Source organism: Spea bombifrons, chromosome 6 (assembly GCF_027358695.1).
Source record: "Spea bombifrons isolate aSpeBom1 chromosome 6, aSpeBom1.2.pri, whole genome shotgun sequence".
Lineage (NCBI taxonomy): Eukaryota > Metazoa > Chordata > Amphibia > Anura > Pelobatidae > Spea > Spea bombifrons.
This window is the reverse complement of record NC_071092.1, coordinates 39604560-39748738: the sequence shown is the minus strand read 5'-3', so window position 1 is coordinate 39748738 and position 144179 is coordinate 39604560. Positions and strand designations below refer to the sequence as shown.

The 144179-nt window shown below is 40.0% G+C and overlaps 7 protein-coding genes, 1 long non-coding RNA gene and 1 other non-coding gene across 15 annotated transcripts; 6 read left to right on the top strand and 3 right to left on the bottom strand.

Annotated features, from left to right (window-relative positions):
• Positions 1-32177: 32177 nt before the first annotated feature.
• On the bottom strand, positions 32178-34404 carry LOC128501018 (cytochrome c oxidase assembly factor 7A). Its single transcript, XM_053470399.1, has 3 exons — positions 34256-34404; positions 33512-33652; positions 32178-32875 (listed from the first exon to the last, which is right to left on the bottom strand). Exons 1-3 carry the CDS (start codon positions 34359-34361, stop codon positions 32427-32429), a joined length of 696 nt encoding a protein of 231 aa, XP_053326374.1. The 5' UTR covers positions 34362-34404; the 3' UTR covers positions 32178-32426.
• Positions 34405-64963: 30559 nt separating this feature from the next.
• On the top strand, positions 64964-75101 carry ZYG11B (zyg-11 family member B, cell cycle regulator). Its single transcript, XM_053469948.1, has 14 exons — positions 64964-65398; positions 66750-66915; positions 67401-68155; positions 68841-68981; positions 69068-69244; positions 69616-69680; positions 70155-70254; positions 70549-70599; positions 70827-70988; positions 72068-72115; positions 72800-72997; positions 73319-73371; positions 73848-73945; positions 74384-75101. Exons 1-14 carry the CDS (start codon positions 65396-65398, stop codon positions 74563-74565), a joined length of 2199 nt encoding a protein of 732 aa, XP_053325923.1. The 5' UTR covers positions 64964-65395; the 3' UTR covers positions 74566-75101.
• Positions 71312-71446, top strand: LOC128501060 (small nucleolar RNA SNORA57). Its single transcript, XR_008354999.1, has one exon. It is a non-coding gene; the product is annotated as a small nucleolar RNA SNORA57 (small nucleolar RNA).
• Positions 75102-77239: 2138 nt separating the features above from the next.
• Positions 77240-77877, top strand: LOC128500378 (uncharacterized). The gene is made up of 2 exons (XR_008354917.1): positions 77240-77344; positions 77389-77877. It is a non-coding gene; the product is annotated as an uncharacterized LOC128500378 (long non-coding RNA).
• Positions 77878-78780: 903 nt separating this feature from the next.
• ECHDC2 (enoyl-CoA hydratase domain containing 2) lies at positions 78781-85841 on the bottom strand. Its single transcript, XM_053468995.1, has 10 exons — positions 85395-85841; positions 84193-84260; positions 83921-84008; positions 83175-83261; positions 82955-83047; positions 81885-81941; positions 80380-80567; positions 79842-79892; positions 79531-79578; positions 78781-78976 (listed from the first exon to the last, which is right to left on the bottom strand). Exons 1-10 carry the CDS (start codon positions 85516-85518, stop codon positions 78899-78901), a joined length of 882 nt encoding a protein of 293 aa, XP_053324970.1. The 5' UTR covers positions 85519-85841; the 3' UTR covers positions 78781-78898.
• Positions 85842-86065: 224 nt separating this feature from the next.
• On the top strand, positions 86066-99569 carry SCP2 (sterol carrier protein 2). Its single transcript, XM_053469172.1, has 16 exons — positions 86066-86211; positions 88198-88249; positions 88522-88593; positions 88798-88929; positions 89232-89296; positions 89888-90014; positions 91067-91130; positions 91633-91719; positions 92627-92777; positions 92865-93012; positions 93142-93249; positions 94936-95092; positions 96083-96173; positions 96951-97080; positions 97621-97700; positions 98747-99569. Exons 1-16 carry the CDS (start codon positions 86161-86163, stop codon positions 98840-98842), a joined length of 1611 nt encoding a protein of 536 aa, XP_053325147.1. The 5' UTR covers positions 86066-86160; the 3' UTR covers positions 98843-99569.
• A 1283-nt stretch (positions 99570-100852) lies between these two features.
• PODN (podocan) lies at positions 100853-112930 on the top strand. 3 transcript variants are annotated; one of them, XM_053468950.1, is made up of 11 exons: positions 100853-101043; positions 103470-103752; positions 104832-104925; positions 105651-105715; positions 108096-108205; positions 108455-108611; positions 108844-108959; positions 109212-109869; positions 110647-110795; positions 111733-111916; positions 112656-112930. In XM_053468950.1, the coding sequence occupies exons 2-10, from the start codon at positions 103474-103476 to the stop codon at positions 111899-111901; spliced, it is 1797 nt and encodes a 598-aa protein (XP_053324925.1). In that variant the 5' UTR covers positions 100853-101043; positions 103470-103473; the 3' UTR covers positions 111902-111916; positions 112656-112930. The 3 variants fall into 3 exon arrangements, with proteins under 3 accessions (XP_053324925.1, XP_053324926.1, XP_053324924.1); XM_053468951.1 differs by having other exon boundaries at positions 100854-101036; positions 112659-112930; XM_053468949.1 differs by having other exon boundaries at positions 100856-101036.
• Positions 112931-119040: 6110 nt separating this feature from the next.
• SLC1A7 (solute carrier family 1 member 7) lies at positions 119041-137091 on the bottom strand. 4 transcript variants are annotated; one of them, XM_053469487.1, is made up of 12 exons: positions 136812-137091; positions 134906-134985; positions 126810-127025; positions 125043-125085; positions 124059-124281; positions 123506-123605; positions 122954-123187; positions 122645-122839; positions 121837-121971; positions 121376-121462; positions 119675-119690; positions 119041-119401 (listed from the first exon to the last, which is right to left on the bottom strand). In XM_053469487.1, the coding sequence occupies exons 1-12, from the start codon at positions 136950-136952 to the stop codon at positions 119177-119179; spliced, it is 1695 nt and encodes a 564-aa protein (XP_053325462.1). In that variant the 5' UTR covers positions 136953-137091; the 3' UTR covers positions 119041-119176. The 4 variants fall into 4 exon arrangements, with proteins under 4 accessions (XP_053325462.1, XP_053325460.1, XP_053325461.1 ...); XM_053469485.1 differs by having other exon boundaries at positions 122645-123187; XM_053469486.1 differs by lacking the exon at positions 119675-119690 and having other exon boundaries at positions 121363-121462.
• A 2180-nt stretch (positions 137092-139271) lies between these two features.
• CPT2 (carnitine palmitoyltransferase 2) lies at positions 139272-143966 on the top strand. 2 transcript variants are annotated; one of them, XM_053469267.1, is made up of 6 exons: positions 139272-139378; positions 140411-140599; positions 140981-141061; positions 141156-141262; positions 141604-142908; positions 143343-143966. In XM_053469267.1, exons 2-6 carry the CDS (start codon positions 140442-140444, stop codon positions 143672-143674), a joined length of 1983 nt encoding a protein of 660 aa, XP_053325242.1. In that variant the 5' UTR covers positions 139272-139378; positions 140411-140441; the 3' UTR covers positions 143675-143966. The 2 variants fall into 2 exon arrangements, with proteins under 2 accessions (XP_053325242.1, XP_053325243.1); XM_053469268.1 differs by having other exon boundaries at positions 139276-139293.
• The last annotated feature ends 213 nt before the right edge of the window (positions 143967-144179 follow it).

Sequence of the window (144179 nt, the reverse complement as noted above, 5' to 3'; positions counted from 1 at the left end):
TAGACAGTTTTCTGCAAGATAGTGTTTGCTTCAAGAACAGCCCCAGGGGGACAGCATGGACCAAGGGGCACCATCACTGGGGACGTCAGGCAGTCCTCCCTCATTTACTGTCCCTTTGATGACAGCCAATCACAAGTTTGATTGACTGGGGGACCCCCTCACTGGATTGGTTAGGGATACCCTGGGTCAACATTTGTTGGTCGTAAAGCTGCTCCTGCAACCTGGAGTTTTCCAGTGGCCACCCGGAGAAGGAGTGCTGGAGTCTCTGGGCAAAACCAGGAGAGTTCCCAGGCATCGTGGTTCTGGGTTAACCAGTTAAATGTGGGACAGCAGGAACATTTCTTTAAATGCTACGGTTATTGCTTGACATATTTAGTGCATCGCCCTATACAATCCCGATGTATTTTTCGCTAGTAGTTGTGATAGAACCCTCCTGCGTGATGGAACCCTTCTGCGTGATGGAACCCTCCTGCGTGATGGAACTCGTCTACATCCCATCTGTGACATTGGTACACCAACCTGCTAAACAGACGCGACAGAAATATCCTTCCGGACATCACAGGCTTTAATTTTTAGTAAGAGAGAAAAAAAATATAACATGTTTTGTGTATGATTTAGAATCATAGAAGTTGACTGCAGATAAAAACCATTTGGGGTATTTATCCTCGTTTTATTCAGCTGTAAAGACCTTCTCAGAAACCCAATGTCAGTAATTAGAGTACTTGGAATTTGCACTTATTCATAACCTTGGATAAGAATACAGGTACTACACAAATATTATAATTTTATATGTTAGCCGTGTCTGACCATTGTCTAAATTCAAGGCTATAATAATAATAATTGGAATAATTGGATACCTCCAACTTCTGCGTTACAGAAAACATAGAAACAGAATTTGATGTCAGATAAGAATCATTTGACCCATCCAGTCTGCCCATTTTCCCTGATGTAAGAGTAAGGTCCTTATAAGTCCTTGATCTTGTCTTAGATTCAGAATAAGCGTATGCCTATTGTATGCATGGTTATATTCCCTTACTGTATTAGCCTCTACCTCTTCTGAAAGGAGGCCATTCAATGTATCCGCCACCCTCTTAGTAAAGTAATAGCGCTACTAGCATCATAGATATGGCGTTTGATTAAGCTGTGCACTTATTAAAGCCGACGTATTAAAACCTCTCTCTCTTCCCAACCCCTCTCTCTGGTCCATTATTAACCATTTTTTCTCCCTTATTGCAGTGTCTACCCTACATAGACTTTAAGATATTTAAATATTTATGTACGCTGGAGCCCGAGATGTAAATTTGACCCTGAGAAGGGCTGCATTAACTGGTTTTTGCTACCATGAAGCCATAAAGTTTACGTGAAATGTCTGTTACTTAATAAAAATCTCCTTTACGAGGCACTTTCACGTTAAAAAAAGGATTTTCTCTGCTCATATATAATTAACACCCCTGGGGCTACACTGTGCAGCTATCGCGTCTGTGATAGAGATATCTGAGAGACGTATAGATGAGATACTGCTGTCACCAAGTTCTTTATTACACCCCCACATTATTATCACAAGGTGTTAGCACGATTTCTGTAAATGTACAGTTTGATCCCGTCCAAACCTCAGCCAATTACTTGGCCAATTACTCTGGCACTGATTGGGTTACGGACGATACGATATTCTCAACATATGAAGGAAAATGTATTCCATTATAAAGCCCAGGAGAGATTTCTGGCTGTCAGGAGGATGTGTAACCCGGGATGTCAATGTCAACCCATCACTTTACCACATTTCAGAAGCTGAGCTAAACATAAGATGGCAGAAGAACAGAACGCAGGCAGGTTGGCAGACATGCCCCGTCGCAGATTAGCACACTAGGCCTTTACATAGCAAAACACTCGTTACAGCCAATGGCCAAACCTTCCACTTTGGGGCCAATTCCTGCTAAGACCCCTCAAATTAATCAGCAGGTCTCCTGAAGCCCGCTGGAGTCAGAATGGGCCAGAGAGGGCCCTGATAAATACTGGGAGGTTATTTAAGGACATGTGCTTCTAGGGAGCCATTTTGTTTGTCACCCGGATAGGCCTAGCATGTAAAATCGAGGCTACACCTGTCATAAAATGGTAAAAAATAGGGACCTGGTGGAAGGGCTGAATACACCACCATGGGATTGTAGGGTGCCTATGTTCCACCGAAGGCTGGGCCCCATACAGCCATATTAGCCCTAAATACCTGATGGCTTTCCTGGTCCCAGTGCCCATTTACCTGTGTCCCTACCTTTGCCGATGACCTTACAGGTCATGTGCCAGGAAACGCATCATGCAGCAAATGCGTGCAGAGGTCAGCATAGTAAGCCATCTATCACAGAAATGCGACAAGGGGATAGTTTATAGAAAATAAATCTGTATGACATCAGCATAGAGATATAATCATAAATATGGGTCTTCTGGGCTACCAGCACATACACCCTCTTGCCAATCAACGCCAAAGGATTAAACAATCCAGTGCACAGAAGCCAATGCATCGCATTAGGTGACACAGCGGGCACCTTGTCAGGATTCCACCCTGCTAGCCCGGACCATGTATGATTACTTTTGCCGTTATGTCCGGCTGCTACCACTAGTGGCCACCCTCTCCCTCTCTCTGCAATGCTCAGGATCAGATTACCAGGTCAGCTGGGTCTGATCACCTGAGTGGAACCTGCCTTTATTAACCTGCCCTGCCCTGTAGTCAGGGCCTTTGCATTGAAGTGCATGGACCGCTCTGCTTTGGCCCTGTACCGTGAGCTACCCGTGTCTTGTTCCTGAGCTACCTGCCTGTACCTGAGCTAACCGCCTGCCCTGCCAGTGGGGTTCCTGCCATCAGCCCACCCAGTGGGCCTACGTACCAGTCAGCCCACCCAGTGGGCCTCCGTACCCGTCAGCCCTGCCAGTGGGCTTCCTGCCGTCAGCCCACCCAGTGGGCCTGCGTACCCGTCAGCCCTGCCAGTGGGCTTCCTGCAGTCAGCCCACCCAGTGGGGCTCCGTACCAGTCAGCCCACCCAGTGGGCCTCCGTACCCGTCAGCCCTGCCAGTGGGCTTCCTGCCGTCAGCTCACCCAGTGGGCCACCGTACCAGTCAGCCCTGCCAGTGGGCTTCCTGCCGTCAGTCCACCCAGTGGGCCTCCGTACCCGTCAGCCCTGCCAGTGGGCTTCCTGCCGTCAGCCCACCCAGTGGGCCTGCGTACCCGTCAGCCCTGCCAGTGGGCTTCCTGCCGTCAGCCCACCCAGTGGGCCTCCGTACCAGTCAGCCCACCCAGTGGGCCTCCGTACCCGTCAGCCCTGCCAGTGGGCTTCCTGCCGTCAGCCCACCCAGTGGGCCTCCGTACCCGTCAGCCCTGCCAGTGGGCTTCCTGCCGTCAGCCCACCCAGTGGGCCTCCGTACCCGTCAGCCCACCCAGTGGGCCTCCATAACCGTCAGCCCTGCCAGTGGGCATCCTGCATAGAGACTACTGCCTTTACTTGCTGGTGATATCCTACATCTATACAGTACCTTTCCTCGTATTCTGTTGTGCTGTGTGTTATTTCGCCTGTCCGTACCACATCACTTACCGTCATGCATCGTGGGGTGCAAACAGAACCCCTTGTATCCCCTGCTACTGGGCTCCTACCCGACCTGCTTACCAGGGTCCTGACACACCTTCATTGTTATTCTGATGCCGGCTAAGAAGAATTCATGTAGGCACGAGGCAGGGCAGGATGAATCCCAGAAGACAGATCCTTACATTTTATTGGTGTAACTAAAATTCTATTGCCTTCTGTGGATTCATTTACACTGGAAAACCAAGCTAGTTCCTTAAATGTTTCCATAGAGATTAGTCAGTATAGGTAAATTTATCCAAACTACCTAAAGTTATCCATTCATTTGCAGTGCTAGACCTAATTTTAAACTCCCAACACCCTGTCCAATGATTTTTTATCTGTTTTATAAAGCAGTAAGTATATAAGTACTTTATGCTTTATCTTTAATCTGTTGAAATGGTTCATTTGACTCGCCTTTCTCTTTTAACACGAGTACTCACCAACCCATGACTCTTCAGAGGGTTTAATGAACATCTGGGCATTTATCTATGGGAAATCTAGACATGGTTGCACTTTGATTGATGAATCTAGGTCACAACTTTGGTAGAATGTTATTACATTTGCTATAATTTGATTTAGGCGATATGAAGCTGAAATGCGATAGTGCTGACTCTCTCGTCCATTTACCTGTATCTAATAACAACGCCTGTTAATAGGTTTACCAGGCTGAAATGGAGATAAAGTGAGTGTTAGCAGTCATGAGCTATCCAGATAGAGGCACAGTGAGAGTAAGCAGGTACATGGTGAGTTAATATGTTATTTAGGGTTTTTTTGCATCCTTATGAATCAAATGCAGGAAGGACGAGTAGAAGGATTGGACTTGATGGTCTTTTTTTCAACCTAAATTACAAACTACAGTCAAGGTGGCGTCCGCACCAACGCACATCCCTGTGGCCTGATATTGAACAGCTGTCTAAGGATTCTCATCATTTCACACCCTTTGACTTGGCATAAAATCAAAACTAAATTGCACTACACAGAATCCACACTTTGCATCCCAATTTGTTGGGAAAAAACAAATTGCTGCCCATGTTTCTACGAAGTCTCATTAGGAAGACAATATGTTGGGTCCCCCACTGCCATGGGCGTAGGAACCCCTAAAAATCTGGGGGGATAGCATTTTTACTGGTAGGGTATATTCTTGTTCAGTAAACTGGGAATTGTTCATGGCAAATTTTATATAAATGTATGTGTGGTGTGTGTGTACAATTTCCGCACAAAAAAAGTATCATGTTCAGTTTTCACAGACAAGCTCTTTATTAAACAAACAGGTCAAAGAAAATTAACCAAAAGTTTGGCCTATATTTCAGTTATTTCACTTAGAACAAACGGTAATAATACTTTAAGTAATGCACAATTGCCAAAATTTTAACAAAAGATCCTACAGAAATGCAATGATGCAATTAACCCTTTCCGCATTTGTGGTCTGGGAGCAGACAACACTTAAATACTCTTATAGAAATATTTTATTAACTGCAGGCAGAGTAAGACCCTACAACCAACGCACTGTAGTGGTTATGGTGCAAAGTAGCTGTTTTGCACACTGGGGCACAGTCATGATCCCCAAAACTGTTCCCACAAAGTTAGAAGCATAGTGTTGTCCAAAATGTCTTGGTTTATCGCCTTCAGCTCATAAAACGTTCTACTAGATAAATGGGAGAAAATTCCCACAGAAACTCACAAAAAGACAAATCTTACAACCACAGATGGACCCCACTGGACACGGCCACAGAGACTACTATGATGTATTGAAGGAACCATCTAAGACTCCTAACACGTCATACACACAGGAACATATCCACACACTTTAGAATAACATAACACTTGAATAACATACACACGCATGCACACACTTACGTACACACACACAATGGGTTAAACATGTGTTACAGGGAATCATAATCTTCCCTTTAAGTACGACATGCCTGCTCATACCCACATATGCACTGCTCTTACGCATGCCTGCCCACAAAAACACACGTATACGCTGCAATTGCCTGCACATACACACTTGCCAGTACTCACACTTATGCACTACCCTTATACACGCCTGCCCAAACATACATAATCTGCTCACACACACATGCCTCCCCATAAATATACACTGCCCTTGCACATACTTACACAGACGTATACACTATAAGACAAATACACTCCTTATATACACACATATACACTGCCCATACAGACGTACACGTATACAATGCCCATACACACGTACACATATACACTGCCCATACACACATACACATATACACTGCCCATACACACGTACACATATACACTGCCCATACAGACATACACATATACACTGCCCATACAGACGTATGCACATACACGCACATATACACAGCTGCCCTATACACATATGCCTGCCCAAGTGCCCATACACATGCCTTATCATATGTATATACACACACAAATCTACCATCAGACCCCCCCACCTTCGTTCTCCACATCAGACCCCCTCCCACCTTCATTCTCCACATCAGACCCCCCAACCCACCTTTGTTCTCCACATCAGACCCCCCCACAACCTTTGTTCTCCACATCAGACCCCCTCCCACCCACCTTCATTCTCCACATCAGACCCCCCTAACCCACCTTTGTTTTCCACATCAGACCCCCCCCACAACCTTCGTTTTCTACATCAGACCCCCCCACAACCTTCGTTTTCTACATCAGACCCCCCACAACCTTTGTTCTCCACATCAGACCCCCCAATAATCAACCATCCACCCACCTTGGTTCTCCACAAATCTTACCTTTTCTTCCTTCTTCTTCCTTTCTGCTTTCTCTTCCTTCTTCCTCCTTCCTGCTTCCTGCTTTCTGATTTCTGTTCTAACTTTCCTTCTGTTTGCCGCTCGCATTCTGTGCAGTGCGGCTGCGCACAGCTGTTTCTGCTGAGCGCCGGGGCTGGATATAAACGTCATATCCCTTCGCCCCGGCGCTCAGTTACAGACAGCTGGTGAGTGTGACCTTAATGCAGCTGCAGGACTGGTTGGGGAGATCACGGATTTCCCTAACCAGTCCTGCAGGCTGCAGCTGCCGATCGGGCAGCTGTGAGCACCCTCACAGCTGCACCCGAGTGCGCTCACCCTGGGGGGGATTTCTATATTATCGGTCCCCCCCGCATGATTTCCTGGGGGGGATCCGTCCCCCCCGTCCCCCCCGGTTCCTACGCCCCTGCCCACTGCCTCCATGTAGTGTAGTGTCAAAAGAGTTGGTATCCTCTTGTTGTAACGGGAGGTCATAACCTAAAACTAGAGGGTCAGAGGCTTTGATGTAATGTGAAGAAGTTTTACTTTAATGAGAGGGTTGTGGATAAGTGCAATAGCCTCCCAGCATTAGTGGTAGTCGCTAATACACTGAGGGAATTTAAACATGCATGGGTTAAGCATATGACGAGACCAAAGACTGGTTAAGGTTTGAGTCTTTACATCAAGAAAAATGAGTGACTAGATGGGCTGAATGTGTATCTCTCTCTCTCTCTCTCTCTCTCTCTCTCTCTCTATATATATATATATATATATATATATAGAGAGAGAGAGAGAGAGAGAGAGAGAGAGAGAGAGATACACACACACATGCACTACACCTGGTCAGCTTCTATCTTCTAAGAAACATTATCCCAGCCGAGTGAGGCCATCAGCATGTTGATGAATACAGTTGCCAGCTTAGATATCACTATATGGCAAAAATAATTGCTTTTAGGATAAAATAGGACATATAATCTGAAAGGAGGCCTGGGCGAGACGGACATATGCAATATCACTTTGAGTGCTTTTTTGTGAATTGATAGCTGTAGAAAGCACTGGTAATAGCTGAACAGTACGTACCTGTGATTATTTTGTACTGGGCTGTGGTCATTTTGTCACATTATTTAACAATGAAATGAATTCTGGAAAGAGGTGTTTAGCTGGCTACAAATAGCCAGTGTCTCTTATAGCTGGGAAAACTGCGGGGGTTCTGGGCCAGCTGTGTAGCTCAACCTGCCTCATTTAAAGAAGAATTGAGAGTCAGACCCAAGCCAGCAAAAACACCTCTTCATTTTTGTGATTCGGACGTGCAGAATGACTTCCTGACGCCGCCAAGAGAGTCCATCTTTGCTCATACGCTGCTAGGGGAGTCAACTCCAACATTGTCTGGTTTACTGTTGGGTATTCTACTAATCTATGTGTCTCTTACAGTCCACAGTGCTGAAAAGCAATCAGGATTAGTTCACAAACATGGAAGGCTATTTTGTTTTAGGATCAGCCCTGGCCATCTGGCACACCAAGCAAATGCCTAGTGGGCCACTGGCCGAAAGCACCAAACACTTGCCGACCTGGCCCTGACTAGGCTGAAATGGAGATTTTAGCCGATCCTAGAGAAAATCATTAATACCAATAGGTAACTGAATACCTATTCCTAACCATACAGAGTCCAGACTCATACAGTATATGTATACCCATCCACAAACACTACTATCAGATGTAATTTAAACCTGCGGCTTAGTGATAGAGAAAGCTAGACACTAGGTAGGATTCTGCATCATAAATACATATAGCTTACTGAAATAATTGGGATGATGAATAGTTAAATGTTTCCGGATGACTCCTGTAATGACGTGATATTGTGTATAATTAAAAAAAAATACCCACAAGGGAGAAATCATTCTCTGTACTGAATCAACGCAAGCAATATGAAAAAAAGTTTTGTAATTCAGAAAATGTTCAGGGAAATAGCGAGTAGAACACTTCCACCTCTTAAGCGTTCCCTCTGGATGTGCAGCATTCCAGCACTTATTACAATGCTAAAGGTTAAGCTTTGTTCTAGAAGGGTATGTTTCTTATGAGAAGGTACCGTGTGTCAGGAATAGTGCGCAGAATATAGATTGCTGTATAAAAGACTGGGGGGGGCAATGTATCACGGTACAGGTACTCATTAAAATGATTTATTAGATCCTAAGTGTCTTTAACGGGACAGCCGAGTCCCGCCAACGGAGAATGCATATTAAAGTACTTTGTAAAAGGGGGGAAAGTAGAATCTCTTCATGCACAGTAATCTGTCCTATGCATTAAAGTGTACATGACGGCTGGGGTGTCTCTTTAATGAAACACGACACAGTTACAATCTTAGAGATAAAAGGAGATCGACTTTTATTGATCTTTACTCCTTTGCAAGCACTCCTGCAGACCTTCCAAAACTCTAAACAGAATCCAGATCCAGACGTAACCTACTGTACACAAAATCTGAAAGCAAAACGTACGTTTTTCAAACCTAGGTTTTAACAGGTTTTGTTAAATTGGCTAAATTCCGAACGGTATTATCAGTTCTTATACCCACGGGATTTTTGTGGCAAATTGCTATCAATAGAATAATTGGGCTCCTGTGGATGTGATGTGTACAATATTTGATTCTTAAATAACGGGGTGGAAAATGACTTCCCTACAGCCTGGTACAAAATAATAACAGGTTATTGTTATTGTTCAGCTATTACCAGTGCTTTACACGGCTATCAATTCAGAAAAATATACACCATTTTCTGGACGGATCTTAAAAATGATATTGTATATGTCCGTCTTGTCCAGGCTTCCTTCAAGTTAATATGTTCTTGGGGAACCATTTTATTAAACAAGCAGAGAGCAGCTTCATATAGAACGCACTGCTGGCAAATGTTAACGTAATATTTCTTAGGAAAGACTCAATAGCCCTATGTTAAAAAATATGTGTTTAAGCCTGATCACAGATATCTGCAAAATAATGTAACTTTTTTAACATGATATCACATGTACAGGTGGTATCGGATTTTTCGGTGAAGGTAGAAATTGTCTATTTTAATGCATTATCGCAAATTTGATAGCATAAAATACTAGTGGACCATCATCAAAGACAACATCTCAGGTGGCCTCCCCGCCAGGCTGAACTATCCAGTTGCTGACGAGCCTAAGCCCTTTTTTAGGCCCACTTATAGTGCTACAGGTTTAGGAAAGGGAGCACCAAAATCCACGGGGTTGCCTTAGGGCTGCCCAGGAAACTCTTTTTTTTTTTTTTTAAATGTTTAACTTTTTTACATTTTCATATACAATCTCATATGAATTCGGGATTCAGGATCAGACCCCAGGAGCAGAGACAGCTACTCTTCTGAATCACACCACATCTCACCAACCACTCACAGTTTAGTAAAACCAAACTAGTTTACTAGGACAGAACAAAAAATGTCTGGTTATGTACTATGAAACACAGCTGGAAACCTTAGGAACAGGGTACGATGTAACAAAAAAGGCTGATAACGTTGTGTATGACATCACATTCTGTTTACATGCTACAGCTGCTTTTAGTGCCATTTAAACCCAGGGAAATGCTTCTTTACCTTGCCCCCTTTATTGTTCTACCCCTGTGTTCTACTCCTGAATACACTTTCTGCATTGATTGCGGTGTCACCCCCGCTGTAGAGTACCCTGTCTATAAAGTGAGCCCAACATTGTCCAAGTACGAGCCCAACAACTTCATGATTAAATGGTATTTTCTATGTTTCCCTTACTGTTGATTGAGGCAAGAACATCTTTCCAGAGCAAAAACCATTGAGCATTTAAAACATCTATATCATTTTTATGCTGCATTTATAAATATTGTTTTTTCTGCATGGAAACAAATCTACATTTGATGTTGTTAACCGTACCGGTAGAAGTACATTTTGCTTTCTTTGTTTTGTACTCGTCTGCTTAGTCACTAACCACGTACGTCTGCTTCTTTTCTGCTAAAAGCTATTTGATCTCACAATACTTTTTTGTATGGTTTTTCAGGTTTAAAGCATTCGTTGGAACCCTAGGTCCTGACAGCTGATCACTGTCCCTTCAGGGATGGTGGGTGACATTGCCCTTTCCACTTTCTACACACTTACAAGTTCTTCCCATTTTTTACCCCACTTTAGTGCAGGATAAACCTTGGTCACCTGACCATTTTTTAGGCACTGTAATGGAATAATATTTTTATAGCATACAAAGCTAGAACTAAATGACCTTCCCTCCAGAGGTTTGCCCTGAAGGCCTGCAAGAAGACCTGCGTCATCAGAAAGGGAATCAGCTTGGCTTGCACCAATCCCATGAGCCAAACGGAGGTATGAACCTGCTCTGACCTTCGCCATAATTTGCCTGGTTTGCACACCTCAATAATGAGATTTTTGCTTGTTGCGAGGCCGAAGGACAGGTAAAGAGGTCACCCTCTAAAGCACAAGGAAATAAACATTATACAAAACATTATTAATATTGGTCCCTTTGTAAGATTTCATATTGTCAACTGAAAAGAGATGTAGCCTTTGTAGCTTGGGAGGAAAATTATTTCATATAAAAAATAAAAATAAAAATCTGCACAAATCCAGCAAAATGGAGCTTTTTCACATTTTGATTATAGTTTTGGGAAGGGAGTAAGATTTCATTGAAAATTATCAAAGCAGCAGCCCCTACACCTTTTTTAGTGATTACAATAAGCCAACTCTCAGACAAGTGCTCATTGTCAGACTAATCGAGCAGCGGTACTCTATTAAAAAATGAAAGAAGTATAGTTAAAATCATACCATTTATTGACTGAGAGTTCCATTGCGAGCTTTCGAGACCAAGTTGTTAGGTCCCTTAATGCCCGAGGAAGGGACCTAACAACTTGGTCTGGAAAGCTCGCAATTAAACTCTCAGTTAGCCAATAAATGGTCTCATTTTAACTATTCTTTTCTCCTGTTTTCTCAACGGCTAACACGGTACAAAACCTTTTTATTATTAAAAAATGATGCAGCGTGCCTCTGAGCGACCTTTTAACTCAATCCACACAAATGAGGCCACCTCATTTACAACAGGAGCTAGGACATTATGTTTCGGATTAGTTTATGGATCCTGTGCTTTACATAAATGTGTATTTCATTGAATGGCGCGGTTTGATTTTATATTTTTAAACATTTGAATTATGAATCTCAACTGTAGATATGATATATTCATATAGAACTGTCATGCCTGGCGGGGCAGTTAATGCATCATGTGAATTGTAAAAATGCTCAATACGGCTTTCCTGGAAGAATGCAGGATATGGACATTCTGTATATAGAATAAAATCAAATAATGACTATAATATCCTGTGTGTGCACATCAGCAGAGTATGTGAAGATGCCACTTAGCTTGGATCATGGAGGAATTAAACCTCATCTCGAGCCAAACATTTCCTCTGATCTCGTCCACTTCACAGAGTGAGGATGTTGAGTGTCTGTAATATCCAAGAAGTGGCATGCTCTCAGTATGTCAAGGAAAAGCGCCTCAAGTACCCGTAAATTACAGGCTTTTTTCTACAATCCCTTCTAAACAAGAGACAACTGTTTATTCATCTGCTCGTGTTGAAATATCTTTAGAGTTGTGTAGTCCAATTTTATTCCACATATACTAATTTACTTGAAATTGCTTCCGAGGGCAAATTATTGGCACCTGGAAACAAGGTACCATAGAACACGGCTGTTTTTCTAAAAACAAAACGTACAAACTAAGCCGATTACATGTGTAATAAGGTCGGAACGAGGTAGAGACACTGATATTCATGAACTGCAACCATTGTGAGATAGTCACTAGTATAAAGGAAACTGCCCTAAGAACAGATTTGCCTACTGGCCTCCTGATTGGTGGGTGGTGTCACCTGACCAGGGCTGACCAGGGCTGACCAATCAGAGCGAGGTGAACCTGGGCCGGCTGCTGATTGGTCGCTGGGGTCAGCTGACTAGGCTCAGCCAATCAGGGGCTGCCCCTCAGCCCTAGCCTCCTGATTGGTGGGTGGTGTCACCTGACCAGGGCTGACCAATCAGAGCGAGGGAAACCTGGGCCAGCTGCTGATTGGTCGCTGGGGTCAGCTGACTAGGCTCAGCCAATCAGGGGCTGCCCCTCAGCCCCTGATTGGTGGGTGGTGTCACCTGACCAGGGCTGACCAATCAGAGCGAAGGATTCCTGGGCCGGCTGCTGATTGGTCGCTGGGGTCAGCTGACTAAGCTCAGCCAATCAGGGGCTGCCCCTCAGCCCTAGCCTCCTGATTGGTGGGTGGCGTCACCTGACCAGGGTTGACCAATCAAAGCGAGGGATTCCTAGGCCGGCTGCTGATTGGTCGCTGGAGTCAGCTGACTAGGCTCAGCCAATCAGGGGCTGCCCCTCAGCCCTAGCCTCCTGATTGGTGGGTGGTGTCACCTGACCAATCAGAGCGAAGTATTCCTGGGCCGGCTGCTGATTGGTCGCTGGGGTCAGCTGACTAGGCTTAGCCAATCAGGGGCTGCCCCTCAGCCCTAGCCTCCTGATTGCTTTGTATTATTATTTATGAATTATGATTTATGAATTATGAATTAATATTAAATTGTTAAAGGAATCCTTAATAAATGCCGCTTGAATTTACGGGTATCACGAGCGACATTACTGGTGTGGGAACGAGGCGGCAGTAACCAGAATCAAACTCACGAGCAACGGGGTGGAAGTCGAACACCTTAACCACAACTCTAAGTCAGAGATACTGAGAGGCACCCGTCTCAGTAGCATATTGGTTTAGGTGTCACGTGATTTTAGTTTAGCTTTAGGTGATTCCCTGAGGCTTATTTTTTACGTCACCACGTAGACCAAAATTTAAGCCATATTGTCTCTGCCCCTACAAGCTACCATTCTTTAGTTTATTTAGAAGTCAGGCCAGCTGGAGGACTGTATTGTATACAGGACTGATTTTCCAAGCTTTGCCATCCAGTCTTTGTAGCCTAATGGCGAAGGTGTTGTGCTTGGTACCTTGACGCCCTGAGTTCAATTCCCCTAGGCTTCAACTGTGTCTGCTCTGCTTTTTGGTTTTTAAGTAAGCACATAGACCAAAAAATAAGCCATTTTGTCTTTGCCCTTGGAAGCCACCCTTCTTTAGTTTATTTAGTACATTTGTTTGGGAGTCAGGCTAGTTAAAGGGCTGTAAAAACTAAAAGATTGAAAACAGGGCCTTATACCTGTTCTCTGTGGTGCAATGGTAGAGATGTTGAATTTAGTTTTTGAGGTTTTGGGTTTAATTCACTCCAATTGATTTATTTGGTGTGTTTGTTTGGGAGGAAGGCACGCTACAAGATTGCAATGAGGTCAAAAACCAATGGATTGTTTGCAGGGGACAGGTTTGCTAGTGTCTGTAGTGTATATGCTACCCTTCTTTCGTTTATCAATTGTGTTTGTGAGGGAGACAAGCTAGGTGCCACTCCCCTATGACTATGTAGAGTAATGGTTAAGGAGCTGAACCCCAGTGCTTAAGGTCCAGGGTTCAATTCCCTTGTGCTCCATCTGAAGTTTCTCTGAGCTCTCTTCTACATTTTTTTTGTTTGGTGAGGGAGAAAAAAGCTATTGTTAGCAACCAGGTAGACCAAAACACAAGCCACCCAGTTCATGCATTTAAATTGAATGATTTACTCAAAGGGATTTGGGTCACTCAGTCAGCATTAGCCATTTTCCCCACATTTGAATATTTATATCATCATTCACAGGCCGTACAAAATCATCAACTTAAAAATTACCCCTGCATTGTATATTTATCCCACCATACATCCCCACATTGTGTATTGATTTATGTGATGACCCTCAGCCACCCCTACATGTAAATGAATGCCCCATTGCCCCCCACACCCTTGTGTATTGTCCTCATCCATTTTCTTTGAGAAATCCAGGTGCTGTGGTTGCAGTGGGATGTGTCCGATTGGTTGAACCTGGTCAAGTGACTCCACCAGCCAACCAGGCATTGGGATTGAGACCCGGCGGGGGTTACGCTTCACTTGCAGCCCTTGGTTCTTTTGATGTTCATTTTCTTTGAGAAATCCAGGTGCTGTGGTTGCAGTGGGATGTGTCCAGGCCAGGGCTTATCTTTGTACAGTATTTCCCCTGTCTCTGTTTTTGCATTGCCATTGGCCCTATTCTTTTGTGTTTTAGTTGTTTTTTTCCTGCTTCCACCTTTGCTGTTACTGAAGGCACAAGGCGTCACAGACCCTATCATCTCCAATAATACTAATGTATTTTCCTTCACGTATCATGAGTAGTTGATGCCCCTCAGCCCTAGCCTCCTGATTGGTGGGTGGTGTCACCTGACCAGGGCTGACCAATCAGAGCGAGGGATTCCTAGGCCGGCTGCTGATTGGTCGCTGGGGTCAGCTGACTAGGCTCAGCCAATCAGGGGCTGCCCCTCAGCCCTAGCCTCCTGATTGGTGGGTGGTGTCACCTGACCAGGGCTGACCAATCAGAGCGAGGGATTCCTAGGCCGGCTGCTGATTGGTCGCTGGGGTCAGCTGACTAGGCTCAGCCAATCAGGGGCTGCCCCTCAGCCCTAGCCTCCTGATTGGTGGGTGGTGTCACCTGACCAGGGCTGACCAATCAGAGCGAGGGATTCCTAGGCCGGCTGCTGATTGGTCGCTGGAGTCAGCTGACTAGGCTCAGCCAATCAGGGGCTGCCCCTCAGCCCTAGCCTCCTGATTGGTGGGTGGTGTCACCTGACCAGGGCTGACCAATCAGAGCGAGGGATTCCTAGGCTGGCTGCTGATTGGTCGCTGGAGTCAGCTGACTAGGCTCAGCCAATCAGGGGCTGCCCCTCAGCCCTAGCCTCCTGATTGGTGGGTGGTGTCACCTGACTAGGGCTGACCAATCAGAGCGAGGGATTCCTAGGCCGGCTGCTGATTGGTCGCTGGAGTCAGCTGACTAGGCTCAGCCAATCAGGGGCTGCCCCTCAGCCCTAGCCTCCTGATTGGTGGGTGGTGTCACCTGACCAGGGCTGACCAATCAGAGCGAGGGATTCCTAGGCCGGCTGCTGATTGGTCGCTGGGGTCAGCTGACTAGGCTCAGCCAATCAGGGGCTGCCCCTCAGCCCTAGCCTCCTGATTGGTGGGTGGTGTCACCTGACCAGGGCTGACCAATCAGAGCGAAGGATTCCTGGGCCGGCTGCTGATTGGTCGCTGGAGTCAGCTGACAAGGCTCAGCCAATCAGGGGCTGCCCCTCAGCCCTAGCCTCCTGATTGCTTTGTATTATTATTTATGAATTATGAATTATGATTTATGAATTATGAATTAATATTAAATTGTTAAAGGAATCCTTAATAAATGCCGCTTGAATTTACGGGTATCACGAGCGACATTACTGGTGTGGGAACGAGCCGGCAGTAGCTAGAGTCAAACTCACGAGCAGCGGGGTGGAAGTCGAACACCTTAACCACAACTCTAAGTCAGAGATACTGAGAGGCCCCCGTCTCAGTAGCATATTGGTTTAGGTGTTACGTGATTTTAGTTTAGCTTTAGGTGATTCCCTGAGGCTTATTTTTTACGTCACCACGTAGACCAAAATTTAAGCCATATTGTCTCTGCCCCTACAAGCTACCATTCTTTAGTTTATTTAGAAGTCAGGCCAGCTGGAGGACTGTATTGTATAAAGGACTGATTTTCCAAGCTTTGCCATCCAGTCTCTGTAGCCTAATGGCTAAGGTGTTGTGCTTGGTACCTTGACGCCCTGAGTTCAATTCCCCCTAGGCTTCAACTGTGTCTGCTCTGCTTTTTGGTTTTTAAGTAAGCACATAGACCAAAACATAAGCCATTTTGTCTTTGCCCTTGGAAGCCACCCTTCTTTAGTTTATTTAGTACATTTGTTTGGGAGTCAGGCTAGTTAAAGGGCTGTAAAAACTAAAAGATTGAAAACAGGGCCTTATACCTGTTCTCTGTGGTGCAATGGTAGAGATGTTGAATTTAGTTTTTGAGGTTTTGGGTTTAATTCACTCCAATTGATTTATTTGGTGTGTTTGTTTGGGAGGAAGGCACGCTACAAGATTGCAATGAGGTCAAAAACCAATGGATTGTTTGCAGGGGACAGGTTTGCTAGTGTCTGTAGTGTATATGCTACCCTTCTTTCGTTTATTAATTGTGTTTGTAAGGGAGACAAGCTAGGTGCCACTCCCATATGACTATGTAGAGTAATGGTTAAGGAGCTGAACCCCAGTGCTTAAGGTCCAGGGTTCAATTCCCTTGTGCTCCATCTGAAGTTTCTCTGAGCTCTCTTCTACATTTTTTTTGTTTGGTGAGGGAGAAAAAAGCTATTGTTAGCAACCAGGTAGACCAAAACACAAGCCACCCAGTTCATGCATTTAAATTGAATGATTTACTCAAAGGGATTTGGGTCACTCAGTCAGCATTAGCCATTTTCCCCACATTTGAATATTTATATCATCATTCACAGGCCGTACAAAATCATCAACTTAAAAATTACCCCTGCATTGTATATTTATCCCACCATACATCCCCACATTGTGTATTGATTTATGTGATGACCCTCAGCCACCCCTACATGTAAATGAATGCCCCATTGCCCCCCACACCCTTGTGTATTGTCCTCATCCATTTTCTTTGAGAAATCCAGGTGCTGTGGTTGCAGTGGGATGTGTCCGATTGGTTGAACCTGGTCAAGTGACTCCACCAGCCAGCCAGGCATTGGGATTGAGACCCGGCGGGGGTTAAGCTTCACTTGCAGCCCTTGGTTCTTTTGATGTTCATTTTCTTTGAGAAATCCAGGTGCTGTGGTTGCAGTGGGATGTGTCCAGGCCAGGGCTTATCTTTGTACAGTATTTCCCCTGTCTCTGTTTTTGCATTGCCATTGGCCCTATTCTTTTGTGTTTTAGTTGTTTTTTTCCTGCTTCCACCTTTGCTGTTACTGAAGTCACAAGGCGTCACAGACCCTATCATCTCCAATAATACTAATGTATTTTCCTTCACGTATCATGAGTAGTTCTTCTTATTTCCATAGGCCGGCTGCTGATTGGTTGCTGGAGTCAGCTGACTAGGCTCAGCCAATCAGGGGCTGCCCCTCAGCCCTAGCCTCCTGATTGGTAGGTGGTGTCACCTGACCAGGGCTGACCAATCAGAGCGAGGTGAACCTGGGCCGGCTGCTGATTGGTCGCTGGAGTCAGCTGACTAGGCTCAGCCAATCAGGGGATGCCCCTCAGCCCTAGCGTCCTGATTGGTGGGTGTTGTCACCTGACCAGGGCTGACCAATCAGAGCGAGGGAAACCTGGGCCGGCTGCTGATTGGTCGCTGGGGTCAGCTGACTGGGCTCAGCCAATCAGGGGCTGCCCCTCAGCCCTAGCCTCCTGATTGGTGGGTGGTGTCACCTGACCAGGGCTGACCAATCAGAGCGAGGGAAACCTGGGCCGGCTGCTGATTGGTCGCTGGGGTCAGCTGACTAGGCTCAGCCTCCTGATTGCTTTGTATTATTATTTATGAATTATGAATTATGATTTATGAATTATGAATTAATATTAAATTGTTAAAGTAATCCTTAATAAATGCCGCTTGAATTTACGGGTATCACGAGCGACATTACTGGCGTGGGAACGAGCCGGCAGTAGCCAGAGTCAAACTCACGAGCAGCGGGGTGGAAGTCGAACACCTTAACCACAACTCTAAGTCAGAGATACTGAGAGGCCCCCGTCTCAGTAGCATATTGGTTTAGGTGTTACGTGATTTTAGTTTAGCTTTAGGTGATTCCCTGAGGCTTATTTTTTACGTCACCACGTAGACCAAAATTTAAGCCATATTGTCTCTGCCCCTACAAGCTACCATTCTTTAGTTTATTTAGAAGTCAGGCCAGCTGGAGGACTGTATTGTATAAAGGACTGATTTTCCAAGCTTTCCCACCCAGTCTCTGTAGTCTAATGGCTAAGGTGTTGTGCTTGGTACCTTGACGCCCTGAGTTCAATTCCCCTAGGCTTCAACTGTGTCTGCTCTGCTTTTTGGTTTTTAAGTAAGCACATAGACCAAAACATAAGCCATTTTGTCTTTGCCCTTGGAAGCCACCCTTCTTTAGTTTATTTAGTACATTTGTTTGGGAGTCAGGCTAGTTAAAGGGCTGTAAAAACTAAAAGATTGAAAACAGGGCCTTATACCTGTTCTCTGTGGTGCAATGGTAGAGATGTTGAATTTAGTTTTTGAGGTTTTGGGTTTAATTCACTCCAATTGATTTATTTGGTGTGTTTGTTTGGGAGGAAGGCACGCTACAAGATTGCAATGAGGTCAAAAACCAATGGATTGTTTGCAGGGGACAGGTTTGCTAGTGTCTGTAGTGTATATGCTACCCTTCTTTCGTTTATTAATTGTGTTTGTAAGGGAGACAAGCTAGGTGCCACTCCCATATGACTATGTAGAGTAATGGTTAAGGAGCTGAACCCCAGTGCTTAAGGTCCAGGGTTCAATTCCCTTGTGCTCCATCTGAAGTTTCTCTGAGCTCTCTTCTACATTTTTTTTGTTTGGTGAGGGAGAAAAAAGCTATTGTTAGCAACCAGGTAGACCAAAACACAAGCCACCCAGTTCATGCATTTAAATTGAATGATTTACTCAAAGGGATTTGGGTCACTCTGTCAGCATTAGCCATTTTCCCCACATTTGAATATTTATATCATCATTCACAGGCCGTACAAAATCATCAACTTAAAAATTACCCCTGCATTGTATATTTATCCCACCATACATCCCCACATTGTGTATTGATTTATGTGATGACCCTCAGCCACCCCTACATGTAAATGAATGCCCCATTGCCCCCCACACCCTTGTGTATTGTCCTCATCCATTTTCTTTGAGAAATCCAGGTGCTGTGGTTGCAGTGGGATTTGTCCGATTGGTTGAACCTGGTCAAGTGACTCCACCAGCCAGCCAGGCATTGGGATTGAGACCCGGCGGGGGTTAAGCTTCACTTGCAGCCCTTGGTTCTTTTGATGTTCATTTTCTTTGAGAAATCCAGGTGCTGTGGTTGCAGTGGGATGTGTCCAGGCCAGGGCTTATCTTTGTACAGTATTTCCCCTGTCTCTGTTTTTGCATTGCCATTGGCCCTATTCTTTTGTGTTTTAGTTGTTTTTTTCCTGCTTCCACCTTTGCTGTTACTGAAGGCACAAGGCGTCACAGACCCTATCATCTCCAATAATACTAATGTATTTTCCTTCACGTATCATGAGTAGTTCTTCTTCTTTCCATAGGCCGGCTGCTGATTGGTTGCTGGAGTCAGCTGACTAGGCTCAGCCAATCAGGGGCTGCCCCTCAGCCCTAGCCTCCTGATTGGTAGGTGGTGTCACCTGACCAGGGCTGACCAATCAGAGCGAGGTGAACCTGGGCCGGCTGCTGATTGGTCGCTGGAGTCAGCTGACTAGGCTCAGCCAATCAGGGGATGCCCCTCAGCCCTAGCGTCCTGATTGGTGGGTGTTGTCACCTGACCAGGGCTGACCAATCAGAGCGAGGGAAACCTGGGCCGGCTGCTGATTGGTCGCTGGGGTCAGCTGACTGGGCTCAGCCAATCAGGGGCTGCCCCTCAGCCCTAGCCTCCTGATTGGTGGGTGGTGTCACCTGACCAGGGCTGACCAATCAGAGCGAGGGATTCCTAGGCCGGCTGCTGATTGGTCGCTGGGGTCAGCTGACTAGGCTCAGCCAATCAGGGGCTGCCCCTCAGCCCTAGCCTCCTGATTGGTGGGTGGTGTCACCTGACCAGGGCTGACCAATCAGAGCGAGGGATTCCTAGGCCGGCTGCTGATTGGTCGCTGGGGTCAGCTGACTAGGCTCAGCCAATCAGGGGCTGCCCCTCAGCCCTAGCCTCCTGATTGGTGGGTGGTGTCACCTGACCAGGGCTGACCAATCAGAGAGAAGGATTCCTGGGCCGGCTGCTGATTGGTCGCTGGGGTCAGCTGACTAGGCTCAGCCAATCAGGGGCTGTCCCTCAGCCCTAGCCTCCTGATTGGTGGGTGGTGTCACCTGACCAGGGCTGACCAATCAGAGCGAGGGATTCCTAGGCCGGCTGCTGATTGGTCGCTGGAGTCAGCTGACTAGGCTCAGCCAATCAGGGGCTGCCCCTCAGCCCTAGCCTCCTGATTGGTGGGTGGTGTCACCTGACCAGGGCTGACCAATCAGAGCGAGGGATTCCTAGGCCGGCTGCTGATTGGTCGCTGGAGTCAGCTGACTAGGCTCAGCCAATCAGGGGCTGCCCCTCAGCCCTAGCCTCCTGATTGGTGGGTGGTGTCACCTGACCAGGGCTGACCAATCAGAGCGAGGGATTCCTAGGCCGGCTGCTGATTGGTCGCTGGAGTCAGCTGACTAGGCTCAGCCAATCAGGGGCTGCCCCTCAGCCCTAGCCTCCTGATTGGTGGGTGGTGTCACCTGACCAGGGCTGACCAATCAGAGCGAGGGATTCCTAGGCCGGCTGCTGATTGGTCGCTGGGGTCAGCTGACTAGGCTCAGCCAATCAGGGGCTGCCCCTCAGCCCTAGCCTCCTGATTGGTGGGTGGTGTCACCTGACCAGGGCTGACCAATCAGAGCGAGGGATTCCTAGGCCGGCTGCTGATTGGTCGCTGGGGTCAGCTGACTAGGCTCAGCCAATCAGGGGCTGCCCCTCAGCCCTAGCCTCCTGATTGGTGGGTGGTGTCACCTGACCAGGGCTGACCAATCAGAGCGAAGGATTCCTGGGCCGGCTGCTGATTGGTCGCTGGGGTCAGCTGACTAGGCTCAGCCTCCTGATTGCTTTGTATTATTATTTATGAATTATGATTTATGAATTATGAATTAATATTAAATTGTTAAAGTAATCCTTAATAAATGCCGCTTGAATTTACGGGTAACACGAGCGACATTACTGGTGTGGGAACGAGCCGGCAGTAGCCAGAGTCAAACTCACGAGCAGCGGGGTGGAAGTCGAACACCTTAACCACAACTCTAAGTCAGAGATACTGAGAGGCCCCCGTCTCAGTAGCATATTGGTTTAGGTGTTACGTGATTTTAGTTTAGCTTTAGGTGATTCCCTGAGGCTTATTTTTTACGTCACCACGTAGACCAAAATTTAAGCCATATTGTCTCTGCCCCTACAAGCTACCATTCTTTAGTTTATTTAGAAGTCAGGCCAGCTGGAGGACTGTATTGTATAAAGGACTGATTTTCCAAGCTTTGCCATCCAGTCTCTGTAGCCTAATGGCTAAGGTGTTGTGCTTGGTACCTTGACGCCCTGAGTTCAATTCCCCTAGGCTTCAACTGTGTCTGCTCTGCTTTTTGGTTTTTAAGTAAGCACATAGACCAAAACATAAGCCATTTTGTCTTTGCCCTTGGAAGCCACCCTTCTTTAGTTTATTTAGTACATTTGTTTGGGAGTCAGGCTAGTTAAAGGGCTGTAAAAACTAAAAGATTGAAAACAGGGCCTTATACCTGTTCTCTGTGGTGCAATGGTAGAGATGTTGAATTTAGTTTTTGAGGTTTTGGGTTTAATTCACTCCAATTGATTTATTTGGTGTGTTTGTTTGGGAGGAAGGCACGCTACAAGATTGCAATGAGGTCAAAAACCAATGGATTGTTTGCAGGGGACAGGTTTGCTAGTGTCTATGTAGTGTATATGCTACCCTTCTTTCGTTTATTAATTGTGTTTGTAAGGGAGACAAGCTAGGTGCCACTCCCATATGACCATGTAGAGTAATGGTTAAGGAGCTGAACCCCAGTGCTTAAGGTCCAGGGTTCAATTCCCTTGTGCTCCATCTGAAGTTTCTCTGAGCTCTCTTCTACATTTTTTTTGTTTGGTGAGGGAGAAAAAAGCTATTGTTAGCAACCAGGTAGACCAAAACACAAGCCACCCAGTTCATGCATTTAAATTGAATGATTTACTCAAAGGGATTTGGGTCACTCTGTCAGCATTAGCCATTTTCCCCACATTTGAATATTTATATCATCATTCACAGGCCGTACAAAATCATCAACTTAAAAATTACCCCTGCATTGTATATTTATCCCACCATACATCCCACATTGTGTATTGATTTATGTGATGACCCTCAGCCACCCCTACATGTAAATGAATGCCCCATTGCCCCCCACACCCTTGTGTATTGTCCTCATCCATTTTCTTTGAGAAATCCAGGTGCTGTGGTTGCAGTGGGATGTGTCCGATTGGTTGAACCTGGTCAAGTGACTCCACCAGCCAGCCAGGCATTGGGATTGAGACCCGGCGGGGGTTAAGCTTCACTTGCAGCCCTTGGTTCTTTTGATGTTCATTTTCTTTGAGAAATCCAGGTGCTGTGGTTGCAGTGGGATGTGTCCAGGCCAGGGCTTATCTTTGTGCAGTATTTCCCCTGTCTCTGTTTTTGCATTGCCATTGGCCCTATTCTTTTGTGTTTTAGTTGTTTTTTTCCTGCTTCCACCTTTGCTGTTACTGAAGGCACAAGGCGTCTCAGACCCTATCATCTCCAATAATACTAATGTATTTTCCTTCACTTATCATGAGTAGTGCTTCTTCTTTCCATAGCTTTAACATGTCCTGTTCAATCCCTTTTCTGTTGTGTTGTGTCTTTGAAGCTAACGTTCCCTCGCTTTTAGTCTCTAGCGCTTCTGCTGGGAGACTGTTCCATTTCTCTACCACTCTAGGAGTAAAACTCCTTTACATTCCATCTAAGCCTCTAACTCACTAGTTTCAGATTATGACCTTGTTTAACCATATCTCCTCTTTTGAAACAAACATCCCTCCTGTGATTTGTTAAATGCCTCTAAGGATTTCCAGTATTTTCTCCAAGCTTATACATATCGAGATTCCCTAGTCTTTCCTGATCCTGAGCCTGCGTTATTCTTATCTACAATGGTAAGTTGAACATTTCCTTTCACTGTAACTCATCTAGTACTCATAGTTTCCTCAGAGAATTGTGTTGCTTCTTTACATGTAGAGATACATATATCAGCATTTCTTCCTTTTTTTTTTCCTTCTTTACTTTTCTTTTCGCCATTGTCTTCATCCCTTTTCCCAAGGCTGGTATCTCTTACTCTTCTAGCCTATCCTCTCTCATTGTGTTCCTCTTTTTTACCCAAGTGGTGTTTTTCTGTTCCAAGCTGATGGCCACAAAACACCCCTACGTCAGAGGGCTCAGCTAACAGCACAGACCTGTGGGATAAAACAAGTGTCCTGCATCAATTTGTCTATTTTGTCACATTAACGGCTCGGTGGAGTTTGCTATCCCAGTTTGGAGTTAACGGAAGTATGGAAAATGCTACACCCAATCACAAATGAAGTTTTGCTGAGCCAATAGAGACGCAACTCCCACCTAGGAAGTAACTTGACGTGGCACATTTAGGAACTTCACATTTTTTTATCTTTTATGGAAATAAAATGAATTATTTAAGTGTGTGTGTATTATTATTATTATTTTTTTTTAATATTCCTTTGGTATGTAGCTTTCTGCTTTCCCCCCCTCCAGTGTGAGGATTTGTGGACAGTTGTACAAAAGCAAACATAGGGGTTTAATTTGAGTGAATTTTCAGCTCTGGCCAAGATAGTCCTGGCTATTTGTGGATTGTTGCCATAACAGACCACCTCAATATCAGAAGCAAGTCTACGGCAGAGACCTGATTTAAACTCCTTGACTTTGCTATACATTCTAATTGCCAAATTATTAATCCGTTTCTGCAGCGTAAAGAGCTTGGCTGGCCCTGTATAATGCATAGCTAAGTCAATGAGATGTCGCTGAAAAATCCCTGACCATTTAATTATGCACTATACAGGAACAGCACAGCCATTCTAGCAAGAGGAACCTGTAAGTCTGGGCAATATGAGCTCTCCCGTCAACCCTCCTTCCAGGGAATACTCTCCAATTAAGGAAGTGACTGCTGGAGAATTTCTTCTGCCTGCTGAGCCAAGACAGGCTTATCTTAGTCAAGCAGCAGCTGCCCCTCAGCCCTAGCATCCTGATTGGTAGGTGGTGTCACCTGACCAGGGCTGACCAATCAGAGCGAGGTGGACCTGGGCCGGCTGCTGATTGGTTGCTGGAGTCAGCTGACTAGGCTCAGCCAATCAGGGGCTGCCCCTCAGCCCTAGCCTCCTGATTGGTAGTTGGTGTCACCTGACCAGGGCTGACCAATCAGAGCGAGGTGAACCTGGGCCGGCTGCTGATTGGTCGCTGGAGTCAGCTGACTAGGCTCAGCCAATCAGGGGATGCCCCTCAGCCCTAGCGTCCTGATTGGTGGGTGTTGTCACCTGACCAGGGCTGACCAATCAGAGCGAGGGAAACCTGGGCCGGCTGCTGCAGGACTACATCTCCCATAAAGCTCTTTCAGCTAAGGGGCTGGCTGAGGAGGATGGGAGATGTGGAGGGCCGCAGGTTGGACACCCCTGTCTTATGACTATACCTGGGAACCAGTGTTCCCTCTAAGCTGTGCGCTTGTGCGCGCGCACATAGCTTTTTAAGAGAGCGCACACGTCCAAAAATTGTGCGCACAACAGTTTTTCCCCAAAAAAGAAAAAAATAATAATTTTTTTGAAACTTTATGCGGCGCGGATATTGTGCGCACAAAATGTTTGCACAAGAGAAATTTTCTGCGCACGCCAATTAAGACAAATTAGATGGAACATTGCTGGGAACCCTCCAGGCTTCACCAGGAGTCTCCAAGCAAAGCGTTGCTCCCCTTGGTCTCCTGGTCACACTCCTCATTCTCCAGAATAGAGGAGCCACCTTTAACCACACCCACCCCCTGTCCGATTCTCCCCTTTTCTGCAGCTAGAGACATACCTCCCACAGCTAACCACACCCCTTGAACAGCTAGCCCCTCCCCATCATTTAGCCGCTCCCTCAAAAAAAAAAGGGAAAGCTCCATTATAATCTTTAGTATGCCTATGGTCTACAGTATACTGTCTTCATCCATAATATATTAATTCCAAACAGTGTTTTTAAAATGCATAGCCGCAAGTGTATTTATATACAGATCATCAGATAATATTCAGTGCTTAACAATTACTAGCAGTTATCCATTCACAACATTTTTAGTATATATAGCGAGAAAAGCCTCCAGCAGGAAAATGGCATAGATAAAACTTATATATTTAAAATCGCTCTGCGGCTTGACACGGGTGCAACAAATACTGCTTAATTCTGTGATCTGCATTTAAAAGCGAAAAGCTTGCATTATTAGCTTAAGCATCCATAAGTAGAACCTGTCACCTTAGAACAACCTCCCATTAATCACAGGGGCTTATAAAATTGTCTCTGTGTAGAGTACATTTTTTCATATGGTTCAGTAGCTTTATGGATATTTTTCCTAATACATTTCCAATTAAATTCCTTGAAGCTCAATCTGTAGCTGTTCCAGCCTTCCCCCCATCGCATAATAATTAGCAGCATGTTCCCATAAAAACGGGCCATTTTCAGTAATATGGGGCCCATCTATCTTCGCACATGATAGAGAAAATGTAATGTATTTTATTGGTAGTAGGAGAAGAATAAGGTATTGTCTGTGGCAGGACATGGTAATTAATCGGCTTGCTTCACATATACCGGACAATTATTTTCATCCTCTAGAGAGCCACACAACTCCCAATTCTTCACGACGCACAAGCTTCCCAAACTACTTATTTCCTTACTTCATAGAAAGTAGTCCCAGTCTTTGCATATTGTAACTTGGAAGGCAGATGGTTCCATTTCATGAATGATTTCCAATGTAACAAGGGCCATCATTTTGTGTGTTGATTACTGAAGGAGGTGTAAAGTGCAGAATTTCTGCTTAAAAGAGAATGATCAAAGCTCTCCGGACAGAGAGTGGGTCCTCATCTGAATTTGTAACAATTGTTTATTACACCAAAATTATAATTTAAGGGCTAATTTCCTAAATCCTTTGCTGTCCCTTTTAACACAATGTGACGAAATAATTTAGTTTTGACACAGGAGAAGAATTCTCATTCATAGTACCAAAAATAGTGTGCCTTGAAATCAAAAAGTTCTTTGTTTTGTATCATGTTATTAGTTTCCTTGCATATTGAGTATTATATTCTTTCCAATGCCTGTGAATTAATAAAGAGATGTTTCGCGTGTAGAGTTAGCTAGCTGAACCTTTCCAGGAGTCAGCCCAGAGAAATTTTGCAATCGTGTTATGAGATAGTTGCATATTATTTTATTTTCATGGTGCTGGGTTTGTTTCTTATCTTTAACATCTAAAACTCGCTTACTTCAGGCCAGTGTCTCTTAGTGAAAGCACAATGCTTTCAATATACCGTAACATTGGCTTCTTTGAAATAAGCAATATTATTCTTACAATGCCCAAGAATTGCAATACTTTAGAAGTTACAAGCTGCCTCCTCTCTGCTGCCGGCACTGTCTGCCTGCCAACGTTCATTGCTCCTGCAGTAACAAACATTCATAGAGAAGATATTATCTGAACTGGTAAGACAGTCTTTGGGTGAAGCACTGCTTACCCTGCCAGGGCAGTGGACATGCCCAAATGACCAGGTTCTGCCCACTCTCTGCCAGGATCCCGAACCTGGAATCGGGAGGGGGACTTACACACACACACTCAACGCTAACATACACATCCAGACATTCAACACTAATACACGCTAAGACACTCACGCTAACATAGTTACATAGTTATATAGGCTGAAAAAAGACATGCGTCCATCAAGTTCAGCCTTTCCTATATCTGTTCATTTGTTGCTGTTGATCCAAAACTAACACTCCCAAACACTCATACTGACACACACACTCAAACACAACCAGACACACTAACACACACACAACCAGACACTCACACAACCATACACTTAACACCAACACACATGTATAAACAATGACACACACATTTCTGAAACAAACGCACATCTAAACACAAACACTAGTACAACTAGACATTCAACACTATCAAACGCACACCTACACACTCACACTAATGCACACATCCAGATGCTAACACAAACAGACACTCACACTAACACAACTAGACACACTAACATTCATGCACATAGACACCTACACTAACATAACGAGACACTCAAACTAATACAATCACCCAGATGCACACATTAAAAGGCTAACATCCCAAGACACACATGGTAACATGCCCAACCACATACACATACTTGGACACACATGCTAACATACCCAGACACACACATCCACATGTACCCACATACACAAAATACAGGCAGACACACGCATAGCCAGAAAAAACACGCTAACATACCCAGACGCACCCAGATAGCCACATAAAGAGACATACGCAACTCTGCCTTCAGCTTGCCTTCCATCCAGCTTGCTGACATGCTGCTCCCGCAGGGCAGGGCCGGCCGAAGACTTAACGCCGCCTGGGGCGAAGTTTAAAACGCTGCCCCCCCCCGCCGACGCCGGGGCGGCATTTTAAACTTCGCCGACACCATTATCTACCCCCGCCCCCCCCCGGTACTTGCCTTTAAACAGTCCTGCGGCGAGTCTCCCTGCTCTGCCACGGTGCCGCTTGTAATGCTGAGCGCCGGAAATTGACGTCACTTCCGGCGCTCTGCATTACAAGCCGGCACCGGGACCGAACAGGGAGACTCGCCGCAGAGGAGAGAGGGAGAGAGGGGCGCCGAGCGGGTAAGCGAAAACCACTCGGTGCCCCTCTCTCTCTCCTCCGCTTCAAAAAAAAAAACAAAAAAAAAGCGCTTGGGGCGGCAAAGTGCCGCCCCTTCTAAAGTGCCGCCTGGGGCAATTGCCCCAGTCTGCCCCATTATAGGGCCGGCCCTGCCGCAGGGTCACACAACGTCACGTTACGGGTTATAAAGAGGTATGTCCGGGACTTGGGACTGACCTTTCTCCCTACTTGTGAAGCATGCTGTCAGCTTTTTCAAAGGGATGGGGGTCTTCCTTATAATATTTCTATAATTTCCCATGGTCCCTCATGGCTTTGCAATCCCATTTGCAGCCCAAAGTCAAGGGTCTGCCATATATGTTAATGCTTCCCTGTTTGTCTCAACTTGTTTTCTTTTCTTACATGAAGCTGGTCTTCAACTGGTCCAAACCAAATTCATGTATAGGGTAGGCAGCAACGGGTGTTTTGCCAGACATTTCAGTAAATGTACTATAGGTGCTAATGATTTTCACAAACCTTGTCATGGACTTAGATGTCTGTATGCGGACACAATCCTAGCCTAGTTCAGTATTATCACGATGTGGTTGTTGTACGATGTCATTCTATTCGGATGATGTAATATAACATTGTCTCAGGCCTAATGCAGGCAGCCCAGATAATGGTACTTGTAAGACGTATTATAAGGCATTATGGAACAAAGAGAGTTATTTATAAACTAGTATGATTGAGGTGAAGTTTTAAAGGGGTCTTATCACCATAGCAACCAATATCACGTGGAAATCTTTTTAAAAACCGCAATAGCGCTTTATAAATAACTAATGTATAGTTCAATATGATCTAGAGTGATGGCCCACTCGTGGGACAATTGCTGACTTGGATAGACAGCAGTTTGATCTGCTTACATGGTAGGGCCACCTATGTTTCTAGAGGTTATCTTTAAAAAAGAAAACTAAACAAAATCTATAAAAAAATAATAATATGCAAACAACAACAACAAACAACTGCATCTTCCCAGAAGCAATTTCCTTGCACAATAATATATGACCCTGCAATTAAATGAAAAGTGGTTTTGGCGATGAATCTTTGCAGAAAATACATAGGATAATTATAACCTTGTGATAATGTTTATGCAAAACAACCATAAAGGGCCCCATGATGAAAATGGGCTTCCCACGCAAATCCAGCGAAGAAGTTATGTTTTTATGACCTGATGTTATACAATGGCATTGGTAACATTTTGTAAAACGGGTTTGTGTATACATTTACTACGAACAACTAAAATCTACAAATAAAGTCTATTTCTGACACTTTGCACTAAAAAAAGAGGGGAAGAAAATGACCTAAAATAGTTTTTTTTTTAATAAAAAAAAATTAAAGGAATATAATTTACATATTGATTAATCTAATTTATATATATATATATGAAAATTACAGTTATTTGATATCAAACATGCTTTCCTCGCAACACCTGAAATGGGCAAAAAAAATGCACCCTTTGTTTTATGACTTAGAGGTACGGATAGGACGTGGTGCTTTATCAGGATTTTTATGTGACATTACAGCCTATTGATAGCTGTTTTATAAAACCGAGTGTAATGGGAACCGATGGACTACCGAGATGGACTACCGAGAGGTCCTTGACTGCTGCTGCTACCTTCCCTGTGGTGTAAACTGGCTACATGTGGGTAGTCGCCCGGGTTCTCGGGTAAATGTGCTCCTCCAGGGAAAAGTCTCCCAAAGAACCATTACCACCAGTCTGGATGTAAAAGAACGAGCATCGGGGAGAACACACAGGACACAAATGAGGCGTCAAATGTGATGGGCGAGTTAAAGAGGGCATTAGATTTATACCTGGACATGTGAGACACAGGGACCAACCAGAAAGGTGCCTGCTAGTTGAATGTGGGAACGTGTATGTGACCACATAGACACCGGGGACGATTACCTGGCATGGGACACAACTGCCGCTAGGGCTACAATAATACATCATAATAATGATAAAATATAACAGAAGCACGATAAAATTATAATCTGCATTTCACTTACACAAATCTATATGTTCTTATAACAGTGATGTGTGTGCCCAGATAACAAAATATTTGTATATTTGACCCAATTTGGGTGATAATGTATCCTTACTCCACAGGTAGATAAAATTGCAAACCATATTGAAGTGACAACCACACCAACAAAGATAGGATATTGAATGACCTTGTAATTATTTTAATTTGCATTCTTTATCGGCAATTATAAAAACCAAAATAACTTACCTGGCGAAAAAAATCTGCAGCTTCAGGGCTGCAGCATACTACCCCATCTGCTCCCATGAAGTTTTATTTTTTTAGCTTTTTCAGCAATTTTCTCAGGCCATCAATTATTTTAGTGCCTACTATTCTATTTGTAATAAATGTTAGTAATCACTGAATTCCAGTCTTTCCTCCCTTTCAGCAAAAACTATTGGCAAGGGCGATAGGGTGAAATATGAACTTCTGAAACAGAAAGAATATGTGGAAAACCACCTTACCTCTGCACGCAACATTAGTATTAGGAAGACAGATCCCATCCCAGTCATCATCACAAGATATTATGGTTCATGAATATGTTCTCCCAATGAGGATCCTAGCGGTAAACTGATATCTCCTTAGGTTGCTTTAAGTTGCTTTTCTTGACCTAAGAAGCATAAAAGTCATATACATTTAAATTCCTGGGTTGCTGCTAGAATTATAATGAGTAAAAAGTACACAAACAGAGCGAGAATTCAGCGCATCCCCAGCAAATCCCCAATATTTATGTTTTTTGAATGGTATTCGCTGGGTGTGTGCTTTGTCTCCTCGGCTCCTGCATGGTTAATGGCAAGTGCATTGAAACTTGCACCAAACAGCTTTACTCCAGAGGACCTCAATGCCAGTAATGCTAATAAAGAGTTGTATTCTCTTTAGATTAGACCTGGCGGAAATCAGATTCAGATTGCTTTTGACCTCTATGTAAGCATGTTTTAATTGGTACAAATTACCGTAAATATCTCAATAACAGGCAAAGCAAACAGAAGTGAATGGATAATTATATCTAGATTTTGGCAGTGTTTTAAAAATAAAATATAGCAAATGTTTGGAGGCCGGTAGTGTTTATTTAAAATAATTGGAGCAAAAAGATGGAAGTAATTTTTTTTTTTTTTAACTGATTCTACCTTTTTTTTTATTATTTCTCAATTTATTATGTGCATTTATATTGAAAGCCAGGGTTCAGAGCTTAGAGACAATTAAAATGTCTGTGACCTTGAAGCTGCTCTGCTGGAGAGAAGACCTAGCATATGGTCCTACCACGCAGGAAAAAAAGCCTGCCCTTTGTCTTTAATAATCATATAAAAACTGAACGCTGCAAGAGCAGAATGCATTGGGATATATGGGGGGCCTCTGACAGAGACAGGGGAAGTTACTATTAGACATGGCTTAGTATGCAACATATTCTCGCAGAGGTAAATGTCTAACAAAATATCAATATTTCACATTTTCAAAATTACCGTAAATAAATTACTCTACAGCATGTACGACCTGCTGCCTAATAAAACACAACTCATAATATTGAACTCAAAGGCTTCCGAGATGGAAATAAATTGGGAGGGTTCGTTTCATAAACTCTTAATTAGAATCTGATTGTTGAGTACGTCAATTTTATCCTCACGTATATATCTGTTGTATAAAAAAAAAAAAATGCATTTGCTGGTATTCCTTGTACACCACAAGCAGCTGATTTTGTGTGTAAAGACTGCCCCCTTGTGGTGGGTGCTAGAACACTCTCCCTTGGTAAATTAAGGGATATGGGGCAAAATGGAAAATAAAAAAGGGATAAAAATATAAAAGGTGTCAGACTGGCAGAATCACTTTTCAAATAAAAACAGCTCAAATAGACAGGACACTTAAAGAAGAAGCTGGATAATATTAATATACTGGTTAAACATACACAGGCTCTCATTCGCTGCAACTTTCCAGCTACCATCAGCATCTGAACATATACCGTACATAACGTATATCAGAGTCCCACAATGCGGACAATGTACAATGTTGTGTACGATAAAAACATTTAGTATAACGTTTATGTTGTTTTGTCTACGTTTATGCTTATGTATCCTGAATTAGGGAAAATCGTTGTTGCATCCAAAACATGTCAAAGATTTGGAGCAAAAATAAACAAATTCTGAAACTAGAATCAAAAAGTATTTTATTGATCTGCCTGAATGTAATCAACACGCAGACATTTTCCACAATCACGCCTCAATTTTTCCATTTTCCTGGACATAAAAACAAAAAGGTCAGTGTGTGCATGTACCTTACTAATGTACCCAGCACATTATATATTTAGGGACTGAACTTCAGTATAAGAACAATGCTGATAGAAAGGTGCTATCAACATCCAAAATCACAGCTTTTCCTGTAATCAGCCCGCAAAGTTCTCATTCACCGAATGCAATTTGTGATACAGCTTCTTTCTGCTTTGTATGTAGTTCCTTAGCCCGCTTTTTCAAGGATTCTGCTTTGGAGTCATTTTGGCTCACCCCATCCCCCAGCTTGTACATGCGGCTAGCATTGGCGCATCCCCATATATGCCCCAGGTCACATGCCTTTTCGGAGTAATGTAGAGCCTTGCTCATGTCCTTAGCTATACCATTATCTCCTTGTAGATACATGGCGCTTAAATTAAAACAGCTTGCTGCCAGCTTGCCCTCACAGGCTTTCTCATAGTAATCTCTCGCCGATACAGGATCTGGTTTTTCATCATTTACACGTCCGTCGTGTAACAACAGTCCAACGTTGTGACAGGAGTCAACAGACTTCTTCCCACCCTTGTTGCAAGACTTCAGAAAGCAGTTGTAGGCAGCCTTCAGATCCACAGGCAAACCCCCTGCAGAAAAATATATATTTAAAAACGTTTTTTTATTAGACTCAAAATTATTGGAGACATTAGCTTAAAATACAGCCATGCATTATAGCAGGGTGTATGAATAGTTAAACTTTTGATGTAGCATTTTTTTCCAATTTAAACATTTAAATAACAATGTATTGATCTGTATATATCTATTTATTTTTACAAGCGTGTCTGGAGACAAATCGGAGCCATGGCCTCTTGTCATTTCCATGTAACCTTGCAAGCCAGAAAGCTGCATTGGCTCTAATAAATTCTCATTGTTTTCATAGTGCCTTCCAGCCGTAATCTATAAAGTTTGGGTTCCATGTAATAAAGGTCTATGATCCTGGCCAAGATTGCGGTAACAGCAAATACATCATATATTTTTAAATTAAAAAAAATTCTACGGCTCCACATTAATGTTAATGATTTGACTTCTTAGCACAATGATGAATAAATGACACAACTTTCAAGCGGGACTCCAAAAGGTTTTTGACCTGACAACTAATACCCTCCATAGCTTTATGCAGCATCAGAAAATGACCCTGATTTGCACCAGTATAGTGACTTAAAGCGTACATATATAGTCTTTTAACCCCTTAATAAGACATTACTGACAAATGAAATACGTACCTTTCCCCGTGACATAATATGCACCAAGTTTGTAGCAGCTCTCGCTGAGCTCGTTCTGCTCACAGTTCATCTTCAATAGTTTTGCCGCAGCCTCAAAATTTTTCTTGATTCCTTCATAATACTCTACGAGCCTATGGCAGCCTGAAAGAAACAAACATACACCCGGAATGATTCACTCGCGCTCATTAAACGGGGATATGACAAACACCGAATCAGTCCAATCAGCAGGGACACTCCATTAACGCTGATCAGTGCAATTGTTAAGTTGAGGAACACATTTAAAGCATCCAAATAAATATCATACTTCATGTACTGCCAGAGAACTTCCAAACGTGATATCAACATACCTGGAAACTCTCAAGATATGCCCCCCAGCCCAGAGTCTCAGAGCTTTTTGCCTCAATCTCAGGGTGAAGGGGCAGAATCTCAGGGTCACACAGTCTGTATCTGACTCACTCACACACTACACAGATCTGATTATGCCAAAGCTCTCCAGTTACACTTTTAAACACGAGTATGTCATGGTTGATATCCCTGCTTGAAGGCAGGTGACTGAAATAAATGTTTTAGAGGCATTTGGTAACGCATTCAGCACTTAATTCCGCATTTGATATAGGCTATTAAAGGGTGAATATTGAATGAGTTTCAGGGTCAGGTCGTTTAGAATGTTCCCAGTCGCCATAAGCAGAGTAAGTAGAGTCAGCGGTCCCTTTAAGCAGAGTCAGCGGTCCTTGGGTGTCTCACCTTCTGGCTGCTTTTCCTTGTAACACTGGTAGGTATACTCCGTACCGATATTATCCAAATACCCCTTCACTTCCTCCTCATTGAGAAAATCTACCGGCGCAGCCATGTTTCCCACATGCACCGGTCACCCTGAACTAGAAACTCCGCCCATAACCGGAAGTGACTTGGTCTCCTTGGTGATAGATCGGACAGCCACAGTCTCCGTCGAAAAGGAAGTAGGAACCGATCGAGCTTGGAAGTGAGGCTTGGACTAGCGGATCAACAGGCATACGACGATTTTAACCAGATGTGCATTTGAAAACGAGGCTTGAAACGCGGTGCGCGCTTTTTTTTGAGCCAAAAACTGACAGCTGCAGCTGCTTTCTAAAGCCATAGCTTTAATAAAAAAGTGTGACAAGGAACTCAGATAATCCTTTCTTTCTTCAGTGTTATTTGACTACGGCGTACCTGTGCGTGAACACATATAACAGTCTCCGTTTATGTGACATCCATGTTCAATATATAGTCGTATGTTTAAATTAACCAGATTTAACAGACAAGGAACGTGGAACCTGAAGTTCACAGCTCTGAATGAAAACAGCCCCTGCCCTGCATAATCTATTAATAATGAATGTCCCCAGTTACTGGTTCCTCTTCATATGACACATTTCCCATGTTCATTTAACGGTCTGACCATCTATGAGTCACACTTTCTTTTTTAATGATCAGTAAAACCACCTTGCTTCGCTACTTCAAATGTTCAATTACTGGCACAGCGGTCTCCTCTTCGTCTTTGTTGACATGACTTGTGGCAAGGGTGGATGTCAAGGGGAGGAATCGGTGCTGAATACAGAAATAAACGCTCCAGCACACATTCTCTATCCGAAAACCATTGTTGTCGGTCATGATATTTCGGGAAGCTTTTCTTAATAGTAATTACCCTAGTTTATGAATTATGCTTGCAGCTGTCAAAGAATAGCCTGCAGCATGTATAATGAACGCATGACTGGTCTGGAAATGGTTACTCTATTGAAAGCAGATCTTAATTGTTTCGATACCAGCTTGCAGTATGACGAGTTCACTTCGTACACTAACCCACCTTACACGCGTGGCGTACTTCTTGGGGCATTCAGGAAATTAGACATTTTCTGGTGTTAGGTATTCCTATGTTACCCCCTCGCTGTGCTTCCCCCGCTAAATGAACATATTGCTCTCTCACCTGGACCAAGTCATCATACATAGGAACATTACCGTGGTCTCTGCATGCATGGTTGCTTGTATTAAACAGTCTATGACTCAGTAGCACAGCAGGGGTTAATTCCCGCACTAGCATTGTTTGCAAAATGTATTGATCAAGAGTTTGCAGACAAGCCGGAAACGCACTAGTGAAATGTTATGACACTCCACCCATCAATTTAACTATCCATAATCAGAGGTGTATGTAAGGTATGGCACCTACCTATAGACGCCATTTGAAACTTGAAAGGGGGGCGGTTTTTAAACACTGTCTTTTTAAAAGGAGAGAGAGGGGCCCCTAACAATCGCTCAGCACCCCTCATTCTCCTCTGTGAGGCCTTACAATCTATTTCTCCTGGAGAAAGTATCACTTATGTATTTTATATATATATGATGCCATGCCTTATGCTCAGCTACTGGTTAGGAATGTGGTATGACTTTGGCTTGAAAGATTCTCAAATGTCAAGAACATGGCACAATGTCACATTTTTTAGGGAGGTTTTTTACTTTATATGTTTAGGTCTTTGTATCTTTGCAATGTTCAGTTTTAGTTTTCAGAATCGACCGCTGTGTTATTTTACATATTTTGCAGATCCCATATGCAGCTAGTTTAATTAGAAAAGAAAAACTTGGAACACATCTCAGCAAGAGTTAAAAGGTAAATACGTGGTTAAACCCAGAACTTCTACTCCGCACAAGAAGAATCTGTCATTGCCTTCTGTTTGACTGGTTATTCAGGGCCCTCAGTCAGAATAGTATCCAGAGACGTATCTTGGCAGGGTCCTGCCCTAGACCTTACTCGTGGGAATGCCCCATCCCCCCCACACACCCCTCTTTTGTACTATTCTCAGAGGGTAGTAGATAAATGGAACAGTCTCCCTGCAGAAGTGGCAAATACAGTGAGAGAATTGAAACAGGCCTTAAAGTGCCGGCGCCGCATAGCAATCCTCGGCTTATTATTAAAATATTAAGGGAAATTCTTTGTATTTCTTTCTTACAAAAGTCAGCAAATATGGTGGCAAGATAACAAGTGGACTTTGGAAATTAAGGACGATTGATGGACCATTGCTTATAGCAGCTAATACATAATGTCTGGGCTTCCCGGCAGCACCAAAGTATGTGACAACATGCCCCAGTCTTACAATGGACAGAACCACAATTGATACATTCAACCTTTGTACCCCGGAAAATAATAATAATGGCCAGTCAGCTTGGATTGTTAAAAGCCGCAACCAACACCATGTGGGAAGAGAACTGAATTCCATTCTTCAATGGTGTAAAAAAGATGTCGGAGACGCCAAGGATGAACGTTTAATCTGAGGACTGCGAGTCGGCGTTGGCCCTACTGATATTATATTCTGCTTACTGTATGGATTAAACTGTATCCCCCTTGAAGATAATTTACAGTTTAATATTAAGTGTAATTATGACTATAATCTCTGTTCTAAAAAAGTATTTATCTCCGTTCTCGTAGTTTCTTTAATATTTATGTGGATAAAATGTCTATAATAAAACAAAATCAAGTGATAAATCAGTTACAGTATTTGCTCGATTATAAGACGACCCCCCCAAAATCTGGATATTAATTTAGGAAAATAAGAAAAAGCCTGCATATAAGATGACCCTATAGGAAAAAAGTTTTACTAGTCAATAGTTTTAAAAACCACAACAGACAAAATGGTCATTTAATTTTATTTATTTATTATTAATTACAACATTAATTAATAGTTGCTGATCATGGTGACAGCTACCTCTGAACTCACGGAGAGTCACCTTTCAGCACACAGGAGAGGAAAAACCCCCTTAGGGGGAAACCTCTGGGGAACCATGGCATGAAAGATTGTCCTTCCCTCTGGACACTAAGAGGTTAACTGCGTACTTATACCTGTAGAGAAGAAATGGCAAAACGTAATAGACAAATAGCTCAACACGGAAGGACAAAACCTCAGTGGATAATTATGGCTCCACCGCAAGCTCATACCCTTGAATAGGCTGCATTATACATGGACATAGCATTAAACAACGACAAAGCATTACACATGGACATACCATTAAACATGGAGATAGCATTAAAAATGGAGATAGCATTAAAGATGGATATAGCATTAAACATGGAGATATCATTAAACATGGATATAGCATTAAACATGGATATACCATTAAATATAGACATAGTATTACGCATGGATATAGCATTAAACATGGACATAGCATTACATATGGATATAGCATTAAACATAGATATAGCATTACACATAGAGATAACATTAAACATGGACATAGCATTACACATAGATATGGCATTAAACATGGACATAGCACTACTCATAGAGATAACATTAAACATGAGGATAGCATTAAACATGGATATAGCATTAAATATGGAGATAACATTAAACATGGATATACCATAAAATATGGACACAGTATTACACATGGAGATAACATTAAACATGGACATAGCATTAAACATGAACATAGCATTACACATGGATATAGCATTAAAGATGGACATAGCATTACACATAGACATAACAATAAACATGGACATAGCATTAAACATGGACATAGCACTTCACAATACATGTATATGGCATTAAACATGGACATAGCATTATACATATAGATAACATTAAACATAGATATAGCATTACACATAGAGTTAACACTAAGCATGGATATGACATTAAACATGGAGATAGCATTAAACATGGACATAGAATTACATATGGAGATAGCATTAAACATAGATATTGCATTAAACATGGCTATAGCAAAAAACATAGGGATAGCATTAAACATGGACATCGCATTACACATAGAGATAACATTAAAAATGGACATAACATTAAACATGGACATAGCACAACACATAGAGATAACATTAAACATGTATATAGCATTACACATGGACATAGCATTAAACATGGATATATGGCATTAAACATGGAAATAACATTAAACATGGATATAACATTAAACACGGAGATAGCATTAAACATGGAGATAGCATTACATATGGACAGAGCATTAGACATGGAGATAACATTAATCATGGACATAGCATTAAACATGGACATAGCATTACACATGGATATAGCATTAAACATGGACACAGCACTGCACATGGAGATAACATTACACATGGATATGGCATTAAACATCTACATTGCATTAAATATGGATATAGCATTAAATATGGAGATATCACTAATCATGGAGACAGCATTAAACATGGATATAGCAAGAAACATAGGGAATGCATTAAACATGGACATAGCATTACACACAGAGATAACATTAAACATGGATATAGCATAAAATATGGATAAAGAATTAAACATGGAGATAACATTAAACCTGGACATAACATTAAACATGGGCATAGAACTACAAATGTAGAAAGCATTACACATGGATATGACATTAAACATGGACATAGCATTAAACATGGACATAGCATTAAACATGGACATAGCATTAAAATTGGAGATAGCATTACACATAGAGATAACATAAAACATGGAAAAAGCATTACACATAGAGAAAACATTAAAAATGGACATAGCATTAAACATGGATATGACATTGAAACATGGACATAGCATTAAACATTGACTCAGCATTAAACATGGACATAGTATAACACATGGACATAGCTTTACACATGGATATAACATTAAACATAGAGATAACATTAAACATTGAGATAGCATTAAACATGAACATAGCATTAAACATGGACATAGCACTCAACATGGATAAAGCATAAAACATGCACAAAGCATTACAAGGAGAGATAACATTAAACATAGACATAGCATTAAACATGGATATAGCATTGAACATAGACATAGTATTAAACATGGGCATAGCATTAAACATGGAAATATCTCTAATCATGGAGACAGCATTAAACATGGATATAGCATGAATCATGGAGATAGCTTTAAACATGGACATAGCATTACACATAGACCCAACATTAAACATGGATATAGCATGAAATATAGATAAACATTAAACATGGACATAGTATAACACATGGACATAGCTTTACACATGGATATGGCAGTAAACATGGACATAGCATTACAAATGGGCAGAGCATTAAACATGGAGATATCACTAATCATGGAGACAGCATTAAACATATATATAGCATGAATCATGGAGATAGCTTAAAACATGGACGTAGCATTACACATAGAGACAACATTAAACATGGATATAGCATTACACATATGGCATTAAACATGGATATAGCATTACACATAGCGATAACATTACATATGGATATAACATTACACATGGAAATAGCATTAAAAATGGACATAGCATTGCACATGGAGATAGCATTACACATGGACATAGTATTAAACATGGACACAGCATTAATCATGGACATAGCATTAACCATGGACATAGCATTAAACATGGACATAGCATTAAACATAGAGATAGCATTTAACATGGATATAGCATTAAACATAGAGATAACATTAAACATTGATATAGCATTAAACATGAACATAACATTACATATGGAGATATCATTAAACATAGATAAGGCATTAAACATGGACATAGCATTACACATAGACATAACAATAAACATGGACATAGCATTAAACATGGACATAGCACTTCACAATAGATGTATATGGCATTAAACATGGAAATAGCATTACACATATAGATAACATTAAACATGGATATAGCATTAAATATGGATAAAGAATTAAACATGGACATAGCATTACACATATAGATAACATTAAACATAGATATAGCATTACACATAGAGTTAACACTAAGCATGGATATGACATTAAACATGGAGATAGCATTAAACATGGACATAGAATTACATATGGAGATAGCATTAAACATAGATATTGCATTAAACATGGCTATAGCAAGAAACATAGGGATAGCATTAAACATGGACATCGCATTACACATAGAGATAACATTAAACATGGACATAACATTAAACATGGACATAGCACTACACATAGAGATAACATTAAAAATGTATATAGCATTACACATGGACATAGCATTAAACATGGATATATGGCATTAAACATGGAAATAACATTAAACATGGATAAAACATTAAACATGGAGATAGCATTAAACATGGAGATAGCATTACATATGGACAGAGCATTAGACATGGAGATTACATTAATCATGGACATAGCATTAAACATGGACATAGCATTACACATGGAGATAACATTACACATGGATATGGCATTAAACATCGACATTGCATTAAATATGGATATAGCATTAAATATGGACATATCACTAATCATGGAGACAGCATTAAACATGGATATAGCAAGAAACATAGGGAATGCATTAAACATGGACATAGCATTACACACAGAGATAACATTAAACATGGAGATAACATTAGACCTGGACATAACATTAAACATGGACATAGAACTACAAATGTAGAAAGCATTACACATGGATATGACATTAAACATGGATATAGCATTAAACTTGGAGATAGCATTACACATAGAGATAACATAAAACATGGAAAAAGCATTACACATAGACAAAACATAAAAAATGGACATAGCATTAAACATGGATATGACATTAAACATGGACATAGCATTAAACATTGACTCAGCATTAAACATGGACATAGTATAACACATGGACATAGCTTTACACATGGATATAACATTAAACATAGAGATAACATTAAACATTGAGATAGCATTAAACATGAACATAGCATTAAACATGGACATAGCACTCAACATGGATAAAGCATAAAACATGCACAAAGCATTGCAAAGAGAGATAACATTAAACATAGACATAGCATTAAACATGGATATAGCATTGAACATAGACATAGTATTAAACATGGGCAAAGCATTAAACATGGAAATATCACTAATCATGGAGACAGCATTAAACATGGACATAGCATTACACATAGACCCAACATTAAACATGGATATAGCATGAAATATAGATAAACATTAAACATGGACATAGTATAACACATGGACATAGCTTTACACATGGATATGGCAGTAAACATGGACATAGCATTACAAATGGGCAGAGCATTAAACATGGACATAGCATTAAATATGGAGATATCACTAATCATGGAGACAGCATTAAACATATATATAGCATGAATCATGGAGATAGCTTAAAACATGGACGTAGCATTACACATAGAGACAACATTAAACATGGATATAGCATTACACATATGGCATTAAACATGGACATAGCATTAAACCTGGGCATAGCATTACACATGGATATAGCACTAAACATGGACATTGCATTTCACATAGCGATAACATTAAACATGGACATTGCATTAAACATGGACATAGCAATACACATGGCTATAGCATTAAATATTGATTATAGCCTTACACATTGAGACATTATCAAACATGGACATTAATGGCATTAAACATGTAGATAGCATTAAACATGTAGATAGCATTAAACATGGATAGATCATTAAACATGGACACAGCATAACACATGGACATAGAATTACACATAGACATAACATTACATATGGATATAACATTACACATGGAAATAGCATTAAAAATGGACATAGCATTGCACATGGAGATAGCATTACACATGGACATAGTATTAAACATGGACACAGCATTAACCATGGACATAGCATTAACCATGGACATAGCATTAAACATAGAGATAGCATTTAACATGGATATAGCATTAAACATGGAGATAACATTAAACATGGATATAGCATTAAACATGGACATAACATTACATATGGAGATATCATTAAACATAGATAAGGCATTACACAGGGAGATAACATTACACATGGACATAGCATTAAAGATACATATAGCATTAAACATGGACATAGCATTACACATATAGATAACATTAAACATGGATATAGCATTAAATAGGGATAAAGAATTAAACATGGACATAGCATTACACATGTAGATAACATTAAACATAGATATAGCATTACACATAGAGTTAACACTAAGCATGGATATGACATTAAACATGGAGATAGCATTAAACATGGACATAGAATTACATATGGAGATAGCATTAAACATAGATATTGCATTAAACATGGCTATAGCAAGAAACATAGGGATAGCATTAAACATGGACATCGCATTACACATAGAGATAACATTAAACATGGACATAACATTAAACATGGACATAGCACTACACATAGAGATAACATTAAAAATGTATATAGCATTACACATGGACATAGCATTAAACATGGATATATAGCATTAAACATGGAAATAACATTAAACATGGATAAAACATTAAACATGGAGATAGCATTAAACATGGAGATAGCATTACACATGGATATAGCATTAAACATGGACACAGCACTGCACATGGAGATAACATTACACATGGATATGGCATTAAACATCGACATTGCATTAAATATGGATATAGCATTAAATATGGAGATATCACTAATCATGGAGACAGCATTAAACATGGATATAGCATGAAACATGGATATAGCAAGAAACATAGGGAATGCATTAAACATGGACATAGCATTACACACAGAAATAACATTAAACATGGAGATAACATTAAACCTGGACATAACATTAAACATGGACATAGCATTAAACTTGGAGATAGCATTACACATAGAGATAACATAAAACATGGAAAAAGCTTTACACATAGAGAAAACATAAAAAATGGACATAGCATTAAACATGGATATGACATTAAACATGGACATAGCATTAAACATGGATATGACATTAAACATGGACATAGCATTAAACATTGACTCAGCATTAAACATGGACATAGTATAACACATGGACATAGCTTTACACATGGATATAACATTAAACATAGAGATAACATTAAACATTGAGATAGCATTAAACATGAACATAGCATTAAACATGGACATAGCACTCAACATGGATAAAGCATAAAACATGCACAAAGCATTACAAAGAGAGATAACATTAAACATAGACATAGCATTAAACATGGATATAGCATTGAACATAGACATAGTATTAAACATGGGCATAGCATTAAACATGGAAATATCCCTAATCATGGAGACAGCATTAAACATGGACATAGCATTACACATAGACCCAACATTAAACATGGATATAGCATGCAATATAGATAAACATTAAACATGGACATAGTATAACACATGGACATAGCTTTACACATGGATATGGCAGTAAACATGGACATAGCATTACAAATGGGCAGAGCATTAAACATGGACATCGCATTAAATATGGAGATATCACTAATCATGGAGACAGCATTAAACATATATATAACATGAATCATGGAGATAGCTTAAAACATGGACGTAGCATTACACATAGAGACAACATTAAACATGGATATAGCATTACACATAGAGACAACATTAAACATGGACATAGCTTTAGACGTGGATATAACATTAAACATAGAGATAACATTAAACCTGGGCATAGCATCACACATGGATATAGCATTAAATATGGATAAAGAATTAAAACATGGACATCGCATTAAACATAGAGATAACAATAAAAATGGACATAACATTAAACATGGACATGGCACTACACATAGAGATAACATTAAACATGTATATAGCATTACACATGGACATAGCATTAAACATGGATATATAGCATTGAATATGGACAGAGCATTACACATGGAGATAACATTAAACATGGACAAAGCATTAAACATGGACATAACATGACATATGGATATATCATTAAACATGGACATAGCATTAAACATACATATAGCATTAAACATAGACACGGCACTGCACATGGAGATAAAATTACACATGGATATGGCATTAAACATCAGCATTGCATTAAATATGGATATAGCATTAAATATGGATATATCACTAATCATGGAGACAGCATTAAACATGGATATAGCATGAAACATGGAGATAGCATTAAACATAGATATTGCATGAAACACGAACATGTCATTACACATACAGATAACATTAAACATGGACATAGCATTACACACGGAGATAACATTAAACATAGACATAGCATTAAACATGGGCATAGCATTACAAATAGAGATTACAATGAACATGGACATAGCATTAAACATGGACATAGCACTTCACAATACATGTATATGGCATTAAACATGGACATAGCATTACACATATAGATAACATTAAACATTGGTATAGCATTAAATATGGATAAAGAATTAAACATGGACATCGCATTACACATATAGATAACATTAAACATAGATATAGCATTACACATAGAGTTAACACTAAGCATGGATATGACATTAAACATGGAGATAGCATTAAACATGGACATAGAATTACATATGGAGATAGCATTAAACATATATATTGCATTAAACATGGCTATAGCAAGAAACATAGGGATAGCATTAAACATGGACATCGCATTACACATAGAGATAACATTAAAAATGGACATAACATTAAACATGGACATAGCACTACACATAGAGATAACATTAAAAATGTATATAGCATTACACATGGACATAGCATTAAACATGGATATATGGCATTAAACATGGAAATAACATTAAACATGGATATAACATTAAACATGGAGATAGCATTAAACATGGAGATAGCATTACATATGGACAGAGCATTACACATGGAGATAACATTAATCATGGACAGAGCATTACACATGGATATAGCATTAAACATGGACACAGCATTGCACATGGAGATAACATTACACGTGGATATGGCATTAAACATCAACATTGCATTAAATATGGATATAGCATTAAATATGGAGATAGCGTTAAACTTGGAGATAGCATTACACATAGAGATAACATAAAACATGGAAAAAACATTACACATAGAGAAAACATTAAAAATGGACATAGCATTAAACATGGATATGACATTAAACATGGACATAGCATTAAACATTGACTCAGCATTAAACATGGACATAGTATAACACATGGACATAGCTTTACTCATGGATATAACATTAAACATAGAGATAACATTAAACATTGAGATAGCATTAAACATGAACATAGCATTAAACATGGACATAGCACTCAACATGGATAAAGCATAAAACATGCACAAAGCATTACAAGGAGAGATAACATTAAACATGGGCATAGCATTAAACATGGAAATATCACTAATCATGGCGATAGCATTAAACATGGACATAGCATTACACATAGACCCAACATTAAACATGGATATAGCATGAAATATAGATAAACATTAAACATGGACATAGTATAACACATGGACATAGCTTTACACATGGATATGGCAGTAAACATGGACATAGCATTACAAATGGGCAGAGCATTAAACATGGACATCGCATTAAATATGGAGATATCACTAATCATGGAGACAGCATTAAACATATATATAGCATGAATCATGGAGATAGCTTAAAACATGGACGTAGCATTACACATAGAGACAACATTAAAAATGGATATAGCATTACACATATGGCATTAAACATGGACATAGCATTAAACATGGATATAGCATTGAACATGGACATAAAATTAAACATAGAGATAACATTAAACCTGGGCATAGCATTACACATGGATATAGCACTAAACATGGACATCACATTACACATAGCGATAACATTAAACATGGACATTGCATTAAACATGGACATAGCAATACACATGGCTATAGCATTAAATATTGATTATAGCCTTACACATTGAGACATTATCAAACATGGACATTAATGGCATTAAACATGTAGATAGCATTAAACATGTAGATAGCATTAAACATGTAGATAGCATTAAACATGGATAGATCATTAAACATGGACATAGAATTACACATAGACATAGAATTACACATAGATATAAGATTACACATGGAAATAGCATTAAAAATGGACATAGCATTGCACATGGAGATAGCATTACACATGGACATAGTATTAAACATGGACATAGCATTAAACATAGAGATAGCATTTAACATGGATATAGCATTAAACATGGAGATAACATTAAACATGGATATAGCATTAAACATGGAGATAGCATTAAACATGGACATAACATTAAACATTGATATAGCATTACACATGAACATAACATTACATATGGAGATATCATTAAACATAGATAAGGCATTAAACATGGATATAGCATTAAACATGGTCATAGCACTACTCATGGAGATAGCATTACACATGGAGATAACATTACACATGGATATGGCATTAAACATCGACATTGCATTAAATATGGATATAGCATTAAATATGGACATATCACTAATCATGGAGACAGCATGAAACATGGAGATAGCATTAAATATGGACATATCACTAATCATGGAGACAGCATGAAACATGGAGATAGCATTAAACATGGACATAGAATTACACATGGAGATAGCATTAAACATAGATATTGCATTAAACATGGATATAGCAAGAAACATAAGGATAGTGTTAAACATGGACATAGCATTACACATAGAGATAACATTAAACATGCATATAGCATTAAATATGCATAAAGAATTAAAACACGGACATCCCATTAAACATATAGATAACAATAAAAATGGACATAACATTAAACATGGACATGGCACTACACATAGAGATAACATTTAACATGGATATAGCATTACACATGGACATAGCATTAAACATGGATATATAGCATTAAATATGGACAGAGCATTACACATGGAGATAACATTAAACATGGACATAGCATTAAACATGGACATAACATGACATATGGATATATCATTAAACATGGACATAGCATTAAACATACATATAGCATTAAACATAGACACGGCACTGCACATGGAGATAACATTACACATGGATATGGCATTAAACATCAGCATTGCATTAAATATGGATATAGCATTAAATATGGATATATCACTAATCATGGAGACAGCATTAAACATGGATATAGCATGAAACATGGAGATAGCATTAAACATGGACATAGCATTACACATAGAGATAACATTAAACCTGGACATAACATTAAACATGGACATAGAACTACAAATGTGCAAAGCATTAAACATGAACATAGCACTACACATAGAGATAACATTAAACATGGATATAGCATTACACATGGACAAAGCATTACACATAAAGATAACATTAAACATGGACATAGCACTACATATGTATATAGCATTAAACATGGATATAGCGTTACACATAGAGTTAACCTTAAGCGTGGAAATTGCATTAAACATGGATATAGCATTAAACATGTACATATCTTAAACACGGAGATAGCATTAAACATAGATATAGCATTAAACTTCAGCATATCATTACACATAGAGATAACATTAAACATAGATTTAGCATTAAACATACATATAGCATTAAACATGAACATGTCATTACACATAGAGATAACATTAAACATGGACATAGCATTACACACGGAGATAACATTAAACATAGACATAGCATTAAACATGGGCATAGCATTACAAATAGAGATTACAATGAACATGGACATAGCATTAAATATGGACATATCACTTCACAATACATGTATATGGCATTAAACATGGACATAGCATTACACATATAGATAACATTAAACATGGATATAGCATTTAATATGGATAAAGAATTAAACATGGACATAGCATTACACATATAGATAACATTAAACATAGATATAGCATTACACATAGAGTTAACACTAAGCATGGATATGACATTAAACATGGAGATAGCATTAAACATGGACATAGAATTACATATGGAGATAGCATTAAACATAGATATTGCATTAAACATGGCTATAGCAAGAAACATAGGGATAGCATTAAACATGGACATTGCATTACACATAGAGATAACATTAAAAATGGAGATAGCATTAAACATGGAGATAGCATTACATATGGACAGAGCATTACACATGGAGATAACATTAATCATGGACAGAGCATTAAACATGGACACAGCACTGCACATGGAGATAACATTACACATGGATATGGCATTAAACATCCACATTGCATTAAATATGGATATAGCATTAAATATGGAGATATCACTAATCATGGAGACAGCATTAAACATGGATATAGCAAGAAACATAGGGAATGGATTAAACATGGACATAGCATTACACACAGATATAACATTAAACATGGATATAGCATAAAATATGGATAAAGAATTAAACATGGAGATAACATTAAACCTGGACATAACATTAAACATGGACATAGAACTACAAATGTAGAAAGCATTACACATGGATATGACATTAAACATGGACATAGCGCTAAACATGGACATAGCATTAAACTTGGAGATAGCATTACACATAGAGATAACATAAAACATGGAAAAAGCATTACACATAGAGAAAACAGTAAAAATGGACATAGCATTAAACATGGATATGACATTAAACATGGACATAGCATTAAACATTGACTCAGCATTAAACATGGACATAGCTTTACACATGGATATAACATTAAACATAGAGATAACATTAAACATTGAGATAGCATTAAACATGAACATAGCACTCAACATGGATAAAGCATAAAACATGCACAAAGCATTACAAGGAGAGATAACATTAAACATAGACATAGCATTAAACATGGATATAGCATTGAACATAGACATAGTATTAAACATGGGCATAGCATTAAACATGGAAATATCTCTAATCATGGAGACAGCATTAAACATGGATATAGCATGAATCATGTAGATGGCATTAAACATGGACATAGCATTACACATAGACCCAACATTAAACATGGATATAGCATGAAATATAGATAAACATTAAACATGTACATAGTATAACACATGGACATAGCTTTACACATGGATTTGGCAGTAAACATGGACATAGTATTACAAATGGGCAGAGCATTAAACATGGACATCGCATTAAATATGGAGATATCACTAATCATGGAGACAGCATTAAACATATATATAGCATGAATCATGGAGATAGCTTAAAACATGGACGTAGCATTACACATAGAGATAACATTAAACATGGACATAGCATTACATATGGATATGACATTAAACATGGACATAGCATTACACATAGAGATACCATTAAACATGGATATAGCAGTAAACATGGATAAAGAATTAAAACATGGACATCGCATTAAACATGCACATAGCACTACTCATGGACATAGCATTAAACATGGATATATAGCATTAAATATGGACAGAGCATTACACATGGAGATAACATTAAACATGGACATAGCATTAAACATGGACATAACATTACATATGGAGATAGCATTAAACATGGACATAGCATTAAACATGGACATAACATGACATATGGAGATATCATTAAACATGGACATAGCATTAAACATACATATAGCATTAAACATAGACACGACACTGCACATGGAGATAACATTACACATGGATATGGCATTAAACATCAACATTGCATTAAATATGGATATAGCATTAAATATGGATATATCACTAATCATGGAGACAGCATTAAACATGGATATAGCATGAAACATGGAGATAGCATTTAACATAGATATTGCATGAAACATGGATATAGCAAGAAACATGGGGATAGCATTAAACATGGACATAGCATTACACACAGAGATAAAATTAAACATGGATATAGCATGAAATATGGATAAAGAATTAAAAATAGACATTGCATTGAACATGCACATAGCTCTACTCATGGAGATAGCATTAAACATGGATATAGCATTACATGTGAATTGCATTAACCATGGACATAGCATTAAACATGGACATAGCATTACACATAGAGAGAACATTAAACATGGACATAGCATTACACATGGAGATAACATTAAACATAGATTTAGCATTAAACATAGATATAGCATTAAACATGAACATGTAATTACACATAGAGATAACATTAAACATGGACATAGCATTAAACATGGGCATAGCATTACAAATAGAGATTACAATGAACATGGAAATAGCATTAAACATGTACATAGCATTACACATAGATATAGCATTAAACATGGACATAGCATTAAACATGGACATAGCATTAAACATGGACATAGCATTACACATGGATATAGCATTAAACATAGACATAGCATTACACATGGATATGACATTAAACATGGACATAGCATTAAACATGGACATAGCATTAAACATAGATATTGCATGAAACATGGATATAGCAAGAAACATGGGGATAGCATTAAACATGGACATAGCATTAAACATGGACATAACATTACATATGGATATGACATTAAACATGGACATAGCATTACACATGGATATGACATTAAACATGGACATAGCATTACACATGGATACAGCATTACACATAGACATGGCATTACACATAGAGATAACATTAAACATGGACATAGCAATACACATGGATATAGCATTAAACATGGACATAGCATTAAACATGGACATAGCATTACGCATGGATATGACATTAAACATGGACATAGCATTACACATGGATATGACATTAAACATGGACATAGCATTACACATGGATACAGCATTACACATAGACATGGCATTACACATAGAGATAACATTAAACATGGACATAGCAATACACATGGATATAGCATTAAATATTGATTATAGCCTTACACATTGAGACATTATCAAACATGGACATTAATGGCATTAAACATGGACATAGCATTAAACATGGAGATATCATTAAACATGGACACAGCATAACACATGGACATAGCATTGCACATAGACATAACATTACATATGGATATAACATTACACATGGAGATAGCATTGAACAAGGACATAGCATTACACAGAGATAACATTAAACATGGACATAGCAATAAACATGGACATAGCATTAAATATGGAGGTAACATGAAATATGGATACAGCATTAAACATGGATATGGCATTAAACTAGGAGATATCATTAAACATGGACATAGCATTACACATTGATATGGCATTTTACATGTACATGGCATTAAACACGGAAATATATCATTACACATGGATATAGCATTAAACATGGTTATAGCACTACTTATGGAGATAGCATTAAAATGGATATAGCATTACACATGGTTATAGCATTAAACATAGAGATAACATTAAACATGTACATAGCACTACTCATGCACATAGATTACACATAGATGTGGCATTAAACATGGACATAGCATTACACATGGATATAGCATTAAACATCGGCATAACACTACTCATGGACATAACATGAATCATGGACAGAGCATTAAACATTGACAAAGCACTACTCATGCAAATAACATTAAAGATGGGGATAGCATTACACATAGAGATAACATTAAACATGGTCACATCATTAAACATGGACAGAGAATTAAACATGTATATAACATTAAACATGAACATAGTATTACACATGGAGATATCATTAAATATGGATATAGCATTAAACATGGACATATAATTACACATGGCTATACCATTAAACATAGACATAGCACTACACATAGATATAGCATTAAACATGGACAAAGCATTACACATAGAGTTAACATTAAAAATAGACATATCATTACACTTGATCATAGCATTAAACTTGGATATAGCATTACACATGGTCATAGCACTACTCATATAGATAGCATTAAACATTGGGATAGCATTACACATGGATATAGCATTAAACATGGACATTGCATTAAACATGGACATTGCATTAAACATGGACATTGCATTCCACATGGTTATAGCATTAAACATGGACATAGAATTACACATAGATATGGCATTAAACATGCACATAATATTAAATATGGATATAGTATTAAATATGGGCATAGCCTTACACATGGAGATAACAATAAACATGGGCAATAGCATTACACAGAGATAATATTAAACATGGACTTAGCACTACTCATGGAGATAGCATTAAACATAGACATAGCATTAAATATGGAGATAGCATTACACATGGAGATAGCATTAAACATGGATATAGAATTAAACATGGACATGGCATTACATGTGGATATAGAATTAAACATGGAGACAGCATTAAACATGGACATAACATAACACATAGAGATAAGATTAAACATTTATATAGCATTAAAGATGGGCAAAGCATTACACATATATATAGCATTAAACATGGACATAGCACTACATGTGGATATAGCATTACACATAGAGATAACATTAAAAATGGACATAACATTACAAATAGAGATAATATTAAACATGGAGATAGCATTACACATGAAGATAGCATTAAACATGAATATAGCATTAAACATGGAGATAGCATTAAATATGGATATAGCATTAAATATGGACATATCACTAATCATGGAGACAGCATTAAACATGGATATAGCATGACACATGGAGATAGCATTAAACATGTACATAGCACTAAACATGGACATAGCTTTAAACATAGATACTGCATTAAACATGGATATAGCATAAAACATGGAGACAACATGAAACATGGCTATAGCATTAAATATGGATATAGCATTACACATAGATATGGCATTAAATATGGACATAGCATTAAACATGGAAATACCATTAAACATGGTCATACCACTATTCATGGAGATAGCATTAAACATGAAGATAGCATTAAACAACGAGATAGCATTACACATGGATATAGGATTCCTGTCACGTTACCAGAAATTCATATGACATTTCCATGTTTTTATTTTAATACATGTATTCTATATATGTAAGAGACCTCACTGTGTTTGTCTAAAGATATACGTATGAGGTATTATTTTACGTTTTCATTATTATCCTCACACCATCACTCCCTCTACCCCTCCAAATTCTGCTCACACTGGCTAAAGTAACTCTCAACCGCCTTAAACTGCCGCGACCTGTACCTTATCAGTGTCCATCGTTGTCCTTAACCCCTGCCATGGAGTATAATGTTAAGCAGTGTTTGTATGTTTTAGGCGGTGCGTAAGATGAATGTTAAAATGTGTTCTAATGTTATTTACCCTAAAGATCAGTAATACATGTGTTAGAGAGAGCTACATATATGTTGGACTCCCTCCACATACATGTCAGTGCTCTGTGTTTTCTCTGGAAGATGAATAGTGTATGTGTGTTACCGAGAGCTGTGTATATGTTGGGCTCCCAGCGTGTCTGTGTGCAGGAAATTACTACAAAGACACACAACAGAAAGTCAGTACTATGACATCATAAGACATCACTGTTTCAGCTCTCAATTGCAGGGGGAAGGTAATGCTGCTGCTATTTGTGTTAAACAAATGAGTCAGAACCCAAAGTTTAAGGACAACTTGGAGATGAGGAAAAGTTAATACTTTAGACTGCCAGCTATTCCTGTACATATACCAGCAAGCCGGTCCCTGTATATAATACAAAGCAGAGGGGGGCACAGCGACGGGTTCTGGCCTAGGCACAGGCCTCCATAGTTTCCTGGATTCCTTTAAAAGTGGGGCAAAATGTATTTGGAAACCATATAAGCTATACTTATGAGTCTTATAGGTAGATACATCTACTTAAATGTTTATAATATTTTTTTTTAATTTTCTCTATTTTCTACTTATTTGGAGAGTTAGCATTTTAGCACTTTAATTCTGCGAATATTTATTATCTGCAGTTTTAATACATTACATTATAAATATTAATTAAGGGTAAAGGAATATTACTACACACTAGAAATATACACCGTAACAATTTATTTATTAGTATTGATTAATTAATTCTATTAATAGTGAACTTATCACATAATAACGAAGTGGCAGCACACTAAATGCCCTTGGCACCTTATACCCGCTAAACCGCCATTAATTCCTACCTACAATAATATATTTTGCTTGACGTAGTAATTTATTTATTATTTAACTTTACTAAAAATTAAATTAATATATAATAATGAAACGGTAGCACATTAAATGCCTTTAGCATCCTATTTTTGCTCATTTGCACGTAATTACCACTTACAATAATTAAAAATAAGTTTGGGAAATTTGTAAGTTTAATGTACTATTCGGCTAAATCTTTTTTTTTTTATATATATATATATTTTGTATCTTTATATTGCTTAAATAACATATTATATTATTTAATTTATATTTAAATGTGTAATAAATTATTTATTATTATTATTGATTAACTAATCCTATTAATAATGAATTTACTATATAATAATGAAATTGTTGCACACTAAATTTCCTTAGCACTTTACACTTATCTATTTGCACTTAAATGTTTAAATGATATATTATACTATTTATCTACTTAATTTATATATAATTTTGTAATGATTTACTCATTATTATTACTGATTAATTAATTTTATTAATAATGAATATATTATATAACAATGAATTGGCTACACACTAAATTCCTTCAGCATTTCATTTTTGCTTATTTGCACTTAATTACCATTTATAATAAGGTATTATTAGATGAAATAACGTATTTATTATTAATAATGATAGCACTTTATAATAATAAAATTGCGGCGCACTAAAGGTTTTGAGCACTTTATCTTTGCTCATTTGCAATTAATTATCTATTGATCAGCCTCACTAATAATGAAAGTACTATATAATAACGAAATGGCAGCACATTAAATGCCCCGATTTATTACTATTTAAACAATATATTATATGATTTATTTACCTAATTTATATCTAACTTTGTAATATTTACCTGTTATTATTATGGATTGGTTAATTTTATTTTATTAATAATGAATTTATTATATAACATTGAAATAGTTGCACATCCTCTTAGCACTTTACACCTGCTCATTTGCACTTAATTATTACTTATAATGTATTTATCTGATGAAATAATTTACTTATTATTATTACTACTGATTAATTAATTTTATTAATAATAAAGTATTACCGTATTGGCTCGAATATAGGCCGCACTTTTTTCCCCCACTTTAAGTTTTTAAAGTGGGGGTGCGGCCTATATTCGGGGTCTAGCGCCCGACGCCCGGGACATGCAGTCCCGGGCGCCGGGCAGGCAGCGGGGTTAAGATACAGATCCCCCGCAGCGGTGCAGGGGACCTGCATCCTACTCCCCGATACGCTCAGACAGCCTCCCCTGCCAGCACTTCCCACGGGGGGGAGTGCCGGCACGGGAGGTTATCTAAGCGTTTTACCTCTGCCCACCCCCGACTTACCGGAGCAGACTCCCGGGTGTCTTGCGGGGCCGGCGGGAGACATCTACGCAATACGCGTATGCAACTTCCGGTACCGGTACCGGAAGTTGCATACGCGTATTGCGTAGATGTCCCTCGCCGGCCCCGCAAGACACCCGGGAGTCTGCTCCGGTAAGTCGAGGAGGGGGGGCAGAGGAGGACAGCGGCAGCGTATCGCGGGGAGGGAGGACAGCGGCAGCGTATCGCGGGGAGGGAGGACAGCGGCAGCGTATCTCGGGGAGGGAGGACAGTGGTAGCATATCTCCGGGGGGGGACAGTGGCAGCGTATCTCGGGGAGGGAGGACAGAGTGGCAGCATGTTTTTTTTGGTGCTTTTTTAAAGAAAAAAAACTTTTTCTTTAAAAAAGCACCAAACTTTTAGGGTGCGGCCTATATACGGGGGCGGCCTATATCCGAGCCAATACGGTATATAATAATAAATCGTGGCACACTTAAACGTTTTGAGCACCTTATCTTTGCTCATTTGCACCTAATTATCACTTATAACAATTAAAATATAAGTTTGAGGAAATAATAATGAACTTACTATTTAGCAATGAAGTGGTAGCATATTAAATCTCTTTAGCACTTTATATTTGTTTACTTGAAGCGGGTCTATTGGTGCCTAGACATTATTTCAAATTTTTACTTTTTTTTTTTTTTTCTTTTTTGTATCTAATGATGGGGCAAAAGACGCATGAAAGATTTTCATGTGTAAATTGTATAAATGCTTTGTTTTTTGTTGTCTGTGTATGTTTTGACAGTAAACCAAAGTTGAGGAGGGAGGAAGAGGGTTTAATATTATTTAATATTTATGACACTTAAACGTGTTTCTATTTATTGCCAAGGTCTAAATTCCCCATATAAAAGAGGTTTCTTATACGATATGTTAATTAGAGAACACATAGACATATGTTTTGTGCAAGAAACACATTGGAAAAAAGGAGCTTCCCTTCAATGGACTTATAAGAAATACCCTGTTATTACTCATTCCAGTTTAACCGGCAAAAAAAAAAGAGGAGTTGCAATCTTGATAAATAAAAATATTAAGTTTGAACAGATACATATGGAATGTGACCATGAAGCTAGATACACTATTCTCCTTTGTAAGTTGAGTGACGTGACCTACACTTTAGTCAATATATATGCACCAAATATCTCTACGGTTAGATTTTTGGATAAAATTTTTGAGAAAGTCCATGCTATTTCAAAAGGTTTCTTGGTAATTGGAGGAGACATGAATTGCATATTAGATGTTAAATTGGATAAGAGTTTTATGCACGGCACATATCCAAACCTAAAGTTGAAATCCTTAGCTAACTCATTTTCTTTGTGTCTTGCTCGGAATAATTTGTTTGATAAATGGAGAACGTATAATCCATCTGTGAAGGAGTTTACGCACTATTCTGTTAGGCATCACTCGTATTCCAGAATTGATATGTTTTTCTCAGATAATAAATCTTTAGAAATTTACGAGTCGCCTATTATAGGAAATTTGACCTGGTCCGATCACGCACCTATCTTTGTATAAATCAAAAACAATGAAGAGTTTAAAATAAAATCTAATTGGAGGCTTAATGAATCCCTTCTGCTTTCACGTGACTTCAAGGAACAACTTAGGAATCTGGCTAAAAACTTTATTGAGACCAACGATAATGGTACAGTCTCGCTTGCTACTCTATGGTGCGCTTTTAAATGCACCATGCGGGGCTACCTCATAAAACAGGGAGCATATATAAAGAAAATGAAAGGCGCGACTCTAACAGATTTATATATTAAGCTGGCACAGTTAGAAGCTAGTAATAAAATAAGACCTTCAAATCTCTTATATATAGACATAAAAGAAACTCAATGTAAGATTAAAGAGAGACTAATGGAGAACATTAATAAAAATCTCTTATTCCTTAAACAGGATTGGTATTACAGTAGTAACAGGGCCAGTAAGAATGTAACAAAAAAAATTAAAAATAACTTAGCTAAAAGTAGAATTAATAAGATTGTATATAATGGTAAAACCTATTTATCTCCAAAATTAATTGGAGAAGCTTTCAAAGATTATTATAGTACATTATATAATTTACCCATAGTCAATAAGGATAAAACACAGATAAGTTCATTTCTTAACGCTTTAAATTTACCCAAATTATCTAAAGAAAAATTGGAAAACTTAAATCTACCTATTCAACTCTCTGAGATAAATACTATAATAAGAAATTTACCTAAATCTAAGGCTCCTGGCCCAGATGGATTTTCAGCTCCTTTTTATCAACTATTGGATCCTATAATATCTCCATTATTACTGAAAGTATTTAGAGAAATTCCATTAGGGAAAGAGTTCCCGTCGGAAATGTTACAGACCGCAATAACTCCTATCCCAAAGACTGGGAAAGATTTGAGTAAAGTTTCAAATTATCGCCCTATTTCTCTTATAAATCTTGACATTAAAATATTTTCAAAAACTTTAGCTAACAGATTAGCTGCTGTTATGCAGGATTTGATCCATTCAGACCAAACGGGCTTTATATTGGGTAGGAGTGGTGAAGATAACACCCGTAGGATATTAAATCTTATACATGAAATACACTTTAATAATACGCCGGCAGTCTTCTTAGCCTTAGATGCGGAGAAGGCTTTTGACCGGGTGAGTTGGCCTTTTCTGGAAGAAACTTTAAAAATGTTTGGCCTGAATGGACAATTTTTGGATAATATTATGGCACTGTATAAAAATCTGCAAGCAAAGATCTCAGGTTCAAATTTAAATTCGACTATTTTTCCTATCAACAATGGGACAAGGCAAGGATGCCCTTTAGCTCCACTATTGTATGCCCTCTCTATTGAACCCCTTGCGACGATAATACGTCGATCGGAAAAAATCTCTGGAATAACAACAGGCCCATATGAACACAAAATCTCTCTATATGCAGATGATATTCTCCTCACTTTATCTTTACCTGAAATATCACTTTCAGAGACATTGGAAAGTATTAAGGAATATGCAGTATATTCTAACTATAAATTGAATTTAGACAAATCTCAGATCATTGATTTTAATATGGACTGCTCTAGATTTGAAGAAATTAAAAGTAACTTTGCTTTTTTTATGGGAACAAAACCATATTGACTATCTAGGCATTAAGGTATATCAGAATCTTAGAGATACTGTAACTAATAATTATACTATTCTTCTGGAAACTCTTAGAAATCAACTTACACAATGGAAAGGCTTAGAAATATCATGGTTAGGTAGACTAAATACATTAAAGTCGTATGTCCTTCCAAAATTAATTTACTTATATAGAGTTATTCCTTTAGCAGTTCCAGTAAAAATTCTAAATCAATTTGAAAAATTATTTTACTCATTTGTATGGTTGGGCAAAAAACCGAGGATTTCACGAATAATACTTACCAAAAGTCTCTCACAGATCGGCCTTAATTTCCCCAATTTACGTACTCTCCATCAAGTCTGCCTTTTTGGTCATTTTTTGGCATGGGATACAAAACGAGAACTGAATCTTCCATTGTATGGATACGAGAGATGGAAGTGTCATAATTTAGATCCATATTCTTTGTACTGGTCTAATATAAAGGGAATAAACGACCTAGAGATTGTTAACCCAATCGTTTCGAATATCTTGACCAACATGATTAGCTTTAAGAAAAAATTTGGTATAACTGAGTCTTCTTCGATATCTACTCCTTTAATAGCCTTGCAAAATTTTATAAAAGATATTGATTTAAGACTCTGGTTTTTACAAGGAGCGGTTACATTAGAGGACATTTGGTCTTCTACGGGTCTAGCTTCCTTTAAAGAATTACAAATTAAATATTCTCTCTCGAGCAAAGAAATTTTCCCATATTTAAGGATTAGAAACTTTATTAAATATAATCCGGTCAGACCTCTGACAAATCTGGATAGGTTTTTGAATAGACATTATAAAAGAAATACAACTATGCGAATAATCAAATTGCTTGAACAAGAATCCATTCCAGATAAACCTAATACTATCTTAAAATGGGAAATGGATCTGGGAATTTCTTATTCATCTGATATTTGGGCCGCAGCTTGGATTAATACAAGAAAGGCGATACATTGTATAAATTTGCATGAACAATTCTTTAAACTCCTTCACAGATGGTATTACGTTCCGACATCTTTACATAAAATGTATGGATCCATTTCTAACAAATGTTGGAGATGTAAACTAGAATTAGGATCCATGCTACATATCTGGTGGGAATGTGATAAACTTTCCAATATGAAACGTAAAGTTGTTGAACTATTTAGGAACCTATTTGGGATTGACTTAATACTGCACCCTCAAACTTTTTTATTTCATATTGACATATCCTTGCAAAATAAATCAAATCGTTATCTGGCCATTAACATTCTGTCCGCTATCAAAATCTGTATGGCAAGAAATTGGAAAATGGAACAAGTACCGTCATGGTCTCAAGTAATTACTCAGGTAAATTATCAATATAATATGGAAAAACAATTTTATAGGATACATAGTAATATCCATACTTATGAGGTTATCTGGCTTCCATGGCAAAGTTTGATTTCGGAGACCGACTTAATATAACTGAGACTCCTCTATCCTCTTTTTTTCCTTCTCTTTTTTTTACCTTGGCAAATTATTATTATTATTATTTTTATTATTAGTAAATTAATGATATTCTCTCTTCCTCCCTCCCACAGCTTTGTTTATAATATTAGACTATGATAATCTTAACTTACTGTCACCTGTATGTATGCTAGAGATTTTATTCTGTAAAATTTTTACTCTTGAGACATAGTATTGGAAGATTCTGTTTTGTTATATGTCTGTACTGGTCAAATTTTATATGTAATAAAATCTTAAAGAAAAAAAAAAAAAAAAAAAAAGTGGGGCACCAGGATATGATGTGATACCCTGATGCCCAGAAGGGGATGGCGCGGCAGGAAACACTATCCCACTTAGGCCTAAGTCAGTACCGAAGGTAAATACATCACTGGGGGGCAGCAGGTAGTTCTCCATCCTCAGCTCCAACGATATGTATGGAGACATCATCAAGTCAAAGTCTGGATGAGGATCATGAGAGTTGCTGGAGATCACCCTGCTGGATACCCATTGAATAATCTCCAACGAGGCACATAAATAGTTAAAACATTATTGAAGATTGTAATGTGTGTTTATGTGTAATAAATAGTTTTATGAATTCCCGGCTGTTGTGTGTTTATTATCGGGTTTGTAACTGGATATAGCAGTATACATAAAGACAGCATTAAACATGGATATAACATTAAACATGGACATCGCATTAAACACAGAGATAACATTAAAAAATGAACATAGTATTAAACATGGCCGTAACACTACTCATGGGGATAGCATTAAACATTGACATAACATTACACATGGATATAGCATTAAAAATGGACATAGAATTACACATACAAATAACATTAAACAGGGACAAAGCATTAAACATGGACATACTGTTACACATGTATATAGCAATAAATATGGATATAGCAGTAAACTTGGAGATAGCATTATACATCGACATAGCATTATACAAGGAGATAGCATTAAACATGGATATGGTATTAAAATGGATATCGCATAAAACATGGAGATAACATTACACATAGAGATAACATTAAACATTGTCATAGCATTACATGTAGAGCTAACATAAATCATGGACATAGCATTACACATGGAGATAGCTTTAAACATGGACATAGCATTACACATGGAGATAGCATTAAACATGATCATAGCATGAAACACAGATATAGCATTAAACAGGGAGATAGCATTAAACATGGACATAGCATTACAAGTGGACATAGCACTACAGATGGAGATAGTATGAAACATGGACATAGCATAAAACATAGATATAGCATTAAACATGGACATAGCATTAAACATGGACATAGCATTGCACATAGAGATAACATTAAACATGGACATACCATTAAACATGGATATAGCATTAAACATGGACATAGCATTACACATAAAGATAACATTAAACGTGGAAATAGCATTTAACATGTATATAGCATTAAACATGGACATAACATAAAACACGGACATAGCATTACACATGGATATAGCATTAAATATAGAGAGAGCATTAAACATGGACATACCATTACAAAAGGAGATAGCATTAAACATGGACATAGCATTAAACATGGACATAGCATTAAACATAGACATAGCAATAAACATGGACATAGAATTAAACATGGAGATAGCATTACACATGGATATAGCATTAAATAAGGAGATAGCATTAAAAATGGACATAGCATTAAACATGGACATAGCACTACTCATGGATATAGCATTACACATGGAGATAGCATTACAGATAGAGAAAACATTAAACATGGACATACCATTAAACATGGATATAGCATTAAACATGGACATACCATTTAACATGGCTATAGCATTAAACATGGACATACCATTAAACATGGATATAGCATTAAACATGGACATAGCATTACACAAAAGATAACCTTAAAACGTGGAAATAGCATTTAACATGTATACAGCATTAAACATGGACATAACATGAAACACGGACATAGCACTACACATGGATATAGCATTAAAAATGGACATAGCATTACACATAGATATAACATTAAATATGGACATAGCATTAAACACAGACATAGCATTACACATGGACATAGCATTAAACATGAAGATAGCACTAAACATGGACATAACATAACCCAGAAATAACATTAAACATGGGCATAGCATTAAACATGGACATAGTATTAAACATGGAGATAGCGTCACACATGGATATAGGATTCCTGTCACGTTACCAGAAATCCATGACATTTCCATGTTTTTATTCTAATACATGTATTCTATATATTTAAGAGACCCACTTTGTTTGTCTAAAGATATACGTATGAGGTTTTTTTTACATTTTCATTATTATCCTCACACCATCACTCCCTCTACCCCTCCAAATTCTGCTCACACTGGCTAAAGTAACTCTCAACCGCTTTAAACTGCCGCGACCTGTACCTTATCAGTGTCCATCGTTGTCCTTAACCCCTGCCATGGAGTATAATGTTAAGCAGTGTTTGTATGTTTTAGGCGGTGTGTAAGATGAATGTTAAAATGTGTTCTAATGTGTTTTACCCAAAAGATCAGTAATACATGTGTTAGAGAGAGCTACATATATGTTGGGCTCCCTGCACATACATGTGTAGAAGATCTTAGCTGAGACTGTTATAAAGAGTCAGCGCTCTGTGTTTTCTCTGGAAGATGAATAGTGTATGTGTGTTACCGAGAGCTGTGTATATCTTGGGCTCCCGGCGTGTCTGTGTGCAGGAAATTATTACAAAGACACTCTAACAGAAAGTCAGTACTATGACATCATAAGACATCACTGTTTCAGCTCTCAATTGCAGGGGGAAGGTAATGCTGCTGCTATTTGTGTTAAACAAATGAGTCAGAACCCAAATTTTAAGGACAATTTGGAGATGAGGAAAAGTTAATACTTTAGACTGCCAGCTATTCCTGTACATATACCAGCAAGCCGGTCCCTGTATATAATACAAAGCAGAGGGGGGCACAGCGACGGGTTCTGGCCATAGTTTCCTGGATTCCTTTAAAAGTGGGGCACCAGGATATGATATCATACCCTGATGCCCAGAAGGGGATGGGGCGGCAGGAAACACTATCCCACTTAGGCCTAGGTCAGCACCGAAGGTAAATACATCACTGGGGGGCAGCAGGTAGTTCTCCGTCCTTCATCCGTCCTCAGCTCCAACGATATTTATGGTGACGTCATCAGGTCAAAGCCTGGTGGCGGCCGGTAAAATGGTTTAAAATTAGGCTCCGGAAACTAGAGACATAACGGAAATTGTTCAAATGGCACACTGTGTGCGGAGGTGCTGAGTCATTTAACTTTCAACCACCTTAAAGTGCCGTGACCTGTTCCTTATCAGTCACCATCACTGTCCTTAACCCCTGTCATGGAGTATAATGTTAAGCAGTGTTTGTACTTCTCGGCTGATTTTTTTTTTGTGAAAGTGATCTAAAAGATGTGTTTTAGATATTTGGGCAGGGGTGCAATTTCAGTGCTTGCCATAGGCGCTATTTTCAGTAGATACGCCTCTGTCCATAATGTAGGGCCAGCTCAGCCCTTCTAGAAGCTCATCAGGGTTGACCATTATTGTTGCATGGTGAGGCTGCTGGTGGTTATTTTTAAACAGCAATTCTGGTGCAAACTTTTGAATGTGGTCTTATCACCATAGCAGCCACGGACTGGTCTATTCAGAAAGCTTATTGCATTGGTTGATCTAGCAATGAAACCGCTATTAAAATGTTGCTACAGAATAGCTCTTTATTAATGGACCTGCTTCTCATCTGCAAACTCATTTTAATTGAATATAAATATAATATTATATATAAGAAGATCAAGGCCAGGTTTCATATGCTTGTGCATTTTTTGCATTATAATTTTACGTAGCGTATTAAGCTAGCGTGGCTGTCAAATAATTTATAGAATACGTTGTCTTGGTAAACATATTCGGGACAGAAGAAATTCAGAGAGCCGTCATGTCATGATATGAGATAACAATAATAATTTCTTTAGTCCTCTCGATTGTAAGCTCTTTTCGGCAAGGTCCTCCTCGCCTGTTGTTTCTGTAAGTCATCTTGTTGTGTTATATATTACTTGTTATGTCCTGTCTACCCATTGTACAGCGCTACGGAATCTGATGGCGCTATATATAAAACAATAAATAATAATTCTTTACCTATGCATTCTATACAATGTCCAATTGGTGTGTTGTGTTTTAATTGGAATTAAACAGGGCTTTTAGGAAGAATTTGCTCATTGGCATTATCCTGCGTCCATTAATGTATATCATCCCTTCCCTTTTCTGTTAATGTGTTTTAAATCGGAGTAGGTGGCACCCATTGGGTGTTGATGTCTTCCGAATATGTTCCGGGTGTTTCATTACTGAGTCACCTGGCTGGAATAGCCCCCTGGGCAGAATGTTGCCAGCCCTCGTCTGATAAGCCCTTAGCAGGCACTGCACTTATAACTGGGGGCACAGCCGGCGATACGCTATCCCCCGGTCGGCTTTTATATATCCTAAACAGCGTTCCGTTCCCAGTTGTCACTCGGTTACTCGGCTATGCTCCTTTAAGAGATGTTGCGTAGCAACGCGTTCATTTTCCGGCTTGTTGCGCTCTCGCCTTCCGTAGCCGGGCAGGGGTGGAGGTAGCGCCTCCGGAGCGGGCCCTCCACAGGTGGACTTGGTGAAGCGTAACGACCCAAGGCCTGGCCGTTCCCAAGTAGCCCGGAGGCGCCACTTCAAGCTAGAGACTTGCCGCGCACTATAGCCGGGGGCTCCAGTACACGACTAGGCCCAAAACATCACCGGAAGCTGGGAAGACACCTGGAACCCGGTCCTGTGGGATCTACACGGCACCGGGCGCTCGTTCAAAGAGGCCCCGCTACACCATACGTATAAATCCCAGCTTCCTTGCCCTGGGGAACCTGTCTCGGTCCGTGGGGGTGACAAGCAGTTTGTTGATATTTACATCTACGGCTCGACATGGTGAGTGCCGCCAATAAACATGCAAAATGATATATTACATTAAAAAAGTAACGCTTTATGGCAAAACAAGTGGGAAAAGGGGCATAATTAGTGGGGAAAAAACCCAAATCTTTATAGATTGAGATCAGTTCCCAATGTTTATTTCTGATCAGGCCCACGAAAAGTGGATTTGGAAATATCACACCATCGGTGTGCATTATATTATTGCCCCTCGTGCTTTATGTACAGTTACGCAGATTTTAGGAACTCACCTATACGCTAACAGATGCCCCGATGGGGCAGTTAACCGCATGGACCGGGGTATATAGCTATGTTGGTTTAGCTACTGGGCTGGATTCTAGAATGTTACTTCTTGTTTAGATATCAGAAGTGACTTCTTAATATTAGAGCCATGAGCTTCATCATTAAAGAAATGTAACTAGGCGTTGTTAGCCCCGTGTTTAACCCTTACCCAAGTTTGGGGGTATAATGTAGAAGCCAGGAGGGCGTATGCCCACAAAAGTCAATATGAAGTAGAACAAAAAAAAAAGGCGATAGGCTCAGCCGATAATAATGAGTCACGTCTGTCTAATTACTGTGTTTTGGCTGCTCCTGTTCAACTATTCCGGCAAGTTCTGCTCTTCATGCCAGTGCAGTGTATATTAAATTCTTACCTTTTTACTGGCCACAGGCAAATATATCTCCTGGCAAAATTCATACTTTACATTTAAATGATGTATAACATAGGCCTTTCCATAATGTATACATAGGCTATTTTACGTGACATCATGAAATGTTGATGTACTTTGTAAAGCAGCACAAAAGGTTTGAAAACAGTTGAACGGAAAGATGAACCCTCTCAGTATTGTGTGCAGATGATTTGTGTGGACCAAAAAATGAAAACCTACATTTTATCAGACACCTAAAACCAAGTATGCAATTAAGGTAAAGGTGATAATAACGAAAGGACTATGCTGAGAATAGAGCAAAAACAGAATAATAATAATTTTAAAAAATATATTACCCTAGCACCGAAAGTAAAAAATATTTTTTTAAAAAAAAAAATATTTAAATTCATATATTTATTATACTAATAGAGTTACATTTCGGAATAGTCTCCTCCTGTATCAGTACCTCTCAACCAATCAACAGTAACCAGCAACTCAGCAATAGGGTAGAGATATCTTAATGACACACAGATCGTGAAAATATCTTTCTATAAGGTGGGCTTTCATTCCGTAGATATTACCATGTAGATGTAGTTACTTTGAGTTTGTTTAATATACAGAACTGTACAATATATAATTTGGGAAAGTGACCTCCATTAAAGGTGGGATAGATGTCTAACATAATATCCATATTTCCCCCCCAGGAGGAATCCTCTCCACAATCCTTGCTGGATATCTCTCTCCATTATCTGAGCTCTCACCTGGAAAAGTTCTGTTGGGAGCGGCAGGATGGCACCTACTGTCTGCACGATGCTGCGTTGTTTCCCCAAGAAGTGGCGGATCGGCTTCTGCAGACCATGGCAATACAAAGTAAGCCTTCTAATCGAATGCACAGCCGTGGATGAGTTTATCCCATCACTGTGTCTTTCTTCCTTCTATCAGGAACTGCGAGGAGATCTTTTGAGGTCATTCAACAGCAGCTTTAAATCTAGTAGCTTTAAAATAAAGGTCGCTGCTGTAAATGTGTTGGAATTCTGGGAATTAGAAGCACGTTTAGAGCGTTGCTCTTTTTTTTTTATTAATAATATTTTAGTGTTTGACATCCTTCTATATCAGTTTGGTTTCTGTTGGGGTTAGGGGATGACTTGGCATAAATAAACAAATACGCCAGAGATGTCAAAAAGGGAGATTAAAAATACAACTCTGACAATTTTTATTTGCTGTTAGGTGTTTATATACCTTTTTAGATAAGATATATAAATCTCACATTTTTTTGTATTAGCACAGATTCTGAAGAAAATCTTTGTTTTTCGCATTGGAAGGTGTAACTTTGTTTCCAACTTTCCCCTGTACAGGGCAGCTAAACGAGGTAACGGTGGGTATTTTCCGTGGGAGCCAGCTACGCTTGAAAAGAGCCTGTATCCACAAGGCAAAGATCTCTGCGGTTGCTTTCCTAAGGGCTTTCTGCCACCATAAACTTGTTGAGCTGGATGCTACAGGGGTTAATGCTGATATTACCATAACCGATATCATAAGTAGCCTCAGTAGCAGTAAATGGATCAGAGAGAACCTTCAGTGTCTGGTGTTAAACTCGCTTACCTTGTCTCTGGAGGACCCTTACGAGAGATGCTTCAGCCGCTTGTCTGGTCTCCGTGCCCTGAGCATCACCAACGTTTTGTTCTACAATGAAGATCTAGCAGATGTTGCTTCCCTTCCTAGACTAGAAAGCCTGGACATCTCCAACACATCTGTAACTGACATTACTGCCCTCATAGGCTGCAAAGACAGGTTGAAATCTCTCACCATGCACCACCTGAAATGCTTGAAGATGACAACAACACAAATCCTTGATGTTCTCAAAGAACTGAAGCACCTTAATCACCTGGATATATCCGACGACAAACAATTCACTTCAGACATAGCGTGCCGTTTATTGGAGCAGAAGGACAGCCTGCTCAGTTTGGCTTCACTGGACATTTCTGGAAGGAAACATGTTACGGATAAGGCAGTGGAGGCCTTTATCAAGCAGCGACCCCATGTGCAGTTTGTTGGTCTTCTCGCCACCGAGGCTGGGTATTCAGAGCTCCTGTCCGGGGAAGGAAGTGTCAAGGTGTGCCATGCTATCCTGTTTCATTAAAAGTTAGTTTTCTTTTAGCTTTCAATGTGCTTTTCCACCAAAAAACTAATTAAAAGCATCACTTCTAATCGTGCAGAGTGCCAAAACCTTTCCCAGAAGTAATTTATTTAGTGAAATCAAATTTAGTGTTAATTTTTTTGATCTTGGGCATCGCTAAGTGACATGTGATGCAAAAGCTTTCATAGGTTGTTGCTATAGAAACTGGAAGTGAAAAAAGGAAAACAAAAAAAAACACATTTACAAGTCTGCTAAGGAGCAGGTAATGCCCTGTCTAAGTGGAACAGCACCTTTCGGTGGGGGGTTGTGATCCTGTAGAGGATTATGTACAAAGCCGACTGGCCGTATCTTATACATTTCCTGTTTTACACCTGTTTTTAGGTCAAAATAGCTGATTATAAATGCGTCTTTATGAAACCAAATTAGCAAAGATTATATTTTATTGGGCATAACATGCATATCTGGGTTATCTAGGTGTTTTTTTTTTTTCTTTCTGAAGAATGCATACATTCTCGGAGTACTTTAAATATCCGTTCTTCTTTAACACGGCTCTCGGAGGCAGTAATCTGTCCCTTTAACTGGTAGGATGCTTAGTTAATGTATTGCACCTTTAATTTGATGCAGTACTATTTTTTTTATTTTATTTTTTGCCTTTTTTTAGGTGTCCGGTGAAGCAAATCAAACACAAATTGCTGAGGCTCTTCGCCGGTACAGTGAACGCTCATTCTTTGTCCGCGAAGCTCTCTTCCATCTTTTTAGCCTAACTCATGTAATGGACAAAGCTAACCCAGAGATGCTGAAGGTAACTTTAACCCTAGAGGTCCATTTGTTATGAGGATTGTGGATGTGCGGTGTTTGCTGATCATGTTACTTGTGCTTACTTTGCAGCTAGTGGTGATAGGTATGCGAAACCACCCTGCCAATTTGCCTGTACAGCTTGCGGCCAGCGCCTGTGTGTTTAATCTGACCAAACAAGATCTCGCAGCTGGAATGCCTGTGAAGCTTTTGGCTGATGTGACTCATTTGCTTTTAGAAGCTATGAAGCAGTTCCCCAACCACCAGCAGGTATGTCTTTACCCTCGAAGTCGTGAAGAAACAGCAGGGTAGTTCTTCAGCTTGCTTGTTAATCTTGTGACCTGTGTCGGGTCTTTTTTGAAAGTTTGTAGCATTAGCACACTTTATAGCCTTGCTTCCAGAGGTATTTTGGTGAATTCATTAAAGTGCAACCTACAGAGGTGGAAGAAACGAAGCCAACTTGAGCCTCAGGGCTCACAGAAATTCTTTTTGTACAATCCCTTGGGCTACTGGAATCTGGGCAGAAAAGCCTCTCACTACTGGCAGCTGCTATCAATTGCCGTAGTCTTTAACTTATTTCTAGGTGTGTGTGTGTAAAATGTATGAGATAATATATTTTTTCTAATATTTATGCATTGCAGTTGCAGAAAAATTGTCTGCTCTCCCTGTGCAGTGATCGAATCCTTCAGGATGTTCCATTTAACAGGTACATGAAACCTGCTATGTGACTTCACACCTCCTTAACATTTAATTGCTACAGAAATGCCTCTTTATTGTCCTCCTTATTAATACAGCAGCAAGGGATACTGTAGGGTAGAATATATATTAGGCTCTGGTTATTTAAATTTGCATTTAAACTCGCCAACATCACTGGACTTTACAGAGACCGACCCAAGGGAGCCTTTCTCGAGATTGTCTGAACTGAGCCCTTAACAATGGATAGTTTAACTATGCATTCTACATAGTCAACAACTGTTTTATTACTATTTATTATGCTTTTGGCTCTTCATAGTCAAGTTGGCAAGTTATTTTCTAGTTCACATCTCAGCGACTAAAAGCAGCTAATTCTCAGAATTGCTAGATTGCTGGTCCCCAAATCTTTGAGAAGTTTACCGCAGTCTAAAGACTGTTAATGGTGGTGCAGGGCAGGTAGTTATTTAAAGTGCTTGTTCTTCGACAGGTTTGATGCCGCAAAGCTTGTCATGCAGTGGCTGTGTAATCACGAAGACCAAAACATGCAGCGTATGGCTGTCGCCATCATTTCTATCCTAGCTGCTAAGGTTTGAATTCTATTCGGTATTTTTGTCCTCTAAGTACTTTTCTGTTACTTTTTTGCTACAGAAAGTCCTGTCATTCTGTTTAAATATGACATGTGCTTCTTTACCCCTGGGTGCAAGACAAATCTATCCTTCTGTTTATCTGTCCTTTTTTTTTTTTTTTTTTTTTTTTTTTTTTATCACGGTTGACATTTAGGAATTTCTTATTAACAAAGGATTAAAATAAGTTTTGCATTACCAAGTAACTATTGGATTACTCGCTGTTTATCTGTTGTGATATTTCTGCTTCTTTGTTAGCTCTCCACTGAACAGACTGCACAGTTAGGAGCCGAGCTCTTTATTGTCCGGGTATGTATTGCTTGAACTTTTTTTTTTTTAATTTATTTGAACCCAAATTTAAAATAACTTGGCTGCAGCTGCGCAGTGCATCTTTTCCTCCCTATGGTCGCTGTTTTAAAAGGTGCGTTCTCCACCTTGACTTATAATAGTGTTCTACATACGACAATCCCATATAAAAGACAATCGCAGTCATGTCAATGGCACCGCTCGTGTTAACACAAATATTTATTTCTTAGCAACTGCTACAGATTGTGAGACAGAAGACCGGCCAAAGCTTGGTGGACACCACGTTGAAGTTCACCCTCAGTGCCTTGTGGAACCTTACTGATGAATCTCCAACCACCTGCAGACACTTCATCGAAAACCAAGGCCTGGAGCTATTCATGAAAGTGCTTGAGGTAGAGTCGGCCGGGTGTTAATGCATACTACTAGTCACATTTGGTTGTCTGAAAGTGTTACAATGATGTAATGCCACCTTAACTTGACTTATCAAAGAGGAAAGTATTATTGCAGGGGTTTATCTACATCACAAAAAGCCATTAGTAGTGGTCAGGCCAAATCAGAAACAACCAATATGTTTCCTGCACTTGCAATAGACACATCCTCGAAGAAAATTGTCCACCCACAAATTGCCTGATAACCTGAGGTATACGTTAATACCTATACAATAAATATAGATAAAAAAATAATTCATTTGTGTATTAAAACCCAATTCATCGCACCTCCTTTTCTTGGCACTCAGAGTGTTGTCTGTACCTCTGTGTGATATGTACGGAGGTAGATCATACCCGGTGTTATGTCTTCGGTGCTAGCTCGACGCCATGGGCTAGTTCTATCCTCAATCACTGGGACACGTAAAAAAAAAAAAAAAAAAAAAAAATCAGCCCAAAAGAATAAATAAGCAAAGTTCATCAATAATTGTATATCATGGTCCGGTAGAGGTACTTCATAAGTACCTCTGCCATACGCTAGTAAAAGTCCAAAGTGATAGTAAACCTATGCAGAGCTGTGTAATCAATCGATATGCAGTCCAAGGTTCACAAAAAGTCGATGCAAGATGTACGCTGCTCATTTGGATCTATATTTAGTTGCTGTAAACCCCTGAGGCAATTATGCGTATTGTTTGTGTTTGGTTTATATGCAGTCCTTCGATTGTGGAGGGACTGACGTATTCATTGCATCACATATCTCTCCACAAATTGTTAGAGTGCCGGCCGTACTATACATTTTTGGGTGATTTTTGTTTCATGTCAAATCAGGTCATAAGCTGTGGAAGTTATGGGAGAAGTCTGACATCCAGGTTATAGAAGAAAGTTTTCGCTCTTTTGGCAGGTTTAATGCTGTTGTAATTGGGCATGAAAACTTTGTATAGTATATATACTATATTGTTTACAGGTCAAGTGTATTTTCCTTCATATCATGTGAAGGTTGCTCTCTTGGTGTTATGTAACTGGCTTTCAATTCCTTCTGTCCTCAGACTTTTCCTTCAGAGTCCTCCATTCAGCAAAAAGTTCTGGGCCTGCTGGTAAGATCCTGGTTCTTCCTATAATATCACAGAAAGCATTGTTAGAGAATCCTCTTTTTGGTATTGAAAGTATTCTTTTTGTAGCTTGTTTTGTAATTGGGTGTCATGCAGATGTTATCTTTAAGCATAAAACGAATAGAAATGCTTTGCCTGTTAACACGAGATACGTCCTGTAGATATAGAAGCCACAAACTCTGTATGCGTATGGTGAGAAAAAAGTGACACGGATGGGATCTAACAAGATTGTAACGGCTGTTACCGGGAAACTCCAACCCTATGCTCAAAGCTATGTATAAAGCAGGAGACATAAGCGAAAGAGCCATCTCCTATAAAAGCATTTGGAAATGATATACCTGTGTCCTTATCTACATGTGTATCCCCAGAACTCCAAAAGTGCCTTGAAAACTTTGTATTTTGTGAATTATATAGAGCGTTAAGTGTGTTATATTTTGCTGTCATTTTAATTAATTTTTTTTTAATAAACTGTTATGAACAAATTCTCCTATTTATGTTTAATAGCACCCTTAATTCTAGTAAAATAGGTTTGGGGTTTTGGTGTAAGCATGATGGACAGTAAACAAACATATATTTTAATTGAGAGATTTACGAACAGTCCCTCCCTTTATCTTGGCTTAACTTTATCCGAGTTTTTATTGGGGGGCATGACGTATGTTTCTTTTGCAGAATAACATCGCAGAGGTGAAGGAGCTGCATTCTGAGCTCATGTGGAAGGACTTCATTGACCAAATCAGCAAGCTGCTGCACAGCGTAGAAGTTGAGGTCAGCTACTTCGCTGCCGGAATCATTGCTCACCTTGTATCCCGGGGGGAAGAGACTTGGACATTAACTTCTAATCTAAGGAGCACTCTGCTTGAACAGCTGGTTAGTATTGGGCCCCTAAATCATTTTCTGATACAGCTTGTGTGTTACACATGACATCAACTTTGTTCCCCATCTGACAAAACTCTAAAGTAGCGATGAACAAAACTTTAGACATTTTCCAACCACCAAAATAAATATCTGCTCTTTCCAACTCTCTGTATCCCTTCAGTTCTGTTATTACTCTGTAGCTCATCTCCTGCGTGTCTAATCTGTAAATTCTCCTTGGATAGTAGACAGTCCTCACATTATCTGCTGTTAGCGTTTGTATTTGTTGGTGTTCCTGTTCCCCTAGGTGTAACTTAATTACCTTTTATTTTCCAGCATTCGGCCATTCTCAGTTGGCCAACACCAGAGTGTGAGATGGTGGCTTACCGGTAAGGACTCCTCTGCAAAATCAGTTTTATTTGGAATTTTCTTAACATGTTCTTGATTCCTGTATTTTTATTTTTTTTTGGTTTGTATCTGGAATTATGTTCTGCAGGGTGCCTTACTGCTTTGTACCTACATGCCTAACTACATGCGGAGTACCAAACATTTAGTTTTATAACTCCAGAAAATTTCTGCAAAAAATATTTTGTTACAATGGCCTGTAGTTACCAACAGTCTCGCAATGTACAGGGTGCTATACCATACAGTTTCTGAGACCACTGGATCCATTGGGTACACCCTGGTGAGTTTGCTGTCCCATAGTTGTTAAGCAGTTATTCACTGATATATGTATTTGTCTGTATATATATAAAAAATATGTTGGTGATCATGCCACAACTCAATTAGTTGAAAATATAGGGACATGTATTTTGTAAGTATATGATTGCCAGCTTTGTTTCACCTCCTATATATGTTTTTGCAGGTCCTTTAACCCATTTTTCCCACTCCTTGCATGTTTTGCCACACCTGGCGTCCAGCTCTGGGCAGTGTGGGCCATGCAACACGTGTGCAGCAAAAACCGTATGTACTTTAAAAGTTTTGTGTATTGTTTTCCTCTGCTTGCTTTTTGGGACCTTTTTTAGCCAGTGCAAATATATAAACGCATTGTTTTGAAGTGTGCATTTACATATAAAGATAAATATAAAGTACTTTACCTTGCGTATATAATGTCATTTTCTTGTACCTGGTCTACAGCAAAACTTTAAATCATCCAGAATCGGGGTGCACAGGTTTTCAGCACAGTCTCAAATGAGCTCAAAAGTCTCAAGTGGCTTCCATTAATACTAACAGCCATTTGTCAGAAAAGACTTTGCTGGGGTAAATGAGGATGATTAATGAGACCATATTGTAGACAGCTTAATATAGTCAACTTAATACCGTTTTATGCCCTGCTGGATGTTGCTGTATACCTCATTATGTACGTTGAGCGTTATGCCCTAATAACCTTTCTGTCCCCAGCTGTGCGGTATTGCAATATGCTGATTAAGGAGGGAGGCTTGGAGAAGCTGTACCTAATCAGAGATCACATGTGTGCCGACCCAGATGTCCTTAGGATCACCATTGCCATTCTGGACAACTTAGACAGGCATCTAACAAGGCATGGCAATGCACCCTGCCCAAAATCCGCTGCATTCAAGTGAACCGAGGCTGTGGCCTGGATCTGCCCGATGTCTTGTGGATTGTGTAAACTTAAGGTTTGGGGGATTTTTGTGACGACTTTAAGTATCAGAGTGGATTTTGCTGCTTTTTTTGGTCACAGAGAGACATTATTCTGGAAAGAAAATAATCCAGTGTTGTTTTCTACCACTTGGCATCGGTCCCTAGGATGGATTGAGGATGCTGCATGTGACCTGGCTGTAACTTCCGAATACCCCCTGGTTTTGTGCTTGTGCTGATCCCAGTAGTTTTTATTTTTTAGTGTGCTATGTTGGGCTTCAAGCGAACCTTATCAACTGGTTGGACTTAAATGACCATGTTCCTTCTGTGAACTGCACTGGCATTTTAATCCTATCTTAATGTAACAGTGTTACCTGTATCGGAGTCTAGTAGAATTTAAACAACCAGTCGAGCCTATGTACAAATACACCTTTGGTTAATTTGCTCTTGGCCGATGAACAGAAGATTCTAAAAATGGCATTGTTTAAAAAAAAAAATGCTTAACCTTAACAAACAAGAATAGATGAATAAAACCTGGCTGGGTGTGTTGGCATCCGTTAATTCTGTTACTTATATACTCCGTTTCATAGGCCAGTCCACATCTAGGATTTTGCGATGCCCTGATGCCAACCTTGTAAAGCAGTTTTTTTTTCTTATGAAAGCTTTTAAAAGGTTTACAGAAACTTTTCCCTTGATCAGTTTTAAGAGTGAATAGTTTTGTTGTGCTGTGTGTACTACAGGAAGGGGTTAAATGGTATGTACAATCCAAACCATCACGAATCTAAAGAATATTTCTGATGTTTGTGAAAAGCTTGCAGACGTGCGATATTAATGATAACCCCGTTTGCGACGCAGAATACGGTCTGTACGCTCCGCTAATGCCACAAATTATACAAGTGTTTTGTTTTTTTAATTATTTATAATTCTTTTAAATCTTTGTATGGAAGGTCACACAAAAAAAACCCTGCGGCTTGAAAAAAAAAATAATCGTGCACAATAAATGTATTTAATCATCATTTGGCTAGCGCAATGGGCAGGTGGACATAATGCCGATGTTTTTAGATTGTTGTAAATCTACAAATCTGAAAACCTCTTTTTTTTTCTGTAAAAAGTAGGAATTTACAGGTAGTAACTTCCAGCCTGCATCCAACTGCAAGTGCGTTCGTTTTCAAAAAGTATTACGTTTTTAAACTGGGCCGTTGCGCATTGGGCTGTCCACTCTTTTCTCTCTAATGGAGATGATTATACTAAAATGTACTACTATATGGTTGCATTTGAGGAATGGTCACATGCACATATGTGTACATACCGCATTATATTTTTTCAAGGAAGGATAACTGTATAGTCTATAATATATGTACAAAAAACATAATCTCTAATCACATGCAGAAATCTCCTTAAATACAGTGAAAAGCTCTTTTGTGAGGCTTTATCATTTATTTCTATTATCAAATTTTAACATGAGTTTCCAAAAATGTTTTCATTATTTTTATTAAGCTTGTATTTTCATAATAGTCATTTTCTTCTCGCTTGTTTCACAAGCATTGAGAAATTTGGTAAACTGTGAACCCCTGGCAGCCGTTTCCCCCTCCTTCGTTCACGCGTTTGTATGCCGAGAGGACGGTATACTCTGAGCATTACTCGGGAGGAAGAGGGAACATCCGGCCAGCACGTGTTTACTAACTATGCTCAATTCCTGCGAAGCCCAAGTGATGTTTCGCGATCTGGTGATTGCTCCATCGCACAGATTTACGTCAGATTGGACGGGGGATTTGGGAGCAGCTGAGTTTTCTTCCTCTATCGCCACTCACACCACATTAAGCTACAGATCAGATCACATTGTCATTCCTTATCGAATAAAAAAAAAAAAAGAGGCCGTTACATATACTTCAGAGGTGCTGTCTGTTTAATTATTACATTGTTTTTTTGTTTTTTTATAACCAATTTTCTTTTCAATAGAGAGGAAGGGAGACCACATTTTCTCCACATTGCTAGTGGTATGCCTACCCTTTTGGTTTTAATTAGTGTTATCTGGAATCTTCATGGATACTTTTGATCTGTATACCTTAAAATTGTTAGCAACGGATCATCCTTTTGTGTGTGTGTGTGTGTTGTATAATATATTAAGAAACAATCAAATTGTGACACTTTGTGGATAATCTGCCATTTTGCTATCCCACAATCCCTCTCTCAATTGTTCACATCGGGGTTAAAAACAATGGTATACATTCTCGTAGGATTTCTAACTTTTCCAAATAGACCCATAGGAATACAAACTGTTGTGAATTAACTTAACATGTGTATATATGTCAAGTATTCTGTATGTTTTAGAGATTTCTGAGTTTTAATGGTTATATTAGCAAAGAACTGTTGTCTATTTAACATTGTAAATTATTGCCACATAGATTTTTTAGAGTATAAGACTTATCAGAGATTTGTATTCATGTTTTCATTGTCTGATGGGTTTTCTCCCCCTAACATACAGTGATTGTTTAAAGTGTATTTTCCCAATTGTTAATCTAGGATTGTGGGACTGTTCACTGCGATGACTCCTCAATGACTTACACGGTGAAGAGTCTATGGCACGTTCATGTCAAATGCTGTAGATGAAGGGACTTTATTGAACTCTATGGTCTCAGCTGTGAAGCCTGAGTCCCTTGTGGGTTCACCATCAATGATCGATCTGTATACCAGTTGTGCTGAAGTGAGTTCTTCACCAAGACCCATTTGGCCAGCTCCTTTCCATTGGTTATGGCGGCATGAGTTGTACCATGGGAAGTAGTTGACATGTGAGTTTTAGCAGTAAGGCAGATGTTTCTTTACACCATGTTTCGTATACAAGGGGTTTAAAAGATCATGTTTTGAGTGTGACTGGGATGACTAATACAACGGATTGTGTGTGTACTAACCCACCAGTTTGCAGGCCGGGTAATGGCCTCCTAATGTTCATGATGCATTATGACAGGCCACAACCTGTGTGACTTTCCTGCAAATAGGCAGTTTGAATTAGTTAATGCTAATGGGAACCTCAAACATTTATTGCATTTTGTACACCCAACATTATTGTTCTTACATGAGGGAAGTTGGGCGGCTGTAATGTGCGTGTTTCTGTGGGCCCTGGTTAGTGAATACACCCCACCGACTTGTATTGCTCACCACCGTCACACTCGTTTTTGATGAGACTTTGGCTTTCCTACTGTGTTGCAAAGCGTAATCTATTTTCTGTTTTGAAAATTGTATAAATAACTCATACAGTTTTTGTCAGCTATGAACAAGACAAGTAAATGCGCACACGTTCATGCTGTGTCAGTCTCTTTGTTTGCCTATATTTATGGGTTGTGGTGTTTTTTCACATTTACAGCTCTTACCGCCATGGGTAGGATAACCCTGTGAAAGCCAGCATTGCTTTCCAATAATAAAAAAGAATAAATAGACTTGGATGGCACAATGTAAACGAATGGCTTCTTTGGAGTCCATTTATTTGACTTAGTAGAATAAGAGGTAGGTTTGGGGCAGCTGGTTCACATTCAGTGTGAAGTCGGTTACTAAAGAGACCCTTTCTTTCTTCATTGCTTAAAGGAACGGTCTGGTCCCCAAGTTTGTATCTTCATTTTTGAGTCTTTACTTCAGGAAAATGGGCAGATTACATGGGCCCAAATGGTTCATATTCTGTGTTTTTGATGCAGTGGGTCCATGCCAAATGGAATCTAATATGGAAACCAAGATGATCCTTTAAATGGGTGGCTCATAGGGGTGTTCTTAACATCACTTGCATCAGATGGGGCACTAGTGGTGTGACGATGTACTCGCAAGTGCAAAACTGAGACGTATAATAGTTTAAACTGAGTTTGCAAGAATGTTAAGCAGTTGGGATCACCAACTTCACTTTGCATTACATGCGACCAATTCAAATTCCTATGCTTATGTGGGTTACTGAACCAGATGTTTGGCCCTGGGGACAAACTGCAACCACTGTGACTTGAACAGATTAGAGGAGGGTACCCACACACACTGTAAAATGAGCACAATTAAACTCAACTGTCACACTTTATATGCCTTTTTCTCAGCTGCTATAAGACAAACATCTCCAAAATGGCACTTTGCTTTGGGAAGAAAAGAGACATATTAAAAACTCATGCGACAGGTAGTTATTAAAAACTCAGTTCTGATAAAAGCTTGACTGTATAAGTAAACACCCATAAGGCATAAAAAGGTAGTTTTTATTATTTTAATTAAAGAAAATATTCCGAAACACAAACGTTGTGATAGAGGAGAACATAGAACTGCTTATTCCAACTTTGCTTTTGAGAAGCCAGGTTACTCTCCTGTATAATGAGGCTTGCGTTTCTCTTGGAACGCCAACATTCCTTCTAAACGGTCCTTGGTAGGAATGACCTAGGAGGGCATTAAACTATATTTTAGTAAAAAATAAAAACGCTTTAGAAGAAATTGGAATTTAAAATCTAAAGGACAAATCTCCAGAGGTTGTATGCATTGAACCAAGATCAAGGTGTGCAGATACAGGGTAGAATACTTTGGCCAACCAGCCTTGAACCTTGAAGTTTTAAGTATTCTTTGGCTTGGATTGGTGCCTACGGACCCAGAGTTGGTATAAAGTCTTTTCATGGAGCTTGCAATTCATTAGCACTTGATCTGGGGCTCCCTCCAGCACTACCCCTGTGGGTAAGGGGGTTTTAAAATAAGGTAAGCATGAATAACATTCTAGATTTTTATCTTTGATCAACTTTTTGATAAAAAATTATAAAGGAAAAGCAGAATAAAACATAAACCAATTAAAATTTTAATTAATTTTGAAATTTCAGTTAAACATTCTGCCTAAGGCTGTCCTGTAACCTTTTCCCTGATGCAGCAAATTACTAGAGCAGCTACTCGCTGTCACACTTTAAATGTTTTACCAGCATGGTCCTTCTCCGAGTGCAACAACGTACCTGCCCGTAACACAGACCTTCGATGGCCATTCCAGACGAGATGTCCACCTGTTAATGATATAATGGTCATATGCTTTGTACATTAAACCACGTTACGGCCAACAGTGTGCCCAAAGAGTGACGTAGGCTTGAATTTGACAAAACTACAGCTGTTGTGGCTAATAGGAGTTAAGGTGGCACAGCACCTGTCAATAGGAGGGTGCAGGTCCATCATTTTTAAATGGGTTACGTTGCCAGTAAGTGGGTACAGAAACCTCCTGAATAGCCCTGTAACAGACCGACAGCCATCTCTATTTCACAGAAAAGGTTACCTCGATGCCTTTGTTCATGGCTAGTTTGGCCATTCTCACAGCCACGGGAGCCTGCAAAAAGAATGTGGGAAAGATGGTTATTAGGAGTCATTGCTACATTACAGACCCAAATCCTTTGTACACTAACCTTTAACACCCACAGAAATTCACTGAGGACACAAAGTCCTGCCAAAGGTTTCTCGGATCAGAACAAACTGGGCGTACAAGCCTGTAGCCAACACGAAAGCAGCTTGCTGGAGCAGTTTTTTTTTGTTTTGTTTTTTTTAGCTTTTTAAAAAGTGGCATGGTTTGAATATAATATATATATATACACACACACACATGTACACACACACATAACTGCAGTGATCATAACATTTGTTTTCACTGTTTTGTTAGACTAATAAATAAGGTGTTATGGGTGGCATGCTGTTTACAGAGTGCTGTGGTTTAGGTATATCATAAAATTATCGCACCTTAATTAATCCAAACAAGCACTGATCTGACAGCAGTTGAGTCATGTGTGGGCAAATCCTGTATAAGGGCTTGGTTCACGTACCTGCGGGAGGATTTCTTGGGCCAGTTCCAGCGCTTTCTTGTATGCAGCGTCTCCGGCCTCGTTCTGTGGAACCGTATCATTCACCAGCCCAATACCGTGCGCCTGCGCACCTTCTATTTGCCGGCCGGTGAAAATGAGCTCTTTGGCTAGACCAATTCCTACAAGACGTGGAAGCCTCTGAGAACCCCCTATAAAACCAAAGGCAAATACGGCCTCTATTAAAACACAATAGCATTCGTTTCTTATAAAAGTGGTGCTACACTTAAAAAGCTATTATCTGAGCCGCTCTGACACTAACACTCTCTCTCTCTCACTGTGAGGAGTGTCCCTTTAAACAGCGGACTGCTCCTCCTGTGTGGGTGAGGCACGTTTCAGAAGACACAATGTTCCCTTTTTCTCCTCTGATCTCAAATGTTCATGTAAAGGAAGGCCCTGCAGTCAATTGGCTTTGGCTATGTTATTACATTTAATTTATTCTGATTCTGTAGCGCTATTACAATGAAGTGGAAAAGCAAGATGAACAACTAATGCATGCGTTTAAGACATACTGGCATAGAAGGAAAAAAGGGGCCTTGTTCTTGCAATCTTACAATAGAGGTTGGAAGGGGGAACTGAGACAGAGTAAGGGAAATGATTATTTGATTGTAGATCAGGTGGAGAATGTGTGGTCTGGAGAGATGAAACCCGGAGGTAACGGCCAGCTTCTTTCTGGAATGTTGTAAGAGGATATATTGTATGCTTTTCTGAGCATGTGGGTCTTTAGTTTAAAGGTAAAGAAAGTATAGGATATAATAATATACACACAGCTCACTTATAAAGGTACTAAGTATATATATATGTAAAGTTATTAGGTACTTGCAATTTGTAAAATCTATTGAGTATAGAAAAGCATTTTCATTCCTCATCATTAAAAAAATCAATGTGCATGATTTGAGTCTCTGCTGTAAACTATAGCCAGAAGTTTGAATTTTAATCCAGAGTGGGGTGGCAGACATCAGCCTATAGCTAGTTCTTTTTGTCTTTGACATTTAGTTTCAATGTTTTAAAGCCACTGAATGGAAAAGTTAACCATGTCTAAGATCCATGGACAGGCCAGCTGGCACATCAAATGCCAACAGCACTCTATATTCAACAGTGCTTCATGCTATAGATCAGGTGCCATCATTTTCCGCAGCACCCGGCCCCATGCCGCGTGTGTATGAAAATGTAATGTGTGACCACACGCATCCAGTAAGCAGCGGCACTTATCATTGATTTGGCGGCAACCGGCCTTAAAATTGTAGTTGTAGGTTTGAATTTCCTGATTAATTCCCCGTAAACACCAGTACGGAGATGTTTAAACTCATCCTTCGGCCACTAAGGACACCATGTGAACAAATCAACACAGGAGGACATCTTTAGCAGAAGTAGGTTGTAAGCAGGAGACAATAATAAGACTTCTTGTAACACACGTGACCATTGTCTAATTTACTATAAAGACTCACGGATCGGTTTATTTTATTTACCGGCTCCAGGAAGCAATCCTCTCGTAGTTTCGATCAGTCCCAGTTTAGCAGACGAGTCTGAAACATTAATTAGTTAATTAAATACCACGAAACCTTAGCAAGTTAGTTAGTCAAATACACACTTGAGATGATCCGTGGAAGGTGTTGCTGGAGTGCTGAGGAAATTTATTTGTTAAATGTTTATTTTATGTGTCCTTCAGAAACTTCTTATTGCAATGGCATAGAGGGAAAAAGCATTTTCTGTGCTTTTACTTCCTTTGTGAGGGTGATCTGGTGGATTTGCTGTAAATCTTGCTTCCCTTTCTACAAGAGAGGAAAACCCCACCGAGGAGAACTTCCATCCTCCGTACAGCATTGTGCAACTCTAAGAGATACCTATTTCTGCTGCCTCAGCTCAACAGCAACCACAAGACCTCCAAATCTCCACCCAAAGCAGGTCTCAAAGAGAAGGGTTTTCAACTAGAGTCAGAATTTCAGCTGAGAGCCGTAGGAGCGTCACACATGGCCACAGAAGCAGTCAGTGTGTCTGGCAGAACCTTAAGGTTCCTTATAGACTTAATACCGAAAAAGGACAATATAGAGTACTTTAACGTACATTCTTTAAGGACACTTACCTTCTTAAAATACTGCTTGGGACCACTCTTTGGGTGTGGTGGGTGGCAGTATGTCTGTCTATCTAATTTAGTCTCCTGTAAATCTCAAGTAAACCCATGCTGGACCCCACTGGTGGTGACTATAGTATACTAATGCATCTCCTGCACGGCTAGGGGCTGGGAACCAGAATAGTCCGATGAATCCCTCCATGCATTTGTAAGGAACAAAAAAAATGTAAGTATGAAGGTGGCACTCGGCTGTCCTACCCAGTAAAGTGACTTATGTGTCTCTTTATTAAAGGGTTAGTTGCAGTTATATTACCCCTGCAGGGCAGTTTTTTTATATACCTCTTATTTTCTCTTTGCAGGTAGCCCTTTCATTGGCCCAAATCAAAAAAAAAGAGGGCAGGTACTTGGTAGAAAATACACAATTGTTTTGAATTTTCATCTGTACAACTTTGGGTTTTTTTAACTTACCAGCTACACGGAGATCACATGCTAGGGCTAGTTCTAATCCCCCTCCGAGGGCATAACCATCCACTGCAGCGATAGTTGGCATTGGGAGGGCAGCTGGAAAGAAAAAAATAAATAAGATTAAATAGAGCTGCACCCCCCCATGATAAATGCCATAATCTGTATTTGCCACATCCCACATTCACGTGTACAAACAACCCATCTCCGGACTCTGGTCACCTACCAATCTCATTCATTAGCCCTCTCAGCCTCTGTATAAACAGTGAGGCTTCGGTATTATCCATCTTGGCTCGCTCTTTAAGATCAGCTCCTGATTAAAGAAAGAATAAACACTCTGTATGTTAAGCGGCGTTTGTGTTTGATTAATAAATTAGCAACTTGGACAAACTGTCCTCAGAGAAAGGAGAGCCAACATTCTACACAGAGCCTCTTCCAAAATGTCTATGATGTAACTCATACATTAGGAATAGAGCTTACAATCTAGAGGGAACGGGGTGAGGGAGAATATAAGGCATATGGAGAATGTAGGAATAGGGAGATGTAGCCAGAACTCATGACGATGACGATGACACGCTTCTCTGAAGAAGGGGGTTTTGAGATTTTTCTTGTATATGGGGGGGGGTGAAAGCTGGAGGTTCTTTGGAAGGGAGTTCCAGAGATATGGGGCAGCACAAGTTAAATCACGTCAGCGGGAAAAAGGGGATAAGTGGGGAGGAAATCCTTAGCCCACAGGAACAACGTAAAGAACGAGTAGGGGAGTATAGCGTTATGAGGGCAGAAATGTATAGTGGAGTGTTTGGCTTTCTATGATAGGACAGGGATTTTAAATGTAATGGGGAGCCGGTGTAGGGCTTCACAGAGCGGGAAGAAGAGTGACGTGTAAGAAGGTGAAGCCTCGCAGTGGATTTTTGGGGAGATTGCAGAGGAAAGTGTTGAGAAAGAAGAATGACTACCAGAAGGGTCACTTACCTGAGCAGAATACGCCCTTTACTGCGCTTCTAACAACCACAACGCGGACGCTGGAGTCATGGCGGAGACTGTCCACTGATCGGAAGAACTAGGTACAAAATCAAAGGAGAATGTTTATGTACGTTACGTCTACTTTACGTGTCCACCATTTTTTCCGTATAACAGGCATTCCTCAGCAAAATTACCCCAAGCGTGCCTATAATAACGTTTAGCATTGTACAGCTGGTACACTGGTGGGTCCAGTTTTTTACAACTACTATTAACGAACAAACCTCGTTAACAAAGAGGTTTCCCAGCGCGTTCCGAGCATGAGGCCTGCACATCACAATCTCTGCAACACCTGGAAGAAAGTTAGAGAGCGTCCTGGATTAGCATGCAGGCAGATGGGGCAGATCATCTGACAAAGCATCAAGTACCATAGCTTCACCTTAGAACGTAGACCTAGCGAGGGAGAAGATTCTGCAGCTTTATTTAGGGACAGTCGTTATTATATTTTATTTATATAGCGTTCATTTCCGCAGCACTTCTTACAGTCAATACATTGAAATCGTCTAACCAAACTAGAACGGAGAGACCGAGATTAGACGCTACATTAGGTAGAGAGGGCTAGGCTCACAAGCTTACAATCCAAAGGATGGGCAGACAAAGAAACATTATCAGGGCCATAAGCAGAATAGGGCAGACCTGTCTTGTATTTTTCAGGGGGAGTCAAGTTCCCCGCTCCAGAAAATGCCCACGGGTAGTAGGTGTCTTCTGGAAAACGGTGAAATATGGTTGCCTTGACTTGTGATCTATGGCGACAGCGTAGAGCATTAAACACAAGTGTGATGTACATCATTATCAAAGTGGGGTTCCCGATTGATGCTTGTTATTATATACTGATTTATAAAGCACCATCATACTCTGTAGTGCTGTACAACGGTTGTTGCGCAATACTTAGATTTCATATCTCATTGTGCAGTAAACTTTACGGCAGAGCTGATACGGTCATTTCACATGATAATTCAATTATTAAATGGTCCAACTGGGCTGCATTCCATGTAATAACGACTTTGGGTGTTTATCTAGCTAGCTGTGCTATAAATAGAAGCAGAACAGATACAAAAATCAGAAATGCTGAAAACAGGATCTTTCAGGCTGGAATGGCCTGAAAAAGTAATTCTAAGAGCAGGTTAGAGCTGCAGGAGGCATTATACAACTTATAAATAACATATATATATATATATGCAAAACCTTTAGGGTCAGTACAATGTAAATGTTTTGAAAGAGTTAGAAATTGGGAGAAGCAGCATCACAGCAGGTGCATTAAGCTAAAACCACTACTATTGCTGGACTACACTCCGTATTACCCAGTCTGTCTGGGGATGATGGGAGTCCAAGTTCAGCAACAAGTTTAGTGGGGGAGCCGCGCAGGGCATCAGAGTGCAATCAGGGGCCAAAGGTCACGTGTGCCAGAAGCTGGGGCCACACTCACCAGCATTGTTCCCATCTAAGTGCGTGACATGAACCTCTTTGCCCCCCGGAGTGGAGCTGAAACCCCTCTTTAGCCCGGGGAGAGCCATCCGAGCTCCGATCAGCTGTCTGACTAAAATCCCCATTCCGCAATTTTTGCCGGTAATTTCACCACTTGCGGTTACTGCGCGGATGTATCACCGGATCCGGGGTGGGGAGAGAAGCGAAAAAATTCCACCCCCAACAAGAAAGTAACTTACTAAGGGGACTTGGAGGGTGCGCTCTAGGGGGGTAAAAGAGAACAAATACCCTCTCACAGACTTATCTACAAGCTAGCGTCTACCCCGGTGCCCTTCTCTGACCAACGACGTAACTACCCCCTGCACTCCAATTCGAGACCCACAACTTAGGCTGGCAAAACTACAGTGCGTGAACTTGTGGAACTACAATTCCCATGAATACCTATCCGGCCTGTGACCAGTTAATGGCTCGCGGGGGATCATGGGAGTTTTAGTTCCCCAGCAGGAAGCTGCCAGCTACCCTTGACCCAGACAAGTCTTTATATGCTGTACGTGAATGTTACTGTTTGTCAGTGTCATGTGACCCGAGCTTTTTGGACTCTGTTCTTTGATTGGTCGCCTGAACTGACAGAAGGCACACCTTCCTCTTAAAGTGGCAGGCATACGTTTAAAGGGAGAATCGCAGCGGGAGGTCCTGGCTGGCAGTGTGAGAGTCGGTATCAGCGCTTCTTTTTACCTCAGTCCGCAGAATAACACCCGAGGCTCAGCATGGCTCCACCCTTAAGAAGAGTGTTCGTGGTGGGAGTTGGGATGACCAAGGTCTGGCTGTTCAAATGATCGTGTGTCATGTGTGTGTTTGTCTCATGTTCGTTACTCCACTTGGTTAATCATGTATGTGTGTGTAATACACAGCCATGAATATACACTTCATGTAATACAATGCAGAGATTGTGGCTGGGTTGCCCCTGGGCTGGGTATTCACCCTCTTCACTCCATCTACCAGTATGTTCTGCCAGCTGTACTGGGAATGATTTGCTTAATGGTCCAACAGGATGCCTAGCGCAGAATTACTTTGTCCTAGTAGGTCCTCATACAGAATGTTAATTCCCAGTTTGACTGGTGCACATCCTGTTCCAGGTACTGGTTCTTTGACCCCCCCTTCTTTGGTACCAGTACGATTTAATTGTTACCGTAATAATGTTATTAATTTTCACTGTCCGCATTGTAATACTGCCATGGAATCTGCTGGCGCCATATAACTAAATGTAGTGTCAGGGCTGATCAGTAGTTGAATGGCTTCAGCAATCCCATCTAACTCTTTTGACTGCGAGATTCTCCGCAGCATTTCAGAATGTATGTTGATAACGTTGTCCTGCTATCAGTTATTGCCTGCTTTCATCTGTGCCACAGTCCTGTGAACTTAGAAACCAATCATTGTTAGGGGGGGTCCACTTCAGAAATGCATTAAAAGCTCAAGGACCACCTTAATACTCTTCTGGCTATATTCGTTAAGTGAGAGTTTCCATAGAGTTCACAATTGCTATTTTCAGCAGAAGTGGTGGAATTTGCAACCCTGAGAAATGTAATTATTTGTTTGGGTAGACATACGGGCGTCCAGAAAATTAGAGAGTTAAGGGACAGGGAAGATTTGGCCTGTTACAGCAGGAAAGATCCGACGGCAGTCGTTTAAATGTAGTGTTTTTGTATGATCCCAGGTTAATAGTCAGCTGGATTTGGCTCGGATGCGTTGTGATAAGATTCTAGGGAGCAAAGGCTGTTTTTGCCGGTTCTCAAAAACACTTCCAAACTTTTAATTAACCGTTTATTGAACAAAAGTTAAGATGATTAATAGAGCTGCAGGGCACTGTATCTCATGATGACTGCTAAATGTATACATATCTGTCCCCAGCCTGGGGCAGAATAACCACCCGACCACAGACCTAACCTGCATGGTGCTCTTCCTTGTGCCGTGCATCCCGGACATATGATGTCAGCTGCCGAACAACTCCTTGTGGGGAAAAAGTATTCATACATATTGTACTCCAGTCATAATATATGTATGATTACTGTGTGCCTTACATGTCTAGATGTATTATACTCTAAGGAGTTAAGTGCGTTTGTTATTTATCTATATAAAATATATATATATATATATATATATATATATATATATATATATATATATATAACAGAAATGAGATCACCGGGTGAAAAAAAATGAGCACCTGATCACCATCCGGGGTAGTTTGCCCCAGGAAGGAAAACCACAGCACTGGGTTTTAGGGTAGCTTTAGGCGGTCCCTGGGCAGCAGCTTAAAGGAACTGTTCCGAATGTCCCTTTCTTAAAAATAACGCCCGCGGTAGATGCTGTCGCCCTCCTCTGTGATCCAACATTGAATCCGTGAGTTAATCGGTGGTGGAAAAGTGCTTTCTGCAGTGGGAGTGCTTTCCGTGCATGAGTAAGGTGGTCTGAATAGACCCCTGCCAGCAACGCTAGCCAAACCAGCACTGGAGCTGACTGTTGGTGGTGTGATGGCTTTGGAGTGGCAATAGCCGGCAGGTGGGGGAAGAGGCAAGGTGGACACCATGTAAATTTAAAGGGATCCTTCAGTTATGTATCAAATTGCGTATGATCCCTGGAGTATCCCTTTAACGGTGACCCCACACTCTTGCCAATCATATTGTCCTCCATCTTTATTTTGACGTCTTTGCGCATGTAGATGCCTGCAATGTAAATTCATTTTTGATCAGAGTTGAGCAGGCCCATTGCTCGTGTTAAGTAACCTCTTGTCTTGTGTTTTATAGTTTGAGAAACCTCGGGATGCGTTGGATTATACAGACATGGCGAAGGAAGCAGGTATGCCAAGTCTGTTGGTGTCGGACAGAAATACTGTTTGTCAATCATAGCTGGCAGTAAGCCAAATATATCTTAATTTTTGTTTGTGTTTTTTTCCCCTGTATTTAAAAAGCTACTTAAAATATATTAGGCTGTTTATTTCCATTTTTTTTTTCTCGTGTACGCTGCTAAACCAGGATTAGAGGTAACAGAGGTATTCTGAGTGTGTATAGTACTATTATTACCTCTCAGTGGACGTACCTGTAATCCGCTGATTTCACTCTCTCTGACAGGCCAGAAGGCTTTGGCCGACGCCGGTGTTCCGTATTCGTCGGTGGAGCAGGCCTGTGTAGGCTACGTCTACGGTACTGTATATTCTGCTAACAAAAATCTAAAAAATCCCTGCAGCGCTATGTGTTGTACTCTCTACCTGTAACTACTTGTCTATAGTAATGACAGCATTAACACTAGACTTGACTGCCAGTATCTAAGTAGGCTTCTGTCCATTACAGCTGGAAGGTCTTTCTACAAATGTGTTACCCATGCTTTAAATGTTTTCTCACTTCCAGGTGACTCTACATGTGGGCAACGTGCTATCTACCACAGTTTGGGACTCACCGGGATTCCCATTGTCAATGTCAACAACAATTGTTCCACCGGATCCACAGCACTGTTTATGGCGAGACAACTGATACAGGGAGGTAAGAACCACGTATGTTACTGGAGGCCAGTGATAGTGTGATGTCCGGTGCCAATGGAAGTTGAAGGAGAACAGATCTTTTCATGCCCTGTTTCTAATTAGTACCATTTCCCACCGATCCAGTCTCGGGGCTTCTAGCTGCTTTTTCCAGTGAGGTATTATTGAGTTGTCTTTAACAGGGATGTCCACATCAGTCGAATACACCTGTATACCCAGCATTCATTCTCGCCTATGGCCATGTTCCATGCCTTGCTAATCTGAACACATGAAACACATGTTTTGTGTTCTACAATCTCTCCTCAGGATTGGCAGATTGTGTCCTGGCTCTTGGCTTTGAGAAAATGGAGCGTGGATCACTGGCACCCAAGGTTAGTTCTGTTGTAGCTCCCACATATATCACCACTACAAATTTAATAGGGGAAATAGAGCATTGGAGCCATGAGGGGCACTTCAGTTACATTCCAGGTGTCTATATGGCCCTTGCAGTCGAAATCTTCTCCCCCTCCATGGAAAAGTCAGTAACCATTAAGATTGTATGAGCCACAGTTCCATCCTAAAGAACGTTATTCACAGTAAGGGCCAGGAAGCTCTAGAATTCACTAAAGATGCAGTAACTCCAAGTATTTTAGAGGCTTTTGGGCTGAATTGTTAATAAGGGCTACTCATTGTAATAGAATAAACCCTGGATCAACAATTTATTATAACTAGCCTAGTTCTGGAAGCTGTTTTTCACCCATTTGAGCTAAATTGGCTTGTGCTTTAAAAAAGTTTTTTTCCCCCTTCATCTGAATCAACGCAATGCAACTGGAGCAAAATAAACAAAGAGATTGGTTTATTTTAGTTTTTTAATATATTCTTGGAATACGTTATGGTCATTTCTGTCTGCCGCCACCAGTCGTACGGCTCGTTCTTCTGTATCTAGTTATGGCCGAGAAAAACTTTGTAAATTGCTGTTCTAGTTCACAGACCGGACCAACCCTTTGGACAAGCACGTGGAGGTCATGATGAATAAATATGGCCTGACGGCAGCTCCCATTGCTCCTCAGCTATTTGGTAGTGCTGGCAAGGAACACATGGAGAAATATGGTAACTATCCTGCTCGTCTGGACATGGATCGGCAATTTCTAAGCCTGGTCTCTCTACATGATCTTTTGAAACAGATTAAAATAACATAGATGTCAATACCTGCTAAATACAGTGTACATTCATACACGCGTTATAATTACTTTATTAATTGCGAAAATATTGCCGAGCGCTGTGTACAGGGCAGGCACGACGTACTGATATGCCACCCAGCCGGTGTTTTACCGGCAAGCTGCTAAAACTGATTTTGATGCAGTGATAAACCTCCGATAATGTGGCGGGTATGCTTGATGGGGTATGTAATTATATACAGTAACCCTAGAAACCACTGGCATTTCTTAAATGAAGCCTAAACAGGAAGTAGGTGGTTTGGCGCAAAATGGCACAGATTGTATGGGTGTATGGTAACCTCAGTGCGGGGTGTACAGTAACTTCTGTGAGGGGCAATTACAGCCGAATTATCTAACTATCGTAACTATTGTGTAGAGATGAAGGAACTCTTGCATGGGGTACAAGTGTACCCCGGTGTAGGGTAAGTAGAGGTACTAGTGCCTTTTTCCTTCCAGTTCAGGCTGAAAATGATGTATGCCCACAACTTCTGTCTATTCCCCCACAACCTCCTATTAGATTGTCAGCTCCCAAGGGTAGGCCCCTCTTCCCCGTCTTGTCTTAGTGTGTGTTAATGTTATTGTTTTGCATATTTAACGTTCTTGTTAAATTCTCTGTTCCTTGTTAGGGACAGTTTTTAATGTCCCCGGCACCCCCCTCCCCTGCTATAGAAGAATGCATATTATGGCTGGAGTGCCCCTTTAAGGACAGTTCAAGGCAGCACCTGAGACATCTGTATGCCACCACTTAGCTTTAGCTCTGGGAAACTGTAAGGTTAATGAACCAACCCTTGTGGGAAATAACTGGTTAAGTGAAGCTTGCTTTCGGTTATGACAGATGAAAATGAAGATGCTGTGTGAATAATCGCAAGGCTTTGTTTTACATATAATTCCGTTTTTGTATACATTTGTACCTCTAAGTATTCTATTATCCTTTGTTCCACATAGGCACAAAAGAAGAACACTTTGCAAAGATTGCTTGGAAAAACCACAAACATTCAATTAATAACCCGTGAGTATCTGGACATCGTAACACTGTCTCGCATTAAAAAGCAATTGCGCTGCAAAATGACAACAAAACCAGACCCCCAAAATAGATACTTTGAATTGTTGATTTTGAAAGGTTTTCCTAGATTTTTTTTGCACTATCTTACTAGGCTTTTGGGGTCCTGGGTTGAATACTGTTAATTTTCCCTTACCGCAGTCAGATGTCTGCCACGTTTTTACAAAAAGGACTCGTGGGATATGTAGAACTAGAATTGCCAAATTCCAAATAGAAATAAAAACTGTCCTTTAATATATCATTTTAATAACAATGCATCAAAGCCAATCGCCGACACATCAGATTTACACATAGTTTACATTATGGCATCACACAAGTGTTTTTACGCCAGTGAACAGAAATCTGTTCCATTATCCATTAACCCTTTTTGCAAACAAGCTGGGACACTTTTTTTGCCCATCACTATTCTTTTCTGTCCTGCTCTTCACAAGTTGTTCTCTGTCCTCTACAGGTATTCACAGTTTCAAGACGAATACAGCTTAGACCAAGTCCGGAATTCACGGAAAATATTTAGTTTCCTAACTGTTCTTCAGTGCTGGTATTAGGAAATGCTTTTGGATATTTAATGCATTTATTTTTTGTGTATACATATGTGTGATTTGATTATATATAATCAATGGGAGCACTTTCTTTCTGCGATGTATATAAGTTACCATTGTGTTAAATGGTCTTTTTTCACCCAGGTTCTCTGCCCTCAAAGCATAGAATATCTTTTATGTTGCCACGTGGATGCTTCTTACCATTATAGCAATCTACTTTGAATGTGCCTGATTTTATATTCTCTTCCACATGTTTTTTTTAAAGATCTTCTAATTAAAGCAGAGGAAACTCTTGCAGAACATACCCCAAGCGTTGTATCCAAAGCCAAACTACTAACTGCAGGGCACTATAATGGGTAAAATGGCATGGAAAAGAAATGTCTTTAAGGTATTCGTACACAGAATACCACGAGGACAAATGTTTCTAACATGTAGACGTTAGAAGATGTGTAGCCATAGAGATCAATATAAAATAACTAAAAACTGTAAGATCCAGAAATATAGGCACTATGGCTACCTGGCATAAGTGAAAATTGGCTCTTGTTATACTACTCTCTCTGCTGTATGTTTTGTGGCACATCTGTATCCACTCTGATATCTTATGTTATGGCATAGATTTTCCACAACTAGTGATATTAGGTAATGTAAGAGCTCATGCCCTGTGCTGACATCACATCTGGGCCAGAAGCAAATGGTGGAAAGACAAGGGCATGCAAGGATATTGCCACTGGAGGGCTCGAGCGTCCTTCTGGCTATAAAGTTGCCCATCAAGTAGTAAGCCATGCAGTGAGTTGGCAATCAACCCTCTCATGTCACTGTCTACCAGAACTGGCATTAGAACTAAGGACAGAACTGCTCTTCGTTTTAATGATCTATTCCAAGTCATTGCATTTTTTTTGTTAACAGCCCAACATCTGATGGAGCAGCTGCGGCTGTTCTGGTGAGTGAAGATTTTGTCCACAAACACCGTCTGGAAAGCCAAGCTGTAGAGATCCTGGCCCAGGAAATGGTGACCGACACCTTAAGCACGTTTCAAGAAGATAGCTGCATCAAGATGGTAAAGTTATTCTCCAAAAACATATCAAGTAATGTTCATGTCGGTGGGCAATAACATCAGCCTGACCTTCTCTTCCGCCCTTGCCAGGTTGGATATGATATGACCAGGCTAGCGGCTGAGAAGTGCTATAAGAAAGCTGGGGTGACACCTGAAGATGTCAATGTGATTGAGCTTCATGATTGTTTCTCTGCCAATGAGCTCATCACGTATGAGGCACTTGGCCTTTGTCCACCAGGTAATGAGTTGGTTTGCCATTGCAGGTCTTTCTCTAAGCATTGGGAATGCATTCCCTAATAAGAAAAAAAATCCTCACCAATAAAAGTGCAATCTATGCAGCTTGTTGGTTATATTCAATGTTTTCCAGGCCAAGCTGGTGCCCTGATCGATCGAGGAGATAACACATATGGAGGTCGATGGGTAATAAATCCTAGCGGAGGCTTGATCTCAAAAGGACACCCTTTGGGAGCAACAGGTCAGTTATACACACTTTTGTGTGTATGTCCAACCACATCTGTTTGATAGATTTATTTTAAAAGAAAAATGTTTTTGTAATTTTGCTGCATATGTAAAAGCAGGAGCCCTTGTAAAGAATCAAGATGTGACGTACCTTATATTGACACAAGTATATTTTATTTTGCAGATTTTGTTTATTATATACTGAAAATACGCTATTTATGTTTTTGTCTGTTTGCGATAATGTGATGCACAATTTACAATCAGTTATTGACTACTTGCCCCTTCTGCCTGCGGCCCAACCTCTTTGGTTGGCTTAATCATGCAGAGAAAAAAAACATCTTACCAACCACTGGATTGTCCTTTTTAAGGTCTGGGGTAGACTGCACCAGGGTTAAATGTTTAACTCTTCATAATGTGCAGCATAGCATTTAAGCTGAAATATATTATATAAAAACTACAGACTTTATATAAAGTTATCATGTTATGTATTTGGTATCCACTGTGTGGAAGTACAGCAGGGGAACCATATTCCATTACTGCCGGCTTGTGTTGGCCCATTCAGCTAGAACTTGACAGCAGATAAGATCTGCTCAGCCCAACTAGTCGGCCCATTATTCCTGGTGTAAAGACTCTGACCTTAATCATTCAGGATAACCATATGCCTTTCCCATGCATGTTTAAACTCCCTCTCTGTATTAGCCTTTACCACTTCTGCTGGAAGGCTATTCCTCCTGCAGTTCCCTTGTAATATGAAATATCTATACACTCCATTGAACCCCGTCAAGGATATGCCCCCCCCCCAAAAGTTAAACTATCTCCAAAAATAAGCACTTGGCAGTGCTGTGTGTGTGAAAGGGCAAACACTGTTCTTATCTGTTTGTTTATGCAGCATTGTAGGATTCGGGTGTCTTTATCTGGTAAGCAGATATCGCTATGGATACTTTACCCTTTGCACATTGAACTTCACACAGATCTAGCAATGACTCTACACACTGATCAGATACTGTAAGTGATAGTGGAAACATGTACCAGGTACAGCGCAAAATATCCCACTCACCCAGACCCGGCTAGATGCATAGACAGAGGATACGCTACGGCTTATTAATACGGTAAAAAGCCTGCTCTGCTCCCTTATTGTGGGCTAGAATGAATCCTAAAAAAGTAGCTTTCTAGATCTCAAATGGTAAAATCTTAAGAAGGAATCCCTGATGGTTTTTAAAGTTTGACTACGTTTACATTGGCCCGCTCCAATAGGTAAAAAAGTTTGAGCTGTATCTTAACTGCAGTAATGATCATTTTTGAAGACCGAAATAAACAATCTCAGGTCCCAATTGCTTTTAGAAAGCTATCTGATATAAAAAAAAACTAATAGTCCCTTTTGGGCATTTTGTTAAGATGTGTCTTGCTTATGTTAGGCAGTAAGATAATACTTGAACGTTTTCTTGCTGCCATAAAGGAGTGAGAGGTCATATATAGTAATTAATGATAAAGGGTGACCTTTGTGTTAATTACTACAGCAGGAGGATCCAAGAAGCTGGAACCCAAACTGGGTTTTACTGCTCTGATTAACCTCCCTTCTCCATGCAGAAAGGGAGTAAAGTGCAGCTAGCGGAAGGTTTAAGCTGCAGTTCCGCCTGCTGGCCGGCAGGGTGTGATAGAGAGCCGGAAGTAAAGCGGTGTATGTCTTTTCCTGCATCCCCAGGTCTCGCTCAGTGCGCAGAGCTCTGCTGGCAGCTCAGAGGTCAGGCCGGCCGCAGACAGGTTCCGGGGGCTAAGATCGCTCTGCAACACAACATTGGCCTAGGAGGAGCTGTGGTGGTCACTCTGTATAAAATGGGCTTCCAGGATTCTGCATCCAGGTGAGTGCTGCCGCCTAGGGCCTTGGGCACGTTATTATTATTATTATTATTATTATGGCGGTTTATGTAATGCAAAGGAGTCTTTATTGTGTGTGTGTTTAGTGAGTACTTCTCTCCCTTGCTGGAGACTGCAGAATTTGAACCTGTAATATAAGGCCTTCCCATAGGATCACTAGCCTTGGATGCGATCACTAGCCCCACTCTGTCATGTGTTAGGACTGGGCGACTGCTGCATTGTGGGAAGCCACTTTGTCCCAGTAAATGTAAGCTGTGTTTCTGTAAATCAGAGCTATGTCTGGGTTCACCGTCCCTTTATCTCGCTGCATGCTGGACTGCAATTAAAAGGCTAATTTTTTTTATACAAGTTAACAGTTTTGAATTACTTTTAAAACAGATCCAGGCCTGACGTTTGTTCCAGAAATGTAAGAACAAGCAGCCATAGTCTAAAAAGTAGGGCCGGAGGCTTAGATGTAATGTAAAGAAATGTATTTTACTGACAGGGTGGTAGATAAATGGAACAGCCTCCCATCACAAGTAGTAGAGGCTAATACACTGAGGGAGTTTAAACATGCGTGAAGCTTTCCATAAAGGACTGGGTTCTATACACTTAATAAACTTTAAAAAAAAACAGTTTTTAGAGACTAGTGTGTTTCAGATGGACTATTTAGGCCGTTGTTTTGCATGAATATCCCGTATTTATACCAGCTTTATACCCTGTGAAACCCTTTTAATGCGGTATGACTACCACTAAAGCTTGCAGGGAAAGACGCAGTTTCCACTCCCCAAATGTTATAAAAGCCAGACTCGGTGAGCTTTTCCTGCAGGTAAGGCTTAGTTAAATAATTATATATAATACTTAAATAAGTTAGATAGATCAATGCGATCTTGCAGGGCCTGCTTGATCCTTCTTGTAGCAGAAGCTTATCAGTGTTTGGAAGCTCCTCACTCAACGCTCTGATCTATTGACCTCATCATGTCTTATATCCACAGTACCTCTCGTATCCAAATGGCCCCAACCAGTGCCGAAGATGGATTCAAAGCTCAATATGTGTTCAAGGAGATTGAGAAGAAGCTGGAAGAGGTAACTCGTGCACTTCAACCCCTAAGCATCCTACAGTGGGTTCAGGCACATTATAACTTTGTGGACGTTACACAGAAATAGAGGCGTTTATCCCACCGCATTGGCTGGCATGAAAAAAATGTGCAAACAATGTGGCTGATCAAAGATCGTACTCCTAATCGGGAAGGAGTCCACTGATAAGGTGTCCAAGGGCAAAACCTGGGCAGAGTCTGTTTCCCTTGAATGCCCTGAAATTGCCATGTGTCACAAACTGGAAAACAGACTGACAGCCATGTTTTAGGAGTCCCGTCAGGGTTGCCTGATAAGGGACTGCAAAAATTCTGTTTGTGTTTCTTTCTATTTACTGGGAACCCATGTACTCCAAAAAAAAAAGTGTTGTGTTCTCAGATGTACTAAACAAATCATATTGTTCACATTGTTGACTTTCACATTGTTAATGTCATGGACACCCCCATATAGAAGGATGCATGTTCAAGGTACGCTTTCGAGTAAAAAATGAATGCACTTACTTGACACAGAACATGCAGCTTTGTTTTCCTTCCTTTTGCGTTCCTTCTCTGTGGTGTCAATCAGTGGCAGGAAAGAGCTCCTATTTGAATCAGTGTGAGCAGGAGTTTCCTGGAGGTGGTACAAAAATGTGTGATATTTTACCTTCTTGCAATAAAGTCAGACAGCTTTTTTTTCTGTTTTTTTATTTTATTTTTTTATGCAGGGGGGCTAATATAACTATTGTGTGACTGCTGATTGTTATATTTTATTTCTTTTTGGACATTCTAGGAAGGGGAGCAGTTTGTAAAAAAGATTGGAGGAGTATTTGCTTTTAAGGTGAAGGATGGGCCTGGCGGAAAAGAGGCGATATGGGTAGTAGATGTTAAAAATGGCAAAGGATCTGTGAGTGTCAACTCAGGTGGGTAACAAAAATTAAAAAAAAAAAAAAATCTCCATCACCTGCGTTTCATCAGCAGGTTCAGGGTTAAGATGTTTATGGGACAATCTGTGTTAAGGACATTGTATATAATCAAAAGAACTGTTGTGACAGAACCCAATTTATTACAATACACATTCAACGCTTGCTTAAAACTCCCCAGATATAAGCTATATTTAATTTATCTGTGATGGTTTCGGAAGTGTTTTTTTGTCTGTATGGAAGGATAGTAGGGGGGTATTAATAAGCGGCTGCAAATTAAATCCATAACTGTGTGTAATGTTTGTATTTTCCAATTAGATATTCCTATACATCATGAACTATTAATATGTACAATATTTCTTTTTAAATGAGGTTAAACCATAAGAAAGAAAAGTTGTCCTTATATGTTTTGTTTTAAAGGAATCCCATATGTTTGCTTCATCTTATAAGTCTTCTGTGTCACACATTACATTGGTTCTTGTGAGAAGGCAGCGGTTGTGAGCCTTTCCTGTAAAGGTTTCTTATCTACTTATGTTGCAGATAAGAAGGCAGACTGTACCATAACCATGGCGGACTCTGACTTATTGGCATTGATGACTGGGAAGATCAATCCTCAAACGGTGCGTTACTGACTTAACTTTATTAGTGTTTTGCCTATGTCCATCTATACAGATTCTGCTTGATAATGATCATTGTCCCGAGCCTTTTATTAACAAGTGGTGCTGGAACTAGTTTATGGTATACATATTAGAGCAGAACTCTATAATAACCGGACAGTGGGCTGTGGGTGCTATAACTCAATCACTGAGGTGGCTTATAATCATATTCCTGTAGGAGAAGCTCACTGGGGCTGACCCTTCATATTGTAAAGTCAGAAAGATTAATTTACAACTCTCCTTCAAACTCCCACTTTAATAAATACTCATCAGCCTCAAGTTTTTGTTGCTTGTTCAGCAAAGCTGTCACCTGACTGCAAACATTGGGGGTCTATTTACTAAAGAGTAACAGATTCACTGGACTGATCCTGTATAATGTATAGGGGAATGTATGACATTTCTTTTAAAGCGGTGGATTCTAAATTATGCCAGCTCAGCCCTTCACAACGGAGAATCTTGTTAGTGTGAAGAAACCAAATTCTCCTCCCAACATCCATTTAGTGAATAAAACCTGCCCTAGTTTGATGACTATGGGTAACCTGTTGCTTCTAGTATTCACTGTTGTGAGCAATGGCGGACTAGATCGGCATTAGAAATGAACTCTGATACTTGTGCAAATGGCCTGGTGGCCCTTTTCATTACAACATATTTTAATAGATACAAAATATTTGGAACAAAAGAGTAAAGCGATGCAGGTTTGTCCCTCATCTGGTCTTTTCTGTATGAGAATAGAATAAAATGGTTCTTGATTGGAGCTTTTTATATGGGGCACCAGTGATTCTGTCCATATGCCCCTGTTTTAAATTATGACATGCTAAGTGCTCCTAATCAAATACGATGAGTAGATAGCAGCCAACTTACTGTGTATTATTTGAAGATGTTCTGTTGTATCTGCCAAGTTCACCCACATTCCACTCCAGGTTCTATCTGCCCAATGCTGCGGCCACAATGTGTGACTTCTTAGCGCCCTTCCGGTCTGTTTTCACTAAACGCTTATCTGTCTCTATCAGGCTTTCTTCCAGGGGAAACTGAAAATCACTGGAAACATGGGAATGGCCATGAAACTGCAGAGCCTGCAGCTGCAGCCTGTGAAAGCCAAGCTGTGATGTGTCCTCCAGCGAGCGCCGGTTCTACCCTGTGATGTTCTCCATCTCTAGCTTCTTATGGAGCGACCGTGACTGCAGCTTCCTCCCATCGCGAAGACGGAACTCCTTTCCTTTAACCCCCTAATTTCTAGACAAGCCTTATGATGGAGCATGGAATACTTTGTGTACTACTGTGCCAGTGGGGCACAACTCCAGACCTCAAGAACCGCAAACAGGGAAAGGGTGCTATGTATCCTTACCTGAACACAGGTAGAATAATGGTTTTTAATAGAGATGCCCAAGCTGAGTTATCCAAATACTGTGACCTGTTTGCTGCCCTCAAGTCCTGGAGTTGCGCCCCACTGTATGCATGTGCACTGAATGTCAGTACCTGGGCACTATCTCCGTATATGAGGGGCGTATGCATCATACACGTAGATATTTGTATGACTTCTCAAAGGCTTGCCATTTACTCCAATGGATCTTCTATCTTTCCCCGTTCTTTTTGAAGCTAATTTGGCGTTATGCACATGATTTAAATAATTTCTGTGATTTCGGAAAGCACTAACAGCCCAATGTAGAGGTACTGGTTTATCTTCTGTAAATACGCTGCTATCTCCAGCTGGCAGTGAGGAGATCCGTGGTCTCCTGAGTGTTTTAGTTTTTTTTAGACTAACGCTGTAATTTGTTAATAGTAAACATTTTAAAAAAATATATAAAAAAATAAAATACCTGATTTAACAAATGATTTCCTACAGAGGAGTATTCTTTACCTATAGAAAACATGCTAGGTTATGATAGAATTGTTTATGATCGCACAAGCCGAAGATCGCTGTGCCCAATGCCAAGCGCTGTGTGGAGTGGTGTAAAGCACAGCGCCTCCGGAACGGCGGAAACGCGTTCTCTGGAGTGATTAATCTGGAAGTCTGATGGATGAATCCCGTTGTACAGCACTACAGAATTTGATGGCGCTATATATTATAATAATAATATTAATCCTGTCTTGGCGGCTGCCTGGAGAACTCTCTACCTGCCTGCTAGTGGAATAAAGCAGGTGTCATCTACTCATTGATCCAAACCTACATTGTGTTGCTTTGTCGGAGCCTCCAGAGTCACAGAGGGTTTTAGAGACATTAAGCGTTTTTGGGAAGTTATCAGACATATTTCAGGGCGAGGTAGTAGGAGAGGGCATCTCATATGCCCTGGGATTCGGTGGGTCGTGCACTCCGAGTCCTGCACCGGTTATACATCAAGTTAAAACAGGACACTAATGTGAATGCCACTAAACCGATTAGTCAAGTGTCAGGATGTTAACGGAAAGTAAACCAAATCCCTGAAAGCAGCGAGCCTGAGAAACACTAAAATTTTAAAGTGTTAGTGATGCAGCGAGTTAAAGCCTGCAAAATGACATCATCACCAAGCTTTGCAGACTTCATTTGATGCGTTCTGAGGTTTGCGGTAAAACTGGAGCAGATTCGCTGTTCTAACTTTGTACATCAGTCCTATAATACTGGATCCAATACCATCAGGTGCATGCGCTCCATCCGCCTGGCCCAGGAGCTTGCACTCTATGATGCCGGAACAGGCAGTATAAAGTGCAGTAAGTAAGATGTACTTCTGGGTCGGTAACATTCTCTATTAACAATGCTGTACACTCTAGTGTCAGGACAGTATACCAGGTGCAGTTCTGTACACTTTATTTTTAGGACAGTATACCAGGTGTAGCTCCGTACACTTCATGTTTAGGACAGTATACCAGGTGCAGTACAGTCCATTCCGTTATCACGACAGTATACCAAATTCTGTGCTGTACACTCCGTATATAAGACAGTATACCAGGTGCCGTACGGTGCACGCCACGTGCAGAAAAGAACACCAGAAGCAGTGCAGTAAGTCCCGTGTGCAGGACGGTATGCCCGGCGCTGGGTAATCAGTCCCGTTCACGCTGCAGGGCTGGCGGGGCACGGGACTTGGTACGGGCTGGGCCGGTCCCGTAGCTGCCGGTATAAATGGATTCGCTCCGGCTCCCTCCTCCCCTCCCGGCTTCCTGACAATCTCCCAAAAGCCTGACATCTGCCAGGGGAGGCCGGACATCCCCCGCTCCCACATCTGGGCTGGATCCTGTTTACTGGGAGGCTGCAGACCGAGGGCTCCCTGTCATGGCATGAGGAGATCCGGCATCTGCTGCTGCCTGCCCTGCATCTGTGTCTGCGAGGTGAGGGGTAAGAGGGTATCTGGGGCTGCTACTCAGGGCAGCAGGGAGGAGCGGGGTGAGGAGGAGCGCTGTGTGTGTGTGATAGTGTGTGTTATAATGTGTGTGTAATGATGGTGTGTGTGATGATTGTGTGAGACTGTTTGTTACAGTGTGTGATGATGGTGTGTGTTATAGTGTGTGATGATAGTGTGTGTGATGGTGTGTGTGAGATGATGGTGTGTATTATAGTGTGATGATCATGTGTGTGATGATAGTGTGTGTTATAGTGTGTGTGATGATGGTGTGTGTTATAATGTGTGTTATAGTGTGTGTATTATAGTATGTGTGTGTTGATGGTGTGTGTTATAATGTGTGTTATAGTGTGTGTGGTGATGATCATGTGTGTGATGATGGTGTGTGCGATGATCAGTGTGGCCAGTTGGCTGCTCATGGAGAAAGCTCACCTCCAGCCCTATTGGTGGGGCCCGGGGTCAGGCAGGAGCCGGCTGCATTCCATAAGCTCTTGGCTGTACATTATAGACAATGATCAGGTGTTGATTAGAAATTCCATTTCCAGGTTATCAGGACAGGTGCAGCCGGTCACACCGAACCTTACCTAATAGGTCTGTAAATTATCAGGACAGGTGCAGCCGGTCACACCGAACCTTACCTAATAGGTCTGTAAATTATCAGGACAGGTGCAGCCAGTGCTGGGTTTACACCTGATGACATGTAACTTCGCTGTGTATTATCAGGACAGGCTCAGGTAACCTGATTGCAGCACTGAGTTCACGCAGATACTCAGGAGCCCCAGAGTTTGGATTCCATCTGATGGATTGGGAGCTCCTCACATGTTTATCCCGTGGTGGGATTTTCCCTTATATGTGATGTGACTGCAGAGAATCAGGACAGGCTCAGACGGCACATCATTGCAAGCCCATCTGCTAAGTTCAATCTCCTAACATTATGTGATGTCATGAAACGATATTGCGTGGAGTTTCTGCCAAATAGAATTCATCGAGTTAGTTCCGGATCAGTCACGTGCCGACCAGAACTAAAGCAAAACTAAATCTTATCCTCGGATAAAGAACAGATCGACAGATTCCAGAGCATGAACCAGAACCACACCGATACAACGATAAAAAGAATTCACCTTCATGTCCCATACCTGACAACTATCACGGGTTTGAAGGGACTGTCACACTTGCCATCTCAGCTAAGAGTAGCCAGATGCCTGTTGTTTGCTCAACCCATTTCCACTTCAATATTGGAGGTCCGGTTAACGTTCTCCAACACGGCTCATTGTTTGCCAGCCTGTCATAGTAATGCATTGACACGGATATACAGAATTCCACGTGGGGCCCTGTGTTATTTCCACAGCACTCAGGGGCCCCAGTGGAACGTAGAAACCACCAGCGCTGCTCACACACGAGCCCGAAACGCCAAGTATTATCGGTGACTCCGGCCAAAAAAAATATAATATTAGTCTTCATCCCTAATGAACGTTTTCCAAGAAACTAGAATGTGGTGATTAGGAGAACATCTGGGAGCAGTCTGTGTAATCCGCAACATCGCAAGACCCGGACCGTCATGTTGTAATATTATGCATTCTATGTCACTTTTCATCATTCAGCGGGGTAACAGATCACACTCACCTTATTCCGACCCAACGGTGGAATTTGGCAGGCTGGGACCTCTCCTGGCTGGAAGCCCTTTCACTGATGTCCCTCGCTTCCGGAATGTCTGAAAACGCTCCAGACGTTAAAGAGGAGCAGTCGCTTGTGGTTTTGTTCGTCACTTAGTGCAATTGTTTTGAGATAACGGACTGGGGAGGGATAAATGTGCAGATCATGAAAGCAAGAAATGAATGGTCTACAAATAAGTGGGTTTGTAATATTATTATTATTAATATTATTATTGTTATACATACAGACACATCAGGAGATGAGAACCGTGCCCGTGAGCTTGCCATCTAGCCTTACGCTACTTTTATAATATATATATATATAATTTGTTAACATGGATAGATAGGTCTATTTAGTGAATACCTTATACATGTGTACTCGGTCTGGATAACCCATAGAAGATGCGTTTGCAAATAGTTCCCAGAAGAGTCTTCTTCTCCCTCAAAGATCCTATGGACAATAGCTGCTATTCTTCAATAAAGGTTGAATATTCCATATAGTAAAATTGCGATCAACCTCAATTTTATTCAACTACTGTACATAATATCAAATATTAGCCTTTATTTTCATTGTGTTACATAAATGAGACCTATCGCTATTTTATTCTATGAGTTTTAATGATATTCTGCTATTGCTTGCTGTGCCTCATACAGTCACTTCCAGTGCGACAGTACCGTTTGCTAGTGAATGAATGTTAAGATCTTTTTTCAGCTCCATATAATTTTAAGTTAGTCAGCGACTAACGAGTGTCCCGTCCTTTCTTCTGCAGAGAAATGTGGCCCCTTGTCCAGGTCCTCGTTTATCTGTTGATGTCCTCCCATGGGATTCATGGACAGGAGGAGGAGGAAAAAGAATACGATTATATTTTAGAGATCGATCCAGAAGAGGATGCTGATGATGTTGTTGACAAGCGTGTTGAAGAAACCAAACCAAAGCTCACCTGTCCTAAAGATTGCACCTGTACCCAAGAAGGAGTAGTAGATTGCGCTGGAGTAGACCTGAAAGAGTTTCCAGTTGACCTTCCTGAATTTACCAACCATCTTTCCCTGCAGGTGAAATATACTCTGCAGCGCTGGTTTCCATTGTTCTTATCTTTTAATCATGTTTTCACTAATAGGGTTTGAATAACAGCCAGGTATCTTCCGTACACTTGCTCCAGTAGACTCTTGTATTCCTTAAACCCACCATTATACTGTATTCATTAAACTGCCTTGTTTTGTCATCTCCATACTACTTGCCAAACTTTCTGACCATGACCCTCCAGTATTGTAACATTTTCTCCAGGGTTTCTTGAGCAACCTTACACTGATCAGCCATAACCTTATGACACCCTGACTAATGTTGTCTAGATCCCCCTTTTGCCGGCAAAACAGCCCTGACCCGTCGAGGCATGGACTCCACTAGACCTCTGAGGGTGTGCTGTGGTATCTGCACCAATACGTTAGCAACAGATTCTTTAAGTCCTGTAAGTTGTGAGGTGCGGCCTCCGTGAATGCGTCCGGTTGCCATGTTTTCTCCAGGTAACCAACGCACCCGGCCATCCATGTGATGTAAAAGAAACCGTGGTTCATCAGACTGGGCCACCTTCTTCCATTGCTCTGTGGTCCAGTTTTTATGCTCACGTGCTCATTGTAAGCGCTTTCGGCAGTGGACAGGGGTCAGCATGGCCACCCCACAAGAGCTGCAGTTTTGGAGATGCTCTGACCCAGTCGTTTCGCCATCACAATTTATCCCTTCACAGAGCGGCTCAGATCCTTCTGCTTGCCCACTTTTCCTGCTTCTAACACATCAACTTTGAGGACGAAATCTTCACTCGCTGCCTAATATAGTGACAGATTATCAGTGTTATTCACTTCACCTGTCAGTGGTCATAATGTTATGGCTGATCGGTGTGCTTTCCAATTTAAAATCCAGTTATAGACTAACTTCGCCTCTTTACTTTATTAGACAGTAGGCGGTCTACCCAAGTGGTGCTCCCCAGTGAAAGAAACATCTCCTGGTCCTAGGAGGTCCCCCAAACTTCTTGGCTCTTCAAAACTGGCCCTAATCTATCACAACTGCAATATTTTAACACACAGTATAAATGTAATTATCCCTAATGTGGCTTTTGCTTTTTTGTGTATTGAAACAGAATAACCAAATTCAAGAAATACCCCCCGAAGATCTCATTAGACTTTACAAACTGGAGACCCTCAACCTGCAGAATAACCGTCTGGCATCACGAGGTAGGACGTCAGCACCGTAGGAGTCAGGGTAGCGTTATCGGGTTCTGTATGCATTATCATCGCTTATAAAAAGCATTTTAACGTATACATTGTATGACATAATACTAATTTTTCCCATTTTAAGGGCATTTAGAAAAGGGGTGCCTATTATATGAAAGCTGGAGTGAGCCTAGGGTGCAGGTTTAATTTAGTACCCATGTACATGTACACCTATCACAAAAAGTGCATGAGTATCACAGAAAAAACTGACCAATGAGAGATCGCCATAGAGAAAGGGAGGGATGAGCTATTGGCAAGCCAGTGAAAAATAGAAGGATGCAACATTTCTATTGGACGTTAGAACTTTCAGTTCTATATTAGAAGCAATCAGTTTAACGATCCATTGAGAAGAAACATATAATACTGCGTGGGAATTAATTTACATAATGAAAGGAGATCATTGAGGTGATCTTAGGAACCAATAGAATAGATGATGTCACAGCTGGGCGAACTATCTTCACGATGAGAGCATGGCTTGACCCAGTTCATCTAAAGCTGAAGAGCGCAAACCAAAATGAGTCCTCCCCAATCCATTATTGGATTGTATGTGATCCGGCAGAGGTGGTTAATTAATCAGCACAGACCAAGCAGAATGACAGAAGATTTACTACCATGGTGTACTGCGCACGTTTACTATGGACTGCATAACGTTACAAATTAGTGATAGCGTTTTCTCTCCTTCCCAGGTATCCCTGATGACCTGTTTGAGCAGTTGGAGAGCCTTAGTTATCTGTACCTTGCAAACAATAAGGTAAGCAGGTCGGTAAAACCCTACGCCTTCTTCAGAGTTGGGTTTATACCCTAATAGGTGATCAGGTTCCCCGCCATGCCACCACTCCATGGGCTGGTTGAGGAGATCAGAAATGAACCTTGTAGCTGGTCCATATTATGCACAGCCTCCATAGCAAACCCGTCCGGCCATTGTACATCCTTAATATGCCGCACACTGGGATATAACATCATACCCGGCACTCGGCATTGGAGAGGGGTGGCTGGGGTGCTGCTCTGGGTCAGGCACCGGGCAACACCTATCCAAAATACCCCACTGCCCTTAGGTCACATCACAACCACCAAATGAAATAAAGTTAAAGACCACAAGGGATAGACGTTGTATGCATTACTACTTTCAGCTGCCGTTATTTCATTCTCCATCCTTGTCAGTGACCCCAGTTTGACTTTTAGCTGTCTTTTAAATTGGCTTAATTCACCAAAAAGCCAAAAAATCTGCCATTTTTTTTTATGTGTACATCCACGGCTTTCATTACCCACTTTCTCTCAGATGCAGGACTTCTTGGAGTATAAAGGGTAGAAGAGAAGCTATTTTTTATATAAAACCCATATAAATTAAGGCAAGGTAAGGTTGACCCTTTAAAATTAGACATTCTTTTTTTGATCCTGAAAAATGTGGGAACTGAAGTCCAAATAAAAATAACTTATTTAAAAAAATAAATTAGAAAGCATGCTGAAATAGTTTGCCAAACCTGGGGATGTTTTAGGTTAAAAGACGAAAACATTTCACCCTGCTATGAGTTGACATTTTTCCGAAGCACTAATGCTGGGCTCTTTTCCATGAGAACTGGCAAGGACCTTTCTTAGCTTGGCGATGCTTTTACTGCTTCAGTGAAATTTAACCCTGTGGCATACATGGTACATTGTGCTGTGGGCAAATCCTGACCACAAAACATAATTGTAGGTTCAATAAGATGATACAGATCATTTGTATATCATTAGATAACTGCCATATATTGTACATTTGCTTGGAAATTCTGACAAGTGTGCCCAAACTTGTTTGTAAGTGGGGGAAATATTTTACTTTAAACCACTCTATGGCGATTGGCGACGCTTTGATCCATACATCTCTTTCAGGTTCCCCATGACCCTCATGCCCTCCTTTATCTTTATGTGTCATTAACCATAAACTGGGTGGGTCTGATCACTAATATTGAAAGCGTCCCATGCTAGGACGTCTCTTTATTGAAGGTGCCTTTACACGAGATATCAGACTCGATGGGCTGAATGTCATCAAAGAATAAACATGAACCAAAGAAATAAGACATAAGTTAAGATGATAGACCTCTGGGGGATGTAATGCATCTTAAGAATGGAGATTGAAGTAAAATTAAATCTAATGGAAATTTGTTATTATTGAATGTTACTTGAAATTGTCTTGCCCATCTACCTTTACATTTCAGATGTCTAGGATAATAAATATTTATTCTTAGCCAGTATGTATTGACATTTGCCGATTATAAATGATGCCCGGAGCCTTGCCTTGGCACGCCGGAGCCATACGAGCCAGTTGCGCCTGTAGCGGGAGGTTTTTTTCGCTGTTACACAAAGCAGCGGTCTGGCTCAGGACTCATTGAAGCCGATCCAGAGATCCAAGCCAGATAACGGTGCATTGAGATGTTCTTTGGCTCTTTCCGGACTGTTCCTCTCCAAGCTTGTATTATGTTTGGCCTAGAACACGTTCTGGATTGAAGCGCCAGATTAACTGAGATGTGTCGGGGATTTGTCACTTACTTTACAGCCTGTAAGAGCAGAAAAAGTCGCAGGGATGAAGTTACTATTAAGCTGTTTGCACATTAAGCCTTAGACTGACTAAGCAGGAATATAAAGCCTTTTACGAGCCTGTTAGACAGTGTAGTCCATTCTATTTGGAATGATGTTAATGTCTACGTCACTGGAACCTGTATGTGTGGCCCCTGCCTGCTTGAGCCAGATCTCCTAAAAGAAGACTTGTTCTCCAGCTGTTCTATAACAATAACTCCCACTTGAATTCTGAAAGATTTGTTTATTGAGATATGAAAACGTGGATTTTTCCATAACAGTCTTATATTAGTTTGCACTAGAGGTGAAGAAAGTATAGTATATACCAAACAAAGCAACACCATATAGTCCTTATCCGGATCAGATTTCAGAAGATGTTACAACTAAAGAGGCATTTAGCTTCCTACCAAAGATCTTTCTCTCTGCATTTATTTAACATGGAAAAAGTAGCATTAAATGTTTCCAGATCACGACACTTCCCTGGCTTTTTGCCATTATAAAGTCTTTGCCAGTGCTTTAAATTACAACCATTAACAAGACTCCGTTTGCAAATGTTTTATATATATTTTTCTTCTTTGTAGCTGACGCTGGCCCCCAGGTTCCTCCCAAGCTCTCTGATCAGCGCTGATTTTGCAGCCAATTATATCACTAAAATCTATGATATGACATTTGGACATAAACCAAATTTACGGTGAGTGGAAGAGCATCGTGTAGATGTATACAGGTGTGCACGTGTGTGTGTGTGTACAGGTGAATATGTATAAAGGTGGTACAGAGATATGTATCTCACGTTTGAACTTGTAGTACTATGATGACATCATTTTTACACCAGGTTATTAGATGATTAATAACTGTTACTATATAGAAATGCAATTAAAACAAAGCAGATGTATTTGAATATTTTTTCCTTATAGACTTTTCTTTTTTACACTCTCTACAGGTCGGTGTATCTGCATAACAACAAGCTGACCGACGCTGGCTTACCTGGCAATATGTTTAACAGCTCAGACAACGTGGAGATTCTTATAATGTCCAGCAACTTCCTGAAGTATGTTCCACAGAACCTGCCCCCCGCGCTATACAAACTGCATCTCAAGGTACCTGAGCTATTATATCCCTGGTGATTCTAGATCTCATTGAATGCACCTATACATACCTTAAGGTGTCAAAATGACATCTGTTATATTGATTGTAGTCTGTTAGATTTGACTTAAATGTGTTACTTACTTTAATGAACTTTTTGTCCATGCATTTCTATAAAGCTAATACATAGAATGCCACGCCATCACACTTATTCCTCATAGACTGTCACAACTTCTCTTCTTCCAGAATAACAAGCTAGAGAAGATCCCACCGGGGGCATTCAGTCACCTGTCTGATTTACGAGAGCTGTATCTGCAGAACAACCTCATCACCAATGAAGGAATGGACAATGAGACATTTACGTGAGTTACTGTCCGAGGCTTGTTTTTAAACATACTACTGTATGTCATAGGTTAGTCTCAACTAACATGTATTCAGGTCCACGTGAACATGTCCATGAGCTTTGTTTCGTTGCTGAGTCAATCCAAAAACATCTTTCCCTACACTGTTAAATTAAAAGAAAATGAGGTGTTGTTTTTAGAAGAATTGCCTGTGGCATTAAGGAATAAATGATAATTAATAATACCGTTTGTGCTGTAATCACTTGTTTCTAGGAAATTGAACAAGCTGGAATACCTAGATCTATCAAGTAATAATCTCATGCACATTCCAAGTGGATTGCCACGAAACATTGTTATACTCCATCTGGAAAAAAATAACATCAGGTCAATTTCCAATGATGTCCTGACCCAGATAAGAAATCTTGAGTACCTTCTTCTTCACAATAATAAACTCAGGGCTCGAGGAATTCATCCAGATGCCTTCTCGGGCCTAAAGAAGTTGCATACTGTGCATATGTACAATAACATGCTTGAGAAGGTGCCGGCAGGACTCCCTCGGAGGGTTAAGACCCTGATGCTTCTTCACAATCAGATCTCCAGCATTTCCAAGAATGATTTTGCCACCACGTATTTCTTAGAAGACCTGAACCTCAGCTACAACAAGATTATGAGCAGCACAGTCCACCGGGATGCTTTCCGAAAACTAAGGCTCCTCAAGACGCTAGAGCTATCGGGCAACAGCCTGAAGTCTGTGCCACATGGACTCCCAAAAAACTTAGAGATTCTGAAGTTGAAGGAGAATGAAATCAGCACAATTCCTCACGATACCCTGGCTGGAATGACAAAGTTGAAGGAGCTTTATCTGAGCAACAATAAACTTAAGATCAACTCTATCTATACGGGAGCCTGGGCAGAACTCAGTAGTCTCCAGGTGAGGTGGCTTCTCCAGTTCTTCAAGTCTTCTGTCTACAACTAAATGCTGAGATGGAGGAGGGTCAAGCATATACAACACATAGCATTGTCTATAACACACCAAAACCAAAAAATATTAAAACATTCAAACTTATGATAGCAAGTGCGAACAACTTTTTTTTAATTTTTTTTTTTATCTATGGCTTTTTCTGCATTTTGTATGCAATTCAAAATAATGTTTTATAAGAATGATGTTCTCAGACAATATATGCGTGGAGATAATCTATAGAAAATAACGTCTCAGTATACAAACATTTGTTAGATAACAGTGGGACAGGGAAAGATCTCTTAGTATTCCCTGCAAATTACCGTATATTTATTCCTGTCACCCCGTACCTCCATTGTTAAAATTGCTTGCATTTGTCGTAACTTGGCATGGGAAACATCTTAGAGGCGTAGAGAATTTAATGACCATTGTAAGTTAAAAACTGATGAGATCCCCAGACAAGCAGCTACAGGGGGTGGGAAACGTGAAAATACAGAGAGCAGAATACAGAAAGGACTGTTTAGAAAGAGCAGAGATATCACCATTGCCACGAGTGAAATGTTCCACGTCACTTACGCAGGATTGCTCTTTATATCAAACCTGGAAACAATAGACTGAACGTTTGTAGGTGTTTGTGAATTCAAACACTGCATTCACACACATCCACAATGCTCTCACATTCACCTATGTATTTTACTGTCCCACACATGGAGGTCTCTTGCTGATTGAAGTGGTTTATTTCTCTTTCAGTTGCTTGACCTGTCAGGAAATCAGCTGTCGTACGTTCCACCCGATCTCCCCGAGAGCCTCGAATACCTGTACCTTCAGAACAACCGGATTGTCACGGTGTCCGACAATGCCTTCGAATCCACCCCTAACATAAAGAGGATCTTCCTCAGGTAGTTAAAGTGACACAGAGTACATCAATATGTCACTACAGGTATTAAATGGCCTGGATTGGCCATGGGGCACACTGATGGCGCTTCCCACATACGTATCTTTATTCCTCTTCCTGGGTATACATGTAGCTGCAGGATCATACATTTGTAGCGTGTGGTCCCATGTATATAACAGGTGACTGCACACATGTCATTTATCAGCTGTGGGCCTTAAAGTGCCTGGGATCGTTTTAATTTTCAGTCCATTCCTGCTCTGCAGTATTTTGTTAATTATCTGCATTCCAGGTCCTGATATTTAATCATGTAAGATTGTAGCCTGTCACGCACAACACTTTATTACACTAAAAACTTCTGTAAAGATGTCACTCATTTATGCATTTCAATAAATTTTTTGACAGTTGTGGAAGAGGTCCTGTAACATATTTCGAGTCTTTGTTCCACAACAGGGGTGTCCTCGTCACACCCTGACTCAATCCCTGAGAGTTAACTAGCCTAAAGTGAGGAGGACCCACTAAACTAGTGTTTAGGGGAGAAATGGGACAGGCAGGCAGGCTGTTAAGGGGGCAGAGGTGGCACAGCCAGGCAATTTAAGGGGCAAGGATGGCACATGCATGCTGTTTTAGGGGCAGGAGTGGCACAGACAGGCTGTTTCAGGGGCAGAGGCTGTACAGGCCTGTAGTTGGCGGGGCAGAGGTGGTACAGGCAGGCTGTTTCAGGGGCAGAGATGGCACAGACGAGCTGCTTGGGGACAAAGATGGCACAGACAAGCCCTGTGGCTTCTAGTTATACCCCTGGTGTAGCGCATGGACACATGAGCTTGACTACCCAAAAAAATATATGGGGCTGGTGTCCAGGGCTGCTTTTCATTCCCAGTCCAGCCATGCTCCCAAAAATGTTTTATCCTCTCATGTTAACAGTCTGACCATCTGTTCTTTAGGTTTAACCTGCTCACTCCTGGGACAGTAAAAGAGACTGCCTTCCATGGTTTAGACAAACTGCAAGTCCTGGACATTGAGAGTCATCTGTCCTTGCGCAAGGTGACCAAAAAGAAGGAAATGGAAAAAGAGAGAGAAGAAGAGGAAGAAGAAGAATACAGGAAAAGATAAAACCTTTAACTCCAAGTATGTGAGGATTAATACAGCTTCTGCCAAGCTTTGATACTCTGTTCGCTTTAACTAATGATTATCTCGACCCAACTCACACAAACAGAACTAACGACCATACATGTAGATATCCGCTATGGCAGTGAGCGTATATTTTTGTGTATTTCCATTACAATATTTTGTGTACATTTTAAATATTATTACATAATTGTGTGTGGAGTAGATGGAATTGTGGGACAATATAAAAAAAGTGAATAAAAACATTTTGTATTAAAATATAGATATTTATACCCCAGTGTAGGATTACCTGCATAGCTTACATGTCTTGTTATTTTATTCCTTTATTGTCTATTCAAGAGCAATGTCTGTCTTTTTAGTTTACCTGGTTTACCTTCACAAAAGGCAAAATATAACACATCATGAAAGTGAGTAATAGGAATATAGTTCATTACATGAACAAATAAAAAAAGTTACTTTCTAGCCATAAGACAAACATTCCTGAAAAAATATGAATGAGGTAAGAATAGTAAATAAATATTTCTAGTATCTAGTAATGGTTTTAGGGTTTAGCAGTGCTTTAAATAATATTTTAAATAATGCATTTATTTTTTTTAAAAGGTGTTAAGTAGGTGGCACATCATCTTTAAATTATTAACTGTACAGCGCTTCTACCAATGTTTTTTTTATTTCTGTCATGGATCTCCTTTTATCTTTAAATTAGAAAACAACTGAGTGATCTTCTTATCCTTCTGACCAGCAGGTTGCTCCTAATGCGGAGAGAGACCTATGAGGAACGTGAGGAGACACCATCTATCGCACCGTCCTCGCTCTGCAGGAGGACCTGCCTTGTGTCAGTTTCGTGCCTTACTTTGCTTTGCTGTAAACAACGGTTGCCTCTGGAGGTGAAAGCATTAAAAAGCTTAAGAATTCACTTAGAAGTTCTGAGCAGCTCAGAATGGACCTTGCAAAAGCTGGCTTTTGTTGTGTTTTTATAATCTGTTTCAGATTTACAAATAAATGAGTAGATTAAAATTAGTCTTCCTAATATTATTGGCTTCTCCATATTGCCTGTGTTATTCATTATGTTATTTTGGTAGGATTGACCAGCTAGATAGTTTTAAATAAATCATTTACACTTTATGAAGTTTATCTCTTGTGATGTTACACTAGAGAAGAAGCAATACAAGCAACCCAACCCTATCCACATAAAATTGAAGAGTGGCCTGGGCAAAAATAGTCAATCCTAAATAACTTCCTCTACATTACACCCTGCTTAGTAGCATCTTCAATTGTTACTTATTATTACTATTATTACTATTATTACTTGATTGAGTCTGCCTTGTGTCCCAGCCACACTGACCGGCCCTGGCTGACACATTGTAGCAAACGGAGCCAGCAACATGGCAATGGAGAGCAAAGCATTCCTGAAGATACGGCGACCATTAATATCTGACTGGTATGGCTCCAGTTAAATGCATTTCAGCAAGATGTCCTTGCCTGGAGGTCTAATGTGGCTTAGAGAAGATAGACAGACAGACTGACACATATAGTGTAATCACACCCAGGATTTTCTTACTCATGGTCTGAACTGTATCACTCGCTCAGCCTTGGCAGGCGGATGCTATTAACGCATACCTCCCTGAGGCCTGGAAAGCTTACCCTAAAGTCAATGCACAAAACAGTCCATAATAAAATGATTCTTTATGTTATGTGGAAATATCTGTAGTTTATGACACATTAAGGTTTTTTTTAAGTTGGCACTGCTGTTTGGGAATAATTTTGGATTCCATCTTTTATGACATGACCATAAAGGCAACAGAAAGAAAGAATTATGTAGAATAGTATAATATTACTTTAACTAAGCAGGAAGAACTAGTCGCTTAAACAGCATGGGCATTGCCTGGTGGGTTTATTCCCATTTTGGTAGCCTGTATGGGTGTAGGCTACACCTGTATGCATATGATTTGGACCAAACACAGGTTGCGCTAGAAAGCAGATGAGGAGATCAGGAGATCTCCCTCTGACCAGGTTGTAATAGAGTTGGATCAAACCTCCATATAACTGGTTTATACACTGTGTACCTCCATTTATAGAGTGTGGACCCCTGGGTTGTACACTAATTGCAGTGCAAGAGCTGGTTCCTCCACCTGGATTTATGTACCTGTTTTTTTTTCTTTTCACTGTGAGGGTGCTCTGTGTGTCCAGTTTAGAGCCGCAGCCAAAGCTAGAACCTCCGTAAATCTTCTGACAAAGCACACACACCGTAGGGATATGCCTTGTCTTCCTTCCCTCCCCGGCCAAAAGGCTTGCTGGTCACCCTCCCAATACAAGGAGGGGAACCACTGTAACCATAAGGAAGAGATGGGGAGCCACAAGGCATCCACCATCTCTCCCACCGGAAAAGGTGGTGTCCAGCTTTAAATCAGTGTCCGTTTCCATTTATCAAGAGAAAAAAAATAATTGTTACACGTGCACACAAAGAAGAGCAATTCATGAGGCCAAAGCAAAAAAACATCCAACCATTCAGCCTTGGCTGTTTTTTTTTAAAAAAAATTAAAAATCTTCATATGCCAAGCCCATAAGGGTCAAGGCTTCTTTGCCTTTTGGCTTAGATCAAGTGAGTACTAGCCTTAGGGCTGGGGATGGCGTAAGAGAGCCTGAGGTGAGTATGTGGGAGGCATACTTTTTTTTTTTTTTTTTTTTACTTTGCACGGGTTGATAAGCATGTTGTATTCGCCTTGGATCCCCTCATGATGCACTTTTTTATATACCCACTCTTACTTTTTATATACCCATTGGCTGGGGCCTGTCACTGGCACTTATTTTGGCACTGCCACTTTTCAGTTTTTTCAGATTCAGAGCACGTTCGATTGAGTTAAGCACCATTGGGTCACCTGAAGCTATGGTTTTTTCTTGGTGAGTGTCTTGCATCCTTTCTGTTCCCAGCATATGTTGAGTTCTTAGGTAAGAGACATCAGAGGAATAAAGAAGGGGATAGAGATTTTGGCCCCACTAGGGTAATCTGCTCCTAGTGACTCAGGGGCATTCTCCACTTTGGGCCAGTTTCCATGGGACAAATCACATACGCGATTCAGGCGCCACAGGCAGCCGTCTGAGATGCCTGGAGTTAAGACCGGCCCTGATCATTTAATTGCGTGTGTTCTCTGCCTGTCCCTGAATGACCTTTGAGTGGAACCAGTGACATTATTACTGTAACGTAGGTTCAGAAATAACACAATCTCTTTCTGAAGGAGAGGAATGCAACGTTACTGTAGGGAGATTTTATAGCGGAAAGTTTGCCGAGCACAATTTTCTGTAAATGAATCATCAAATTGAATGAAATTGCCATAACTCCCAGCACAATTAACAAAACATATTGGGTTCTCCATGCATTGACCACATCCTTCACATGTCTGAGATTAATGTTTTATTTGGTTTTGTATATCATGAAACCCTGCAAACGTCTGAGATTTAATCTGTTAGGCAAGTTGTGTTCCTCCCAGTGAATTAATATAGTGACCAAATGAACAATTATGACAGAAATTTATTTTTTAATTAAGGGGGTAGTAGAAGTATTATTAAGCACTCATCTACAGACACCAGACAAGCCAGAAGGTTTGTTTTTCCCTCAGAAATCTCATGGTGCTGCCACAACCACAAGGGATTCTGGGTAGACACGTCCAAATAAGGTCAATAATTATTACCTTTTGCCTCTATATCCACTTTATACATGGATCTCTTGAAAGTAATTGCCCGCTGTACAAGACAGCCTTTAGACAAAACCCAGGAATGTATAAAGTGGATATAGAGGCAAAAGGTTATTGTTGACCTTATTTGCATGTGCCTACCCAGAATCCCTTGTGGTTGTGGCAGCACCATGAGATCTCTGAGGGAAACACAAGTCTTCTGGCTTGTCTGGTGTCTGTAGATGAGTGTTACAGAAAGATTAATAAATAATATTTAGGGGGCATCCAAGTGCAGATCGCAAGGGCTGGTAGATGATTACATGAGTAATGGAGGTGGTTTGGTCAAAGGTGCTGTTGTATTGTTCACTCTGTAGGTTTAATCACACAAAACAAAATTTTAAAAAGGTTTTAAGAACCAGTCTGCTTTTGCGCCATTTGACAATCAAGTGTCCCTGGCAAATGTATAAATGAAGATTTTATGTGATTAAAACATTTTTAATGTGTTTAGTTAACAAAACTGCTAAGCAGAATAGGTGCTTACCCCCTTATTACCAATAGTGTTTAGTACCCTATAAATATATTTATTTTGTTTAATTTTTATCATATGTCGGTTTAATCAAGATTCCCCTGTTCTGTATTGGATTTACCCACACAGGTTAGACTTCTTTATTTTCCGGACAAATAGGATTTTCTTTTAAAACCACAGAAACATACAAGACATAATAATTATGAGTGCCAGTATGTAAATAAAAACATATAATAAAATATTAAAAAAATGTTTTTATTGCACTTTCACTTAGGATTTGTTTAACACAGAAGTGCACCTGTTGAGCAGTTACCCTTTCTAGATTTGGCAGGAATATCCACAAACATATTTTTATGTTCTAGAGTGCAGAACATATATATATATATATATATATATATATATATATATATATATATATATATATATATATATATATAATTCTTTTACCTATAGTGCTAGGGCAAAAAATAATTGGTTTCAATTGTTCTCAGCGCAGTATGGATGGAGATTCCTTTTTGTATTAAATCTTATGGGCTCCCTATAAAGATTATCTTTCTTTTTTATTTGTATTCTGCTTCTTGGAAGTGTGGGAAACTTTCTTCCTCCCTCTGATTTCCCCTGCACTGATCACAGTAATGATCAGCAAGTATGGCTCTATAGCCCTGCATTGCTGATTGCAATGTGGGTGATCAGCCAGAAGGGAGAGCAATCAGAAATTTCAGCAGGATCTGCAGACCCTCTTGGCTCTCATCTCTCCTCCAAAGTCCTTCCGGCGGGCGCCAACATTGATAACAGTGTACAGACTCTCACGCAGGCCGGCCTTTACACGCGATCTGTCAGCAGGAAGCCAGTGATGCTGACCTCTTCTGATGTTAGTCTAGGCTGCCAATGCAGCAGCAAAGACATGACACTGCTTCTGCAAAAAAGGCTGGACGTAATGGTACGTCATAAGGGACATCTTGGCGATAGGGAAACTCAAGAACACCCTTTTCAAATGTTTATAAATTCCTTTATTCTCTAAAAAAATCAAAGAAGCAATATTGTACCCCATAGCATGATAGCCTTTTACATTTGTTTTAATAGCCATTTTTTTCCCATCGTGCTTATGCATAGCCAAGCTCTGCCACCAATCCTGATCTTTAACGTGAATGTATGTTATTTACAGGTTTTACATAATCAGCTCATTGATAATGAAACAAACTCCTTTATTGAGCATAGGTTTGATACACCCCCTAATGCTGCCATCCTTGCATTCAAGTGCACAACTCTCTGAAGCTCGCTGTGATGCCCCCTGCAGGCTGGCTGCATATATTGCTGCAGGGCTCGCTCCAGTTAGACATTTTCGGCAGGGACTGTGCAGATCCTCAGAACATCCTCAAATACTGCTTTCTTACCAAGAAATGTAAAAAAATAACCTAGAGACGCAGGGAAGCAGTGCTTCATATAGGGCAATTCATATGCCCAGTGGTGCCTCTGGCCGACATACTCGCCTGATTTTCAGCGTTGGGCCAGCCACGGGCCATGCACTACATGAGCAGAAAAAAGTAGCGAGCGGGTTGCGCATATCCTGATTTTTGTCATCAAAAAATAAACACAACGCTGCTGGTCTGCTTAATAAATGTAGTCCCCAAAGCAGTATATAGCATTGGAAGAGGCCAGTACTTGCTGAATGGTCGCCTCAGCTACACAACAGATAACCTTATCTTAAATAGGAAATAAAGAGAAGTATTAAGGCTGTGCTCTTTTTGTAAATGTGCTGACTACAAAGATATGTAAATCCAGAGGGCCAAAAATGAAATAGATGTGAGGCTCCAGTTGGGCCCTGTTTTTCAAGACAGGCCTAGAATAGCATTTTCTTTCTTCTCCTGACGCTTATAGCAGTGGATCTGTCCCTTTTCCAAATCCTACATTAAACAATTAAGTATACTTAGTACTTACGTAATGGAATGTGTGCGCAGATTAAATTAGTGGCAGTAGACTAAAATAGTCTGATTTTGTTTTGTAACCACTACATTAACACACAAATTCAATGTGTGTGTGTGATGCTCTACGAACAAATCTAAATATCCGGTCATATTACCTTAGTTTAAGAAAAATATTGCTACAGAACAGAATGTCCCTTGTAACAAGCTTTTGGATGCATTGTACAGGATACGCTTGGAATTCAAGACTTACAATATAATGCCAAACATTTGGGAATCTTTTTTTCTACGGTCTCATATTACACAAAAAGCAAAAAAATGTTTCTACACACGTTTGTATGCTATGGGTTGAGACATAGCAAAATGTGGGAGTCAGCCATACAAAGCTAGGGCGGAAATTTGTTTTTTGAAATCCATAAAGTATATCTATAGCCACTTCCATAAAAATAATTGTAGGCTCTAGCAGGGGCATTATAGGAACCATAGGTGTGTGTGGCTCCTTATTTTTACACACAGAGAGACTGTTGTCATTGTGATAAGATTCTGAAAATCAAATGGATCTTTGTTGCGGGTTGAATGGAACTTGCTGATATAGGATTAAAGAGATGAATGAATGAAAAAAGATGAATTGCTCCTATGTAGCATGTTTGTTCTAGATCAAGCCCCCCAAAAACCTGTTGAAACCACAGGAATGAGGTACATCATATGCAGCAAGGATCGTTTTCTTTATATCCCTTTCTCCACAATAATTTGTCAACAAGGCTTACTTTCAGGTTGCTTTCATGTTTCTGAGCTAATAACATTCAACCATTTAGCTTCCACTTTGGTTGGTCTTTCCATGTTTCAGCTGCAGAAGGAGACGAGCCACGTGGTGGTAAATGAAAGGGAACCTTTGCTTAACATAGCGATTTGTTGGTAACAAGATGTGGCACGTGGTGTAAATCACCAGAAAAAGTGTTGTGCATGTAGTTCCAGCAGCCAGAACGGCAAAATAAACGGAGAGTTTACAAAAGGAGTCACGTGTGGAGGAGATAGACTGTGTGCTTTCTCTTCCATCTGGCAGATGAGTTATGGTAATCCAACAGGACAACAACAACCCCTTTCCATCTCACTCTGCAGTTACTGAGTACGTTACGCACGTGTGTTACACATTAGTTTCCAGCTCACTGATTTCTATTGTACAATGGTCTTTCTTAGCGCATTTTCCAGGGGGTTCTGGAGCTCCTGACTCAGGATCTATCTGCAACGGATGGAAATCTTGTGGGGAAGTAGACAGGTGTGGAGCGCTCCGACTCTTCACACATCCATTTCTCTGGTATGACATGATCTGATGGATGCTAATGGGCTTCGTTTCACAGATAAGAGGGACCTGAAAAACACAGACACAACTACTCAGTAACAAACAAAGTTATACATACATGTTTATAAAGATCAGGCTTCATACATGGAAAGAAACATCCAGGGAGAGGCATGCCCAAAACAATCATGCAATGTTCCTGCAATCTTCTGCTTTAGTAACAAAAGTGCACCATGTATGCTGGGGAAAACATGATGTGCGGGACACACGTGTAAAAAGGTGTTGCTGTTTATCGCTGTTAGGGAAGCTCTTCTCCTTTGGGGCAGAGCGGCAGTAGGACTTTACTGAGGTCCCAGTGCCTCTCCTTGAACTGAGTTAATGGCTTCAGTAAGAGACTAATTATTCTCAGAATTTTTATAAAATTTATGATTAAACTTTTCCCCTAATTATGTATAAGTGCCCCTGCCAAACATGATTGGCTGATATCAACAGCCTGCGCCTTCTCTACCAGGTTCATTAATTCACGGTAAGTCAGTTCCTTCCTATCCCACCCTACATTCATATCCCTTTGAAACTGTATTAACCCTTTCATGGCCAGGGTGAAGGCTGCTTTTTTCCAGGAAATTAAAGAAATATAGGGACCCGGTCCTTCTAAGCTCCTAAAGCTTCAGTATGGCCCTATGCAGCACCACAGGATAGCCTAAAATTTTAGGGACCCAAATACCTTAGCAGGTTTGCCTCCAGTCTTGTACAGAGTCTCCGCTGGAGCTAAAAGGTTAATAAAACTGTATCCTAATTTCCCGTCAGAAACGCCCAGAGTCAAAGAATTTCCAGATTTCCGTTCTAACTCAGAACAGGTTGAAAGATCAGTATTTAAAAAAAAAAATCCCAGACGTGAGGAAGTTAAAAAGTACGAGACAGATGGAAGGGAGAGTGAGCACAGTAAATAATCAGCGAAAAGCTGGGGTAAAGGAGAACATGCTGCACAATTTCTTACCACAACACTGGAAGTAAACGGGGATACAATGCTTTATAGGAGAAAGATACACTAAAATGATTTAGAGAGTGAAAATTGATTGGTAGAAGACAGATGGAATGGGGCTGCTTAGGTGAGATTGTCGTGAGGGTCATGTCGAGAAGTCAGGAGGGAAGGAAGAGGTTGCATATCCCCATGGTGAACTGCAGTCACAGAAAGGAAGGATTGGAGACCTAGTGATCTGCTGTGTCTGCCATGAGGCACATGGTGGTCTCAGGCGGTCTCAGTTTTCTTAACAACCGACTGCTAAGACTGAGGATGTATCACTGTCAAGCCACCCTGGGTGTGCTTAACATCATTAAGGTGGTGGTGAGGTACCCCGGTCACTTTTCCCTAAAGCACTATTAAGTGCATGATTTTGCAATACACTCTTCAGGAACCCATTGTACTTCTTCACCGACCCTACCTTCTTGGCTTGTGGGTAATGAGCATTTTCTATAAAGCCACCCCGAGGGTCACTTTCCTATCTACATGTCACCAGTTTACAGTTAATGTACAAACAGTAGACTTTTGTTTTCATACAAATGCTTTTTAATGCCGAAAACCGAATGTATGCACTACGAAAATCTTCGTTCGTTCATTCATTCGTCCCCACGGCCGCTATCTTAACTGCATTAAGAGGAGGAGAATCTTGCCAATTTAATTCAACTCCTCCTAAGCATTTATTTCTTGTTTCTGGGGCAACCCAGATGGGTAAATGGGATTTCTGAAAATTAAAATGTTGAATAAATAAAATAATAATAAAATCATTGACTGGCTGATGATGAGGATGATAGAGGTATAAGTCTAATTGGGAAGCTTCATATTGCCCAACTCTAAATAACTGAAAGGTCCTGGGTAGTGAACGACAAAAAAAATAATTGTAAATGCTGTATGTTTTCTATAGTGTGGCCTATGTATGTATGTTATGTATACAGTTCTCCTACACACACACAGAGTACACACAGGAGTGGTGCAGATGGGTGCGTATGTTGCTGGTCTTAAAGTCCTTGTTTACCTCATCGCTCTGCTTTGCAAAGTCTTTCCGACAAATGTGGGCCATGATTCCAGCAGCCAAAGCATCTCCTAACACGTTAATCATTGTTCGGAACCTGTCCCTAAAAAAGGCAGAAACAAGATGGTTACCCTTCAGTTTAAAGAGAAGACTCAAGAAATCCCACAACAGTTTACCAGTTATGTGACAAGTAGGAAATATCCAAGTAACAGTAATAATTGCATTATTTATTTTTGCATTATTTATTTTTCACGTCACAAAGACAAGTAGAACGCTTCTGATCTTGTCATGAGTTAAAACGGTAGAAGAGCAAGAGTAATCAAACGTGAAAAAGGACGCAGTGGGGAATATGCACTAAAAAGGGTGTTTTTGGTGCGTTCCGCACAAAGCTAGGCAAAAAGGGCACATCTTGCAACTCACCGTTTAGTAAATAAATTCCATTATAATTATGCAGTCAGAGAAAGAACAAAAACTTACAGAGCCCAATCAACTGCAATGATTAGTGTGATGTCATCGGTAGGCAGGCCAACTGAAGTCAAGACAATCACCATGGTTACCAGGCCGGCTTGGGGTATCCCTGCAGCCCCAATACTGGCTGCCGTTGCTGTGATACTAGGGACAGATAATAATAATGGACAACCATGTATACAGTGTTGAATCTGACACTTAAACTTTCAATATCTCCCCCAATTCACCATTTTATTATTATTATTATTACTACTATCTTTTATTTATATAGCGCCAACAATTTACGCAGCACTTACAATACAATCCTCTTTTTCTCAAAGGAACAGTAAAGTTTCCTGGGAATACTTTATATTAACATAGATGATGTATATATGCGTTCCACCAAATAACGCTAAACCTTGTGTGATATGGCTCACAAATTAATACAATAATGGACTGTATGCTTAAAACTTTAGAACATTTAAAAAAATCAGATCAAAATGAGACCTAAATGCCTGCATATTTAGTTTATATAATAAATAAAATTATGGATATTCAAGGTCGTGAAGCAAGGAAAGTGTATCTTCTCATGTGGAAAAAGAGAGATTCTATGTGGGCTTCCTCCCAAAAACATGATTTTTTTAAAATGTCCTTCTACACTTTCCTCCAATTTATTCCATGAACAAGTGACAGGACTTTATGGTCTTCATTATAAATGTGGTTCGATTTTATTTGAGGAATGTATTCAACAATAAAACATATGTATGTAATATCCAACGGTGCAAAGTATATCATGGTTCTTTGTCTCAAGTATGTTTACTTCATGGAATAGTTTTACCTTATAGTAATGATCTGTCCAAAGTCCAGCTCGTAGTTATTCACTTGTGCAATAAAGATGGCAGCCACTGCTTCGTACAGCGCCGTCCCATCCATGTTGATAGTAGCCCCAACAGGCAGCACAAACCTGGCGATCCGCCTGTCTATGTGATTGTTTTCTAGCAGACACTTGAATGTTATTGGCAAAGTGGCAGAACTAGAAAGAGACGGAACATTTGATTCAGAGAGTATGCAGCAAACAGACACGGGCTGTGAATGGAGGCACAAACAGGTCGACTGCCTCCACTTTGACTCATTTCTAGTATAATACCTGGAGGAGGTGGCAAGAGCTATGAGCAGGGCCTGCAGCACTCCCCGTATAAAGACTATTGGGTTTTTCTTGGTAATAAACAGGTACATGATTGGAAGAATAAAGAGCCCATGCACCACCAAGCCACACACCACCGTGATGGCATAAAAACCAAGCTTCTTCCCAATGGCGGTGGGATCATCCATCTCCAGGATCTTCCCTGCAATGAGGAATACAATGCCAAATGGGAAGTACCTGTAGGAATACAAAGAAATATCAGCTCAGCGTCTATTACACAAAATACCTATTATGCTCAACAATTGCTATTTCTGACAACAGCTGGACGAATAGATGGAAGAACCCGTCATTAGAAATGAATGAGTTAATCTTTGCATACATTTGCCCATATTACTATTATAAGACCAACTCATCAGTTCCTAAGCCATCAGCTGCTGGTGAACGGCATCATGATATTTCAGATACTTTTAATGTACCATAGACTGCATTCCCTTTAAAATAATGTAATTTGTCCATATGATGTCATAGTGATGTCACCCAGCAACTATTACTCACCAAACAGAAACCGCAACAATCTTCATGACCGACTCATTCAGGCACTGGCAAAAGCTGACAACAGGAACGCCGCTTGTCCCCATTCGGCCCAGCATTATACCTGCAGATAAAGGCGTCCATATTATTGGCTGGCATTTCATTGAACGGAAAAAACACCAAAATGTATTAAAAAAAAAATATATATATATATATATATGTTTTCATAATATTGTTTTTGTTGAAGAATAAAATGCGGCAAACTTTCATTAATAATAATAAATAAGCTGTTTAGAATTTTAGCAAGAAATACATTTGGGGAAAAGTATATTCTTCAACAAATGAAATGGAGCTGTTTCTACAAACATTTCCTATACGTTCATAACTATAAAATGACATTCTTGTATATTTCATAGGAAGTGTTGTTTTGTAGCAGAATTATGTGTACAAAATTACTCTCTTTTCAATATAGCATTAACATTCTATAATTTTACTATATTACTATATACTGTATGACAGAGTGATCATGCGCATATTACATCCAAGATGTTGCTCAAGCTTTATAGATTGACCATACCCATGGTAGCCGAGAAGATGACGATACCGAGTACATTCATGCCCTCACTGGTCCCAGGTTCTGATTTGTAGATAACATCCGGGGAAGGGGTTATATCAAGAGCAAAGTTCTGGATGTGTGATCCATTCTCATCCTGGATCCCATAGATGAGGATTCTGTGAGTTATACTCTCTGATGAGCCCGTCTTCCCACTCCTTACTACTGGTACATTCTTGGTTCGGTACTAACAGAAAAAATATTTAGAGGTTATGGATTTCTATCTATAGAAATTTCATTCTATGTAACCCTCCAATAAACTTCCAATACTAAATTATTGACCTGTGGCTCAGCACTGAAGATATGAAACATACGGGGATACAAAGTAAGAGTACCTACCTCGTGATCAATATTAACTCTAGTGAAGCAGCACAATGGCCAATATATTCTTTTATTAAAAAAGAATAGATGGCAACTCACATAGCAACCAATCAGTATATCCTTCTCATGGATCAACAAATATATTTGAATTTGGACCTCACTTTCTGACCCAATAAAGACTACTAGAATGTTCTCCTTCTGTTAATTCTATTTAAATCTCTTCAAATCCTTTGAATACAATTAGATTCTCTGTCGAAGGTAGCTGACAATTCCAGAGGAAGCATTAAAAGGGATTTTACTTTTAGTTAATTAACTACTTTTGTATATGAGAGATTGCCATTATTAGTGTCTATCAGTCATGTCCATCTGCTGGCCTACAGATGTGATTGAACTAAAACACCCATTGTCCTGAATCAATCTCTTGAGCAGAGAAAGGATGCTGGGAATTTTAGTCCCCTGTTATATGTGTATGATCTATAGCATCACCTATTACAGGGGAATACTAGTCCAGCATTATAGACAGAGAATAAATACATAAATACCAAATGCTTATGTAACTTTACATCAAGCTGCATGAATAAATACTACTACAATTTAATGTTATGGCCAATTGAATATATTTCTGACCTGCTTGAAAGTTGCCTCCACAAGATTAGATGGAAACATGTTCCTAGAGATGAAATAAAAAGGAATAATTTATATACAGTATTTATATGCAATTTATTAAAAACTGTGCTTGTTAAGAGGCAGTATTGGGTCCTGGGGTGTCAATGGTGGGTTAACCCTTTGGGGTTGGGAGCTGCTCACACCACTTGCTCTAAGACACAGATCAGACACGGCAGAGTTCAGCATTTAGACTACACTGAGCGGCAGTGTTCATGAGGTATACGGGGTATAATTACCGTACATTACTGATTGTGTTTCTTTATCATACTTGGGGTTTTAATTACAATCTCAGGGCACAAGGTATATGAAAGCTGAAATCCCTGCTTGAATACAGGTGACTTCAGAAACTCTTTACTTTCTGACAAGCTATAGTTTTCATACAGACCATTATTAGAACCATTTGACCACCAAAATGGATGGGTCACTACAAAACAATCTGTGATTGGCTAATAAAGGATTTAAAAAAAATATATATATATTTTAATACACACACAGTTTACGTACAATTCGGTTCATTTTATTTAATTTTTTGTTGATATTTGTTAAGCATCCATTTGACCTCTAAATCTTATCTTCACGTAGCGCAGCAATGTGTCTGCTTGGCACAGAGGCCCCTGATGAGCTTCTATAACCTAATACCAATGATTAGCAACATTCGGGTCAGTTTCAGATTGCTCTGGAAATACACGGCCACGTGACCATTGGCCAGATTAATTGTTATTCAGGTTTGTAAGGGATTAAAGTATTTTGTTTCCTATAACGCGCTGGATTGTAGCGAAATTACACTTGCTATGTTTTGACAAAACGGAACACATTGTTATTGTCTCTGTTTGTCTTCTCCGCAGGGATCAGGCACAGGGAATATACATGCTGGTTATAAAACTTTACATTTCATACAGAAGCTTTGAGACTAATTTAATTTATCAGATATAGAGTCAAAAACAACAACAAAAAAGGTAAAAATGGGAAAAAATACTAGATGGATAAAATCAAGCGGAAGGCTAGAATCTGCTTTGCCTTTAGTCTGTCTGGTAAATTCTATGCATTACAAAATCATCTAAATCATCAATGGGTCGCTTACAAGGAAGCTGTCTGACCTCCCCGATGATAACGCTAAGACATGACATCATATGTGCTTTAGATAAGCTGTGAAGGTAGGTGTTGGAGCCACTCCACTAGGTAAGGCCTAGGACAGCGCCCAACATACATACACCAGTGAACACATGGTGCTGTAAGAGTACTTTCATTACCATACCGGAGACCTAGGTAGATGGTGGGGACACCAGGTATTCTTCCATGCCAACAAGAAAGCTTAATGAAGCTTAAGTTTTCCCATTGCCAATAACTGGCCCTGTATGGAAGGCGTTATTAGGCAGGTCGTAGGCAGTGGTAGGAGTTGTAAGCAGTAAGATGAGTTATGGGCAAATATTAGAATATACATACTGAAATAGAATAGACTATATACAGCAAAAGAGTGACGTTATAAGGGGAAAGAAGAAATATGGAGGGTTCTATAGAGCATTGTCATAATGAGATGGTATACAGAGCAAACAGAGCAAGAGGAACGTGATGAAATAAAATGGAGCATTTGGGGACATACAGAGCGATTTGTTTCATTTTCCTATTGCTCGGCGCTAAATACTCCTCCTTGGATAACCTCTGACAAACCTCTTCCATTTGATGAATCTGCTGAGTGTTACATTATAACTCAGCCGTGTGCGCAGTTACCGGATCAGGTCCAGCAGAGCATCGGCAGAGCTCATGACTGGTTTCCCGCTCTGCTCCGTGTTCTCCTTCTGTGCAGCTCCACCAGGGTGGATGATGGATACCATGATGATTCCCACGATCACAGCCACAAACGTGGTCCACAGGTAGTAGGCAATGGTGAAAATTCCCAAGCGACTGGATGTTTTGGCGTCCAGTGCCGCCAGCCCTGACATCAGACTAACATAAAAAAAAGAAGACATGTCAAACCTAGCATTCCATTATTTATTTAACTGGTTAACTAGATGATGCTCAGCAGATCTGAAGTATTATTATTGATTAAAACATTTTATATAAGAATTTGAAAAAGTACCTAAACTGGGGGGAAAAAAGAATTATCATTAAGAACTAACAAAGAATCCATGCTGTTTGTGTGTTGCCGGAGAAGCACTTAACTAAGACCAATAAGTTACAATGTGCCTTCGGTCAAGACACCTTTTTGGTTCCAGACACAAGAGTATTCTATGTAGTAACTGTAAGAATCAACTTAATTCTTTTTAAATCAGACAACCTGCACAACAACAACAATGGGGAGAATTCCCACGCTTCTTGCTTATTTTTAACACTTAGTTGGAAGCAATGAAGTATTCTGGAAATATTGGAAAACACTTGAAGGTGATGTTCTACCTATTCTTCTGAATGTATTCTTCATTCATAAAATGACCTCCAATTGTCCTATATTGGCTATTATAGATATTATATATATATCACACACTGTCCCGCCTGTATATTTTTGCACAGATCGGGCTGATGTGCCGTTACTAAACAATCAGTAATAATGAGTGGAACCACCATTAAAGCCCAGCAGTGGCAGTTACGGTGGCGGGAGTGGTAACCCTTTTTCTCCCACCAGCAAGATATGTGAGGTTAAGATCCTAGATAATACCGCTGACCTAAGGAGACCTCTAACATACAGCTCACAGCGAGGATTTTCTCTGGGGCAGCTAATTACCCCCACTCACGGAGACGTGGGGTTCACGTAAGGCAGCGTCACCTGCCCCCATGGTAATAGTGCAGCTGCTCGCATGCTCGTGAAAGTAAATTAAAGGTGCACTCTTCCTTTGCCCTCCTTCTCTCTTTGCCGGAAACAACAATCAACAATTAGCAACTAAATCATAGAAAAAATATAAGGCGATGGGAAGGAAAACCATGTGGATCCATGGAACAGACCCATATTATACAATTCTCCATGGTATACAGCAAAGGAGGACTTTCAATACATACATGTATTGCTTCATTTAATCTGTGAACACAATTATGTAGCTTTAATGTACAGAACGCTAAAACATAGGGTTTTGGAAAAGCAATAGATCTGCTTTAAGGAAACAAATTACAGGAACATTCATAGAGTGAGAAAACGATAAGATATGGTAAAAAAATTAAATGGGAGCCTCGCAATGTAATTAGTACGAACAATAATATAACAATATAATCTTTTTAGAATATTATCTATGATGAGTGGTGCGTACAAATCACGTGCCATCGTCGTGTAAGAAGCCATCTGTATATTAACTCATAATTCATGGATTATGGAAGGAGTTATCTGGAACGCTTACACTGATCACGCAACCGGCTTCAATTCATACTAAAAATATCTCAGTACCATCTCCTCATCCTGTGAATATCCCAGAATGAGCCTAAACGCGCAGCCGACATCATAGCCTCCAGGTGACATCACATATATCCCAGAATGAGCCAAAACACACAACCGACATCATAGCCTCCAGGTGACATCACATATATCCCAGAATGAGCCAAAACACACGACTTTCTGCATGGACTCGAACTTACACCATAAATATATCGGGGCAGTTCTAAACAGAAAATCAACCTTTCAGATGGTTTTCATATTCTTTTATTCTTACTTTTCTTACATTTTGAAAATTGCAGCAGAAAAAAAGTCAATCTCCCCATATAACAAGTCATGTGAAATTTTACATCTGTAAGGCGACATCAAAGTGAACATATGAATTGTGTGTAGAGCGAGAGAGAGAGAGAGAGGGCAATGTAAAATCAAGGAAGGAGAGAGAGAAAGTCATTAGTGAGAGAAGGAAAATTCGCACACACTACCCAATGTATTACCGGTATATACCTGTATATGTATGTATTACCTGTATATACCTGTATATGTATGTATTACCTGTGTATATCTGTATATGTATGTATTACCGGTATATATCTGTATATGTATGTATGTATTACCTGTATATATCTGTATATGTATGTATTACCTGTATATATCTGTATATGTATTACCTGTATATATCTGTATATCTATGTATTACCTGTATATATCTGTATATGTATGCATTACCTGTGTATACCTGTATATGTATGTATTACCAGTATATATCTGTATATGTGTGTTTTACCTGTATATATCTGTATATATATTATCTGTTTATACCTGTATATGTATGTATTACCGGTATATATCTGTATATGTATGTATTACCTGTATATATCTGTATATGTATGCATTACCTGTGTATACCTGTATATGTATGTATTACCAGTATATATCTGTATATGTGTGTTTTACCTGTATATATCTGTATATGTATTATCTGTTTATACCTGTATATGTATGTATTACCGGTATATATCTGTATATGTATGTATTATCTGTTTATACCTGTATATGTATGTATTACCTGTGTATATCTGTATATGTATGTATTATCTGTGTATACCTGTATATGTATGTATTACCTGTATATACCTGTATATTAATGTATTACCTGTGTATATCTGTATATGTATGTATTACCTGTATATATCTGTATATGTATTACCTGTGTATACCTGTATATGTATGTATTACCTGTGTATATCTGTATATGTATGTATTACCGGTATATATCTGTATATGTATGTATTACCTGTATATATCTGTATATGTATGTATTACCTGTATATGTATGTATTACCTGTATATATCTGTATATGTATTACCTGTATATATCTGTATATCTATGTATTACCTGTATATATCTGTATATGTATGCATTACCTGTGTATACCTGTATATGTATGTATTACCAGTATATATCTGTATATGTATGTTTTACCTGTATATATCTGTATATGTATTATCTGTTTATACCTGTATATGTATGTATTATCTGTGTATACCTGTATATGTATGTATTATCTGTGTATACCTGTATATGTATGTATTACCTGTATATACCTGTATATTAATGTATTACCTGTGTATATCTGTATATGTATGTATTACCTGTGTATATCTGTATATGTATTACCTGTATATATCTATATATGTATGTATTACCTGTATATATCTGTATATGTATTACCTGTGTATACCTGTATATGTATGTATTACCTGTGTATATCTGTGTATGTATGTATTACCTGTGTATACCTGTATATGTATGTATTACCGGTATATGTGGCTAGGCACAAACAATGAATTCTGTACCTACTTAACTTGAATATTATATGCTCAAATACATTTGTCCTCCAAGCACTGCTACAGTAAAAATGAAAAGAGATAGGCTTACATGGTATGTTTGCATCTAGGTTGAAAACTGGCTTAAAGATAGAATTCAGATTCAGTTTTGTTAATGAAAAAAATATCCAAATGTACAAAAATGGTAAGTAAAGTTCAACAGGGATCTGTCCTATGGCTACTGTTACTTAATGTCTTTATTAATTATCTTGGGGAATGAAAGTCGTGCGTCAGTGTTTACTGATGACAATAATATTATGTAAGGTAATGGACGTTACTTCCCTGCAAGGAGATTTGTCCAAATTGGAGCACTGGGAGACCAAGTGACAGGTGAATTTTAATGCTGACAAATGCAAAGTTATGCATTTTGGAAAAAAAGAAACAAATGTGTAAATTATAATTTAAATGGGGTTGCTTTAAGGAAATCATTAAATGAAAAGGATTTGGGAATAATTGTAGACAATAATCATGTTCAATGGATGTATAAAAAGAGATTTTGGTTCATGAAAGGAAAGTATAACCTGGCCTCTGTATAAATCAATGGTAAAACGCCACCTTGAAAAGGCAGAGCAAGTTTGGGCACCTCTTCTTAAACAGGACATTATGAAGCTTGAAAAAGTGCAGAGGCGGATAAGAAATTATTAAAAAGGATTATAACACTTTCCTTTTGAAGAAAGGCTAGAGAAGTTAAAATTGTTTATAATAGAGTATTAGAGGGCATATGATATTAATATACAAATACATACGGGGACAGCACTTAAAACAGCCCAAAAGGGTTCTTTAAAGTAATAACAAATAAGATGTGGAATTCACTACTTTCATACTAACAAATGTTATAGATGCCTTTAAATATGAGCTAAGTTACTTTTTAGCAAAATAAAAAAATAAATAAATATATATAAAATTGGCAATAAGGACAGGATTAGCTGTAGTTTATAGCTCCAGTAAGAAATCAGATTGTCATTTGGCATCAAGAAGGAATTTTTCCCTTATTTTGAGGCACGATCGAGGATCTCTTCACTGGGGGTTTCTGCGCCTTCCTCTGAAACAATAACAAGCCTGAATGTGATGGATTTGTGTCTTTTTTAAACTAAATTTCCACGTTACTTTGTTAATTTATTAGTGGTTTGTCCCTAAACAGATGGCAGGGTGTCCTTTCTGTCCCAAATAAAGTGAGAATAAGGAGCGAGACCATCTAAAAACAAACTGAAGCTCATCCTCTATTACAGCTAATTTGTGTGGTTCTTATTAATTTTATTTGTGCAACAAATAAAAACATATTTTTTCCACATCTGTTGTATCTGTATCAGTGATTTTCCTCCTCTTGTACTATAAAATAAACATTTTGAGTCACATTTATACTATACAATATGAATGACAAGTATGATGACAACACCTGTTGTCAAATTCTTATGTTGTGTACTACTTGTGTCTTGTTTACCCATTGTACAGCGCTGCGGAATATGATGGCGCTATATAAAACAATAAAATGTATTATTATTATTATTATTATGCGCTAAATGTAGGTCACATGAAGGAATTCTCCATTGTTCCATAACTCCTGACATCACAGCGACCTTAGATCTTTCTTGATGTGGCCTTAAGCCGAAGTGTAAAGAGGAAACCTGACACAGCAGCGATTGTTATTGTGCTTGACACGAGCTGGGGAGGTGATGGATCATAATCCGGCTCACCCCTGCTGGATTTACCGCGCACATCTCGTTTGGATGGATTTGGTTTCATACTCCTGACATGTCACGTATCTCAGTGCCAGCTTGTGTGCGACTGCCTACTTAGTGAGCACACTCAGCGTGTTTACAATTTTGATTCAATTTTGAGGATCACTCAGCTTGTAACGCTTGTTGAAAAAAACTAAGAAAAAAAGACCATACTCACACATTTAACCCTATGAGCTCAGGTATGGAGTAGGTCCCCTTGCAAATACTTTACTAATTCCTTGATTTAAATGTACTTTTATAAAAGACAAGGCTTTGGCCAGAGTTAAGTTAGAACTCCTGTAGACATCGCTTATCACGAACATTCACACATATTTGACCGATGACAAATTTTGTGATTTAAAAGTACCCCCTGCTCCATGGAAGCAGCCATTCATAAAAAGATCTGGTTCCCAAGTACAAATGTAAGACTGTGGCACGTGTGTACTGACGTCACCTGACCAGAGGAGGCGCCACCAGGTAAGAAGCTTTTAAAGCCCTTTACTGATTAACATTACATTTATTTATATAGCACCAGCAGATTCCGACACGTAAATGATTTACATTTCAACCTTCAGATACAGCTGCTGACAGCCAGGTGTCTTCTAGGCTAAAGGCACATGTCACCTGCGACCGGCTTACAAGAAGGGATTACAAATATCAACATAAAGTACCGGTATTTCTTCTTAGTTAAGCCATTTAAAAAAAAACATGTAAGAAGCTGTTGAGTAGCCAAGTAGCCACTTTATTGTTGAATTCCTAAATATAAAATCATTAAATATACATTAAATACCATAAATGCATGCAGCCGGCTTACATGATGAGTTCTAGTGACACTAAGTAGCGTTTATGATAGAAAGCAAACCTTAGAAAAACATGGAAACACTTTTTTCTCCAGCGTTGTATCTGGTTTGCAGCATCCGGCATCTGATTCCTGTGTGATCTGGAACAATCCCTCTCTGATTCTGTGCATTCTTATTAAGTGTTACCATCTTTTTTAAGGTTGACTTCTACCATAAACACCATTCTTCGTTAATGACACGCATCGCACTGAAGATGTTGTGCTATGCTGAGCGTCTGCTAATAATAATAATATAATAAAGCCAAACATCTGAAAGTGTAATTATTTACACGCAAAGAAGCAATTCAGGGAATTAGCAAGATGTCAGCATCTATTAGACGTAAACAACTTCTTGGAGTGATGCATGCAGTGTCCTGGTATTGAGTTGCCCTGTACGCCCCACACAGTGCCCACTCACACTCTAATGTTGGCTACTCACATATAAGTTATAGCTTCCTGGGCATAATGGAGGGCAAGCCGACATTTCATAAATGTAGCCATAAAATGTAACCCTAACCTCCAAAGACATCCTCAGCAGTACCATGGCAATTATACACATAGAGTGGACGTGCCAGTTGTGTCATCTTCTTATAAAGTTCGGAAACAATGCTTTGTATTTATCAAGAAATGTTACATCTGCAGAGCTCTGTATTGTGCCTTCTTTGGCCTATACAAATATACATTCATCTGTGCCGTATAGACCCATATGGGTGGAATTAATCAAAACAAATGTTTTCACCCAGCTATATTACAAATACATTTCTTTTTTGTAGAGCAATGGCCATGAGTTGTGTTCCAGACTTATTGGAACCATACAATTGCTTCTCGTTAGGAATTTGTCCCATGTGCATCACATTTTCCCCTACGCTGCAGTTTTAGAGGCCGTGAATCATGGGGTTTGCGGGGCCTCAGACATCCTGACACTCATTTTGGATTTGAATACACATTGTGCATTGGAAAAATGTCTGTGGTATCTGTTAGAGGTCTTTTGGGCTCTATATTCAGATTCCCCCATGTGTAAAATGTTACAGGAGAATGCGGACAGATGAATGGCTCACCATTCCGCATCAGAGGTGTTATGAGCTGTTGCAAAATAGTTCTTGAGTTGAGATGTTAAAATTTGACCAACTAAAAAAAAGTGAAAAAAAACCCAACTTTGAGCATTTTAAACGGTGTCAAAAAACAGTCCCAGCATGCTCAGCAAATCAAAGACCGGGATTTTGTCAGTGCCTTATAACAATGTACAGTACTAAATTTATTCTCAAGGAGAAAAAATATATATATTTTGTCCATGCGACTTCCCTAGTGGAACCCTAGGCAAGCCTTCGCTGGTGGGTCCTCTGAGCCCAATTGTACCGGCCACCAATCAGCCTGCTTTGATACTGTGGCCCAGGGGAGATCCTCTCAAGTTGCACAGGTGCACAACAGGGAGCCCGAGGAATGGCTTGTGGACCACTGAGGTAAGCTTGGGTGCTTAAAGATGGCCACATGTATATTATTATTATTATCTATTGTTTTATATAGCGCCATCAAATTCCATAGTGCTGTACAATGGGTGGACAGGACATAACAAGTAGTATGTAACGTAACAATTTGACATACAGAGACAACAGGTGAGGAGGGCCCTGCTCAAACGTGCTTATTATGTATTCAATAGACCTATGTGTAGAAAATGCTCCAGCCCTGTGTGAAGTCTGTGTTTCCAAAAAATGAAACCAATAATCTGGGTTTTACGTAGAATATTTCTACCTCACCGTGTCAGAGTGACCATTTACTTGTGAGCTCATTGGGGGTTATTGCAATCATGATAGGACTTTGAACCAGGATCACTTTTATACATAATCTCCATTAAATACTGGAATTCCTAAAAGAAAATAATTTCCTGTTCCACACGCATGAAGACGTTATAGGCTTACCTGAAATTGTGCATTTTTAGCGATTTATGTAATACTGATAATATTTATAGATGCACGATACACGATCCAGATAAATACTCTTATTTCAGAAGGGATATAAGATGTTTTCTTACCTTGAAACCACAAGGGGTAAGATGAGCATTTTCAGCATCCTCATAAGGAGTTCCCCGGGAAACTGAAAGTAACTAATTTCCTGCAAGATACACAAAAAGAACACGGGTCAACTAATACTAATATATTATATTATTATGATCACATACTCTCTAACCGCTATGTCCCATACAGACCACAGAATCTACCGAGCAACCACAAATACAAGAGTATATTCAGAAAACATTGTGAGGTCCTGAGATTCACCTGGAGTCTCCGGGAGAGCTGCTGATTCCTGGAGTCTCCGGGAGAGCTGCTGATTCCCGGGGGTTCCGGGTTGGTATGTTTAATCTCTGGAGTGACGTTTAGTCGCGCCCATTGCTGTCTACTGTCCACAGATTAAATGCCCTTTAAATTCGGATTGAGACCCACTCCTATGCGTTGCCAGTCCCACCCCCGACCTCAGCCCACCCCCCCCAGGAGACCATGCGCTTTGGGCAGCCAACCCTGGGAAGCAATTAACATTGTTATAGGCCACACGCATCAGAAAAACTTCACATTAGCTGGAATTTTCCTAGCATAATGGAATATATTCACTAAAGCAGAATTTAGCGAGGGACTTGCCATTTTAATTAACCAATTTCACCATGCATTGTGAAGGGTCAACATTTTCAGGTTCCTCCTGTAAGAAGGTCAGAGCTGTCCTTGTTCAATGCATTTTTAAGAAATTATTTTATGAAATATTGAAGTTGGTGAGTTGGCTCTGACACAATAGAAAAGGTAATTATTTATTGATACAACATAGAATAAATTGTGGAGTCACAAGCTTTTGGGACCGAAGAGGTCTCTTCTTCATGGGGAATCTATCGATTTTGTGCTTGATAAAGAGGGTCAACATCAGTTTGCAATGAAAGTGTCCCTTTAAAATGTTCTCCTGAGGCTTTATGGAAGGTGATATGTTTAAATCTCAAAGAGGAATATGGTGTCAGAGTACCAGCATCAGGAAAAGGCTGCCAAGTCTAGCCACGTGGTCACTAATACTGCGACAGAACCCATTTACTCAGTGTGTGCACTCAGTGTGTGTGAGCATAAAAGGAAGGAACACAGAAAGCTCCCAGTCAGGTTGTGAATGCTGCCTTAAGATGTGGTTACTGTAGGAACCCTGGTGGTTATTTGTGGAACTGCAACTAGTGCACAGAAAAAGCGCATCAGGTAGAGGAGCGATTCCTTAAAATAGGAGCAGCTCGGGGTGCATTTGCTAGATTGTGATTCATATTCCCGTGTATTTAACCCCTTAAGGACAATGGGCAGTCCCTAAACCCATTGTTTTCCTCTGTGTGTTACAAATGAAGCAAAGTAACAAGAGGTACAGCAATCATGGGATACTTGAGGTTATGTCTGGGTTTGCTCCAAAACATTGAGCAATTTCCTCTATCTGGTTATTAAATAATCATCGCTAGCTACAGTTCCTGTAGGACTACAACTCCCAACATCCTTAGACCCAGATAATGACAGTTCACTACACCTTACATACTTAATGCATATAAGGGAAATATCATAATATTTGGGTACCGAGGAGGGTAACGATGCAGCCTGCAGCTTCTCTCTTCAGACCTCACATGGTGAGATGTACTAAGGGCCGGTAAGTTTTACTAAAGGAGCTTGTGCTCGATTGTGGCTTAGCTAGCATTTTTTAAGCAACAGAGTGGCTGAGGATTGCGGGAGTTGTTTAACGTTACCTGTTGTCAGCCTGTTTTACACACTACGGTGTGCGGTAACTCACAAGAACTGGAGTGTAACGTCTCGCACTAAATGGATCACATCTGTGAAAACTGAAACCATAGAACCAAACCAGCAACACAAACACATTTTTGCCGAATCCCTTCAGTTTAAGCATTAAACACATTTATAATATCATTATAAGTTCACCTGCTCAGTGAGACGCCGCGTCCGGAGGAAAAATCCCAAGAGACATCCGATGATGACTGACAACACCGAGAGGATGAGCAAACCGTTTCTCTTGCACACGTCTTTAGCTCTGGCCAAAACTGCGTCCATTGCCCCCGCCATGGTGTCCTCTACAGGGTCTTGGGGGGTCTCAGCATCCCACGGAGTAACTGCGCTGCTTTATGACAAACCAACACACATTCTCCAGAGATCAGATCAAAGCCAGCGCAGGCTGGCCGAACCGCAAGGTCACCCCTCACCCACCAGCAGCGCAGCCTACAGCTGGCATTACCGTCCCAAATTAATACCCCCAATCCTATTACTGACCTCATCATTAGGAGCCTGGGAGGAGATTAGGGAGCTCGGGATAATTTGAACAGAATATGACTTCACCCGAATAAAGGATGTAAGATGAGAAAGACTGTGGAGGGGGGGTCATTTAGTATATGAAATTTATAATATATATTACAATATGTATTATTTGGTTTGACATTTCCACGGATATCAAGCCTGATAATATGTACATATACACTTATGTTGAAACACAATCATAAAACAACAATGAAATCACAAATATTATAAATTTTGATAATAAGATTACATATTATACCCCTTTGTACAGTGCTGCTGAATATGATGGTGCTATATAAATGAATAAATAATAATTATTATTGTTTCAGGCATGATAAACTATATGCACTGATCACGATTTGGGAGATGACACCAGAAAACGTGGCACGTGGAAAAGTACAAAAATCCCAAATCTAGAATGTTTTCTAATCTGCTGTCTACAGCGAAGAAATGTTACACTAAAACTGCCAAACCCTTGAGATTTATATATTGCTTTAATATCTACACAAATGAAATCTCTGAGATTTGTAACACATCTGTTAAGAATTTTGCACCTGATAACAGCGTGGTCTAGTATCTACGCAAGCTGGGATTACATTTTGGGTCAAAGCAGGTACATACCGCTCATTAACAATGAGACACTTCTGAGTGCGGCTGCTCTCTAGGGAGGTTATTAAGCTGCTGTCTCCGCTCAGTGGACCCCAAACCTTTTTTATATGTTATTTTACTGTACTGTTTTAAGGCTGTCATCTACAAAAGGTTAAAGCATGATGTAATAATGATATTCCTCCCTTTAATTGTATTTGGAACATAAAGTATCCATGCTTTTCCTACCTATGTTTTCCCAGAGTAATGAGACTGTCAGTAAAAACAAGTTTTAACAATCTGTGTATTCTAGCATCCCTAGTGGTCAGACTTATGTACTGCAAGGTTAAATATAATATTTAGTTACCTGTTGGGATTTGGGTGACCATGTTTTATTTCTGCTATTCAGGGACACAGTATGAATGTGGATGATATATATACACATAACATATACGCCCAAACCGTCACATATACATAAAATACATTTTATATTAGATAAATTATTAGGAAGCCGTGTCAGACGGTGTTAGAATGTTAGGGGTGAGCCTAGGTTAGTGATGCAATGGAGGAGGGAAGGACAAAGTGTGTGTATATATGTAGGACCGAAATGGCCATCGGCGCCCCGTACTCACCTATTCTGCCACTCCAGCCGCCAGCCACCCCTGCGCTATCAGGCATCAGCTGGACTGACAGGGAGGCCTCGGCATCACCAGTCCGGCCCTGTATATATGTGTAAGTGTATGTGTTAAAGTGATTCGGTGTTACAGTGAGTTTGCGTGTTTTTATGTATGTTTTAGTTACGATGGGCACCACAGAAAAACTGCACCCAGGCTCACCCCTGTAATGCATCACTGTATTAATATCAGTATACATTATATCCATATACTCATTGCAATCGATGTCATTAGTGTATATTCATTTGGCCCTCATTTGTACAGACCATTGCAAAGGGCTACATGTTTCTGTCCATATTGTTATGCAATGTACTACTGCAACGTATGGCCATTGTAAAGACCTGTGGGATACAATGGTGCCATGAAATGAATTATAATAATAATTAAACTAATAAGAATGTTAGATTGTGGCACTACAATCAGTGTGCAGTAATAATAGTATTAGCAGTGTAATCAGTGTGCAGTAATAATAATAATTATAATAACAGTGTAGTCAGTGTGCAGTAATAATAATAGCAGTGTACATTAATACTAATAATATCAGTGTGTAATAATAACAATAATAATATCAGTGTAATCAGGGTGTAGTAATAATAATAATATCAGTGTGTAATAATAATAACAATAATAATATCAGTGTAATAATAATAATAACAATAATAATATCATTGTAATAATAATAATAATAATATCAGTGTAATCAGTGTGCAGTTCTCCCGGTACGAGGCACATGCTGTGTGAGACTTGTGAGAGACAAATAATTAAATGGAACCAAAGCGATAGCTGCTGGTTTCCTGAGGGACATTTGTAAACGAAACACAGGGACTTAGTACTGAGCCGGGTAAGACAAGAAGGTAGGGCGAAGTTGATAGAGGGAGGGGAGGGAATTGGGGTAAAGTTGAAGGGAACAGGAGGAGGTAGGAGACAAGATCCAGACAGGTGAGGAGAGGCACCCTGCAGACCACCAGCTGGGCGGGGAGGGGGAGCATTTAATTGGGGTACACGTTAACCCTTCAAGTGCCAAGGTCGAGGATAATGTGTTGCAGGCTTTTGGTATTCAGGGTGTTAAGCAAAGTGTTACCATGCAGACGCCGAGTACATTTATACACTGTATCTATATATATATATGATTTGCAATGAAAGTTTACATTTAATCCATACGTTTTATTGTATAACAGCAGTGACAGGTACATTTATAATGCACTGCTGTCATTCCGATGCTGATGATCTCTTGGTGTATTTGATTAATGTTTCTGTAAGACTTCACTTTTCTCTTTTTGTGTAAAAAGTGATTCTGTTGTATTTAATTAAGTAAACCACGCACCATTTAACCCTCTAGATTCCTGGGTTAAATGCAATGCATTGGATATAAGAATGTTAAATCATTTAATTACACTTCCGATAGCTTCATACAAACAATGAAATGTATTATATGTGTAAAATATTTCAGATTTGAGCAGTGAGTTTACTCACTTGGATGCAATGTTGATTATATCACACTAAAATAAGATATTTATTTCTTGTGTAGCGTTGCATACCTATGGACTTTTTTCCTTTGTATTTTATGTTAGGCTTCATTTAGTGCGAATAAACTAAGAAAATGTTACACCGATTAACTTGTTACATGTCAAGGAGCAAATAAATCCAAAGCTGCCCTTTCACTGCCGTTCTTGAGTCATGTTGTGTGTGTGTGTGTGTGTGTGTGTGTGTGTTGTGTATGTTTGCACACAGGGAAGCCCCGGGGTTCTTAGTGGCAAACTGTAATTTGGTACTCTCTACCTGGTTTTATAACAAAATTACTCAATGTAACATGAGTAAGCAATACGTTTGCATTATAATTTAAGCAGCTTAGGAACCACCATTGACTCAACTGAGTTGACCTGCTGGGTCGTAACGCAAGGTCCATCTTTTCTAGATGTCGATGCCGTATTTATGTGCTCATTGAGAAAGCTTATTATTTTTGCCCCTCAGGTTACATTTTTACTGCTGTCTTGAAGACTCCATGGCTCGCCTTCTGACCAAGACATGTCTCTGGAGAGGAGGTATCGCTACCTCCCCGAGTTCTGTTCTGCTCCGGGCATACAGTGCAGGAAGCTCAGACACAGAATACTTGCAGAAGAGCATTGTGCCAACCATGCATTTCCAGAAAAGTCTGCCAAGGTGAGAACACTTTTTGTGTGCAGTATGGTAACTACTATGCGGAGTTGCCTTGTGTGCCAAACAGCTTAAAGCAAAGTATGGAGTAGAAGGGAGAAAAAAACACTATCCAAACACAAAATGTTTAGTAAACACCAAATAAACACAGATGTATTCGTTACATTTTAAGTAATAAAAAAAAAGGTTCTGGCATCCGCTAAGACTGTTCTACATCATGTGATGTTATGCCCCTTATTTGTGACTTAAAACCATAAAATTATTATACTATCACTAGTGTGCAGCATGGCTGATTTATGCAGGTGTAATCAATATTTCATTTATTACCCTTCTATACCAATCTATAGAAAAATAATATATATATATTGGTTTTATCTTGATTACTAGGTTGCCAATCCCCAAACTTGAAGATTCTATAAAAAGATACTTGAATGCCCAAAGACCTCTACTGGATGAAGAGCAATTCAGGTAATGACCTGATCCATATTAAGACAGATTTTGGCTAATATAGGTAATCTCAAAACCTCTCGCAACTGGGAATGTTTGTCGATGTTTGTCCCAGGAAGACTGAGCAGTTGGCAAGAGACTTCCAGAATGGGGTGGGGAAGCAGCTTCATGAGGAACTGCTGTTGCAGGACAAGCAGAACAAGCACACAAGTTACATTTCTGGTAAGAGTCAGATGGGTGGGCATGGTGTCTATGACAAATATGTCACATATTCTATTGTGTCACTATACCCGCATAGACTTTTAATACCTGGTATGCAAAAGGTGCAATAAGAGGAGACTTCTCCTTATATGCTGAGAGTCAACATATAAACCTTTTTTCTTAACAGTTCTACAAAATGAAAAGCTATGTATGAATCAGTTTATTTGCTTTTTAACCATAAGAATAGAGTAACACGTAACAGTTTACTCTCAGATAAAATTATAACTTGAGTGTCTGCATTTCACATAAATCGAATGTTGCTGTGATTAACAGTAAAATATTTTTATCTCTTTGATTTGCAGGTCCCTGGTTTGATATGTACCTGTGTGCCCGCGAGCCCATCGTGCTTAATTCTAACCCATTCATGTCCTTTACTCCCGACCCTAAGACAGAATACAACAATCAACTAATCAGAGCCACTAACATGGTTGTATCCGCCATGCGTTTCTTAAAAACCATTCGGGCCGGGCAACTAGAGCCTGAGATTTTCCATCTCAATCCGGCGAAAAGCGACACACAGACATTTAAGAGGATCATCCGCTTTGTGCCATCCTCTCTGTCATGGTATGGTGCATACTTGGTGAATGCATACCCATTAGATATGTCACAATATTTTAGGCTCTTCAACTCAACCCGCATCCCGAAAGTAAACCGAGATGAACTGGTGACCAGCGAAAAGGCAAAGCACCTCTTGGTGCTAAGGAAGGGGAATTTCTATGTCTTTGATGTGTTTGACAAAGATGGGAACATAGTCAAACCTTCAGAAATCCAGGCCCATTTGCAATATATTCTGTCTGATAGCAGCCCTGTTCCAGAATTTCCTGTAGGGTATCTGACCAGTGAAGAAAGGAATACATGGGCACTTGTAAGGCAGAAGCTGATTGACAATGGAAATGAGGAGGCCTTGAGAAAAGTGGATTCTGCCGTGTTTTGCCTGTGTCTTGATGACTTTCCTACTAAGGATCATATTCACCTGTCACATAACATGCTCCATGGCTCTGGCCAGAACCGTTGGTATGACAAGTCATTCAGCATTATCATGACACAAGACGGGACAGCAGCTATCAACTTTGAGCACTCGTGGGGAGATGGAGTGGCTGTTCTGCGGTTCCAGAACGAGGTGTTTAAAGACAGCACCGAGAGGCCAGCAGTTTCACCGCAAAGTGAGTTAGCGAAGGTGGACTCCAGCAAGGCTGTACAAAAACTTGTCTTCCATTTGAATGATTCTTTGAAGTCTGCAATCTCTAGCGCCAAAAATAATTTTGATAACTTGGTGAATTCGCTGACCATCGAGGCCATGGAGTTCAAAAGAGGAGGAAAGGAATTTCTGAAAACCCAGAAGCTCAGCCCAGATGCCGTTTCCCAGCTTTCCTTTCAGATGGCTTTTCTCAGACAGTATGGACAGACGACAGCCACGTACGAGTCCTGCAGCACTGCAGCTTTCAAACACGGGCGGACAGAGACGATACGACCAGCTTCCGTCTACACAAAGAAGTGCTCTGAGGCCTTTGTAAGGAATTCATCGAAGCCCAGCGCGGCTGAGCTCAGAAACATGCTTGAAGAATGTTCAAAGTACCATGGACAGCTAACGAAGGAGGCAGCAATGGGTAAGGGTGAATGGTTTTAAGGAAAAGCCATATACACCATGGTTTTCAGATACCTGTAAATTATGATTCTGTTAGACAGCTAGTTATCTGCTACACACATTTAATGGCACTGGCAAGGCCAACAGAGCTTTGACTAAAGGAAATCGTAAGCCGTTCTGTTAATATACAAAGAATAACTCGCAACAAGCTACTACATATTGTACTAACAAAAGGTGATGTGTCCTTCATGGTTAAAGCAACAGCTATGTCAATTTTCTTTTGAAAAATCCATAAAACAAATTGTCAAATAGTGTGGGCTATGTCCATTATATAGGGCTCATAGATAATTTTACATACATTACCGATACCAAGTGCTGTCAGATATCAAATCATTTGATGCTGTCGAGTTTGCTGAATGCAACTCAAATTTTGTTTTCTCTCTCTCTCTCCTGAAGGCCAAGGATTTGATCGGCATCTTTTTGCACTGAGATACCTGGCGGCCAGCAAAGGCCAGACTCTTCCCGAGTTGTATCAAGATCCTGCATATGCACAGATTAATCATAACGTCCTCTCCACCAGCACTCTCACCAGCCCGGCTGTGCAGCTTGGCGGATTTGCTCCTGTGGTAGCAGATGGATTTGGCGTGGGGTATGGCGTCCACGATGACTGGATTGGTTGCAATGTGTCCGCATATCCAGCACGCGACGTTAAGCAGTTTGTGCAGTGCGTGCACCAGTCATTAGATGACATCTTTAAAGTCCTAGAAGATAAGTCTGTGAAAAAGTAAATAAAACAAGACACTGTGATTGTAACCTGCTTTAATATTAATCATGTTTGCCTTTGTTGCATTATTTCACCTCTGAACAGACATAGTTTAGAAATGTTCACCGGTGGTGTTTAAATTCACAGAAGTCAGGCAAGGAGCCACCTAGACACAAGTGCATGTGTAGTAGGTTTGCATTGTCATTTAATACATATATATGCATTGATGTCTAGGTGACTCCATAATGCAAAAAAAGCTAATTGAATTTGTAGATCTACTAAGGGGTTAAGGGTAATAAATGGGTTGTAAAATGTAATGATTACGCTTGGTCAATTAATCACCAGGTTTTTTATCCAGTACCTGGCTGAATGACCTTTGAGTTGTAGTTCAACACAAGCTACCTCTGCCCCACTTCTTAGTGCTGTGTTCAGCACACAACAGCCTGTCTAGAATGTTTTCTTTGAACCTGGAGCTAGCAATTGTACTTGAACATTGTTGCTAATACTGAAAAACAGACACAACCAATTAG

What these genes read in the sequence shown, in the direction of transcription:
- LOC128501018 (XM_053470399.1), bottom strand. Translation starts at nt 34,361, where the DNA reads ATGGCTGCGCCGGTAGATTTTCTCAATGAGGAGGAAGTGAAGGGGTAT. An exon ending in CAAGGAAAAGCAGCCAGAAG is followed by an intron (nt 33,653 to 34,255) that starts GTGAGACACCCA and finishes TGTTTCTTTCAG; the next exon opens with GCTGCCATAGGCTCGTAGAG. An exon ending in ATATTATGTCACGGGGAAAG is followed by an intron (nt 32,876 to 33,511) that starts GTACGTATTTCA and finishes ATTTTTCTGCAG; the next exon opens with GGGGTTTGCCTGTGGATCTG.
- ZYG11B (XM_053469948.1), top strand. An exon ending in CAGGATGTTCCATTTAACAG is followed by an intron (nt 69,681 to 70,154) that starts GTACATGAAACC and finishes GTTCTTCGACAG; the next exon opens with GTTTGATGCCGCAAAGCTTG. An exon ending in TTTCTATCCTAGCTGCTAAG is followed by an intron (nt 70,255 to 70,548) that starts GTTTGAATTCTA and finishes CTTCTTTGTTAG; the next exon opens with CTCTCCACTGAACAGACTGC.
- ECHDC2 (XM_053468995.1), bottom strand. Translation starts at nt 85,518, where the DNA reads ATGGGGATTTTAGTCAGACAGCTGATCGGAGCTCGGATGGCTCTCCCC. An exon ending in GAAACCTCTTTGTTAACGAG is followed by an intron (nt 84,009 to 84,192) that starts GTTTGTTCGTTA and finishes TTTTGTACCTAG; the next exon opens with TTCTTCCGATCAGTGGACAG. An exon ending in CCATGAACAAAGGCATCGAG is followed by an intron (nt 79,579 to 79,841) that starts GTAACCTTTTCT and finishes TATCATTAACAG; the next exon opens with GTGGACATCTCGTCTGGAAT.
- SCP2 (XM_053469172.1), top strand. Translation starts at nt 86,161, where the DNA reads ATGGCTCCACCCTTAAGAAGAGTGTTCGTGGTGGGAGTTGGGATGACC. An exon ending in TTGAGAAGAAGCTGGAAGAG is followed by an intron (nt 96,174 to 96,950) that starts GTAACTCGTGCA and finishes TGGACATTCTAG; the next exon opens with GAAGGGGAGCAGTTTGTAAA. An exon ending in ATCTGTGAGTGTCAACTCAG is followed by an intron (nt 97,081 to 97,620) that starts GTGGGTAACAAA and finishes CTTATGTTGCAG; the next exon opens with ATAAGAAGGCAGACTGTACC.
- PODN (XM_053468950.1), top strand. Translation starts at nt 103,474, where the DNA reads ATGTGGCCCCTTGTCCAGGTCCTCGTTTATCTGTTGATGTCCTCCCAT. An exon ending in CCAACCATCTTTCCCTGCAG is followed by an intron (nt 103,753 to 104,831) that starts GTGAAATATACT and finishes GTATTGAAACAG; the next exon opens with AATAACCAAATTCAAGAAAT. An exon ending in TATACAAACTGCATCTCAAG is followed by an intron (nt 108,612 to 108,843) that starts GTACCTGAGCTA and finishes CTCTTCTTCCAG; the next exon opens with AATAACAAGCTAGAGAAGAT.
- SLC1A7 (XM_053469485.1), bottom strand. Translation starts at nt 136,952, where the DNA reads ATGGCGGGGGCAATGGACGCAGTTTTGGCCAGAGCTAAAGACGTGTGC. An exon ending in CGCGGCGTCTCACTGAGCAG is followed by an intron (nt 134,986 to 136,811) that starts GTGAACTTATAA and finishes TGTATCTTGCAG; the next exon opens with GAAATTAGTTACTTTCAGTT. An exon ending in TTACCCCTTGTGGTTTCAAG is followed by an intron (nt 127,026 to 134,905) that starts GTAAGAAAACAT and finishes TTTTTATGTTAG; the next exon opens with TCTGATGTCAGGGCTGGCGG.
- CPT2 (XM_053469267.1), top strand. Translation starts at nt 140,442, where the DNA reads ATGGCTCGCCTTCTGACCAAGACATGTCTCTGGAGAGGAGGTATCGCT. An exon ending in CTGGATGAAGAGCAATTCAG is followed by an intron (nt 141,062 to 141,155) that starts GTAATGACCTGA and finishes TGTTTGTCCCAG; the next exon opens with GAAGACTGAGCAGTTGGCAA. An exon ending in GCACACAAGTTACATTTCTG is followed by an intron (nt 141,263 to 141,603) that starts GTAAGAGTCAGA and finishes TTTGATTTGCAG; the next exon opens with GTCCCTGGTTTGATATGTAC.